The sequence below is a fragment of the Chelonia mydas genome, chromosome 3 (genome assembly GCF_015237465.2).
Source record: "Chelonia mydas isolate rCheMyd1 chromosome 3, rCheMyd1.pri.v2, whole genome shotgun sequence".
In the NCBI taxonomy this organism is placed as follows: domain Eukaryota; kingdom Metazoa; phylum Chordata; order Testudines; family Cheloniidae; genus Chelonia; species Chelonia mydas.
In genome coordinates, this window is record NC_057851.1 from 199,675,362 (window position 1) to 199,819,540 (window position 144,179).

The window sequence follows — 144,179 nt, forward strand, 5'->3', positions numbered from 1 at the left end:
CACATGACCAGTTAGAGGCCAGATTTTCAAAGGTACTTGAGTGCCTAAATATCTTGGAATATTTGGCCGTAGTTGCTCAGCTCCCACTGAAATCTAATTGGAATTTGAGCACCTAAGTCCCTCAGACTTGAAATCCCTGTGTAGGCATCTAGATCCATGAATAAGATCCTAACTTTAAGCATCCACTTTTGCAAAATTGGCCTTAGCTTTTAATTGCTTTGTCCACTGGAGGGAGCATTTGACAGGCAATTAACAATGTACTGGGGGAGCTGAGCGACTGAGAATGCGATCGATGAGAAGAGAGGTTTTCGGCAGCAGTGTTCAGGAGCATTGTTTAATGAGGGATTGGTAATGACTTTGAAATAAATTTGTATTTAAGTTAGGGCGGGGCAAGCTTGTTTACATTTCAGCTCTGTGGTAGGTAAACAGAAGGCAGTGTGGTTAGAGGGTTCTGACTTCCCTTCTCCCCCAGAAGATGCTACGGAGAGGACTGAAGAGGAAAACTCCAAGGGGCTCATCTCTTGGAGTTTCCCCAAACTTCATTTATGGAGGGGTAAGATTTGCCCCACCATGGAACCAAATGGAGTTCCTGGTCCAGAACCCACCAATACTCTGAGATCCACATCAACCCTGGTGATCTGCCAAAGTCACAGGGCCATGTGTGTCTGCACAGGTTCAGAGGGCCCTGCCCCAGTGCACCCAGGATGAGTCGCAAGAAGAGCTGACTGCTGCAGTGGTAACAAGCAGGACAACTGCCCCGGGCACCACAGCACAGGGGGCCCCGTGTGAAGCTAAGTTGCTCAGGCTTGAGCTTCAGCCCTGGGTGAAGCCCAGGGCGCTGGGCTTCATCCTCATGCAGTGATGCTTTGGTTTTCTGCCCTGGGCCTCAGCAAGTCTCATGCTGGCCCTGCTTGGCGAACCCCCTGAAAGCTGTCCTGGGCCCACCAGGGGGCCCCAGACTCCTGCGTGAGAACCACTGTCCTGTGGTTCCCTGATAAGGGATTTAGGGCTTTATTGACAAAGGTGTTTGGTGCCTAGTGGATTTTCAGAGTGCCTAAGTCAGCGATGGGCAACCTGCGTCCACCAGACAGTTTGTTTACATTTGCATGGCTTCCCACAGCTCCCAGTGGCTGCTGTTTGCCGTTCCCGGCCCATGGGAGTTGGGGGGAGGGGTAGATACACTGGAGGGTAGGGATAGGGTCCAGAGTGACTTAGACAAATTGGAGGAGTGATCCAAAAGAAATCTGATGAGGATGAACAAGGCCAAGTGCAGAGTCCTGCACTTAGGAGGGAAGAATCCCATGCATCGCTACTGCCTGGGGACTGACTGGCTAAGCGGCAGTTCTGCAGAAAAGGACCTGGGGATTACAGTGGATGAGAAGCTGGATATGAGTCACCAGTGCGCCCTTGTTGCCAAGAAGCCTAACACCATATTGGGCTGTATTAGTAGGAGCATTGCCAGCAGATGGAGGGAAGTGATTTTCCCCTCTATTCGCCACTGGTGAGGCTACATCTGGAGTACTGTGTCCAGTTTTGGGCCCCCCCACTATAGGAAGGATGTGGACAAATTGGAGAGAGTCCAGCGGAGGGCAACGAAAATGATTAGGGAGTTGGGGCTCATGACTTACGAGGAGAGGCTGAGGGAAGTGTGCTTATTTAGTTTGCAGAAGAGAAGAGTGAGGGGGGATTTGATAGCAGGCTTCAACTACCTGAAGTGGGGTTCCAAAGAGGATGGAGCTCGACAGTTCTCAGTGGTGGCAGATGACAGAACAAGGAGTAATAGTCTCAAGTTGCAGTGGGGGAGGTCTAGTTTGGATATTAGGAAAAACTATTTCACTAGGAGTGTGGTGAAGCACTGGAATGGGTTCCCTAGGGAGGTGGTGAAATCTCCATCCTTAGAGGTTTTTAAGGCCTGGCTTGACAAAGCCCTGGCTGGGATGATTTAGTTGGTCCTACTTTGAGCGGGGGGTTGGACTAGATGACCTCCACAGGTCTCTTCCAACCCTAATCTTCTATGATTCTAAGGCTGGAGGTGTGCGAAGGGGGTGTTTAATTAACCAGAATCTGTACCCTGTTGGGTTCAGCTCAAATTCTGAGCTGAGGTTCAGGGGAGATTTTAGGTTTGGTTTCCTACCCCTCATTGTATTTTGCTTCTAGCTCCACCCCACCTCTAGTGTCTTTCTATTCCTGCTCCCTCTTCACTCACTTCCCACACTTCTCTTTCCCTCCTCCTCTCTCCCAATTTAGATCCCGCTCCAGAATCCCTGGGTCCCCACTCTGGAACAGTGACCATCGTTTGTTCTGTGTTTGTACAGCGCCTAGCACAATGGGCCCCTGGTCCATGACTAGGCCTCTTAGGTGCCATCACAAAACAAACCCTTGTTCAACAGAACTCCCCACTGAAATGAATGGGGACTTTGGGGTCATTATTGCTGGTGTGACATGGCACTGGAACGAGCCAGATCCTGATCCTGCAAAGCGCTCAATGTCCCACCAAGTTGGTGAGTGCCGTCAATGGGCATTGAGGGTGATCAGCAACTGGCAGAATCAGACCTTAAGTGTCCGCCCCCAAAGACTTCCATAGAAACTGTGAATTGCTCATCACCCTGAAAATCAGCCCCTTATTTTGTACCTAATGGGCTACAGTACTGAGAATCTGGCTCCAGTTTTGAATGCTGACCCTTGAAAAATGGCCAAGGCCCTTTGGAAAATCAGGCCTTACCTGGCTATCAGTGTTATCTTTAGGAAACACGGTGCTGATACGTACAGAGGTGCCCTTATCTTTTGGATTGTCCCACAGAAGTTTTATTTACGGTCTTTCTAGAGGGGCACAAAGATTGCCTTACATATTGTAGTTCTGTAAGCAGCTTTGCTGAGTGTTTTCTTGCTTTCAAAGTGTGTTGCTTGTATGCTTGATTTCACCTTTGTTTAGAAGAACCCTCTACTTTCGTCTGAGTAATAATACTTACTGCATGACCTGCCATTATTAGTACAGTCAACTTAACAATATTGATTCAGAGGATTTGTGGTTTACCAACATAGTTTAGTTGTTAGCCTACACATCACTATGTGACTCATGAACACACGTTAAGTCCCAAACCGTTGGTTTACAGTCTAAACAGTATTCTTTTTTATTTCAGATTGCATTTCCCTTCAGCCGTCCACAGTTATGAAAGGCCTGATCTAAAAATCCATCAAAGTCAATGGGAGCCTTTCCAATGAGTTCAACAGAGTTTGGATCAGGGCTAATATTGCCCCAGTGGGGATGAGCAAACGCAGATCCCGTTGGCTTCTGTTGATCTTTGTGGGCTCAGTGCCTTTGAAAATCAGGGGCTGTACATTGTTCCTGATCTGCGCTTGTGATTGAAGCTGTAGGATCCTTAATGGGTGGTTGATTAAATATGTAGGACAGACAGAGGTGCAACTGTCTCTACTAGACTTTTTTCTAGGAACAAAGACACAGATCCCCAGAGCTATTTAGGCTCCTAACTTCTATTGAAATAAATGGGACTTGGGTGCGAGACAATTTTGTGGATCTGGGCCACAGGTACAAAAGCAACCGCATTATACTGGATTTCAGTGTATTTAAACAATCAGAATACGATGATATCATATCAGGGCCAGTTTGTAACAGACCATTAGGGAGCTATTCCTGCATTCATTGAAGTAAATGAAAAAGGTATCATTGAATTCAGTGGTACAGGATCACCACAATAGCAATCACACATACACTTTTTCTGACAAAACTATTGTCTATATTACGTGCGTTATGGTAACTGGTTATTTGTCCCTCATTTACTACATGCTCTGGTACTTGTCAAGGACCTTGCTTGCTTTACGGTATCCTCGTTATTTTCAGTGGCAAGCTAAATGGTGGACATGTTCCAAGAAAGAAAATTAATCCTGGCTCAGGCTGTGATTGGAGATGTTGCTACCTACGATTCTTATTTAACATGAGTCATCAAAAATATTTAATTGTCTGAAAGCTTAAAATATTGAAATAAGTGTATTTAGTATTTCTTAGTGACAGTAGCACCTATGGGGCCCTGTCATGGATTGCCATTCTGCTCGGCGCTGTACAAACACAGACAGTCTCTGCCCAAAGGGCTTCCAATCTGTGTATTAGACCAGTGACTCAAGGCTTTTGCCCAAGCTTGGCTCGCTATTTTGCCAGCCGAGATACATGCACATAAAAAGACGCAATCCCTGCCCCAAAGAGCTTACAATCTAACCACACAAGATAGACAAAAGTTGGGCAGGGAAACAGGCACAGAGAGGTAAGTGATTTGCCCAAGGTCCCATAGCAGGTCAGTGGCAGAGGTTGGAATAGAATCCCTATCTTTTTGACTCCCACTTCAATGTTCTATATTGCCTGAAAGTGAGTGAGTGTGTATGTTGTTCGTTCTTAATATACTTTAAATTAAAAACCATAGTGAAAATCAAGCAGAATAAAGACAAAGAAATAGGTTGCATCAATCAAAATATTGACTTTCAATGGGTCTTAGGCTCCTAAGGCCCAGATCTCCAATGTATTTAGGCACCTAACTCCCATTGATTTCAAGGTGCTTAAATACTTTAAAAATCTGGGCCTATGCATTTTGGAAAAGGTGCTTATGCTTCTACATGACTTAGGGCATAACCGGTTCAAAGGTACCCATCTACATTAGCCATTCCACGTTTAGCTCATCTCACGCAGCAACCAGGAGGAAAGTGTCCTTCATTATACTGATACACCTGCAACCTTTTTCATAATACAAAAATCCGTATTGCTGTCTTGTGGGTTCTCACCCTGTGGTCACAGTTAACGTGAGAACACATCCAGCACATGAAGTTACAGGATCATTTTTTGATAGATGCAATTTTTGAAAACTAATATCTAAATTAATCCTTAGTGGGAAATCTGTACGGATTCTCTGTCATGCCTTGGTTTCCCTGTACCAACATACTTGTGCTTCCTGTGTTGGACTCTCTCCAGTTTACACTGAAATCAATGGGCATTTTGCCGTGAACATCAATGGAAGCAGGAGCAGCCTTGCTCATGCCAGATAGGATGATTTTCATTGTAAATTTAAGCTGAGTATAACTGAGTAGCACACTGTCTGGAAGCCCAGATGAGAAACCTTGAAACAAGAAACCAGGAAAGCTAGCCTCGCATCAGGAGCTCCATAGAGGTAAAATTGGTGTGGGAATGAAGGGAATAATTGGGAGACCATGAGGTCCACAAATGCAGAGCTCCAGTTGATATTGGTTGGAGATCCACACTGTTCCTGGCACAAGGGGTGCGATTTGGCATTTACACTCAGTGAATCAGATTGAACCCTTCAAATACAGACAGGTTCCTTCACAGTAAGAAGCTGGATCAGGAAACGAAAAGGTTCTGCTTTGTGAGTTCAGACAGCTAGCATTCACCACCCTGGCTTTTCTCCATCATTCCGTTCCTCTGACGCTGTCACGCATGCAGTCCCATCTCAGACAAGCATCGACCCTCCTATCCAGTCACATTGAGAACTCAACACAGACATCTTCTGAACATCACCTTCTATGGTAGCAGCTCTTTAGGCTCCTCCACTTGCAAAGCCAATTCAGATCCATTTGAGCAGCGTATTTTAGTTTTTACATGGCTCTTCACGACGACCTTGACAAGTGCATTCATGCTCAAGAGGAAGAATACAGCTGCTGGCCTTAAAGCATACAAACTACTGCACAGTTCGGTGCTTTCAAGAAACACGAGCAGGTTGTCCTCGTGCCAAAGAAGTGACCATGTTCTCTTATAGTGAACAAGCTGCCAATGTCTTAGGAGTGCAAATGAATTTAGAGTCTGTTATTTCTGTTTTAATGTCTCAGGGGAAAATGACTAAAATCCCTTTCTGAACTGGTTATGTCCCTCTCAACCTTCATAGCATGTTACTCAAAATCTACAGGATGTTCCAATTGAGAGACATTCTTTGTTAGGTACTTGAGCCAGTGCCAGTTGTCTGTCAGAAGTACAGAAGTCTTTCCCATTGATGATCTCAGCTACTAATTTCCCTTGCTTATGCTAAAGACTCAGCTGTGTAATATTGGCTTTTGATGGATAGTTTTTCGTAGCATGGCCAATACCTTTCAACTCCACTCTGATTATTTTTGTCAGAAGTTCTCTCCATCACTTTGACACCGTCCTTCATTTATGCCTGGGATTTCCGATGCACCAAGTGAATCCAGAGAATCTAAAGGAATGATGGAACATCAGACGTCAGCTGGCATAATATGGCATAGTTCTCTTGACTTCGGTGGAGCTGTGGTGGTTATGCCAGCTGAGGATCTGCTTTAAAATATTTTATTTAAAACACAGTTCAAATTGTTGGCATTCAAATTCCTTATCCCTGACTCCTTGGGAAGATAACCCTAATTATGCACCTTTATCTCTGCTTTTAACAGTGATGTCCCTGAACATACATTCGAGTGCTATGAACATTGTTTCCATACAATGCTAAAATGTGTATTTACAGGACTTTTTAAATGATGCTCTTTAAGTGCCTGATCCCATGACATGCTCAACACTAGCTGTAATTCATATTGACTTGCAAAGCTCTGCTGACTGAAACTCGGGTTCTAAAAAGGCTCGCTCCCCCCCGACACACACACACACACACACACTTTTTTGTGATTGATTTCATTATGTTACGCTTGGTGTTCTTAACCTGGGGTCAGGAGTTCTCCGGGGGTGCTACCAGGTATCAGTGGATCATGACCATCCTGGGCGGGGATCCAGATATGGAAGTGGAGGCCCTGATATGGGATAGAACCCTTGCACATTGCCAATTGAACATGCTCTGATTTCTCTCATGTTTTCGGGAAACTATAAGGCGAAGTAAAAGAATACTAGCATGCAATTTTCTCAAGCCAATGGATTTTTTTTTCCCAAATACCATTCCACCTGCTCAAGGGCTCTATTGATGTCTTTTGCTGTAGGGCCCAGTCTTGCTGCCAGTTAAGCCAATGGGAGTTTTGCCAATGACCTAATGGGAGTAGAACTGGGCCCATTGTGACTGTGAGTTAATGTAAAAATAACATACTAAAACCGACCTGGGTAACCTTCTCAAAACGACAGTCATGATTTTCATCTAAACAACAGTGAAGCCATAAGCACACATCCACAACCAAATTAGCAGTCAAATAACCAATGGCAATTGGAAAATCAGCTAATGTATGAATTCTTCTCTAGGCTATTGGAAAATGCAACAATGAAGAAAATGTAAATTTCTCTTGGCAGTTTGAAAAAGAGCTTCACATGGATCACCCTGGCTCTGAATATAGGGAAATGGCATTGAAATAGAGGCCACTGGTTTTGTTGACCTTATTCATTTTTTTTAACATCCAGAAATTTTATTTCAAATACTTACAGTGATGAGAACGAAGAGCAGAAAAAATACATGGTCATCCACTGAGAGAACATGGCTATTGTGATCATAAGAACTCAATTACTTATTTATGGGTGGCACTATTATACTAGAGTAATGGGCTTGATTCTGCACCATGCAAGTCAAACTCCCTCTGTGACCTAAGATGCAGAGAAAGTCACTTAGGCTAAGTCTACACCTTAGACTTTGTACAAACTCTTGCAGCAGCGTGTCGGGTCCGGGTAGCTACACGCTGCGGTGAAAAGTATGCTGTGTCCACGGTGCAGTGTGGCGGTTCACATATCAGTGAAAGGCGGTGGCAGTGCGGGGAAGGCAATGGAGGAAAGCTCAGCTACAGGAAGCTGCCGGAGCTTCTCCCCACTGACAGAGCTTGTCCCTGCAGCAGGGAAAGACTCTGGCACCGGAACACTACACTACTAAGTGTAGATGGTGCTTGTGCCATGTAGAGCACATAACCACAAGGGTGCTGGTGTGTCTTTTCTTATCTAAGCAGTGCCTCACTGTTTACACTGTTGTTTATGCCTGTGTTGTGTAGTGTGTGTATTGTAGAAGTAGATGTACCTTTGGTCTCTCTGTGCTTCAGTTCTCTTGCCAATCGTGATTAAATTAGTCTTAATTTCGTTTATAATAACTCCCGACCATTCAGAGCTATCTAATTCTTTTTCTATTTCAGAAGCTCTTTGATAGGAATCAGATTGTGTCTGTTTGCCTTGGAGTTAAACAAGGTGTAAATCAGGACAATATTGAACCCAGGTTCTTCAGCAAAAACGGCTCAGTTGATCTGGATAAAATAAGAATCAAAACTCCAAGTGCCAAATCTTTGGTCATTTCTTCCTCCTTTTTCTAGCCAAGCAAAGCTTCCGTTAAAGTTACAAGGGCAGAGTAAAGACATCTGGAATTTCGACAAAACTTCTTTGGAGACTTTAAAACTGCAAATAGTTTGTTCTTTTATTTTTTCATGTTCACCTGAAAGCTCACTTTCTTTTCACTTTTTGCTTCTTCTCTTCCTCCTGCTTTCTGCCCCTCCTCCTCCAAGTGGAATCATGTTTAACTGGGGGATGGGGTGGGGAGGGGAGTGTGTCCCCCACTGAAATGAATGGGTTTTATGGGAAATTTTTATTGAAAAGTTTCATGGGAAAACATCAAACAAAATGAAAAAGTTTCACTTCTTTCCAAAATGTTCACAAGTATACTCACTTTTTTTTCTTTTTTTTTTGACCCTTGAATCAGGGTTTTCATTTAATACTAATGCTGGGTCTGACCCGAAGTCACTTTTCGTATGACTTCACTAGGGTTTGGAACAGGCTCACTGTAAAAATGAGACAGAGAAAATTTTATACTCTGGGTGGTGAACGAAGAATCTTTTGCTTTCTGTCAGAAGGAAGTAAAGAGGACAGATGAAAGGATACCCATGTTCAACCTGTGATCTGTCTATTAAGCTATATATCAGTTGCTGAATATACTCTTATTCCCCTTGGACACTTTGAACACTGCTGCATGGATATAGAGGAGTTTGAAAAACTGAACTGTTCTTTTGCAAGAAATTTCAACTTTTCTAAATTACTTGCCATTCTGAAGCAGGACAAGTCAATATAATGAAAATTTTTGCAAAATGAAAAATTCTGAAATTGGAAATGTCAGCGTTTCTGGTTAAAACATAGGCATCATGTCCAAATTAACTCATTTCACCTCAATACTTCGGAAGAAAACTTTCATTTCCAGTTAGTTTACATTGGAACATCAAAAAGCTTAATTAAAATCTACATTTTTCTCATCAAATGTTGATGAAACCACCTTTTACAAGAGGAAAAGTTTTCAGCAGAAAAAATTTCAACCAACTCTAACTGGAAATTTTGTATCGGAGACATGCTTCCAGTGTTCTACCAAGAGGTTCCCACTAATGTTTTCACCTTTTCCCTGGAATAAACTCTATGGCCCAGATCCACAAAGGTATTTTGGCTCCTAATTTCCATTGAAGGATGAAGGACTGTGGAATCTATCCATTAGATTCGCATTAGCATACAAATGCTTTGTCTTAACCATGGGAGGGGATAATGGTTTGGCAAACTAATTTATACTGTGTGCGCTTAGCTTGAGGTATTCATGTTCTGTCCCTGAAACTTTGGAAGGAGAGAAGAAAGTAAGAGCCTTATTTGGAGTTACGGCAGAGGCATCCATGTGAATTTGTTTGGTGCATTCCAAAGTTGTTCTTCAGCCATATTTCTCTGAGCCTCCAGAATGTGTTGGCAATATCCAAAGAAGGAGTGAATTCCACCAGGGAAATCAACCCAAACCTCCCCCCAATTGAGTTAGAGTTTAAACAACAAGAGGCTCCTGCATTTCCTCCACCTGCTGATCCCTATTTTTGGACAGTTGTGGGACCCTTTGGGTGGAAAAATCTATTGTCAGTGCATTTGTATCTTTGAAAGCCTGTACGGTGAGATTTTCAAGAGCCCTCACCATTGACCCAACTCTAAACCCTTTGAAGTCAATGTACCCATTGACTCTTGGGCTACATCTACACTATGCGCTAGTGAGGTGATTCCCCTGCTCACAGGCAGATACTCACGCTAGTTAAATAGCAGCGTAGCGGGGATAGCATGGGCAACTGCCGTGGGCACAGCTTATCGGTGCTGTGTACAAACCGGCCAGAAGCCAGTGGCTGTGTACTCAGCATAGCTAAGCCAGGCCTCCGTAGCGGCTACCTGTGCTACCCTGGCTGCTCACACTAGCTCAATCAGGGGAATCACCCCACTAACTCATAGATTACATATAGCCTTAGTTTCCTGAGAGAAAAACGGTCCAGATCCTCAGCTGGCATAGGCAATGGATTTACACCAGATGGGGATCTAACCCATACAGAGCTAATGTAAGCATTTTTTGAACAATCACTCATTTAGCACAGAGACGCTAAGAATGACCAGGCCATGTTCTTCAACAATAGAATCTCTTTTTCTTAGATACATGCACAGGGAAATGAAGTCTAGCAGAAACTGCTATAAGGTGGGTGCACAAGTGGTTGAAAGACAGTAGTCAGAGAGTAGTTATCAATAATTCGCTATCAAACTGCGGCTACGTAACTAGTGGGGTCCTGCAGGAGTCTGTCCTGAGTCTGATACTAGGATAATGGAGTAGAGCGTATACTTATAAAATTTGCAGATGACACCAAGCTGGGAGGAGTTGCTGGCACTTTGGAGGACAGGATAAGAATTCAAAATGACCTTAAATTGGAGAATTGGTCTGATTTCAACAAGATGCAATTCAATAAAGATGAGTGCAAAGTACTACACTTGGGAAGGAAAAATCAAATGCACGGCTACCCAAAGGGGAATAACTGGCTAGGTGTTGCTCCTGCTGAAAAGCATCTGGGTGTATTAGTGGATCACAAATTGAATATGAGTCAACAATGTGATGCAGTTACAAAAAGGTCATATCATTCTGAGCGTGTTAACAGGAGTGTCGTATGTCAAACACGGGCGGTAACTGTCCCACTGTACTCAGCACTGGTCAGGCCTCAGCTGGAGTACTGTGTCCAGTTCTGGGCACCGCACTTTAGGAAAGATGTGAACAAATTGGAGAGAATCCAGAGGAGAGCAACAAAAATGATAAAAGGTTTAGAAAAACCTGACCTCAGGAAAGGTTAAACAAACTGGGCATGTTATTCTTGAGAAAAGAAGCCCCGGGGGGGGGGGGGGGGGGGAGCTGATAAGTCTTCAGATATGATAAGGGCTGTTATAAAGAGGATGGTGATCAATTGTTCTCCATGTCCACTGAAGGTAGGACAAGAAGTAAAAAGCTTAAACTGCAGCAAGGAAGATTTAGGTTAGATGTTAGGGAAAAAATTCCAACTCTCAGGGGAGTTAAGCTCTGGAACAGGCTTTAAAGGGAGGCTGTGGAATCCCCATCACTGGAGCGTTTTAAGAGCAGGTGAAGCAAACACCTGTCAGTGATGGTCTAGGTTTACTTGGTCCTACCTCAATGGAGGGGGCTGGACTAGATGACCTCTAAGGTCCATTCCATCCTACATTTCTTTGATTCTGATTCCTACTGTCTGGCATTCGGCTTATTTCCCACTTATATTACTTCTCTTGGTATTGCTAGTCTTGGCCACAGCAGCCAATGGACCCAGAAGATGGGTCACGGAGGTTTGGACAAGACAATGGTATAATCTCATTGGTATCTCTCTTTCTCCGGCTCCTTTGGACTTTTCAACACTGAACTCCGGGTAGTCTGCGGAATGATGCACAGATGTTTCAACTATGCTATCGCGCTGTAACTTTTCAAGTGGCTTCTTGGAATAGCTATATTGGACCACCTTCCCTCTCCTGGTACAACTTTCGTGCAAAGAGCAGATTGCCACCACGTCTGTGGTCGTCTTGATTTAGGGAGAGAAAGACACTGAGTGTTTAGATCTGGGGGGAAGAAAATCTCAAATGAGCAACATTGGTTTCTCTTTCTTTTATTTTTTGGGATGCGTGAATATGGTGCATTTGGAATTTCAGACAGATTTTCAAAAGAGCTCAGCTTCTCATGTAGGCATTGAAATGTAGTGGCCGCATTTTCACAAGTGCTCAGCACCCTGCTAACCCCCCCACACCCCCACACCCCCACCCCCACAAGTGCCACCCCATTTCCTACTTTTTCACTGGCAAGAGCGTCAGGGGGAATCAAAGGAAAACTGGGGAGGAAGGAATGAAAAACCAAAAAATTTCAAATTTTTTGAAATCTGATATTCAAAAATAGCAACATATTTTGATAAAAAATTTAATACCAATTTGAATACACCAAAAATCATTACTTTTTTTAAGCCTGCAGAATGGCAATAACTTGCAATATCTGTCTAAGATTTTTTCATATTCCCCACCACCACCCCAAAACAGTTCCACTTAGTGCATCATTGGCCTGAGTATTGAATTACAGCCCCTTGTACACTGAGACCCACTTAATGCAGAAGGGAGGACATCCTTCAAGGAGTTTGCCATGGCTCCCAAATTCTCATAGTTCATCTGCCCTGGCTCTGGCGTACTTTTGAGTTGCCTAAGGGTTGCTCTAATTTAAATCATCTGGCAGTGGCCTCCAGGGGACTCTGTTCCATCTGAGAATTCCCAAGCACAACAGCACTCAGCCCGTACCCCAACACTGGTGATCCAGAATGGGGGACAGCCGATGTAAGAGCCAGGCTTGCTGAGAGCTACCCCACACTAGAGGAATCTTTAATTGCCCAAATTCAGCTGCTCTCTGCCCTTCTGCGCTGCCTGAGAAGTGCAGAGAGTCACCAAAGGAGCCGCAAAGAAAGATGCGGAGTTCATATATCGATATCTAGATAGTCCCAATGCCTCAGCCTACACATACAGATGTTATGTCAAAGCCCCATGTCTCCACAGACGCACCATTGTCTGCCAGTGCCCTGCTCGCTATTCTCCTCAGGCCAGTGCGTTTGCAAACAAATCATCCATTTTGCAATCCTGATTGCATGTGGTACCCGTGCAGTTACTCGTTTGCACACTCATTGTCCACGTGCCATGAGCCTTTAAAAACAAAACACAGCTGGCCCCATTGATATGAAAAGGATGAAAATATTGTAGCTCATACAAAAACCGAAAGCCCCAAATCTGACCGCTGCTCTTTGATATCCATTTCAAATGACCTCTTCAGCGTGGGACCTGTGATGAGCATTGGCAGCACTCTGCCAAACACCCAGGTAATGGGAAAACCGCTTTGGTTGTGAGTTCAATCCTTGAGGGGGCCATTTAGGGATCTGGGGCAAAAATTGGGGATTGGTCCTGCTTTCAGCAGGGGGTTGGACTAGATGACCTCCTGAGGTCCCTTCCAGCCCTGATATTCTATGATTCTATGAATGTGGGATGGCTGCTTTGCCGAACTTCACTCATTTAGCTGGAGCCCCAGTTGCAGGATTCTGCTCTGAAATACACATGTGAACGGGAAACACCCAAAAAATTGTGGCTATTTCAGGGCTGCCACAGAGAGAAAATGCCCATGTCTTTGGTACAAATTCCATGTCGCTCGGACTTCTTTTTACAACAGGAAACAGCCTGTTTGGTATTGATTTTGCGGAGACCACTTGCCTGTTCTTTTGTACAGGCTAAGCCATAAAGGCAGGTGTAGGCAGGACAGAATAGGAGACAAAACTGACCTTTAGAGTTTTGTTTTGACCACTGTGTATTACTACTGAAAGCATACTGACTTACCCAAATAACTTTCGACCTTTTGCCCTTTTTGCTTGTGTCTCAGTATTGTTCCAGAAGCATTTGTCTTCAGGCTCTGACACATTGCTTTTGTGTGTGTGTGTGTGTGTGTTACGGTTGAGGCATTGGGCCTGTTTAGATACAGAGTTGTTATTGTTGTATCTTCCTTAGTAGCTCCTTTTTGTGAGCACAAATAATGTGGCTGTAATAAAAAAGGGGTTTTTTTAAATATAATTTTAGTTCCAGTAACACTTTAAAATTCTCTTCCCTGAAAGTCTGACTTATCCCTGTAGCTGTCCAAAGGCAAAGTAAATTATCCCATTCTGTGCACCACGTAATCAGCTGGGCTAAACTAGTGTAGTTCTGTTTAAGGCAACAGGGCTAAGCTGACTTGCACCAGTTTAGGATCCGGCCCAGTGACTTCAATTTGTACCAGCTGAGGGCCTTGCCTCATAACGTCATAGCAAAGTGAGGTCATTCGAATTTAATGTTCTGTGGACGAAGCTCTTTTAACAAACCATTTGATTTTAGGTTGTAAAAGGTTCAGAGTTCATGAGCCCTCCTACTGTTTGTATAAACCAGCCATTGCAACGCTTCTTAAAACAAGAATTACAGGACAGACCTCAGCTGGCTTTGTCGCTGAAGCTTCATTGACATCCGTGGAGCTATGCAATTTATGCCATCTGAGGAACTGACCCCCTAAATGCTTTGTACAAGAGGAAGGTGTCTAATCTCTCATAAGAGTGATCTGATTTTTAAAAACTGCTGTAATAAGACACCACCTGGCCAGCTGCAGGATAATTCAGATGTTGCTTTCTGTCCCAATGCATTACTGATGGGGTGGTTTCAGCTATGAAGAACACAGCTGTTTGTGAAGTTTAAAAAGAAAGAAACAAAGGTTCCCTTTAGAACTCCTACTGTTGTTTCTTTTCAATTGGAAGAATATTTTGACAATACAAATGTGGTGGGGGGAAGTAACATAGGGTAACAGCTGTTCAGAAGTAGCAGAAGAGATGCTTCCAGTTTTCTTAGCTATTGAAAGACAAGAATAGCAAAGAACTCTAGGTTTGGTAGGATTACAACTAAACACCTGCAAATCTTTGAGATTATATTTTGTGGCCAAAAATATGATTCATCTGATTTTTAAAACAACATCCCAATTAAATAGTAGAGTATTCTGTTTTCATCAACATACACTATTTACTTCTGGTTGGTTTTATCACACTTAGGGCTAAATACAGATTGCACTAAAATTGGTGTAAATACAAAGTAACTGAGTTGACTTCATTGATAACTACTCTGGCTTCAACCTGCAGTAACTGAGATCAGAATCTGGCCTTTACACTCATGTAACTAAGAGATGATAGGACACTCTTGATGACAAGAAGTAGATATCACAATGTGATAAGTGGAATGAATGAAACCAGTTCAAAGATCTCTAATTACCTCCACACTTTTCCATAAGCAGATGAGAAGCACTGTGAGGACCAGTGACCAATCTAATAGTGTATCAGCAACACTGATATTTGGCCCCTCTGTCAGCATGACCAGAAATCTTTCTTCTGGACCTAGGTGGGAAGACTGACTGGGAAAGATCTCAGATGCTGACAGAGCTCAGGAGTTCTGGGAGCCAGCAGGCCATGGTCTGTTCAGTAACTTCACTTTGGCAAGGCAGAGTGGAGAAAGGGCAGTAGTTGGTGGGAATGTTCGCTCTAAGGGAAGGTTTATTGACCACTGGCCAGACTAATTCTTGTAGGGAGGTGGCTGGAAGATTGCTTTCCCCACCATTTTCTCTGTCAGCAGGAGGACTAGATTCTCCCAGCTCCCTTTCCCCAGCCAAGAGGGGCACTTTTTTAATTGTAGACTACCCTTAGAATAGGAGGTTAGGCAGTAAATCAGGTACTTCACCTGGGGCCCAGTCTGTGTAGCTTCACTACGCCTGTCCTGACCTGAGCTGGGAAAGTCACAGGGAAGCTGTGGTGTTCTTTAGATCCCCCCTGCTCAGTAGCGCTCCAGTCTGGCAGTTCCCATGAAGTGCAGGCCATTGGTCTCTCTCGTTCCATAGCCTGACTCCAACAGCAGCCAGCATCGGATGCTTCAGAGGAAGGTGTGATAAACTCTCTAAAGGACAGTTATGGAATGACCTCACCAGAGAAGAAATTTCTCCCTAACCCTGTCCGATAGTGCTTGGCTTTTGCCATGAAGCCAGGAGGGTTTCTCTCTCTTCCAAAAACAATCTCATCATCCATGTGAATGTCTCTCCCATCGGCAATGAGCAACTACACGGGAGACCTTAGAGTGGCCCAGGTCTTTTGTGTAGACATGGTCTTAGATCCACTATTCTATCTGGTAGGGGCAACTGAGAGAGCTCCATACTGGCCCAGATACGATACTCCCATTCCCCCTTACACTATGTTTTCTGCATTCTGCTAGATGTATCTTCCCCTGGCAACAGCATTATAGCATGCCAATGAGTGGAATGGGGAGCAACATCTCTCAGAGGTAATGGACAGGAAGAAGTTGATAGGAGATGTCATTTTACTGTGTGTGACTTTTTATATAAGGGAAGAAACAATGCTGCCAGCATAACAAATATTGTTTGGGAGTATTATGCTTAGTACACTGCATACATATATCAATATATGGTGGTCACCATCAAATCCTTGACATTTATCATTCCAAAGCAATGAGCCTCACCATGATACTCTGTGTCTGATATACCACAACAGCGCTCATTACTGTCAGCCTATGACTGACAACGTTGCAATGGTGAGCTCCACATTTCTTTCTATCTACCGCAGGATTTTCATAGTGATCCGAAAGAGCTGGTCAAAAGTCTTCAAAATTCACAATTTTGATACAAATTTTCATTACAATTTCAGTGAAAGACCATATAGAATTTTTTAATGAAAATCTGCAAAAAAATTCCTTTTCTTTTTCAGTCAGCTACAGAACTCATTGGAAAAATATCAAATGTTTAAATTTCCACAGTTTTTCATCTAGATTTTGAATGTCGATAAATGAGACAATTCTTGTTGAAAATTTTTATGAACATTATCCCTTTTTTTGACCAGTTCTACTCACCAATGTTTATTTTTTCCACAATAGAGGTGCCAACAATTAAAAAAAAGAGAGAGGGATAGCACAGAAATGAAATGGACATCATACAGTATCTTTGGTATCCTTGAGCTAAGTGTGTTCTCTGTCAAGGAAATAAATTCCCTGTGATATAGAATTCAAATGCCTGCATTCATGAAAGCTTCAAGTAGGGATTGCATGCTAGAGAATTGATTTTACTTTCCCCATTTTGCAGTCAATAATAGAAGCAAACTATATTTGTCAATGTTTCAAATATTTCATATCCAAAATCTTTATCATAACACATGACCCAGAAAATCAGTCAGTACCGGGAATCATCTTTCAAGGCATGGGATACAATTTGTGTGGGTACAAGATACATGCAAAAGGTTCCTAAGTCAATATTATTGACCGAGACCTGAACACTCATGGCACTTTTCAAAAGAGAGCGGCAGAAAAAAACAGGTGTAACTCACTTAGGGCTCTGTTCACCACAAAAGATCTTGGCTCTGCACCCAGGTGAGTTGTCAAGCAGAAAGCTTAGCTGGGTTAGACAAGTATTTTCACAGGTGCCCCCAAGGAGAGCCATCTGAGACCAAAGAGTTCATGCAAATGCTTCCATCCCCACCATGGGATTCATTCATGTTAGCCAAGAACTGACCTGAAGATTTTGTATGACTGTTTGTTTGGGATGCTGTGGTTAACTAGAGATGGACATTAAGGGGTATAGAATTGCTTGACCTTCCCAAGTACCCAGGGGAGCCACCAGTACTGGATTGCCTCTCTAAAACTAAAGAAGCATGAGTTGAGTTTTTGCAAGAGATCCTGAGAACTCTCTCACCTGGAAAGTGTGGAATTAAGGGGAGAAATTAGATCACCGTTTAGAAAGTCCATTATTCCTTCATATTCTAGTTGTGACACTTGGGTAGGCATCAGAGAGGGGAAATATACATCCCATGTATTCTTCTTGATTGGTGGAACTGAGCTCTCCTCTGTCCTCCCAGTGAGCATGCTTGGATGGACATCTCCACAACTACTGTTGTGATGATGGGGGGGCTCTTTCAGGTCCAGCAATGGGTGAGATGCCTTGTTTAGAATCATAGAATATCAGGGTTGGAAGGGACCTCAGGAGGTCATCTAGTCCGACCCCCTGCTCAAAGCAGGAGCAATCCCCAATTTTTTCCCCCGGATCCCTCAGTGGCCCCCTCAAGGATTGAAATCACAACCCTGGGTTTAACAGGCCAATGCTCAAACCACTATCCCTATGTTATTATATTCAGTATAATAACATTAAACAAGTCAGTGTAGGGTAGGGTCTTGTGTTATCACTGGTGACTCTCCTTTTAACAACCACCATTAAAAGCCTTTCTTAACCCTTAATTAAACACAAGGGAAAGAACAGCTATGCTAAAGCATTTGAAACTTAATAAATTGAGGCTTTCATTTCAATATTCCGATATTTCTCTCTCTTTGGCGTTATAGTCTTTAACGGAGAGAAATCCCTGTTTGACAGTCTTTTTAGTTGCTGCTAAAGATGGTATTAATTGTCTTTTTTGGGTGAGGAGGAAAGGAAAAGGTTAGTTTAGGCAGTCGGGAGTTGTTGTTGCTGTTTTGTTTTTAAGGAACAGGGTCAGATTTCAACAAGACCAACACACGAAGAAGGGCAGAGAAAAGAATCTCAAAGGATGCAGCTCCTGTCTCTGATTCTTACTGTTTTTCTACGAACTCGCTGTTGGGCAACACAAAACACAACCTTATCAGACACTGTGAAACCTGGCCAATTTGTGCCAGTATTGTGCTCACCCACTGATCGCTGTGTATTAATGTGTCCCTCTCTGTGCCCTGTCAACAGAAGAGATATGAGTCTGTTACAGCCCCCGACTAGAGAGTTTTGCTATTTAATTCAAGCTATAGTGACTCATTCCTCTATCTCTGGAGATCCCAAGGTCAGTCCCTGGGTTTGGCCCAGGTGTCTGCTGTCACAGTTGCTTTTAGCTTGCCTTTCTCAGCAGGGTTGTAAATGGTTAAGCCAGACTCTTCTTAGACAGGGAGGCAGGAAAAAGAAAATAAGTTTCAGGGAGGGGGAAATGACACTAGAGAGGAGATGACAGCAGGAACCCCGGGTTCCTATTTTAGATGTTGTTTAGGATTCAGCCGATGCTGATGGAAGTGGTGGCGTCATTTGGTTCCCTGTCTCTCGCTCATTCTGGGCAGTTTTTCCCCACTCCTAGGATCAGAATGACAAAGGCCCATAGTGTCCTGGTAGGTTCCATCAGACCGTGAGGGGCAGTGGGAGCCATGGTAGTGAAGCTTGCTACCTCCAGCTCACCTGAGTCGCTGTTCAATCTCCCCAGATAACATCCCAACAGAGGTGGCAACCTCACTCCAGTAACATTAATCGATCAAAACACACGTTGGTGACTTGAACTACGAACATTTCCTTCCATGTCTAGAATGGTTCAGCTTCATGTTATGCCCACCTGAGTGACTCTAGCCGGAGCCTTGAAGGGCCCTATATCACACGTCTTTTAACGTAAACATATCCAGTTTGTTACAGTCTTCCCACCTTCAACTTCTCCTTATGTTCATAAGCAATTTTATCTACAGGGCTACTTTGGACAACTTGGAATACAATAGTGCTGGACAGAAAAAAACGTAAATATCTCCATTCAGCGCTGCTACTGCAGTGCCTCATGGGATATGTATTTCAGCTGCCTTATGCTCCCATTCTCCTCTACAGGCCAGGCTCCCTGGTCAGACGACATCTCCCACAGTGGGGGCCCCTGGCTGTGGTGCTGCTTGAGACATGGAATCCAGTCAGAGAGCCTCATAGAGCAGAAAGGGGACCTGAGGAAACTGAACCGTGGCTCTGAGGCACTGTAGCAGCATTTCCAAATAGAAATATCTTGGCTTTCAGCCAAACACTTTCCATTTTGGGGCAAAATACTTGGGTTTTCAGACATTCATTTTTTCCTCAAGAAACAGACACTTTTTGAAAAAACAAATGTGTTTTAAGCAAAATTCCAATTTTTTGTCAAAGAACAGTTTCAACATAAAGCGTTCAATCACAAGGATGGCCGTGCTAGGTCAGACCAGTGGTCCATCTCACCCAGTAGCCTGTCTTCTGACAGTGGCCAGTGCCAGACGCTTCAGAGGGAATGAGCAGGATACGAATGATCCAGTCCCAGCTTCTGGCAGTCACAGGTTTAGGGACACCCGGAGCATGGGGTTGCGTCCCTGACCATCTTGGGTAATAGCCAGTGATGGACCTATCCTCCATGAACTTATCTAGTTCTTTTTTGAACCCAGTCATACTTCTGTGCTTCACAACTCCCCTAGCAATGGGTTCCACAGGTAGACAGTGTTGTTCCTTATGTTTGTTTTAAACTTTCTCCCACATAATCTCCCAATTAGCTAGACAAGATGCGTGAGGTAATGTCTCTCACTGGACCAACTTCTGTTGGTGAGGGAGACAAGCTTTCAAGCTTACGCAGAGCTTGGATTCCACACTAGCTCTCATCCGGATCTTTAATAATTAGAGATTGGCTTAAACTGCCAAGCATGAGGTTTTATATCCCGCTCAAAACTTTTTAGTATTGATCATTACAACTCTGGATATTCTTAGTCATATAATGTCCCTTTCAGCATCTTGCTAAGTTGTGGCCTCAATGATTTCTTGTTGCAGTGAGTTCCACAGCCTACACATTGAGTGAAAAAGCATTTCCTTTTCTAGATTCTGAATTCTACCTTTTAACTTCATTGAATGTCCCCTTGTTCTGGTGTTATGAAACAGGGAGTACAGAAGCTTCCTGATTTCCTTTTCTAGACCATTCATTATTACATATACTTTACCATGTCCTCTCTTGTTCGTCTCCTTTCTAAGGTAAACAATCCCAATTTTTTCTCTCCCTCTTCATATGAGTTTTTTCGTGCTCCTATTAGGAAGATCTGGACTCTTGTTCTTCCTGCGGTGGTACTCAGTTTCTTACTACAGACCTGATATATTCTCCACAGGCAAATTCACTGACTCCAAAGGCTTTGCCATATCTGCAGTTGATGCAATAGGTCCTTTTGGACTGTAATTCTAGTACAAGAATTACAAGATCAGTGCATCTGAGCTTCCTATTATTTCCTCCTTTTAAATGGATTGTTTTAAAGCCAGCTTCTTCAATAGCAATCGGAGAATTCCCTAGGGCGTTTTGTGAGCCTATCAAAGGATGGCTAGTATTATCTGATAGGTATTCATAGTCATAAATCAGAACACTACACAACTTCAATGCCAGTTGAATAGACATCACAGTATCTATTTTAAAGGTGACTTTTAAAACGTACCTCTTGAAGTAATCCTTGCACATGCTTTAGACTTTCTTTTGATAGCTGAAATCAATTCATTAAAGCAGCCAGGATCCAGCCCCTCCCCAGTGTTGGGCCACCAGATGTGCCAATGACTCCATCTGAAGGGATGGTGCAACATGCATGGGCGGCAGGTACCATAGGCCAAGGGAGGCTAAGCATCCCCTAACCCAGGCCATGGCCTCACTCATGCTCCCGCAGAAGGCCCCGCCCTTGCTCCCCCCTCCCCTGAAGCCGGTGGAAGCTCAACTCCAGCAGGTCGCCAGGGACTGGGGTGCCTCAGGATGGCCTGGGGGTCAGGCCAGCTGCCCAGTGCTGGAGCCGGTGCTCAGGCCCACTGGCAGCCCGGGGGTTGGCATCAGGCTGGCACTGAGGCCAGCTGGCAGCCCAGGGGTCCTCTGGTCAGGAGGGAGAGGGACTGCTCAGGCAGAAGGGGTGGGGCCAGCCGGCTACGCTCCCCAAAGTGGGGGGTTCACCTGCCGCCCATGGCAACATGACGTTCCCCTTGCAGCCTGGGGCACTGGGAAAGAATTGTTATGCCTCCTATGTCTCTGGATTGTCCCCAGTGCTGACTAAATGTCATCGTCTGGTTCCTGAGCCTTGGTGGGACTTGCACTTGTAAAATGCTTTGAGATCCTCAGCTGAACTGCAGGGTATAGGTGAAATTCTGGCCCCACTGCAGTCAATGGGAATTTTGTCATTGACTTCAATAGGGCCAGGGTTTCACTCTATAACTGAAAAACTTTAAGGGATGGATTGTCAGCTGGTGTAAATTAGCATAGCTCCACTGAAGTCCAAAGAGCTATTATTCTAGCTAAGCACCTGGCCCTAATGTTTCACTATTATTACAGGAGCTCATACTCCATGTATCCTGGGAGAGAATGTCCTATAGGTAGCTTCCCTGCCATCTGGGCTTCATTCTCAGAGCACTGAAAGACTCCTAGTAACCTAAGTGGGCATTGGATTGGGCCCCAGGACAGGATGTGGTTCCCGATCATGGAGTGAGTCCCATGGGAGAGAAGAGGTCTTGAGCAGTTCATGGAGGGATGCAAGCAAAGCTTCCATCAGCTTACAGATTTGTGCTTTGAACTATTATAACTTGATGGGCTGGAGTGCAGGAGGCTGATGGATTGATTGTTGAGAGTCGCTGTGTTCATGTTGGAAACACCACAGTCGAAATTAACTTTAAAGGGATCCCCGGGTAATTCCGAGTCCACGCAGACAATGATTTGCATAATGGAGAGAAATAAACAGGCCTGACTTTTATGAAATAATCTTTAACTTCAGAGCTTCTAAGTCAGCGAAAATGCATTGTGCAATTATATTGTGGTTAATACTCTGATAATGGAACAATGAAAGATGTATGTTTGCGTTTTGAAAAATTAAACTGTATGCAGTTATTTATCTTTTACCTTAATTGTTTGAGCTTGTTTCTAATGTAAACTGTTGTAATTTTAAATAAATATAATAGAAAAAAAACTTTCCTAGGTATCAGAAATCCAGGGTAAATTTGCTTTGCAAACAGTCTTTGTAGGTATGTTTTATGCTGAGGATCTTCAGCTGACACTTTCATTCAAAAATATTTGGAATAACTTAGTAGTCAGTTGATTGTCCCTGTGGGTTTGTAGGGAGCCCTGGAAGAAGAAGAGACCTAGCTTTACAGTCACAGGTGATCTTTATTTAACTCTGCTAAGCAAGACAGATGACAGAAACATACTTGAGAGCAAACAAAGGTGGCAGTGGGGAGAACCCGACAATGCAATGTGGAATCCTGGCATCTCTCAACAGCCTGATGGGGTAGCAACTTCTAATCATGCATAATACATTATAAGGACCCGTGCCAAGGACGCCTTTAATAAATAAACCATTGTCATGTTGTCTGAACCCTTTTCTCCCCATCTCAAGTGAGGAGAAATGGAGCTGCCTGGATTGTTTGTATCCGACAGCTTGTGGCTCTATGCAGAGTAGCTTCCCATGCCATGTAAGGATATGGCTGCACAGACCACAGGTCTTCCTCCATTTTGAAAAGTAGGAGTGCAGGCTGCAAGGGATGGGACAGACTCTGGCTGGCTGCTGCTGCTCATAGCTGGCTCCCATTACTGTCCTAGATAATGTTTACTTCATAACGTAGTTGTTAAATACAAGCTTCCCATGACTTAACTGTGACCAGGACACCAGTGCGTTAGATCCTGCTCATATATACAGCAAGAGACATTTCCTACCCTGAAGATCTTAAAATAGAATAGACAAGGGCATGAGTGTGATGTTTCCTATGTCCTATATGGGAAACTGAGGCTCCAACCTTAAGTGTTTCACCCAAGGTACAGCAGGGAGCGTGTGACAGAGCTGGGAACACAGATCTCCCGTGTCCCAGTCTAGGTCTTCCCTACAAGACCAGCTTTTGCCATTAATGGACTTAGCCACCATGAATTTATCCAGTTCTCTTTTATGATGCCTCGCATCTGATTTTGCAGTGTGCTTAATATTATACAGCACTTCATAGATTCAAAGCACAGCTCCCCTGTGAGTGCTCAGCACTTGTGCAAATCAGGCAACTCGAAAATGAGGAACAAACAATTAACGACCCACTGTTTAAAAGTTCGGTTTAAGTGACTTATCCAGCATCCCATAGGAACTCTGGGTATGCCTGCAGTTACGAGGTGGAGCACGTGTAGACATGCCTGAGCTAGCATTGATCTAGCTAATGTGAGTAACAATAGTGGTGAAGCCACAGCAGTCTGGGTGGCTGCACTGGCTAGCCTCACCCATGCACTGTCCTGGGCACCGTTAGCTAGATCGAAGCTAGCACAGTCATGTCTCTACGTGCAGCGATTGCAGTGTGGCCATCCTGCCTGTGGCAGAGGGATAGAACCCAGTTCTCCGGGGCTGCACTCCACGGCCGTGAGACCCTCCTTTCTCCTCCTGCAGTCCCCATCCTCTTTCACTTCACCCTTTCCAACCTGTGCGGCAGCAGTGTCCTTAGCTACACCACCGTAATTCATTCCCAGAGCAGATGCGTCCTGTGCCCTGAATGAGGCAGGGGTCCTGAGGAAAAAAACAGTATGAGAACATGTAATTAAAGACCGTATCAGAACGCACACCTACACAAGGGGGACCTACGGCATTAGCTAACAACCTTCATTCGGGTATTTCCTCACTTGTTGAGCTCTCTGCTCTGTTTAGGTTGCAACAGTCTATTAAGATGTGTTAAATAAAATTAAGGTATGTTTGCCTGCTTTACTGATCCATTAATACATGGTTTGAGTGGTTGAAAGCCCAGGGCTCCATGCCCTTAGCCTCACTATGCACCCAAGGCATGTATTAGTTGTTCTATAGAACAGGCTTTAGCATGTCTCAACATGACTATCAGAAATCTGAAGACTAGTTTCAACCTAGACTATAGCTTTCAACTCACAGTGCCTAGAAACCAAGGGACAATGTTAAGATAACTTTTTGAGTTACATCTATCATCATGCCATATGTAATCCAAATAATTTGTTTTGGAAAATACAGTTATTTCTTTGTAGTGTTTGGAAGAGTTTTAAAGACTATCTAGCTGGAGCTGAAGATGATGAATAAGAAAGTAAATGCAACTATTGACTTTGCCCTAAAGGGCTGTTATAAATATGTGTCTGTTTATTTTTCCAATAACATAAGAGAAGAGTCCAACAAAGAGAATGCATTGGATTGAAAGGTAACTGAAGTGATTAATGACATATATGTTTTGCATGACGTCTTTATCGTGGGGTGGTCTTATCGGTTTCAAGTTGAGTAACGTGGAAAGGGAGAAAAAGCTGCAAAAATGTGAAACCCTGAGAAAAAAATAATTAATCACAGAAACAAAAGCATGGGCCTTCCTAATGTGGCTGGAATTCAGAGTAAAGGATTCCTGTGGCTGTTCTGTAAACCATGTCTGCTGCCTATTTCGTAGCATGCAATGTATCAGATCTTTGATTTTTGTTGTAGTTTCGGCTTGTTAGCTACTTACGAGGAGAGAATTTTTGGACAAGTGCAACGTTTTGAATGTCAGGAACTTAAGACAGGGAATTCAGGTTTGGTCTCCATGCCAGTGTCTGTTTATAGGAGCTGCAAAGGACTGTTTCAGGCATGGCTCATAGTGCCTCCGTATAGAGTTTTCTATGCATCATTATTATTTATCTATGATGCCTGGGCATCCCAGCTCTGGTCCTGAACCACATTGTGCTAGGTACTGTAGAAACACAGTACAGGAAGTATTTATAAGTCTGTCCCCGAAGTGCCCAACAAATAGAATCCAGGGACTTCTACCCTACTTTGCTTGTACTTAAGGATCACAGACTAGGCCAGCACTGTGATTTTTGTAGCATTAGGATCTGGGCCAATAAGCACAGAGTACCTCTGATGTGCATAAGGAATCTTTTAAAAGTGTTAAAAGTCAAGGGGGAAAATTCTCTACTATTGGCTTTTAAGAGAAAAGAGCCAATTTAGTTTGCATTAAGGTAGTGATACGCAGACTGCAACTTTGCAGCACGTGATATTAAAACGCTGTGTGATTTAATTATTAACCAGTCAGGATGCTTTTACTGTGTTGTTAACCGATTAAGTTGTCTACTTGCACTAAGTTATTAACGTGTTTGCTGTGAGTATTATATATAATGTGTATATATATAAACTAAATATTTCCCGTCACACTGTTTAAATATGAATAGTGCTATAGTAAATGAAACAATGAACTCACACGGCTGTGGCTCTTTTGGGTAATGTTGATCGCTAATTTGTCTCCTGAACCACTGAGGTCTGAGTATCACTGCATTTATGCATTAAGGTCTTTGACAGCCCTCAGGTAGCATAAAGGGACCACAGTCTGGCCTCAAATGTCCCTCCGAGAATTCCTAGTATAACATAGCTCTCTGCTGGGCTTTATTCTGCAGCATCTAGGTCTACATTTATGCCTCTCCCAGCAACCTGGGACAGTGGGCTTGTCAGGGAAGAAGAGGAAGTGGCAGGTCATGATGAAGTGGAGCCAAGCCATGGCAACACATCACTGGCCTAGGAAGCATAAAGGACCTTACATCAGTGGTGCAACTTAGAGCTGTCTGGTAGCAGAACCAGGGAACCAGAGCCAGCTCCCTGATGCTCCTGCACTGAGATTAGCCCTGATTCGGGAGAGAATCTGGCCTACTGTGAAGCTGGGCAACACATATGAAGCTTCTATCAAGAGGCATTCACTGTACGTCATCACTATAATGATTGGTGTTTTTCCCTGCTCTAGCCAGTGGAAAGACGTAGGTGAGATCCAGCAGTATCTAAGTGATGAACCTACAAACTGGATCTAGGACCTAATTATCATTTACACGAAAGCCCCTTTACACCTCTCTGGCAGCATTCAGGGAACTTAAAGTGGGTATAAATTATTGTCAGAGCAGTGGAAAGGGACCTTAGTGTAAATGAGAATTCATGCCCAGATCGCCATGGTATGTATACTCAGTAGAGGAATCTTCTCTTTGCCTTCACTAGAGGAAAAACTCCTTTTTTAAATAAACAATACTTGTTTGGTTTTGTAGTTGACTTTTTTAACCTTTTGGTTATGGTGGGAGAGCATTATCATAGAGATGGGTCTTGTAGCACGTCCTCACGGCAGTCAGGTTTTGGCTCAGTATAATTTCCCATGGTTTCTCATGCTGTGAATGAAATCCATCCACTGAGAATCTCCACCTTTCACAGGCTTTGTCCTGGGTTTCATTGGCTGTTTTATCCCAGAGGAATGCAACTTGTCTTGGTGGCTGTGATAAATATAAAGGGAAGGGTAACCACCTTTCTGTATACAGTGCTATAAAATCCCTCCTGGCCAGAGGCAAAACCCTTTCACCTGTAAAGGGTCAAGGAGCTAAGATAACCTTGCTGGCACCTGACCCAAAATGACCAATGAGGGGACAAGATACTTTCAAATCTGGAGTGTGGGGGGGGGAGGGGAACAAAGGGTTCTGTCTGTCTGTGTAATGCTTTTGCCGGGAAGAGATCAGAAATGCAAGCCTTCCAACTCCTGTTAAGTTAGTAAATAACCTAGCTAGAAAATGTGTTAGATTTTCTTTTGTTTAATGGCTGGTAAAATAAGCTGTGCTGGAGGGAATGTATATTCCTGTTTTTGTGTCTTTTTGTAACTTAAGGTTTTGCCTAGAGGGATTCTCTGTGTTTTGAATCTGATTACCCTGTAAGGTGTTTACCATCCTGATTTTACAGAGGTGATTCTTTTACCTTTTCTTTAATTAAAATTCTTCTTTTAAGAACCTGATTGCTTTTTCATTGTTCTTAAGATCCAAGGGTTTGGGTCTGTATTCACCTGTACCAATTGGTGAGGATCATCATCAAGCCTTCCCCAGGAAAGGGGATGTAGGGCTTGGGGGGATATTTTGGGGAAAGACGTCTCCAAGTGATCTCTTTCCCTGTTCTTTGTTTAAAACGCTTGGTGGTGGCAGCATACTGTTCAAGAACAAGGCAAAGTTTGTACCTTGGGGAAGTTTTTAACCTAAGCTGGTAAGAATAATTTTAGGGGGTCTTTCATGCAGGTCCCCACATCTGTACCCTAGAGTTCAGAGTGGGGAAGGAACCTTGACAGTGGCCATGACCAGAGAAGCGATTTCTCATGTAGCAGGATCCTGATCCATTGGTGGGTTTTGAAGATCTAGAGCAAGGCCTTGAGTGAGAGCCCTTGAAAGGTGTCCAATGAGGATGCAGGCAGCTGTGTAGTTCATGAATATAGCCCATTCTAGAGATGACAAGCACATGGATCATGGTGGCCAAATCTTCATCCAGGAGGAAAGAGAGCAGCCTTCTGACAAGCTCAAAGTGGAAGAATTTATTCGATTGACAACTCTGCTATATGGTTTTTTTTTAATATAGCAGGGTTATAATTTTCTATTAAATTGTATAGAATAAGCCTCCTCCAAAAAGACCCTATAGAAAAGGTATCAATTTGTAGAATGTCTTGGAAGATTTTTCCTTAAGGGACAGATGGCTGATGTGGGGAAATGGAATGACTTGGGTTCAGGTTGTCAATAGTCATGGTCATCAGGTAACTATAATGTTCTGCTAATCCAGCAGCTCATTGGCCTTGTAGCTGGATAGTTTGCTATTCTAGGGAGTGCTGAAAGCTTTATGTATTCATGAACTTTTGAAGTCCAGCCAGCTTTGTGGATTCATTCCCTTCCTGGGATCAAGGATGGTTGTGATGTTACAAAGGCTGGCCCAGAAGAGCAGTACACTGGTCATGTCTCCATTGCCCATTCCTAGGCTGAAGATGATATGTAGGTGCCAGGATATAGACTATGAGAAACTCATTCAAAACAAGATCTGGAAAGCTAGGCTTTCTTTGGCATTATCTATGTGGATGTTAGTCACTAGGGAATTCAACACCATGCTGGACAGGAGGTCCATGTGTTCCTCTGGGAGTTCTGCAGGGTCTTCAACTGCCAGCCTGCACACCAGGAGGCATGTTAGGTGCATTGTCTCCTGTGCCTTGCGCATAATGTGGATGCATCTGAAGGACTTGTTCTTTGAGGTCTGTGCAGTCATGTCCAAATCTTTCTTTCCTACGGGTTTTTGTTTTTTTCTACGTTGCAACTTTCAGAATATTTCCTGGTTCCAAATGCAACAGCAGCATGGCTGGCGTAGAAGCCATGCCCCACGCTTCAAATTCTCAGCAACCACAAATTCAAATCCCAGCAAGGTCAGCAACAATATTTGGGGGTAAAGCTTCAGAAGAGTGGCTTGTCAGAAAGGAGACATTTGTAATTCAGAGGTAAGAGTTCCTCTGAAAGAGTCTGCAGGCTCTTCACCTGCCGTTCAGATTTGCACCCACAATTCATGATGTGAGTACAAAGCAGTAGATGAACTCTGCCCCTACAAACAGGGTGGCCAGGACTCTGCACAGCTGGAAATATACCCAGAAATGTTGATCTAGAGAAAAGCAGTTCTCAAACTGTGGGTCAGGACCCCAAAGTGGGTCGTAATTCCATTTTAATGGGGTCGCCCAGGCCAGTGTTCGACTTGCTCGGGCCTGGGGCTGAAACCAAAGCCTGAGCCCCGCCTCTCGGGCTGAAGCTAAAGCCCAAGGGCTTCAACCCAGGGTGGCAGGGCTTGGGTACCAGGGTCACGTAGTAATTTTTGTTGTTAGAAGGGGGTTGCAGTGCTTGAGAACTGCTGACTGGAGACCAAACCTCCTTTTTCAAGGCTTTATCCTCAATACCTGTGTCGGAATGAATTATTTCTAGCTCAGAAGGACAATGCCCTTTCGCTGCCAGGGCTAAAGAGGAATAAGGCCCCTAAATTTTCATCCAGACGGAGACAGGGTCTCCAAGATTCCGGGCCTGCCCACTTCCTCCACATTTGGAGCAGGAGGATGCAGAGTAGGCATTGCCACATATCTAGGGCCCTACCAAATTCACGGCCATGAAAAATGCATCATGGACCATGAAATCTGGTCTCCCCCCGTGAAAACCGGTCTTTTTTGTGCGTTTACCTTATACTATACTGATTTCACAGGGGAAACCAGCATTTCTCAAATTGGGGATCCTGACCCAAAAGGGAGTTGCGGGGAGGCCGCAAGGTTATTTGAGGGGGGACATGGTATTGCCACCCTTACTTCTGCGCTGCCTTCAGAGCTGGGCGTCCAGAGAGTGGCGGCTGCTGACTGAGGGCCCAGCTCTGCAGGCAGCAGCGCAGAAGTAGGGGTGGCAGTACCATGTCCCCCCTCAAATAACTGGGCTCCCAGCCAGCAGCCGCCGCTCTCCAGCTGCCCAGCTCTGAAGGCAGAGCTGCCACCAGCAGCAGCACAAAGGTAAGGGTAGCAATGCCGCAAACCCCCTACAATAACCTGGGGACCCCCTCACAACTCCTTTTTGGGTCAAGGCCCTACAGTTACAACACCGTGAAATTTCAGATTTAAATAGCTGAAAATCATGAAATTTACTATTTACTAGAATCCTAGAACCATGAAATTGACCAAATGGACTGTGAATTTGGTGGGGCCCTACATACGTATTCCTCGGTTCCCTAAACAGGCCGACCAGTGCAGCTGAGGTAACATGGGAGAGCCATAACTTACTATCTCTCTAGGGCAAAGATGAAGTAGGGGAGGAATTGTGGCTCAGACGCCCCCCTGAGTCACAGCGCCTCCTGGAGCTACTCCTGAGGCAGTGCAGCTCTGCGTTACTTCTTCCTCAGGACTGGGCCGAAAGACGCACTCTAACCTGTGTGTATCGATATTTCTAAAGTCCCTGTCTCATGTTGTCTGTACGAGCGTGCACACATCACTTAAGGGGTGCCAATTGGGCTTTTATTTATCCAGAACATCTTAGTATCCAGAATTTATCTTCTGGGAAATAGTGTTTTGTGGGCTGTTTTGTTGTTGTTTTTTAAAGAATGAGAAAAGATAAAAAACTCAGATGGTCTTTGTCACTTTCACTGGTGACTGGCATACTTTTGCTTTCAATTCCTTTAGATGGCACCATTTTACTGTACGGCTGCTGTATTAAAACCTAGCCTCAATTAGTATTCAGAGTACAAAAAGGAGAAAATTCCTTCATTACGCCAGAGCCCAATAGCACCACTATAATTGAGGTGGTGTCAGCATTTCCATTATAAACCAGATTTTTCATCCAGGGGAGGGAGCGGGAGAGAGGTTATACTAGCTAGGAAAGCTTGGAAAGAAATCTCCAACCTATAGAGCAACTGAATATTTTTTAACAGTATATTGTAAAGTAACATCCAGTAATACCATTTGAGGGGTTGTTTTCTCAGCTGGCTTTAAAATATTTAGGGCCAGATCCTCAGCTGATATAAATCGACATAGCTCTATTGAAGCCAATGGAATTACATTGATTTTTACCACCTAAGAATCTGGAATTGGCAAATTTCAGAAAAACAACAAGGAGTCCGGTGGCACCTCAAAGACTAACAGGTTTATTTGAGCATAAGCTTTCGTGGGTAAAAACCCCACTTCTTCAGATGCATGGAGTGAAAATTACAGATTCAGACATAAATATACATATATAAGATTATATATATATAAAGTGGGGGTTTTACCCACGAAAGCTTATGCTCAAATAAATCTGTTAGTCTTTAAGGTGCCACCAGAATCCTTGTTGTTTTTGTGGATACAGACTAACACGGCTACCCCCGATACTTTACATTTTAAAGACTCTCTCTGAAATTTGTGAAGTCCTCAGTCCCAATAGTATTTGGGGTCCCCTGTATTTGGGATCTGATCCCAAGTTTGTGGGAGTCTTTCCATTGATTTTAATGAGCTTTGGATCTGTCCCTTGGAACTTTAGTAAAATGAATGGTTTGAACTAGGAAGATCAGGGCCAGAATCCCTGATGCTGGTGCAAGGTGGTGTAGTTACCTCTTTCTGCACCATTTTGGATCCCAACTGCGTCGAGAGCCACTCCAAGGAAGGACAGGCTCTACTGGTTTCCACCAGGCTTGTAAGTTACACCCCGATATCCTTACGAATCCCACTGGTGGTGACTGCTGAGAAGACGCTCCCATACCAACAGAGCTGGTATAGAACTCCTTGCCAGAGGATGTTGTGAAGGCCAAGACTGTAACAGGGTTCAAAAAAGAACTAGATAAGTTCATGGAGGATAGGTCCATCAATGGCTATTAGCCAGGATGGGCAGGGATGGTGTCCCTAGCCTCTGTTTGCCAGAAGCCGGGAATGGGTGATAGGGAGTGGCTCACTTGATGATTCCCTGTTCTGTTCATTCCCTCTGGGGCACCTGGCACTGGCCACTGTCAGAAGACAGGACACTTGGCTAGATGGACCATTGGTCTGACCCAGTATGGCAGTTCTTATGTTCTCATTTTTATTACCAAAAAACACCTTTTTCTCCAAAATGTGGAAAAATCTTCATTTTGGTCCAAACTTGCCACTTTTAATGCATGCACACACACGCACACGCACACACACACACACACAAAAACAGAAAACAAAGAAATGGAACACTTTTTTGGTTTGGGGGTTTTTTTTAATCTGCTTTTGATGCAAAACTTGGTTTTTAAAAAATGGGTTTATAAGTGGGGTTTGGGTTTAGCTTTTCTGTTGAAAATCTGAAAAAAATTCTGGTGAAACTTTTTTAAAAAATGAAAATGTTTGACATTTCTTGTGGAAAAATAATGAGCCATTTTTAACCTGCTTATCTGGTCAATGCTGGTCTTGGCTGTCCATGCCAGAAACAATTCCCAGGCTAGTATTATTTTGGGGGCTGCGCTTCTCTATATGGACCCCACACACACTACCATGGAAGAGAAAATATGGGCTACATTTCATGCTCTTGCAATGCCCCAGTCTTCCAGCAAACTAGGAGCCTTCAGCAGGATTCACCAGCAGAAGCCTACGTAAACTCTGGGTGGGATCTGGGCCATTGAATATTAAACTCCCTTTTGCAACATATTCTGGAAATTCACCTAAAATTCAGAGGGTTAAAGCTAGAAGTTCAGCTGCAATTTCTGAGTGTCCTGGTTATGGGTAAGTTTATGTGAACCTTAATTTGATTTTAACCATGGCTTTAGTTCAATAAAATCATATTGCAATGAACTTCCCCCGCACACAGCCAGTACATGATCCCCCTCTATGCAGTCACTTCTCAGCATTACACTTAACATGTTCCTATTCAGGAATCAGCTCTCTACAAAGCACTAGCTAAACAAAAGAACTGGTATGCACAGCAGCTACCGTACAGCCTTCCAGAAACAGCTGTCGTCGTGCCTCTGCTTACAGAAGATTTTCTTGACCGAGTGGAAACGTGTTAAGAAATATTGTCTATTTAATATGACTATAGAAATCAAAATGTAAAATCTGACCAGTGTGTGGTAGGTCAATCTCATGGACCTGTTCCCGGACTGGGACTTGCACAATCATGAACCTGTTTGCTAACAATGGACCAGCCTGCAGTGCTGGTAGGAGGGTGGGATTGTGTGTGAAATGGGCTAACAAACATCGCCTGTATGCTGAGAATATGAAAAGTGGGGGGGGAATAATAGGCATGGATTTGATAGAGGCCAGTGCAAGAATAGGAAGGCTAGATCTTTGGCTAGCGTAAATTGGCATTGCTCTGTTGAAGTGGATGGAGCCAAGCTGATTTCTTCAGCTGAGGCTCTGGCCTGAAGGTTGAAAATTAGTAAACCAAAAGGTTTGGTTTTGGGGCGGTTGTAAGAAACAAATGCCATCAGCTCCGAGGTTGAAACTTTTACATTAGGATTCAGAGTAGCAGCCGTGTTAGTCTGAATTCGCAAAAAGAAAAGGAGGACTTGTGGCACCTTAGAGACGAACCAATTTATTTGGGCATAAGCTGTAGCTCACGAAAGCTCATTTTCAAATAAATTGGTTCGTCTCTAAGGTGCCACAAGTCCTCCTGTTCTGTTTACATTAGGATGTGGATTGTGACTGGCCAGTAGCTCTGGATGGACAACAGCTGCCTTGTCCCATGAAAATTTTCAGAATCTTTTTTAAAAAAATTCCTGTGCTGATGTGAGACAAAATCTGAAATTTTTTTGCCAAACAAAACTTCCCAAAAATCGGGTCCAGCAAACTTTGGTTTCAAAATATTTCATTCTGATTTTGACCATTTCCCACCTTTTTAGTGTCAGTAGCTTCCATTTCAAAATGAAAAGTTGTCTTGAACTGGAAAACCCGAATTGTTCACTTCAAAAATGTTGAACTGTTCTGTTTTCGGGAACTTTGAAGCTCATCGACTTTTGTTGTTGTTGAAAAAGATCAGTTCTGACAAATTTCTGTGACAAGTTTCCATTTCGATGAATCAGCATTTTTGGTGAAGAAACATTTATTGTTTTCATCTCTACTAGCCAGCAGAGCTGAGTTGCTGGCAAGGGCAGTAATCTGTGTGAGGAAGAGGGCTGGGAATTCCTTCCCCTCCCCCTCTCCTCCGAGCAAGGGGGAAACCTGAAACCAGCTTGTGCCTGTGACAGTCACAATAGGGTCCCTGGTCTGCTCCAGGGACAGGGCAGCTACATGATATCCTGGACTCAGAGCATGTCGAAAAGCCAAAATAGAGTCCACAGACTATGGGCATTTCAGGCTAGGGACTAGCACTTCGGTGTATGTACCACACCGAGCACAATAGGGCCTGACCTCAATTGATACCACTTTAATAGCAATAATTAATTTTAAATGGGAGCTGTGCAAAAAAGCAATTGAATTAAGCTGATTTAAATGGACCATTGCTTTGGAACATCACAAGTAGAGCTGGTCGGAACGATTTTTCACAAAATCAGATGTCACTGAAATATGCTATTTTGTCGATATCAAAACACTTTCTTGAGATGTATCTGTTTCAACCAAGCTTTTGTTGAGCTGGTTTTTGAGGTTTCAAGTTCTTTGGTCGCTTTGGCTGAGAGACTGACAGAATCTTGAGGTTTTTTGGTCTGAAAACAGCTGTTTCCACACAACCTTGTATCACCAAAAAAAAAAAAAAATTCCCAACGTTTTGGTTTCATTCTACTGGGGAATGAAAATACATTTTGAAACCTCAAAAGTTGTCACAAAATAGAATTTTCATCCTCCAGGCAGCTCTCAAGCCTACTGCTGGACCACCGTAACAACTTGAGTTACTTCTTGCATTGTGATCATAGCAACTGTTACTTTGGGGGCTATTTTCAATGCATGAATTCTGATGCCTGAAAATAAGAATAGCCCCTGTGGTGTATTAAATCTAAGTAGAAGGGTGGACTACATTGCTCATCTTTTTAAAATATATTTGCACAAGAATTGATTTGTAACTGAGCTTCCTTAAATCTTCCTTTTAGGTTGGGGTGGGGGTGGGGGTGGAGGAGAGATGTAACCGTGCCTACGGTAAACCAAATACTAATCTGTGCATGGGGATGAGTCCGAATGTCTATGGGAACCGTAGTTGTGTATGACTAGCTTGTGCATTTCAGTTCTCTCCCCAAAAAGACTCACTCCTTCATATAACGCGTGACCCACAAAACTGCGTTCGTGTACAGGATCATTTCTCAGTGCAGAAACAAGACTGTGACTCTTGCAGCCTGTGGTGTGATCAAATAGAAGCCAGCATTAAATAATACTAATCAATATGCAGTAGTGACAATACATGGCGAGGATATGATTTTAGAAATTCTTGGTGCATTGTTAAGGACCCAGTTTTGCTCCCATCAAAATGAATGGTTTGCTCTTTTCTTTCCACCTTTGAAATGATAAAACAAAGCGCTAGTCAAGGACTTGATTAAAATCCCTTGTTTTCCCACTGTAGTGCCTGTTCCCCGGTGAGCTGCAACCGATGAAGTGAGCTGTAGCTCACGAAAGCTTATGCTCAAATAAATTGGTTAGTCTCTAAGGTGCCACAAGTCCTCCTTTTCTTTTTGCGGATACAGACTAACACGGCAGCTACTCTGAAACTCTTGGAAGTGCCGCTAATCCCTATAAATGGGGATAGAGATCAAGTGACTTCAAAGGAACCCTTCTCCTTCCCTGATCAAACCCCACAGATCCCATTCCAATACTGGAGAACCTTCAGTCTTACCAATGACCAGTTACATACGCCGGCTTTCCTGACAGGAAAAGGTCACTTCATAAAAGTCATGTTGATGAAGAACAAGGCGACACCCCTTCTGATGCCCTTCAGTGCACTGGAAATCGCTATCCAGTAGTTTGAAGGACAAGAAGAAAGCAATGCAGTGTCATTTTGGGATGTCCAATTTTCTGAGCTCAATCCCCAATTAGTGAGAAAAATAGGGGTTCTACTGTATGTGAGCGAGCAGCAGTGAGGAAATAGCATTTGGGGAAAGGTTTTTGTTTTGTGTTTTGGCATGGGGGTGGGAGGGTGGTTAATCCACATTTTTTTCCATCCATTCCCCCTCAATCTATTTAGAGGGGTCTGGACTCATCTCTCAAAAGAAAGTGAAAATATTTGGGAGGCTGCCTCCAAATGGCATCTTAAACCTAACCCCCAGGGATGTGATACAGCTCCAATTGATTCCAGTGGTACAACTCCCACTGACATCAAAGATCCAGAATCCAGACCAACGGCTGTACTAGTTATTCTGAGAATGATGGCTTTAAGAACCCATCGCTTCTATCACATGTATCACAAGCAACCATAAGAGAGAGACAGAAGAAGTTCTTTAACACAAGAAGTAGGGGTCACCAAATGAAATTAATAGGCAGCAAGTTTACAACAAATAAAAGGAAGTATTTTTTCACACAACTCATAGTTAACCTGTGGAACTCCTTGCCAGAGGATGTTGTGAAGGCCAAGACTATAACAGGGCTCAAAAAAGAACTAGATAAGTTCATGGAGGATAGGTCCATCAATGGCTATTAGCCAGGATGGGCAGGGATGGTGTCCCTAGCCTCTGTTTGCCATAAGCTGGGAATGGGTGATAGGGAGTGGATCGCTTGATGATTCCCTGTTCTATTCATTCCCTCTGGGGCACCTGGCATTGGCCACTCTCAGAGGACATGATACTGGGCTAAATGGACCTTTGGTCTGACCCAGTATGGCCATTCTTACGTTCTTATGAGCCTTATAATGTGCATGCATTTGCTGTGTATGAAATCTTACTAACCATCCCCCTCAAAATAAACCCATATGTCCCATCCTGCAGTTCCTGTATAGACAAGAGTCCCATGAGGTTGAATGGGAATTTGCATTAGGACTGCAGGATTCCCTATCCGTGAAGTGGTATTTTCAAGGAGCTCAATGAAGGAATAACAAAAAGAGACCATAAAAGAACGATGGACACAGTTAAATTTATTACATTTATCATAGAATCATAGAATATCAGGGTTGGAAGGGACCTCAGGAGGTCATCTAGTCCAACCCCCTGCTCAAAGCAGGACCAATCCCCAACTAAATCATCCCAGCCAGGGCTTTGTCAAGCCTGACCTTAAAAACGTCTAAGGAAGGACATTCCACCACATCCCTAGGTAACGCATTCCAGTGTTTCACCACCCTCCTAGTGAAAAAGTTTTTCTAATATCCAACCTAAACCTCCCCCACTGCAACTTGAGACCATTACTCCTTGTTCTGTCATCTGCTACCACTGAGAACAGTCTAGATCCATCCTCTTTGGAACCCCCTTTCAGGTATTGAAAGCAGCCATCAAATCCCCCCTCATTCTTCTCTTCCGCAGACTAAACAATCCCAGTTCCCTCAGCCTCTCCTCATAAGTCATGTGTTCCAGTCCCCTAATCATTTTTGTTGCCCTCTGCTGGACTCTCTCCAATTTTTCCACATCCTTCTTGTAGTGTGGGGCCCAAAACTGGACACAGTACTCCAGATGAGACCTCACCAATGTCGAATAGAGGGGAACGATCACGTCCCTCGATCTGCTGGCAATGCCCTTACTTATACATCCCAAAATGCCATTGGCCTTCTTGGCAACAACAGCACACTGTTGACTCATATCCAGCTTCTCGTCCACTGTAACCCCTAGGTCCTTTTCTGCAGAACTGCTGCCTCGCCATTCGGTCCCTAGTCTGTAGCGGTGCCTGGGATTCTTCCGTCCTAAGTGCAGGACTCTGCACTTGTCCTTGTTGAACCTCATCAGATTTCTTTTGGCCCAATCCTCTAATTTGTCTAGGTCCCTCTGTATCCTATCCCTATCCTCCAGCATATCTACCTCTCCTCCTAGTTTAGTATCATCTGCAAACTTGCTGAGGGTGCAATCCACACCATCCTCCAGATCATTTATGAAGATATTGAACAAAACCGGCCCCAGGACCGACCCTTGGGGCACTCCACTTGATACCAGCTGCCAACTAGACATGGAGCCATTGATCACTACCCGTTGAGCCCAACAATCTAGCCAACTTTCTATCCACCTTATCGTCCATTCATCCAGCCCATACTTCTTTAACTTGCTGGCAAGAATACTGTGGGAGACCGTGACAAAAGCTTTGCTAAAGGCAAGGAACAACACATCCACTGCTTTCCCCTCATCCACAGAACCAGTTATCTCGTCATAGAAGGCAATTAGATTAGTCAGGCATGACTTGCCCTTGGTGAATCCATGCTGACTGTTCCTGATCACTTTCCTCTCCTCTAAGAGCTTCAGAATTGATTCCTTGAGGAACTGCTCCATGATTTTTCCAGGGACTGAGGTGAAGCTGACTGGCCTGTAGTTCCCAGGATCTTCCTTCTTCCCTTTTTTAAATATGGGCACTACATTAGCCTTTTTCCAGTCGTCCGAGACTTCCCCCGATCGCCATGAGTTTTCAAAGATAATGGCCAATGGCTCTGCAATCACATCCGCCAACTCCTTTAGCACTCTCGGATGCAGCGCATCCGGCCCCATGGACTTGTGCTCGTCCAGCTTTTCTAAATAGTCCCGAACCACTTCTTTCTCCACAGAGGGCTGGTCACCTCCTCCCCATGCTGTGTTGCCCAGTGCAGTAGTCTGGGAGCTGACCTTGTTCGTGAAGACAGAGGCAAAAAAAGCATTGAGTACATTAGCTTTTTCCACATCCTCTGTCCCTAGGTTGCCTCCCTCATGTCATCATTTTATAACTATGGCATAATACTAGTAAGCAGAAAACATACAAAAAAATCTAAGATGAAATTCAGGCCTGATTGAAGTTAGTGAAAGTTTGATCACTGACTTCAATGGAGTCAGAATTTCACCCCTAATATTTAAGGGCCATATTGATTCTGATAACACTTACTCCATGGGTCGTACCATTGAACTCAAAGGGATCATTTGTGGAATAACAACAAAATTTGCCCCTAACTGAGCAATGGTCATCGTATCTTGTTTGATTCACACATGCAACTTCGATGAAATCAGCAGGGCTGGTAAAGGATTTTAGCACACACTTTCGCTGTGTGCTTCTTTAAGAGAAGTCAGTGGCTCTGGGAAAGTCGCTTCACCTCTCGGTGCCTCTGTTTTCCCTTGCAACCTTTGTCTGTTTCAGGACTGTCTCTGATTGTGGCCTTGATCTTGCAAAGACTAATGCATGTATTTGTACTGCACCTAGCACAATGGAGTTCCAATCTCAGTTGAGATCTTTAGGCGTTACTGTCAATAATAAACAACAACATAACAGCAATGGGGCTAGGTAATGTGACTGCTTACTCCTCAATGGATTCTGTGTGAATTTAATAAGAAATACCCAGGGCTTTATCTGGCACCATACAAGTAGGTGGGATTTTTGCCATTAATTTCAGTGGGCTAAAAAATCAGCCTAATTCAAAATTAGACATGCCCTGTCTCTGTTAGTGTCACATTAATTCTCTGTCTTACATAGTTATGTTAGGTCCTTCAGTTCGGGGAGAAAAAGCCAACTAGATCAGTAGAAGAGTTTGGGTTTTTTTATTTACTTTAAAAATAGATTTTTTTCTCCCCTCCATTTTCTCATTTTTCTTTGTCAGAATTAAATACATCAGGTCAGATTACTTTCATGTTTGTTTAGTTGTTTTGTCTCATTATTAAATAAACACCCTCATTAATTGAACAGATCACTAGTCATTTTGATACTTTTGTGAGACGTTGCTTACATCGCAGTAGAAGAAAGTCTTGGTTCTCTTCACTTTATTTTTTTAATTGGCTGGGGGCACATAATAATGCTGAACATATTTTGAATTGTCTTAAAGTATTTTTATATAAACTAAGGAACCACTTTTAGCAACCGAAAGTCCATATTTCTTTTCCAAGGTTACGAAGCATGACATAGCTGGGGAAAAGAAATTGAAAAGATTACTGTAGCTACAAACATGCATCTCAGAGTTATTTTATTTGTAACTGATGCAAGGGAAAGAACCACTACAAACTTGAACAGTGTAGTAAGCAAATGATTAAAACCTACAAAATACATGTGGATTGCTGTGTTTGTGTTTAAAAAAAAAAAACCAAAACCCTGACTATTGATTGTAGTATAAGGATATTTTGTTTAAAATAATTCTGTACTGCACATTACACTGCATTAGTAATTTTGTGACTATTACTATTTTGTTCTTTTAATCTCTTACAGAAAAAAACAACTGACATGATCTTAAAATATCTCCTGATTAAGGAAATTGTGTTTCTAAGGTAAGCTCCTTTTCTCTCTCTCTCTCTCACACACACACACACTCACACACACACACACTTGCCAATTATAACACATTCAAGAATTTCATTTTGGAGTTTATCAGAGCAATTTTGTCCCAGCGACCCTGCTGTCTAACCCTGTTTGCTGAGTTATGCAGGGTTTGCTGACAAGTTCTACTTGAGTAAATTGTATTTAGACAACAATATATTTCATTCAGGTCTTTTGCAATGACTGGGCCAAGGTCAGTTTTATATTCTACTGAAATCATAAAGTGACACTTGAGATAAACAGAATGTTTACTCTCTCCATGTGAGCCGAAGCTGATATGTAAATTTATCCTTATTCTTTCATCAAATTTGCATTTACCCTCTTAGTCAAACACTACAGGGCTCCAAATCAAACAGCTTTAATGGTGGTCAACTCTTTATGACCGATTGCCATATCAGAGAAAAAGAAACAGCAATTAGATTAAAATGAAAAGAGTAACACAACCTAGCAAGCGTCATCCGGTTTGCAATAATTGGATAAACTTTTCATAGAAGTAAATGTGTTTTGATGCTTGGCTGCCTGAAAAGCAATTGTTGTATTCTTCTGTTTGTATTATACTCCCTTTATCTGCTACAAACAGACCATTCTCACCTGTCATTATTTTTTCTTTCTGATCAAACAAGCCAAGTGCCACTAAACAGATTCTTTTTTCCCTTTTAAATCTACATGAAAGAAATGGACATGATCCACAACAAAAAATGATCGATTTTCTTATATCTTTAGCACTCAGGGTATAAGGGCGAGCATGTAATAATGGTCAGATCTGAGAGTAGAAATAAAAATCCAAAGGTAGGTATTCATGTCCAGTTGCTTTTTAATGTAAGATTACCATATGCTAGTAGGCAGTTCAGCAAAGGTCGATTGTTTCCATGAATGACAGGTTTGGTTAGCTCTATGTAGTGCAAATAGGTGCTCAGATACCATGGTGATGGGTGCGGGATAAGAACCTGAATAGAATAGAATTGATCTCAAAGGTGAAGCTTTATTAGGTGTAGAATTCAGCCATATGCCTTCAGGCAGAGAGAGACAATCCCACACAAAGCAGCACAATAGAGATCCACTAACAAAGTGGGAAGATAATTAGTACCTGTGACACTTCCCCCAGTCTTTATGAACGAAGAGAATGATTTCTGTGATATGATATGGACTGTGGGCTACAATGGAAGAGGGTTAAACTGAGACCACACAACTCATTACACATGACCCGATTAAAGATTTCCACCCCAGTCTTCAGAGGACAATAGATATTTCATTAGCTCCCCATGCATTGAAACCCTTTAAATAATTGTTTGCTTTTCCTTGTAGCTAATATTTTTAGGGGGGGGGGGGGGGGAGGACGGATTCAGTGGGAGAATTAAACGTTAAGCAAGTTCAAAGCAAAGCAAGAGATAAGGCAGGCTAGACAATGCAGGGGAAAATGCCATTCTTTAGGGGGGCTCCCAGAATCTGCTTCCTATAAGGAATCAAAAATGAAGACTGTTGACCGCGACTCTTGCTAGGTAACTGAAGGTTTGAGACTTGGAATGTCAGACACATTAGTAAACGGCTTGATCCAGCAACATTACCGACATAATTCACACCATTGATACAAAAAGACAAGGGTCTATTCCCAACTTTGGTGCTTGCCTTTTTTTTTTTTTCTTTTTAAAGGCAAGAGGGGAGAAAAAAGGCAGAGGACAGAATTTCCTTTTTTCCAGTGTGGCTGTCAAACGGCTATCTAATAGTGGCAGGGCTGTAGGAGAACAGATATCTGCCTCTCTCTGGAGCCTGCAAGTATTTCTGCCATTCATGGAGCCAAAGGATGCCACACACATTCTGTTTGTTCAACATAAGCAAACAGATTGTAAACTGGCTGATAATTTTTGTACTGACAATGTCATTTACAGCTGTCAGCCTTTTGTCTGTCATGTTTGCTTTATTCAAATATGAACCAAGTGGACCTCCCTTCCACCGCTTTCTTCTGCATTAAAATCACATCAATTCCCTTCCATTCTGTCTTATCTAAAATTCATTGGAGGCCAATCACTTGGATGAATGCTTTGGTGTTTCCATGGAGGCAAGAAGTCTAGTGTGGACTTCGGGGGATTAGGAAGTTTCAGATTTAAAGCCTTGAAGTGCACGTTTCTTTCAGTTCTTTCTTTTGATTGCAGAGGGATGGGGGGAAAACCCAGGACATTTCAATATAATTTTATTTTTTGAAAGTATAAGATCACTAGAGAAATCTGTCCTTCAGAGGTAGAGTATGTGTCTGCGCGTGTACCTTGCTATTGATCGTTAGCCTAAGCACAATTTAGGACTGTGATTTTACCAGCTAAGCTACTAGAGTGCTGTATTGGCATGCATTCTCTCTCAGCATCTTTCGCGGCAACTTTCCATAGGCTTGTATAATAAATTCTAACCCATCTTCAGTTAGTTTGATTTGGATCCAGCTGCTTCCCAGGGTGCTGCCCGCAGATCTGGAAGCATCTCCCTTTGTTAATAGAGGTCATGGCACTTTGTGTTAAATAATTCACATCAGACTGTCTGTCTGTCTAGAAGCAGCTGCAGATGTTGCCAGTTTGTTTGAATGTCGCAGGCAGAACTTTATAATTTAGGAAATACGATGACATCCAGGCACACAAGTTCATATGCACCTATGTATATTTGTGTGGGTGCATGGGGGGAGGATATATTATTTAATATATGGGCCAGATTCCCACCTGGTGTAAATCAGCAGAACTCCATTGAGTGACACTGGTTTATACCAGCAGAGGAGCTAGCCCATGATATTTTTGTGGGCTTATTAACTGTTCTAGGCTTAAATTTTAAAACAGTGACTAGTAACTGGATGCATAGCTTGAGACGCCTTCAAGGGCCTTGATTTTCAGAGAATGTCTGCTCAGCAGCGCTTTATGAAAAGCGGACCCCTTGTTAAGCATCTCCAATTGGACATGCAAAAACGGAGGCAGGCAAAATCACTAATTGGTTTTGCAAATCTTGTTTTTAAGTTTTATCAATAGAAGAATGATGTGGTCAGGAAAGAGTTCTCAGACTATATACTTGAAAAGAAACATGAAAAACAGTGTCTAGGGCCCTGATTATCCACTGCTTTGCACTCTGCAGTCATTTACATTAATGCCGATGAGGTGTAAAAGACTGCCAGTGCTGTTTTGCGCTCACTTTGCACGGGTGGAATTGACTATGCAGGATTCCGTAAGGGATAATTGAGGTCTAAATGTCTGTCTCCCTCGCTACACAGTATGAAATCACACAGCGTGCCCCCGCCACCCGATACTTGTGATATGGGGTTGCAGCATATATGGGCACAAATCTCAGCAAATCTAGAGGCACAAGAGGAACTTGAAATGAGGGTTTCAGTAACAGATATAGGGCCAAAAACTGGCATGCCTGCTTTGGTGTCACTGGAGCGGCACCAATTTCCAGCAGCAGAGAATTGCGTCCATTCCGCTTCTATGTATTTTTGAGCCCCCTTTTCAGCTCTAACTCGGAAATCCCTTGTCTTCTCGGATCATATCAGGCACATTCATTCTCCTCTACTATGTCAGTGGGGAGCAAATGCAGGTAAAAACAAGACCAGGGGCCTGTCTTTCCACAGCATTGCCCATTGGGTAGTCATGGGCATCTCACTCTTGCCAGCCCCAGGAGTTTTAAATAAATTAGTTGCCAAAAAAACTCCTGAGATTTTTAAACCAATCATGAGATTTATTTTTTTTTTAAAATGTGGGTGCTATTTTTTTTTTTTTTTTTTTAATTTGCCTTCTGCTTTCTGAAGTTTTTGGCTTGTGCACGGGTCACTTTTTCAAGCTTTCCCATGCAGCCCCGAGGGCTCGTCTTCCACTCTCTCTTTTTTAAATGAAAGCTGAGATTCTCACAAGCCGCATATCCCCCAACTCGCGACCGCATTGCGAGAGCTGGCGACAGCGACATCCCTCGATGCAAAGTGAGCGTGAAAGACGGCCAGCTGAGCGCGGTGGCCTTTTACACCTGCTTGGCCCAGATGTAGGCGACTGCACAGTGGAGAATCACATCTAAGGAGTGCAGCGTGATGGGGGGAGGAGAGGGAGTGTGGGAAAGCAACCTCCATTGAATTCTCAACTCCACCCAGACCATCCATGCAGCTGGGATCCACAGATTGGGAACAGGGCAGAGCCAGGCAGCAGCCACTCCACACAGCAAACTCAGCTGTGTGCCCAGATTTGCAGCAGGAAATGTTTCAGCCGGCAGCATTAACTTCCCCTTTGCTTCCTCTACCCCACTCAGAGGGCAGGCAGGGCGAGTGTAGGGGGTGGAGAGTTTCAAAAATCACATTAGTCCTCCCATAGGCATTAGTCCTCCCATAGTCCTCCCATAGGCTTTTCAGAGCCAACAGGGCATGCCTGGGGTGACGGGTTCAATGCACAGTCAGCAATTCTTCCCCTTCCTGCACCTTCCCAGCCCAGATCCAAAGCCTTCAGGCCGTAGCAAACTCTGGGTGAAGTTCTATGCTGGGCCTCCTAGAGGTGCACTCCAGAACAGGTAGCCCAGGTGAAAGGAGGTTAGGAGGGCTTTGAGTCACCTTTGTGCCCTCCCAATCCTAGGCTGCTCCAGGGGGCTGGAGGAGGTGCCCCCGGCCTACCTTTTAGACAGCCCTGGGGGCCTCTCTAAATTACAGCAGCCTGTTCCCAGCTTCCTGTGGCCAGCAGCACTGCCCAGAATCAATGTGGCGCTGTGTGCTGCAGCTATGCCCCACCCGTCCTGTCCCCCAGACTTATACATGGGGCAGGGAGGCCCTCGAAGATTAGTCTGTGGCCGTCTGCCTGAGTTCCTGCACCGTGCATTTCTGTGGTCAGATCCAGGGCCTGTGGGGCCCCTTTACACCATTCTGGCCCTTCTATCCTGTGTAAAAGGGCCAGCAGTGAGGTGAAAATCTTACCCCGTTTCACTCATTTGATTCTAACTGCTCGTTCAGAGCTGATGCGGTTTCTCATGGAGATCTGTATTTTACCCCTTAAAAAAGGATCTAGGACCCCATGTCACTGGACCAGTTTTATTACACGTTTGTGGGATTATACACTGTAGACGCCAGCATGTCGCCCTGCAAGAGCCACTGTCCAAGGTACAGATTCTCCCCTCCCTTACGCTGGCATCACTCCACTCAGGCTGATTCCCCTGCTGCAGGAGGGAGTAACTCCCACTGAAACCAATGGGGGTTACTCCAGTCCTGGGAACAGAGTCAGTCCCGCTGGCCGTACTGGAGGTACTCTACGTTTAAAGTGTAGCAAATCCCCTCTATTCAGAAAATTTAGAGCAATAGTAACTGATTTTGTGACTGTAGATACATACTGTGTACGTATCTACGGTAGCACAAGGGGTCTTTAACACTAACAAGATATAAAACATTTAGACGTGTTTAGGAAGAAAAGGATGATTGTGAAAAAAATACCTCTGACTCCCCCCCGACCCCCTGAGGACAGTCAGTTGCTCCTATTAAAAGACATTTCCACCAGTTCAACACTCCGTCCATAAAATAGGACCTCCTTTAATTCTGGCATAACCCTCCGTCACTCAGCTCTGTTCTGTGTAACAACTTCAGCCTGATCAGCAAGTTTATTCTATTGATATGCACAATAGGAAGATCTAAAGACCCCAGCTCAGATCGGGGCCCCATTGTTCTAGATGCTACAGATGCACATAGTAAGACACCCTCCTTGTTTAACCCAGGCAAGGCAGACAAAAAATGAGAGGGTGAACAGAGAGGTGAAGAGATTTGCCCGGTGTTATGCAGACATTCAATGGCTGAAGCGGGAATGAACGTAGGGCTCCTGACCACTAATCCAGTGCCAAATCCACTAGACCCTGCTGCCTCTGGCAAGCAAGGGCACAATTTCCTTGGGGGTTATCTAATGTCCACCTCAGTCCAAACTGGTAACCCACTATCCCTCTCCACTACTGTAGATTGAACCGAGAATTGAAATGCCAGCTCTATCAATTCAGCTAGGTCTTTCCTCTGCCCTGTTAATTTATACAGACCCATTCTTCTTCAGTTTAGGCTTCCGTCAATGAAGCCTACATGCACATACCCTAAACAAGCAAACCGAAGCTCAATAAACTAACCAAGATATTTCTTCTGCAGCCTGGGAAGGAAGTAAAAGAGAAATTGTTGTTGATTCATTTTTTAAATGCTTAAGAATTGTTCAGAATAGAACATGATGGGGGGGGGGGGGTGGAATGTGTGAATAGATAGATTAAAAAATGTAATTCCTTTGGGTATCATGGGCCAGATCCAAACCCAACAACATCAGTGGGGAATGTTTTCACTGACTTCCTTGGGCCATTAACTTCAATAGTCTTTGGATCAGGTCCAGTTTTTACCCACCTCTCTGCAGCAATCCAGTACAAGACCTAAGTACCTCCAAAGGGCTTGATCCATTGCCTACTTAAGATATTGTATCTAAATTACTATAACCTGTTTTCCCAATCCATAAGTCGTTCTAGGACAGAGACAGTATGTGAAGAGTTACAGGCCAGGAAGAGCATAATGGGCCTGATCCTGAACCAAATTATGGCCCCTTTGTTGTGCTCTGGGCCGTAAAATTGACGTAAGTGCCCAGTTGACAATGCCCCTGCATAGAGGAAAGCCCAGCTGTGTGCCCAGAGAAGGGGTATGGGTCCCCAGAGAAAGGAATATGATCAGAGTATTGCTGTCCTCTGGCAATTCCCAGCTGGTGCAAGAGCTTTTAGGGATATAATTTTGAAATAGGAGATTGTTTTTAGCGGGGTAGAATTTGGTCTTTGGTACACAGACAGTAGTTACAGTGTGGTCCAAAGAAAGCAGAAGTGAAGGTCAAATGGGAAAACAGACCGTGATGCATCCATTTTGGGTGTTGCTCAAGTTCATTATTTAGTGTGGGTGAACTTCAGAGGCTAGCAGGAGGCCAGTACCCACTTAAGTCCCATTGAAACCCTCAAAAGTGTGTGCGTGAGGTGGGGGAGCACTTAAGTGGTGCCGCGACCTGGCACTTGTTTTCTGTACAGAGTTGAAGCTTACCCTTCAGGAATGCATTTTGTGTCAAAACCTGCCCCAATGTTATACTGATGCAAAGGCCAGGTAAACCTATTACTCTGGGATCTGAGGAAGGTCTGTCTGATACAGGAGACCTAGGACAGTCCCCAGAGTCGTTCTACGGGTTAGCTACATCTGTAACAGTGGGAGACGATCCAATCTCAAAGTGTGCAAATACAGTACCTTTTTTTCCTTTTCTTTTATTGCGTAAATGCCTCCTTTTTACCAGTAGCCTTGGAAAATACATCTAATCCAACTGACCTGCACATACTGATTGGAAAACTAAGATCACCTCACTTAACTCCAGACTTACATCCCTGAAGTTCATTGGTGGCCATGCAATTACTTTAGGCTTGCACCAGTGTTACTGAGAATATCATCTGGCCTAGTGACCTCAACTGGATTTCCAGGAGCATTATCAGAGAGCAGTGTTTGCCTCACTGTTTCCACTAAAAACCTGATTCAAAACCCACTGAAGTCAATGGAAAAACTCCCATTGACTTCAATCGGTTTTGGATTAGGCCCTTAATTTAATAAATAACTGTCCACATTTAAATGCCTGTTTTCCACTGAAGATTTTTTTCCCCTTAAGGAAATATTTGGCTTCATTTCTCCAGCAATTCAACCGCATATTGGACTAAACTCTTCTGAAAACTGGTTGAAAGTCATTTCAGCCAATTCATTCATTAACCTGTGTGAGATGCTCGGATACTACAGTGATAAGTGCCATAAAAATGCTTATAAACCAAAACAAAAATAAGTAAGTTTTAAAAACTCCCAGCCCCCGGGCCTTGCCAACTGGAAAGGCTAATAGTGTGGCCACATGTCATGCAATACAACACACACAATGTAAACATACCATTCATGTCCACTACTAGGATATTTACGACATATTCTACAGTTGTCATGTCAACACCAAGCAACTGCAACATTAAATCATGCTGTCAATGGGCCAGAACAGTAGCACTATGCAAAATAATTCCAGTTACTGACATGAAACATTACATAGATCATTTCATGACTTTTTTGGCTGCTCCTTGGCTATTGCTTCTTTGCTGCCTTTGGGCTGGTCCTTTGGAAGAGTCAGAGGCAGGAGCAGAATACAAATGAACCGATAAAGATTCCCTTTTAGAAAAATGGACGTTGTTACTGTTATCATGTCATTACTTTTATTTCAGTGTGATTTGTTGGGCAAGGCAGAAAGGACTGTGGATTAGGTGACACATAAAATGCCCTTTCAGACATTGTGGAGCCATGGTAATAACTCTGTAGCTACAATTGTAAGGTATTTACCATGATCAGCCTCATTTAGACGAATCCCATGCTCCCAGAATTTCAGCCATGCCCCCACCCTCCGCCCGCTCAATTTTTGGGATCTACCCAAAATAGAACTACAATGTCCCCCTCCCCCACCTCCCCAGCTTGAAGTGAGCCAGACAAGTCAGCTGTGAGTTATGGACCCTTAAGAAGTTTTTTTACTTCTGGAAAATTCATTGTTTTTTTAGATCTGGCTTGTACCTTTAGGCACAACCTATAGCAAGGGGTTTTCCATGAACTGCGTCACGCTAGGAGAAGTCCCACGAGGCATGATAGGTGAAATCTTTGCTCCAGTGAAATCAATGGGAGCCTTGCCTTTTACCTCAATCAGGCCAGGATTTCACCGTGTGACTGAGCCCTGGTCTACACTACAAGTTTAGGTCGAATTTAGCAGCGTTAGGTCGATTTAACCCTGCACCCATCCACACGAAGAAGCGATTTTGGTCGACTTAAAGGGCTCTTAAAATCGATTTTTGTACTCCTCCCCGACGAGGGGATTAGTGCTAAAAACAACATCACTGGGTTGGATTTGGGGTAGCGTGGACACAATTCAACGGTATTGGCCTCCGGGAGCTATCCCAGAGTGCTCCATTGTGACCGCTCTGGACAGTGCTTTCAACTCAGATGCACTAGCCAGGTACACAGGAAAAGCCCCAGGAGCTTTTGAATTTCATTTCCTGTTTGGCCAGTGTGGCGAGCTCATCAGCACAGGTGACCATGCCATCCCAGAATCACAAGAGAGCTCCAGCATGGACCGAATGGGAGGAACTGGATCTGATCGCTGTATGGGGAGATGAATCCATGCTATCAGAACTTCGTTCCAAAAGACGTAATGCCAATATATACGCCAAAATCTCCAAGGGCAAGTGCGAGGTGTTTACAATGCTCACAACTGCAACAGTGGTCTGAGCGGGCTCCTGCTTGCAGTGCTATGGTGTATGCACGGGCAATCCAGGAAAATGGGCGAGAAATTGTCTGCCGTTGCTTTCACAGAGAGAGGGGTCACTGATGACATGTACCCAAAACCACCCGCGGCTACCTTGTCCGTTATCTCAATTTTTTTTAATTAATAAAGAAAGAATGAATGGTTTCAAAACAAAAGTTACTTTATTTCGAAGGGGGAAGGGCGGTTGGCTTACAGGGAATTAAAAACAAAGGGGGGCAGTGCATCAAGGAGAAACACACACAATTGTCACACCATAGCCTGGCCAGTCATGAAACTGGTTTTCAAAGTCTCTGTGATGCGCAGCACGGCTTGCTGTGCTCTTCTAATGGGTGTCTGGCTGCTCAAAATCGGACGCCAGACGATTTGCCTCAACCTCCCACCCCGCCATAAATGTCTCCCCCTTACTCTCAGAGATATTATGGAGCACACAGCAAGCAGCAATAACAATGGGAATGTTGGTTGCGCTGAGGTCTGACCAACAGCGCCAGCGAGCTTTTAAACATCCAAAGGCACATTCTACCTCATTCTGCACTTGCTCAGGCTATACTTGAACTGCTCCTTACTACTGTCCAGGCTTCATGAGCCATGGGAGCAAGGGGTAGGCTGGGGTAGGTGCAACCGCACGGTGCTGCCGGCTGGGAGAGCAGCCGGAGGCAGAAGCCTCCAGCTCGCAGGAGAGCAGAGTTGCAGCGGAAGCGGTGGAGTGAGCAAAACACCATTGATGAGGACGGCTAGCAGTCCTACTGCACCATCTGCTGCAGAGTTGCCGCAAATCAGGATAGCAGAGTTACAGCGGAAGCGGTGGAGCCGTTCACCATTGATGCGAAGGCACCCAGGAGTGGCTGCTGTGTGGCCAAGGCAAAAGAGCAGGAGCCCTGGAGCTGTTACATGTGGAATGTATGGCTGCAAGACTTCTTCACCAGTGACAAAGGACAGGAATATGATTCACCTAAAATCTAAAACCCGCACATTTCCCAGAGTCACTACCCTTGATAACAGAACGTCAATAATTGCATTGGCTACTTGGATCACAGCAGCCCACACAGTAGACTTGCCCACAGCAGACTTGCCCACAGCAGCGGTGACGGTGAGCTGAGCGGGCTCCCGCTTGCAGTGCTATAGTGTCTGAGCGGTTAACCCAGGAAAAAGCCGTGAAACAATTGTCTGCCATTGCTTTCACGGAGGGAGGTGCGACTGATGACATGTACCCAAAACCACCTGCAACAATGTTTTTGCCCCATCAGGCATTGGGAGCTCAACACAGAATTCCAGTGGGCAGCGGAGACTGTGGGAACTGTGGGATAGCGACCCACGGTGCACCACTCCGAAAGTCAACGCTAGCCACGGTATTGGGGACGCACTCTGCCAACTTACTGCACTTAGTGGGGACACACGCAATCGACTGTACAAAATCTGTTCCAAAAAATCAACTTCTATAAAAATCGACCTAATTTCGTAGTGTAGACATACCCTCAGAGTCATGCCTATCTGTCATAATTCCCTTCCTGCTTTTTCCTTGCTACTGAGGGGAAGAGTACTTTACTGCTGGCCTGTATTAGCAGTAAATAACTACTCTACCCCTCCAGCATTAATGGATTTGTTACATTAGCCAATGAGGAAAGAATACGAAGCCAAGATTTTTCCTTTCCCAGCCCTCCCCAACCACCTGCTCCTGAACGGGAAGAAGTGGGCAAGTAATGACTCCTGAATCTTAAATCCAAGTAGCCAGTTTAGGAGAATAAAGGGGGTTCTTACTCCCTATTAGTGCCTTGCATGGGGAATTAATGGGCAATAGCCCTAGTTAAAATCTAGCCTTTAGCTATTAGAGGTGATATTTCTACATCTATTCTATCTTCCATGGCACATATTGTGGGTATTGGACCAAATGAATCCCTATGATTTCCCATCCAAGCAATGCAAGTGCATCCACAGATCTTGTCACCTGCAAGAAAGAAATAGCTGGAGTTCCCATCACCTACGTTACAAGCTACAAGCCAACTAGGGGGGGAGCTTTTCTTGACCTGCTGCTCACAAACCGGGAAGAATTAGTGGGGGAAGCAAAAGTGGATGGGAATCTGGGAGGCAGTGACCATGAGTTGGTTGAGTTCAGGATCCTGACACAGGGAAGAAAGGTAAGCAGCAGGATACGGACCCTGGACTTCAGGAAAGCAGACTTCGACTCCCTCAGGGAACGGATGGGTAGGATCCCCTGGGGGACTAACATGAAGGGGAAAGGAGTCCAGGAGAGCTGGCTGTATTTCAAGGAATCCCTGTTGAGGTTACAGGGACAAACCATCCCGATGTGTCGAAAGAATAGTAAATATGGCAGGCGACCAGCCTGGCTTAACGGTGAAATCCTAGCAGGTCTTAAACATAAAAAAGAAGCTTACAAGAAGTGGAAGGTTGGACATATGACCAGGGAAGAGTATAAAAATATTGCTCGGGCATGTAGGAATGAAATCAGGAGGGCCAAATTGCACCTGGAGCTGCAGCTAGCAAGAGATGTCAAGAGTAACGAGAAGGGTTTCTTCAGGTATGTTGGCAACAAGAAGAAAGCCAAGGAAAGTGTGGGCCCCTTACTGAATGAGGGAGCAACCTAGCGACAGAGGATGTGGAAAAAGCTAATGTACTCAATGCTTTTTTTGCCTCTGTCTTCACGAACAAGGTCAGCTCCCAGACTACTGCACTGGGCATCACAGTATGGGGAGTAGATGGCCAGCCTTCTGTGGAGAAAGAGGTGGTTAGGGACTATTTAGAAAAGCTGGACTTGCACAAGTCCATGGGGCCGGACGCGTTGCATCTGAGAGTGCTAAAGGAATTGGCGGCTGTGATTGCAGAGCCATTGGCCATTATCTTTGAAAACTCCTGGCGAACGGGGGAACGGATGACTGGAAAAAGGCTAATGTAGTGCCAATCTTTAAAAAAGGGAAGGAGGAGGATCCTGGGAACTACAGGCCAGTCAGCCTCACCTCAGTCCCCGGAAAAATCATGGAGCAGGTCCTCAAGGAATCAATCCTGAAGCACTTACATGAGAGGAAAGTGATCAGGAACAGTCAGCATGGATTCACCAAGGGAAGATAATGCCTGACTAATCTAATCGCCTTCTATGAGATTACTGGTTCTGTGGATGAAGGGAAAGCAGTGGATGTATTGTTTCTTGACTTTAGCAAAGCTTTTGACACGGTCTCCCACAGTATTCTTGCCAGCAAGTTAAAGAAGTATGGGCTGGATGAATGCACTATAAGGTGGGTAGAAAGTTGGCTAGATTGTCGGGCTCAATGGGTAGTGATCAATGGCTCCATGTCTAGTTGGCAGCCAGTGTTAAGTGGAGTGCCCCAGGGGTTGGTCCTGGGGCCGGTTTTGTTCAATATCTTCATAAATGATCTGGAGGATGGTGTGGATTGCACTCTCAGCAAATTTGTGGTGATACTAAACTAGGAGGAGTGGTAGATACGCTGGAGGGCAGGGATAGGATACAGAGGGACCTAGACAAATTGGAGGATTGGGCCAAAAGAAATCTGATGAGGTTCAATAAGGATAAGTGCAGGGTCCTGCACTTAGGACGGAAGAACCCAATGCACCGCTACAGACTAGGGACCGAATGGCTAGGCAGTAGTTCTGCAGAAAAGGACCTAGGGGTGACAGTGGACGAGAAGCTGGATATGAGTCAGCAGTGTGCCCTTGTTGCCAAGAAGGCCAATGGCATTTTGGGATGTATAAGTAGGGGCATAGCGAGCAGATCGAGGGACGTGATCGTCCCCCTCTATTCGACATTGGTGAGGCCTCATCTGGAGTACTGTGTCCAGTTTTGGGCCCCACACTACAAGAAGGATGTGGATAAATTGGAAAGAGTCCAGCGAAGGGCAACAAAAATGATTAGGGATTTGGAACACATGACTTATGAGGAGAGGCTGAGGGAACTGGGATTGTTTAGTCTGCGGAAGAGAAGAATGAGGGGGGATTTGATAGCTGCTTTCAACTACCTGAGAGGTGGTTCCAGAGAGGATGGTTCTAGACTATTCTCAGTGGTAGAAGAGGACAGGACAAGGAGTAATGGTCTCAAGTTGCAGTGGGGGAGGTTTAGGTTGGATATTAGGAAAAAAATTTTCACTAGGAGGGTGGTGAAACACTGGAATGCGTTGCCTAGGGATGTGGTGGGATCTCCTTCCTTAGAAGTTTTTAAGGTCAGGCTTGACAAAGCCCTGGCTGGGATGATTTAATTGGGGATTGGTCCTGGTTTGAGCAGGGAGTTGGACTAGATGACCTCCTGAAGTCCCTTCCAACCCTGATATTCTATGATTCTAAGCTCTTGTGCTGCAGCTGATTCAGGCTGTGAGTTCCAGTAGCAACATAGGGCTCAGAAAACATACACATCTGGTGCAGCCTGGGGGTTCCTTGAGGCGAGTATTTGGGGGCGAGAAGCTTTCAGACTCCTCTGACATGGTGTCAAGGTTCCTTCCCCACTCTGAACTCTGGGGTACAGATGTGAGGACCTGCATGAAAACCTCCTAAGCTTATTTTTACGAGCTTAGGTTAAAACTTCCCCAAGGTACAAACTATTTTCCTTTTTCCCTTGGACTTTATTGCTGCCACCACCAAGCATCTAACAAATATATAACAGGGAAAGAGCCTGCTTGGAAACATCTTTCCCCGCAAAATCCTCCCAAACCCTACACCCCCTTTCCTGGGGAAGGCTTGATAAAAATCCTCACCAATTTGCATAGGTGAACACAGACCCAAACCCTTGCATCTTAAGAACAATGAAAAAGCAATCAGGTTCTTAAAAGAAGAATTTTAATGGAAGAAAAAATAAAAGAATCACCTCTTGTAAAATCAGGATGGTAAATACCTTACAGGGTAATCAGATTCAAAACATAGAGAATCCCTCTAGGCAAAACCTTAAGTTACAAAAAGACACAAAAACAGGAATATACATTCCATTCAGCACAATTAATTTTATCAGCCATTTAAACAAAACAGAATTTAACGCATATCTAACTAGATTGCTTATTAACTCTTTACAGGAGTTCTGACCTGCATTCCTGCTCTGGTCCCGGCAAAAGCAACACACAGACAGAGAGAACCTTTGTTTCTCTCCCCGCGGCTTTGAAAGTATCTTGTCTCCTCATTGGTCATTTTGGTCAGGTGCCAGCAAGGTTATCTTAGCTTCTTAACCCTTTACAGGTGAAAGGGTTTTTCCTCTGGCCAGGAGGGATTTAAAGGTGGTTAGCCTTCCCTTTATATTTATGACAAATGGCCAGCAGAATTTGTAACGTCCCTGGGAGGAAGAGCCACAGTCTATGACGCCTACACAGCGTGTACCTGTGTCTGATCCACTGTAGAGGTGCCGGTCTCTTTTTGAGTGCCTACAGAAGATGTGCAGCCTTTGCCAAGATCCACAAACTGATTCAGCCTCCCCCAGCCCTGCTTGAAGGCGCCGGGTATTAGGAAACCTCATTGTTAGGAAAGGTTACACAAGCAAGCAGAGGGGCTGGTCAATGCTTACCGAGCAGGTGTCTGCTCACTGCAGCTCCCTGCCTCAAAAGAGCCCACTGAGGTGCTCCTCAGTGAAAGATAAATGTGTACACACTGGCACCTCTAAGGCAAAACTGTCTGACCCTTTGCCCAGCTCTCCCAAGAGCCAGGCGATATTCATCACTATTCCAGGCTCAGCCCCCTTCACCTTCCCAATTCCCCACCCCATCCAAAGACTGCCAGCTGTACTCCTATTATTATTACTAGTAGAATTGCAGTAGCAGCTAGGAGACCCCATCATGGATCAGTCCATTGTACTAGATGCTGTACAAACCCAGAACAAAACTATAATCCCGTCACTTAAGGTACCAGTAGATGAAGATGCTGGTGAGAAGATGGAGAGGGGAGGTTACCGGGGCTCTCCCCTACCAAGAAGTACAAAGTATGGATGATCAAAAACGGTCACAATTCAAGAATGCTATGAAATTTTTTTGTCAAAATTTCAAATTTGAATGACTGCCCCATGCACAAGAAATTGTTTGGGGTGTAATTGGAATGAATTCCACCATACCATACCTCCCAACCCTGCCTTTGACCATCTATTGGGATGGTTGAATTTTGGTTTTAATCTTGACAAAAAATGTTTCGTCCAAATTTCAACAGACACACCCCAAAAAGGAAGAAAAAAATTCCTAATATTGTTTGCAGCATAGTTTATCCTGTTTTCAATCTTCTCTAGTTTAAAGAGAAAGGAGGAGATTGGGGCTGTTCAATGGCTGGTGGGATATAAAACTCATCTGTTTTCAGCCAACGTGCATTGAAATTTAACATGTTCCAAGTTCATCATGAAGCCCCAAATCAAGTGAAATTTGAAAATTTAAAACCCTTCTAATATCTGAGAGTGTGACATGAAAGAGACCTCAAATATGAGTCAAATGTTACATCCACTGAGGTTACAAGGAACTTTAACTGTGAAGGTCCTTACTTTCACTCTACTTCCTAAGGCTACTCATGTACTTGAAGTTGAGTACATGATTGTATACTTTGCTCAATCAGGGCCATAATCTGCACTATTAAGACACTATTAAGGATTAGGATGAGCCCTTTTGCAGGAGAGTCTAGATTATCCCACATCTGCCTATTATGGGGTTTCTTGCATCTTCCTCTAAAGCAACCTGGGCTGGCTACTATCAGAGACAGGACACTAGATTAGATGGACCATTGATCTGGTCCACCAGTGTTGTCAGCTCTTGAAATGGTCTCATGAGTTTTGTGCCAGTTGGTGTTTTTCTTAAAGCCCCAGTTGCTGGGATCATGTGACTGCATGAGAATCTCAGCTTTCCTGAGAGCTCTCCTTAAAAAAACAAACAAACAAAAAACCACAACTATGGTTGCTAGTCCTGGTGGTTTCACAGAAAAACTTGGAAAATGTGACCCCAGTTCAACCTAAAGGCTCAGAAACCAAAAAGCAAGGGAAAAGAACCTGAAATACAGTTTAAAAAAAAAACCAAAAAACACCCTAATGATTTTTAAGCCAATCTTGTGATTTGTGGGGGGACGACAGTGACTCATGACTGAGAAAGTAATATAGTAAAACACAAAATTTGCAATGAGTTCTTATATTAGGGATATAACAGGGTACACGCCGTGCCCCTCTGGATTTGGCCCCTCTTCTTCATGAACCAGGGATACTTCAGTCTGGTGCAACACCTGTGTTTATTCATGATCAGTCTCCCACTACCAGTTTCCAACTATATACAAATTTTACAACAGCTTGGCCTCCCACAGGCCTGGCCAGCAACAGACTAGGAGGCTTCTATTCCCTCTGAGCCTGACCACCCCCTTGTAGTCTCTGCTCCCTCCCCTTCCTTCCAGCCTTATAGCTCCTGCTAATGGGGCTGGCAGGTGTGGTCTGTTACTAGGCAAACACAGAGTGGTTCACCCAGCCCCAATCAGGAAGAATGGATTGGAGCTGGAGTGGCAGGAGCTGATAAAGAGCTTCTCCAGCAGCACCCTGGGCTAGGGGATAACTTTTTGTTCCAGAAAGTGGAGGAAGTAACCAGGAGGTCATTTTAGGCTTGATTCTAACCAACAGGGAGGAATTAGTAGCAAATCTGAAGGTGAAGGATAATTTGGGTGCTAGTGATCACGAAAGGATAGATTTCATCATTATAAGGAAAGGAAGGAGTGAAAGCAGCAGAATGAAGATATTATACTTCAGAAACAAAAAGCAGATGTTAAACTCTGCACTGGTGGCTGAGGTCACAAGGGAAGAAAATCTAAGGGGAAAAGGAGTTCAGGAGAACTGGCAGTTCCTCAAGGAGACAATATTAAAGGCACAACTGCAAAGTATTCCAATGCAAAGGAAAAATAGGAAGAATAGTAAAAGGCCAATATGGCTCCATCAGGAGCTCTTCAATTACCTAAAAATCAAAACCGAATCCTACAAAAAGAAGAAATAACCATTAAACTGATAAGGAGAACAAAAGAACAGCACAGGTATGTAGGAACAAAATCAGAAAGGCTAAGGCACAAAATGAGTTACACCTGGCAAGGGATATAAAAGGCAATAAGAAGAGGTTCTTTAAATACATTAGGAGCAAGAGAAAGATGAAGGAAAGAGTATGTCTTCTACTCAGCAGGGAAGGATAGCTAATAACTGAAGAAATCAAGAAAGGCGAGGTGTTTAATGTCTGTTTTACTTCAGTCTTTACTAAAAAGGTTAATGATAACCAGATACTCAACACAATTAATATTAACAACCAGGGGGAAGGAACGCAAGCCAAAATAGGGAAAGAACAGGTTAAAGAATATTTAGATAAGTTTGTTGTAGTCAAGGCAGCAGGGCCTAATGAACTTCATCCTAAGGTACTTAAGGCATTAGCTGAAGCAATCTCAGAACCATTAGCATTATCTCTGAGAATTCCTATGGGATGGGAGAGGTCCCAGAAAACTGGAGAAGGGTAAACATAGTACCTATATTTAAAAAGGGAAAAAAGGAGGAACTGGGGAATGATAGATCAGTCAGCCGAACTTCAATACCTGGGAAGATATGGAACAAATTATTAATCAGTTTATAAGCACCTGGAGGATAATAGGGTTATAAGGAATAGTCAGCATGGATTATCAAGAACAAATCATGCCAAACTAACTTAATGTCCTTTGATAGGATTACTAACATAGTGGATGGGGGGAAGCAGTAGATGTGATATACCCCTTGATTTTAGTAAGACTTTTGACACAGTTCCATGTGACATTCTCATAAGTAAACTAGGCAAATGTGGTCTAGACTAAATTACTATAAGGTGGGTGCACAACTGGTTGAAAGACCCATAGTCTAAGAGTAGTTATCAATGGTTAGCTGTCAAACTGGAGGGTATATCTAGTGGGGTCCTGTATGGGTCAGTCCTGGGTCTAGTACTAGTCAATACTTTAATTAATGACTTGGATAATGGAGTAGAGAGTATGCTTATAAAATCTGCAGATGACACCACGCTGAGAGGGGTTGCAAGCAGTTTGTAAGACAGGCTTAAAATTCAAAATGACCATGACAAATTGGAGAATTGATCTGAATTCAACAAGATGAAATTCAATAAAGACAAGTGCAAAGTACTTCAGTCAGGAAAGAAAAATCAAATGCATAGCTACCAAAAAGGGTGTAACCGGCTAGTTGGTAGTACAGCTGAAAGGGATCTGGGGGGTTATCATAGGCCACAAACTGACTGAGTCATCAGTGTGCTGCAACTACCAAAAAAAGCGAATATGATTCTGTATTAACAACCAGGGGGAAGGAATGCAATCCTGTATTAACAGGAGTTCTGTATGTAAGATACAGGAGGTAATTGTCCCGTTCTGCTCAGCACTGGTGAGGCCTCAGTACTAGAGTACTGTGTCCTCTTCTGGAACCACAGTTCTAGAAGGTTGTGGACAAATAGGAGAGAGTCCGGAGGAGAGCAACAAAAATGAGGTCAGGTTTTCTAAACCTTTTTATATCAGGAAAGGTTAAAAAAACTGGGCATGTTTAGTCCTGAGAAAAGAAGACGGGGGTAGAGGGGGCTGTAGCAGTCTTCAGAGATGTTAAGGGCTGTTATAAAGAGGACAATGATCAATTGTTCTCCATCTCCCCCGAAGGTAGGACAAGAACTAATGGACTTAATCTGCAGCAAGGGAGATATAGGTTAGATATTAGGGAAAACTTTCTAACTATCAGGGTAGTTAAGCTCTGGAATAGGTTTCCCAAAGAGGTCATGGAGCTCCCATCATTGGAAGCTTTTAAAAACCAGTTGGACAAGCACCCATCAAGGATGGTCTAGGTTTACTAGGTCCTGCCACCACACAAGGGGCTGGACTTGATGGCATCTCAAGGTCCCTTCCAGCCCTATACTTCTATGATTTTTAATGTGTGGGGTGAGCAATACTATAGCCAGTACGGCAATTCCTAAATATACAGCCTGGCACCTAAAACTGAGCCCATTCCTACCCTTGCCCTCTAATGCTACAGTAGCCTCAAATCAGGCAGCAAAGTTTTGCTCATTTTTTTTTTTTAAAAAATCTTTATGGACTGTAGCACAGGGCCAATGCAAAATAACTGCTTCAAAGGTTGGGAGCCAAATTTTACTCCTTGACACCACTACAAACCTATGTACTCCGCTTTAAGCACGAGTAGCCTTGGGAAGTAGAGTGGAAGTCAGAACCTTCACTGCTAAAGTTCCTTGTAACCTCAGTGAGTGCAGCATTTCACCGCATGTTTGAGGTCTCTTTCGATGCAGTTGTATGGGTGTCCCCGAACACAGACGTGGCCCAGGGAGTGCACAGGCAGAGAATACTGTGCAGGAGGTTAAAAATTACATTGTAGCCAAAATAGCAGCAGCTTTTCCTTTTCCCTGGTCCACTGTGGTGTTTTATTTGGGGACGGTCTTCTCTGATTCCGTAGCAGTGACTCCTGCAGTAAAGCCAACCTGAGAAGGTCTCGGTCTTTATCTTCAAGGTGCTCAATGGCCTGCGTCCAGGATATGTAAAAGAGCCTAAAGCTCATGGTTGACAACGCCACTGCTCAGCTACAGTGGGGTTCACCTGTGCAGGAGACCAAGCTTTCTTGGAGGCTGCTCTGAGATTGTGGAACAAACTCCCCCAGGAACTATGGGCCATCACAAACCTCCCCACTTTCAGCTCTCAGAGCAAGGTGCATTCCTTGAACCTGCATTCTCTAACATTTCACCTCTCTGCCACCCAAACAAAACGCTGCTTTGAAAACCAGATACTCCACTGCACGGACAATTCTCCCCATGGGGAGCGTGTGAGGCAGGAGCAGTGGAAGCTCCCTAAAAGTGGGGGGGCACCAGTGCCCGAACCGTGACCTTGCCTCCCGTGCTGCCCCTTCCCCCGAGCCCTTGCACCGCCTCTTCCCCCCACCCCACCCCACCCCACCGCCCCAAGACCCTGCCCTCCGCTTGCTCCTCTCTGCCCTCCCCCTGTTGCTAACCCTTATGGATGGTAAAAAGTGATGGGGCCATGGCCCCCTCCTCCCCCCATTCTGCTGCCCCGGTGTAAGGGAGAACAAACCACCTAGCACAGATGTGTAGTCAAGTTACTTAATGCACTACTGGAAGATACACTGGTGATGAGGGCCAAATTGAACTGTAATACTGAAGCTATTCTATGTGAATTTGCAATAGTGACGCTATTAAAATCGTCCAGGGAGAAACAGAAGAAAGTCTGCCCAAAACAGAGCTTTTTCTCCACAGATCTTAGGAAAGCTCCATGCACAGGCTTTCTGCAAGACTCTGCTGGTCGGGTTTCGGATCCTGAGTGAAATCCTGGCTCTGCTGAAGTCTATAGGAATTTTGCCATTGACTTCAAGGAGCCCAGGAATCCACCCACAGAATGCCCTGCCTCACGCTGCAGCGTTGCAAGTGATTCAGTGCATTGCCCAAGCAGGGAAAGTCCCCTGGTCGGTTGGGTAACTCCTGCTCGAGATGATATTGTGGGCAGGGTGCTTTAGGCCTTCAGCTCTTACGGCTATGTCTGGCAGACTGCGAAATGGCCACACATTTTTCATGCAACAGTCAACACATTTTTGCATTTGCTTATTAAATCATGGACAACCCAATTAAATCGCTGTGCAAATCATGATGTCCTGACAAATTTCTCATCTTTGATTGCAATTTGCACCATTGGCAGAGGTGATAAACCTGGCAGGAGGGGAGCTGGGGGACAGGCCAGACAGCAAGGTGTAAACCAATTAGCAGTCTTGTCATGGTATTTCTTTAACACGTTTACTCCAGATGTGGGTTGTTTCAAGTTGATTTATACAGAGTGAAGGCTGAGATTCAGTTTTGATCTGAGAATTTTCCCCATGTGAAAAGGGAGAGCACTTTGGTTGGTTGGTTTCGGTCTTAGGGGACTTTGAATTGGATCCACAGAGTAAATTATGGCAAAATTTGCCTCTTGGCGTTTTAATGATGCAAAAAGCTGCCAGTTCACATGAATGGCCAGATTTTGTCCTTGCACAGCTCCCGTCAATTTCACTGGCCCCAGAGTCACAGGGACATCTGAGGACAGAAGTTGGCCTTGAACACTTTGATCAGATTCGCATGTTGTGTATACATTGGCTTTCCGCACCATGATAAACAGCTGGCTTCATAGTCCATTACAGGTTTTGGTTACCATTTCTGCAGCATGCAAATGATATCTCTGTGTTGCATTAGTATGGCTATTTACTGCTAATTGCTAAGCTGTCAATCATTATTATATTCTAAGGTGACAGGATTTTTATTTGCATAGTTTAAGCTTCAGTGTGTCTAATATTAGCATGTGGTTTTTGGGAAAAAAAGTTATCCCTTCTGAAAGGTCCATCATGGAACTGATAGGAGTAAAATATTTCTGGGCTTTTTTGTATGCATAAACTGACACACATCTGTGAGGACTTTGAAAACCAGCAAGATCTGACTGTGAAGCTTGCAAACAAGATTAGAATTCAGACAAAATGTCCCACCCCCAGGGTCTCCATAGTATTTTCTTTTGTGTCCTGGCTAAAGGCACAGAGAGGATCACAGACCCCATCCTAGTGTTGTTTACTTTGGGAACAATCAGTAATGTATGAATAATAATGCCACCCTCTGACCATGACTAATTGAATTGCAGCATGCTGCCGAGGCAGTGAGAAAGCTTTGCTAGCGACTAGTCTATCTGTGTTGGTTTTCAAGTAGCAGCGGACAATGATTGATGCTGATATGCTTTCAAACAAGTATCCTTAAACACCTCGCGTTAGCACGTGTGAATCTGCACTTTGAGTTTCTATTGAACTGGGGCCTCGGTTTAAAAAAATAAAAAAGGAAATATCATTTTGGAGACTGATTTTCATTTATGCTAATGCCCCTTTATGCCGCTCTGTAATTTATACCTGCTTTAAGTCACCTTCGCTCTACCAGAGTGGCATAGAGGAGTCTTAGTGTAAATGAGAATCCGGTCCATTTTTTTGCAGTATATGACATAAGACATGCAATAGTAAGTGATATTGCTTTGTGTTCAGTGTGTTCAGCGTGGCAATGGTCTTGGCTCTCTTGCACGCAATCTAACTTAGATGCAATCAAGCAGTAGGATACAGCAGTATTGCAACAGACCAGTACCATCCTAAAGCCAGTAGGGACGGAAAATGTAGGGCAGGGTTGGCTGAAGTCGGGAGTGCTTTGGACCACGTGTTGGAATTTGGCCAAGGTCTGTCCAGGGCTGAAAGTCATTAACCGCTGACATCTGATCAGTTAATTTAATAGGTGGTTTCAGGCTACTCTCGGGAAGCCTGGTGCCCACATCAGAAAATGCAAAATTTCCCCTTGTCTTTCTGATTTGGAATGGAAAAAAAAAAATCTAAATTTTGCATGGAATGGAAATTCCGGCTTCTGACCAGCTCTAAAAATGAATACTAATACCACGTGGAACCCTCCAAAGCACACTCGCATATGAAACATAATGCGAGAGACACAGGATTTTTCAAAAGGGTACAGCCCTGTCCTAACGTACCTCCGATTGAAGGCTACCGACCTCAGTGGGAGCAGAGTTAGGCCCAATACTGACCGCATTTGAAAATTCTGTCCTAGATCATGTGGACAGTTTCCATTCATTTGAGGCTTGTTCCAAAGCCCATTGAAGCCAGTCTTTTCATAGACTTCAATGAGCATTGGATCGGATCCTGAACACAGTCCCAAATATGTGATTTTCCTTCAGAGTGCAGATGAGGTAAAGTAGATGACTATTATACGACTCTTCAGCTCTAACTTTTATTGAGAAGCATTGGCAGGGTGAAGAAATAGCGAGCAAGATTCCAAATCCATAGAGATTAACCTTGTGTGACATGTCTTGTGTCAATTGATAGGGATTCGCATGGGAAAAGCAGACGAGTGTTATCCTCCCCTATCAATTTTCCAGTGTTGGAGAAATATAATTTTTAAAATCCATTCCCTGCTGTGGCAGGGTTTTATCTCACTGCCATCTCAGCAGGACCTCATGCTGGTTGGTTTAGTTCTCCAGCTAAACTAGACCACCCAGCTCTGGAAAAATAGGAGTAAAAAAATACCCCAAAGTTCTAGGTCAAAATAACCTCTTACCTCAGTCTTTGCCTAGGCCACAGGCTTCTCACTTGCGGGTCTGTATCTAGCACACACCTGGGATGGTGGGGAAGTGAACGGGTGCTTCTGCTCTGCCCAGAAGTTCCATCCTTTGTGCCCTAAAAGGAAGCAGGCACTTGGACCAGGTCTCAAATCCACTCTGTCCTCAACCTGATGCCTCTTCCTTTACTTCTCTTCACTATTACTATTTATATTATAGAAGCGTCTGGTGGGCTTGAACCAGGATCATGGTCCCAGTGTGCTAGGCACACAATAAAGGACACTTCCTGCTCCAAAGAGTTTACAATTTAAATAGATCAGGCAGACAAAAAGAGGACTAGTATCCTCATTTTAGAGATGGGGAACTGAGGCACAGAGATTAAGTGACTTGCCCAAGGTCACCCAGGGAGTATGTGGGAGGGTTGGGATTTGAACCCAGATCTCCTGAATATCAGGCCAGTACTTTAACCACAGAATGAGCCTTAATCCCTTGAGCAACAGGTTATTACTAATACAGAAGAAAGCTAATATTAAGCTATTGTAAAGCAGCAAAGAAGCCATGAAGCCTGGACACCAAAAACAATCATCCTAGGAAAAAAGATCCCAGTTACAAAATCCCTGCTTCCTTACTTTACAGACTTTACTCACATGGGAACATCATTAGAGACCATACTGAGGCTAGGCGAGCCAGGATCACTGTCTGGCCATAGGGACTGGGTGTGGGAAAGTGGATGGAGGCATCATAAAGGCAGAAGACAATTTCAGAAGAGCAGGGTGGCAGAGGAGTGTCCATAACTCTCAAACTACAAGGGCCTAAATCAGTGACACAGGGTAGCATGTGACAAAGACACAAAATGAGGAACACAAGTTATTCATGTATGAAATTTAAAAAGCTTGGCAGAGCCGCCATCTTGGCCAATACACCCTGGACTGAATTGGCAACCTATAGAGCTAAAAACACAAGTCTCCACAGCATCCTTTCAGTGTACTTTGCTCTCTCTCTCTCTCTCTAACCTCAGGTTTGGCTGACCCATGAAAGTTATAGCAGCATAGCTATGTTGATCAAGAGTTGTGAAAAAACCACAACCCCTAGCGATATAACTATGCCAACATAATCCCCAGTGTAGACACAGTTACGTGCATGGAAGCTAACGTTATTCAGGGAAGTGGTGTTCCCACACCAACAGCTAAACCCCTTCTGTTGTAGGCTGCATCTACGCTACGGGTTAATCCAACATAGCTATCCTGGTATAGTCTCCATAGCGTAGACATACTGTCGGCTTCAGGATTCTTTATTTCTGATGTAAATAATTTTCAACAATAAAAGCAGGACCAGGCGCCAATTTAGTAGAGGATGGAGGTACCTCTGGGACCAGAAGGATGGGCATTTGAGAGATCTGGGAATGTTCCAGAACAGGGCAATGCACTGACTAGCCAGGAGCACGCATTAGAAGATAGTGAAGCTCAGACTAGTGTAAATCTTGTGAATGAGCATTATTCTACCTATCAGGCTGGCATGGGATTTTTTTTTTTTTTGACTAGTTCTCTGAGAGCAGTTCTGGAGCATTTCTATGAAGTTTAGAGCTTTCACTGTGGATCCGGCTTCAAAGATTTCATTTACTTCCAGGATGCGGAGCGTGACACACTTTGCACCCCTTCCAAGTTGGCACCTTACGCAAGGCCATCAAGGCACATATCCAATGCCGGCGCTGGGTGAGAATGATATTTTATTTGATTGAAAAAGGACAGGAAGTTCATTAAATTCTGTGTAAATCCTTTCTTTCTCAATACGGCCAAGTGAACCGTCAGTGATTTATTTTCTCTTTCTGTATTTGGATTGTTAGAGTGTAGATGCCAACCACTGGAATCCAGTCCAAAACCCCAAGCACAAGCCCTGTTTATAAGTCAACAAAAGCCTTGTTTATATAAGGACAGCCAAACGAAAATCCTTCTCACTTTGGACCAACTCTACCGGCCATTATTCAATGGGAGAAAATGTGTCTTGTCAAAGTAATTCACTAATCTTCACCTTGAATCTCTTTCAAGCGTTCACTTCTGGCATTTAAAAAACAACACCCAAAAAGAGTTAATGCCACCAACTTATAACCAGCCCAAACGGTAATATTTAAGAACCCTGACTTCTTCCTCCTTTATTATATTTATTCGTTTTATATTTATTTATATTACTTATTTACGTAAAGTCGTATTTAGAGGCACCAACCAAGCTGGGAGTCCCACTGTGCTAAGTGCAGTACAAACAAATCAGACAGTCCCTGCCCTGAGGCAATTACAGTAGATAAGACAGACAACTATAGGACTGAGCACAGAAAGATAGATGACCGTTCACACTTTCAGACCTAGGTGCCGACTTCGTGGGTGCTCCGGGGCTCAAGCACCCACCAAATATAGGTGGTGCTCAGCACCCACAGGGCCGGATTAATCTTTTGTGGGCCCCAGTGCCAGGACCATGGCGCCCGCCCCCCACTTGGCCTCTTCCCCCCCGCCCCCAATGCCCCACCCGTGCTCTGCCCCGAGACCTTGCCCCCACTCAGCCTCTTTCCCCACCCCTGCCCCCCGAAGCCCTGCCTGAGCTCCACCCTGAGGCCCTGCTCATGCTTGGCCTCTTCCCCCCCGAAGGCCCCACCCATTGCTCGCACAGTAGGGGAGGGGGGCAGAGAGGAGCGAGCACCCACTGGCAAAAACAAAATCCAGTGCTTGTGCTTTCAGTTATGCTCGGCACCCACCTAGGCACCGAGGTGAAGTGGCCACGTTTTCAGAAGTGCTCAGCACCAGAAGCTCCCAATGCTCTCCTGGAAGAGCAGTCCTGTTGGGTCCTACAAGGCAATTTAGGCCTTCATAGGGGAGGTTCCTGCATAACTTGGGTGTGGAGTATTGCATCTATCCACACAAAGTAAAAATGTAATGAGTGGGACAGAGAGCACAAAGGAAACTTACATTGTGTGGATACCAAAATACTCTGTTCCAGAGGGGAATGCATAGTTTGGGTGAAATCCTTGTCCCATTGAAATCCATGGCAAAACTCCCATTGACTTCAATGGGGCCAGGATTTCACCCTTTACTACCAGAATGGCAATTCAACTTAAATCCATGTTTCCGGACCTAGGCCTTTGGGGCCTTTGTTTGCAATTAAACAATTGCAGAGAATAAATGTTGGGCATTCAAAGTACATTTTAACAATTCTGTTTATCAGATGATATATCCCACCTGTTTTGGGAGGAATTTTCATGGCACCACCAGTGCCCCAGTTTGAGTGTAAAATACGGTTGATGGAAGTGACATTTTCTAATAACAACTCCACAGGCAGGCTTGGCTGATGCACAGAAGCCTGCATTGTTATACGGCATGTTCCATTCCAACATGGCCTGAAGAAACTCCAAACAGCAGGGCCCTAACATCATCTGTACTATATGTACACTTGGTCAGGCTGTGTAAACTTTGACATGTGGATGTCAATCTTTCTCATATTTGCAGATGGCTTTATCAGAGCATGATTAGTTTCTAGAACAAATTTGAGCAAAAGAAAACATTACCTACAGTATGTAAGCCAACAGACCAGCTAGTTTTCAGATTTGTCTATTTACATGGGCACTGGATGTTTTGCTAAGGCTCTCTAAAAGTGATGGTAATTGAACAGTGCCAGTATGTTAGTGGAAGCTGATGAGTTGTAAAGGTTTTATAAACAACCAGGGTGGATTTGGCCATAGCCTTTCTAGTAATGTTTGTTAATCTTACTGAGCAAGTGTGCACCTAACACAATGTAAATACTCCAGAATTTGGAGGTGTCAATAGTGTAACTTTTACTGTTTGTAAAATCATTCGCTGATATCATCAGTAAGTTTACTGAATGTCCCATGGCCAAATATAATAAAAGCTTAAGTAAGCGCTTGCGGAGAAATAAGGGAAAACATGTTTGCTATTTTTATTTCTGCTGCGTGTTTGTTAAAGGATCACAGATGAAATAGGACAATGACTAATAAATACAGTCATTATCCTTATATGTTTGTAGATATCCCTGTGGCTTCTGCCATTTATTTAACAAAGCAAGGGGGGGGTATATTTGCCTAAAATTGATAGCTCACTTTAGTTATCTGTATAGCTGTGTAAGAATTACTTCAGATTTTCAAGAGAGAGCCTTTATAAAGCTAAAATCCTTTATACTCATGATGAAGTTGCCTCTAGTTTTCCTTGCAATTGACAGAGCAGTCTGATCAGCAGTGAAAATGTCCATGCAAAAAGTCCAGCTCTTAGTATAAATATATATAATTGCACATGGAATTAAACTTAGTTACACTTACATATTTAAATATTTACTGGTGAATTTCAGACATTTAAAACAACCTATTAGCCACTAGAGGGCCTAAGAATTGTCTGGAACAATTTATGATTCTGTGACCATGAAAGAAAAACACATTTTAAAGCAATGTTTTTGGTCCTTGTATTATTTCTTTTTAAATAAGAATTTGGTCAAAAAATGCATGTACAGAGATTGTTCTGTGAATGCATTTATATAAAGCTTCATACAACAATACAGGCATTTGGGGTTAATAAACAGACCCAGTGGTTTGCAGTATTGATGGCAAAAGGAGATGAAATGGCTGTGACATTTAAAGGAGGAATTTGTGAACCACAAATATGAGCATGACTGACACAGCATGGCAGCACATAAAATCAATACAAATAACCTAAACCTTAATACCTTGATCCTGTGGAAGAGCATTGCATTATCAGAGACTATGAAGAGCAGCATCAGTCCAGGATTTGACTCTTTTGTGCTATTGACTATCTTGCTAGGAGGCACAGGGCCAATAACAATTAGGATGTGCTTTATTAGCAGACTTTCCCTTCAGTTTGAAAGATCTTCAGGGTAAAATTTGGTACGGGTAGAATAGTTTCACCCTCTCTGAAGCATAGTGATAAAATATTTTCTCTCTGCAGTACAGCAGTTAGACCAGAAATGCTGTCAAAGATATTATGTTCCCTTCTTATAAATTATGCAGCATGCCAGAAATCATTGTTTTCTAAATACCGTGCTTTTGTTTCATTGCTGGCATCATCAAGAAACGCTGATCTCATTATTCAGTGCAATATTTAGGGCCAGATTTTCAAAGAAATTCAGCACCCAGATCTCCCACTTAAATCTCCCACTGGAAATCTAGCCTCAGTTGTGGGTGCTGAGCCCTTGAAGGTCCAGCCCTAAAGATGCATTACGCTTGTCAGTAGAAATCATGGTTCAGAAAACTAAAAATTGTGATTAATGAAACTATGATAAGACTATCTAGCTATCCGTCCATCCATCCCCCACATCTCTCTTCTATCTAGTCACCCCCACACCTCTCCTCTACCTAGCCAGCCAGCCATCCCCCACATCTCTCCTCTATCTATGTTTATATGAAGAAAGAGCCTCTTTGCTTTTGCATTTCTTCAGTGCCTTGCAGAATGGAACCGCGGTTCTGCCTGAGGCCTCCATGTGCTATTGCAGTAATCATCAATCATCTGTCATTAATCACAATGCTGTTTCCCTAAATGAAATATAATGTACGCTGAGAGAACATGTTGAACATAAGCTGGTGTCCTAGTGACAGTCTGGAGGAGAAGACTACTAGATGGCACTAGCTTTAGAGGCAGTACATGAATAAACGACTAGTAATGATCATTAATAGTCATGCCTGCCTATGCTGGGATGTACGCGTTGGTGGGGTTGGTGCCAGAAGAGCAAAGTTGTGGCCCGACAGGTTTTGGGCTACATGCTGCCGGGCTGCAATAGTCTGTCTATGCAGGCCATCTGGCTCAGGATTAGCTGCTGAAGTACTCCAAGGGTGCTCACCATTCGCATATCCCATCCACATTCGCCGGTGGTAGTTGCTGGACAGATTGTTGGTTCTCTTGCGACAGACTGGGCAGAGGACATGGCTGATCTCATTTAGGGAGCCAGTTTCACTTCACAGGGAGGTTTAACCAGCATGATCTCTGGTTGCACAAGGGAGCATTGATCACTATGGGCCAATCCTAAAGTCCTTGCTCAGTTTTTCTGAGTCTTTACAAGCCAAAGCAGTCACTGGGATTAATGCAGCATTAACTTCCATGCCACGCAGCCCCCTGGGAACGGTGCACAGGCAGGAGGAGGAGCCAAAGCAGACTCTCCTATGTTTTGTGCATTTGGAGGCCACGCCCTTCGCTCAGCCCCTCCCCGAACGAAGAAGTCCGCTGAAACGCCTGTAGTTAAGGCCATGTCTACCCTACCACTTATGTAAGAAAAACTTACGTTGCTCAGGGGTGTGAAAAAACATGCCCCCGAGCGACACAAGTTTCCCCAGCATAAGCTCTCGTGTGCACAGTGCTACGCTGGCGGGAGAACTTCTCCTGCCGACAGAGCTACCGCCGCTCGTTGGGGTGGTTTTATTATCCTGACAGGGGAGCTCTCGCCCATCAGCATACAGCGGCCACGCTATGCCGCTGTACGCCCACGAGCGTTGACATGGCCTTCAACGTGTGGAGCTTCTCATGGATTTAGCCTTCTGTCAGCCAGTGAACAGGATTTAGGTGGCTTCTCATATTGTTAGTAATTAGCCCTTGTATTCGGGTTTTTAAATATATCTTCATGGTCCTCTCATCTTTGTCATTAGAAAAAAATTTCCCATACACTTCAGCCTCCTTCAAGCTCAAAGTTGCAAATATGGAGCAAATTTTACAGCACGTGATTCTCCTCTCACTTACCCCGATGTAAATCGGTAGTAACTCGACTGAAAGCCATGGTAGGCCAGTGTGAAACCTGGGGAAAGGGCTTGTTTATAGAAACGCTTAATTCACAGCAAACTGGGTGTGAATCTACCCCCACAGTAGTCTGCTACACACTAGGTCTCTCTGTGTAGACCCTGCTGCCATGCAATAACCGTTGTCTAGTGCACTTCGGTCTGCTCTGCTTTGAAACAGATTAAAGCATGCTAGGAACCTTTTAGCGCACGGCAGAAAGGCCCACGTGGAAACCAAGCGCACGGTAGGCTAGTGTGGGGTAAATTTACAACCCAGCTTGCCATGAACCAAGGGTATGTCTACACTGCAGAAAAAGACCCATGAGCAGCGAGTCTCAGAGCCTGGATCTACAGACTCAGGTTTGCGCTATAAGGCTGAAAATAGCAACATAGACATTCTTGCTTGGGCTCTGAGACTCACCCCCTTGACAGGTTTCAAAGGCTGAGCTCCAGACTGAGCAGGAATGTCTACATAGCTATTTTTAGCTCCATAGTGCAAGCCCCATCTGTAGATGGGTTTTGGGGTTTTTTTTGCAGTGTAGACATTCCCCAAGTGTTCCTCCAGCTGGATCAGTGAAAAAAGAATCTGGCCTCATGAGATTTGTTCTTGCTCCACAGTCGGGTTATTGCAAGATCTCATAGCTCTCAAACCTACGGGTGCACAAACGCTGAATACTCCACTGTGAACTTGGCAGAATAAATTTTAAGATTGAGTCCTCAATCCAACCCTGCACTTCCCAAGAGGCTGTAAGACACACAACAGTCACCAGCATAAAAGTGAAAACCCTTGGCAAATGGCTCTCTGGTATCTGGAAATAAACAATAACCACTACAATGCTTGTATATTAAACGGAGGCACTGAAAAGGTGAAAGCAGCCATCATCATTTGAGTTGTGTTTGTTAATGTGTGTACAGAGGAACTCTGTTTGTTTGTAGGTCCTTAGTAGAAGTGTGTCTAATGTTGACTTTTTGAGTCTAATATTGTTTGAATTTTCTATCATGAGCCTAAGCCATGTTACCAGAGTGCTCTTTTCCTGTGATGTTTGTACATTCATTACCTTTTAAAATGTCTTGAAGTAGTAAACAGTTAAACAGTTCTCCCAGCTATTCTCCTATTGTAAGTGAGAATGTGATCACAGCCCCAGAGAACAGATTCAGGCTGTGTTTACTACATGCTCTTTGCAATCAATATTTTGGTCTTTGAAACAATTATTCCCATTCCATTCTGGCAATATAAAGGGGCTGTAAAGTGAGAGTAAATGTAAAGCCTATGTATACTGCAAGAGCTGTGTAAAACAGCCTTAGTGTAAACAGGAGTCAAGCCCAAAGTATATAACTGTATTGTCAACTCCTCCAGTTTTATCTTCTCTTGCAATTTTTGGTGTTTCTTACAGTCCCAGCTCCTGGAATCCTGTGATTACGTGAGACTCTCAGGATTTTAGGGGGTTTTTTAAATGATTTTCTAGGCCTCGTTGCTTCAGAGAAGAGCTTGAAAACGTGACCAAGTATACGCTAAAGGTTTAAAAAACAGATGGCAAATAAAAAGAGCACAGCTATTTTTTAATTTTTAAAAAAAAAGAACCCTCATGATTGTTAACAGTTTCATTATTTTTTCATGCTGTGACTCATAAGTTTTAGATCTTTGGGGCTGGCAATACTGTGAGAAGGACATGGGGGTGGCGAGAAGAGAGAGTTAAAACACATTTTCTTTTCTCCTCAACTGGTGTAGCATTAAAAATAACACATACTTTAGGAAAAAATTTAAAGATGTGCAAAATGCAAAACTACTCAAAAACTTAGGCTGAAATGTTCAAAGCTGCTAAGGGACTTGGACACCCAGTTTTCATAAATTCATTTCATTTAATTAATTTTAAAGGGAAATTGGTTTCCAAAACTTGTAGGCATCTCTGAAAATCTCACCTTCAATTTCTTTCACATTCCATCGTGAACTCAGAAATGAGCCCATTTGAACCAAAACAAAAGTTAGTCCCCAGCCAAAAAGAACCCATCTAGGCCCTGGGTTATCAAGGGAAAAGGATATGTTCTTTATTGGAGTCATCTTGTGGTGGTCAGAAATCACTCTGGGCCCAAAGTGCTTGAAAGAGATCCTCTTTATTTAGTGACTAGTTCAAACTGCCTCTGCACCACACAACATGGGGGGGAGGGGGCATCTACAGCCCCTTTCCAGGCTGCTTGTCTACCAATATATATTTCTACTTAAGTTCCTATCCCTGGCGTTAGGTGCTTTTATAGTTAAAATATGCAATACAATTCAGAGTAAATGTTTTGCTCAAGACCACACAGCAAATGAGTGGCATAGAGAGGATTAGAATTCAGGGGATGACCTGTGCTTACTCCACTATCTAACACCTTTCAACAGCGCTACGTTCACTTTGGAATGATGGGGTCCTGCCAATCCAAGCATTCCAAAATCATGACTCAGGGCCCCAAAATCATGGGATTGGCTTAAAAATCATGAGGATTTCTAGAAATCTGGGGTTTGTTCATTTGACTTCTGCTTTCTGAGCCGGTAGAGTTCAGGTTGTCAGGCTTTTCTCTGCAACCAAGAGGGCTAGAAACAGGCTTTTTAAGCAGTGAGAATTGAGATTCTTGTAATCCCATGACTCCATGAGTTGGAGCTTTAAGAAAAATACTGAAAACCATGAGACTTGTGATAAAATCGCACGAGAGCCAGCAACACTGGAATTTCTATCTGAGAATGGTGGATCTTTTGTTGTACAGCACGCATCACTGTCTAGAACAGTGATACTCAGACCTTAGTGTTTCAGGAGCCAAATTAGCTCTCAACATTACCCAAAATAGCCACCATTGTGTGAATTCCTTGTTTCATTTATTATAGAACGATATATTCAACAGCTCTCCATGAGCAAGGAAACAAGCGATCGCAGTAAAAGCATCCTGACTGGTTGTTAATTAAATCACACAGTGTTTTAATAGCATGCTCAGCAAAGACAAACATTAAAGATTGTGTGGCTCGCAAGCCTCAGTCTGAGTATCACTGCTCTAACATGTTATGTTTCATGGGAATTAGTGCTGTCAGACCAAAGAGAAAGGAAAATTACATTGGCGAGCCAAGGCTGAGAGTTTCATTGAGTGTTAGAGGAGAAATTAAATATGGTGAAAAGAGGGGGACAGAAAAGGAAGATAGGAAATCCAGCAGGAGGTTATAACCAGATGAGCAGGATTGGAAAAACAAATGGTTTAATGACTGTACTATGGACTTTGTCTCATGGCCTCTCTTCTCCATCCCTTTCCTAGGAAAGCATCTGGCACATTGCTGATCTATCTGCACAATGTTCAATGTCCTCAGCAAACACACACACACTGTGCCTATCCAGCACACAGGTGTTTGATTTTGTACTTCACAGCTAGTCAGTAGCAGCCAGATTGCCCCTGCATAAACTGAGCAGGTGGTGTTAGGGTGGACAGAAAGAAGACAAGGACTCTCCCTACAGTCCCAAAAATAATTGAGCCCAGAAAGGGATCCCATCCAGTCGATTAAGGGCCTGATTCAAAGCCCATTGAAGTGAATAGGAAGATTCCCATTGACTTCTAGGCTTTGGATCAGGCCCTGTGGAAATTATTTGAATGAACAGTTGTACATGATGTCTCTCTTTAGAATTGTGAATGCTTGATATTTCCTAGCCTTCCATATGGCTCACCCCATCCTTTGTTTACTGCCATCCTGTGCTGTTATCTCAACAGCTGGTTGGGAAATGGATTTTTGCCTTGCAGAAAATTTAGATGAAAATGGAAAACAAAAAAACAAAAAAAACCTGAATTCATTTTTGTTGAAATTTTCAGCAGAAAACATCAACTTTTTATCAAAAAACTGAAAACCTGAAAACTGCAGGGGGAGGAAGGGAGAATCACATTTTGGTCCCCAAAGTATTAGTTTGTTTTCCCGTCCAAAATCTTTTTGTTTGAGGCAGCTTTTGAACACAATCTGTTTTCATGGCTTTTTTTTAAAGCAAAATCATACTTTGAGGTCTTGATATTTGAATCTGCTTTTTGAGTCTGTAGAGTTTATATTTTCAAGCTTTTCTCAAACATCTTCCTTTAGGACCGCTAACACTTTCTGTGCACATATTTTTTAATCAGAAACCCAATTTTACACTGAAAAAGTTTTCAGTGGACCATTTCGATCAGCCCTAGTTACATCTCATCTTGGATTCACTCCTGCAGTCCTTACATGCATTCATAGCCCCATTGCAGTCACAGGAACTGTGTGCTTGAGACTCCTGAGAATAAGGATTGCAGGATCAAATGCCTCATGTGTAAGCACCTCAGGGCACACAGATCTGTCATTTCATTTGCCTGTAAAGCATCGTGTAATGTGTAAAGCCATGTCTATGTGACAAAATTAAATATGGAGTCCGGTGGCACCTTAAAGACTAACAGATTTATTTGGGCATAAGCTTTCATGGGTAAAAAACCCACTTCTTCAGATGCGTGGCTGAAGAAGTGGGGTTTTTACCCATAAAAGCTTATGCCCAAATAAATCTGTTAGTCTTTAAGGTGCCACTGGACTCCTTGTTGTTTTTGTGGATACAGACTAACACGGCTACCCCCGATACTTGACTACAAAATTAAGTCGACCTAACTTATGTCGGCATACAGCAGCCGCTCGTGGAGGTCTACACTTTGCTGCGTGTGTCGGCAGTGTGCGTCCTCACCAGGAGCACTTGTGTCAATTGTACTGTTGGTGTGGGGCATTGTGGGAAGGCTCCTGAAGGCCAGTTGACATAAGCAACACAGTATCTACACTGACACTGCGTCAACCTAACTACATCGACCTTGACTCTACGCCGCCTCTGGAGGGGGAGTTTTTAAGTTGGCATAGTGGGGCTGTTACGGTGGCGGGAGCGAAATTTAAGCGTAGACGCTTCCATAGGTAGGTGAACGTAAGCTGCCTCGCATCAATCTATAGTGTGCACCAGGCCTAAGCGTTCTGCAGAGCAGTGCAGAGCCTCATAAATAATTAAATGAATTTGAGCTGACAAATCCCTGCCTAGTACAAATGCAGAGCGCAGCAGCTACTGCTAGCAACAGCCGTGCAGTTTGCAGGGTGGTGACAGGAATTATACAATAACGCTACATGAGTGTCTCTTTCTCTCCTGGGCTAGTCAAAATTAGGGCGGGCCGAACTTCCTGGAGTCTGCAGTTTTGTGAACATCAACTGTTTTATTTTGCTTTGTGAAGCTAGTTTGGGTCTCCTGGAATGCAAAGCCTTCAGGCTTGCCAGACCCTTAGCTTGTGGAAATCAGCCCAGCTCCACTGAAGTCCACGGAGTTACACCAGCCACGGACACAACGTCCCCTGGCAAAGAGTTCCACAGGTTGCCTGTGTGTTGTGTGAAGAAACACTTCTGGGGACCACAGAAGATAGAAAGAATGAGACTTAACCACATGTCTGTAGTTAAACACCTGCTTTAATGACTAGAGACTGACTGGTGAATTGGGGTCTCTATGGACAAGCTCAAGCTTCAAGTGGTTTTCCTGCATGCTATGGCATTGGGTCAGGCCCTAAATGATGTGTATACTCCTATTTGCAATTGGAATTCACACACAAAGTTAGACCTAAGCTGAGCACGCAGCCCAGAACTTTCAAGTTCATCTTTCATATCTGTCATGTTTAAATGGGTTTTAAATGAGGCCCAACCCTGACTGAGTGTGTTAAATACAAAGAGTGAAATCCTGGCCTCACTGAAGTCAATGACAAAACTCCCATTGACTTCAGTTGGGCCAGAATTTCACCCCATGTCTTCCAAACAGGCTCGTTCCCTGGTCATCCTCTGTCTCCACTTTACTCTGTATTGCCTCAGCCCTGCAATTGGAGCCTTACGGGCAGATCCTCCACCCTGCACAGAGACCCATAAACCACAGCGGGATTTAAGCCTGGTCTTAAAATTAAGCATGTGCCAAAGTGCTGGCCTGATTCAGGGCCATGAACTTGTGACCTCCTTGAAGGGGGATCTGGGAGATATTGTCTGTCAGCATTGCAATCCACAGAAGGAACAGCTCATTTTATGCAGCCCGAGTCAGTGTGCTCATTGAAGTATGGAAATATGGCTATCCTGAAAGTAAATAACAGCTGTTCGAGGCTGGCAGGGAGATATTATTTTTATGGTTAGGTTTTTTCTCTTTGCGCTCTGTGACACAACATCAGGATCGTAACGATGTTAACATGTCTCACTGGTCAAGAAAAAATGACGGTCAACACGACCTCATGAGCACGGAAGGAGAAGAACTAAGACAATGAGAATTCAGCAATTTTTTTTTTATTGTGTGCCTAAGCAAAAGCCGCTGACTGTAAATTACTGCTGTGAATAAGAGTCAAAAGCAGGTGCTTAGAAAGCAGCTGTCATGTAAAAGCCAATATTTAAAGCCAGTATGTTTACATTACAATTATATTTACCTTTAACATCTTCTGGGCATTATTAATTTCCTCCATTATCACCCAGTTTAACATTTTATTTTACATAACGAGGCATTTACTCCTCACAGGGTCTCTAATTACTAACTGTCAGACTAACCGAGAATGTTGCAGCAGCAAATAACAGAATGTATTAGGAAGGAGGGGGCATCTCATCAATGAAAGATACATTTAAAGAAAGCAGAAATATTAATTTTCTTGGCAGCCTGGCAGGACAAAAGAATAAGGTTTGTTAAAGTGAGGTTTGATAAGATCCGCTTTTCTAGCAGAGTGGAAAGATTGTCTTATAGTTAGGACTCAGCGTTAAAAGAAATGAGATCCATTACAAGTTCTGTTTATCTTGTGTGATCTTTTGTAAGTCATTTAATTTCCCTGTGCCTCAGTTCCCCATCTGTAAAATGGGAATAATGCTGCTGCTTTTGTCCAACTTGACTAGTTAGAGCATAAGCTCTTCAGGGCAGAGACTCTTATTGTGTGTATGTGCAGCATCGAACACCATGGGGGTCCTGATCTCAGCAGGGGCCTTGAAATATTATTTTGATACAGTCTTGAATGACTGTATAGGCAATTAATATGGAGAAAGCACATTAGCCTGTTTTCTTGTCTTTCCTACTCTCTTTCCATGGGTTAAAACAGCTCCAGTTTTCAGCATTTCTAGGGTTGTGTTAAAATGAAAACCAATTTCTGAGTGGTGCAAGATGTGAATGAATAAAACTCTACACCTTGTAGGATGGCTGCATTGCTCACAAGTGGGTAAAGCTATCCATGGGTTCTAGGGGTCACCTCAAACTAATGCCAATAAAACCTTTATCCCACATCTCATCTTCTGTAATGTGAGGTCTGGAAAGAGGAGATGAACTTTTTGAGGAACGTTCGAGAGAGTTTTTCAGATGTTTATTCATACCATTTTTCCATCCCTCTGCCTGACCAGTCAGGTGCCTTAAGCCCTGATTCAGCAAAGCACTTAAGCATGTGCTTAAAGTTAAGCAGGTGAATCGGAACAGACTTCAGCACATGCTTATGACCAAGTGCTTTGCTGAATTGGGGCCAGTTACCATGCGTCTGATCCTGTATTAACTAAAGTCAATATCAAACATCAATGGGCCAGATTTGTCACTGGTTTATAAATAGAGATAGTTGGGAAACTTAATTTCACTTCCACAAAATTATTTGAGGTTTTGGGGGTGGAGGAAATTGTCCCCGATCAGAAAAAAGCCAACACCGCAAACATTGTCCTGGAAGTGAAATCCCGCAATATTTCATTTAGAATACACTTACGTTCCCCCAGCAAGAACATTCTGGGGTTTCCCAGAAGCCCCAGCTCCCTGGCAGCCTGCCAGGCTAGCGGCTGAGTCAGGCAGGTAAGCAGGCAGGATACCAGGTGGGTTTCCCAGTGGCAGAAGCAAATGCTATGTCTCCTTGAAAAGCAAATAAGCTTCTCGTTCGAAAGGTCCACAGCTCCCATTTCTAGGTCTGCAGGGAAAGGAGAAATTGGACCTTAACGTCATGACTGGGGTTTTTTTACATAGGAAAGCCATCTCCAGTGAAGGACTGCCTAAATCCCTTTTGAAAATGAAACGTAGGCTCCTAAATCAGTTAGGTGTTGCAACCCTGAGTGCAGCAATGCCTAAATGCCTTTTAAAAACTGGGTCTCAGCCTCTCTGTGATTCATTTCTCCAGCTGTACTATGGGCATAACAGCACTGCCCTCCCTGGTAGAGGGGTTGAGAGGAGAAGTGCATTGAAGATGGAGCAGTTCTCACAGACTAGGATGATGGGGCCATGTAAATACCGAAGACCGATTGTATTGTGGAATGCTGGTCTTGAACCATAGCCGTGTTTTCCTGGGAGCTGCTAATATTATAAAGCGAGTTTGAAACCTCCTTGCAAGTTACCCTTGTGTCTTTTCTTTGATCCCAAGTATCACCAACACATGTCTGCCCTTCTCATTTCAGTCCTCTTCTTCTTTATTTCCATGTGTTGCATTTTCCCTGGCGGCTTCCACATGAAGCTGATTGTTCATCTCTTAAGTAGGTTCACTGTTCATCTACAGGGAAAGCAGGCTAATCGGTACAATTAGTGAAGGCAGCTGACTGAGAGTGAATTTGGGTGAGAGCCATCTCTGCCCTTGCCCGAGGCACGTACACCTGCCCCATAAGTCTGCTAAGCATGACTTTAATTGACTGAAAAAGAAAACAAAACAAACCCTGATCCCACATATGCAACTACTATAAAACAGTAATAGATAAAAGCATCTGTGGAGAAAAGAGAAGGTAAAAATTTTGACTAATTGAAGTCTAGTTTTACAAAACGAAGTGCCTTTATTAGTTTGTGTCTTTCATATATTGTGCTGTGTTTGGTTAAGCTAAACAAACACCTGTGCTGTGATACAGGAAAGATTTTTTGTTTGTTTTTTTTTCAGTGTAGTCTTTAATCTTTTGAGTACTGAATTTATTGGTCTGTTCTTTCCTGGTGTATTATTCAAACCCTTTCAATGGCCTTCCAAAGGAAAAGCAATCCATAGTGGGGAACACAAGTTAGACACCAGCAGAGCAGCTGATTTTAAAATATGAATGGGCCCGATCCTCCTCTCCCCTACGCTGGTGTAAATGAAGAGTAATTTCATTGGAGGCCACGTAAAACTAATGTGAGACCCAGAAACAACTCGCACAAAGGGACCCAATTCAACGCCTCTTAAAGTCAACCAGAGTTTTCCCATTAACTTCAGTGGGAGTTGGATCTGGCCCTAGAGCCCCAGTTCAGCAATGTAAATAAGCACAGGCATAATATTAAGCCAGTAAGCAGTTCCATTCATTTTATGCACATGCTTGAGAACCTTGACGAATCAGGGCCGAGGGGCCCAATTCTGCAAGGTGCTGTGTCCTCTGGCCCTGATCCAGCACCGTATGTAAGCATGTGCTTAATTTTAAGCACATGAGTAATTCCACTGAAATCAATACAGCTCCTCACATGCTTAAACACCTACTCAATTACTTTGCTAGATCAGGCCCTAAGTAAAGACCCAGCAGGCTATAATTGCATAGGGTAAGTACAGTATATCTCCATTATATTGCAAGCACTCAGATTAGACTTGTCCTTGCTCTGATAAATTATTCCAGTGACTGAGTTAAAATATAGCTGCAAATCAAGCCTCTTTTGATTCTGACCCTACAGACACAAGAGTCCCCGAGGGTCTCAGTCTTTTCCTGCCCACTTGCCTTTATTTATTGCTAATTTCCCCCCACTGCAATAAACATGTGCAAGGTCAAACGATCCCCGTACTGTTCATGTTTTGCAGACGGCATAAACCATGATCCAGCCGGCTGCATTCTCCCTCCCTGGTTGCTGAGAACCAACAAAAAGTTCTTTATGAACCAGAGGAGGAGACAGAGGGTGTCAGAAGAAGCAAAGGTTGCTGAATGGATTGCATTTCTTTTCCCCTTTTCATGGGCCTCCCTGAATAGATTTGTTACAGGATGGCTGGGACCAGTAATAAGCAGGAGGGAGTGGGAATGTTATGATACGGAAATATATTTCAATAGACCGGGGAAGCATTATGGACTCTGACATTCGTGTGTTTTGAAATCAAAAGCAGACCAAATCCACTGATGATTATCATTTACAGAGATAGTTTAGTGACTGGTGGTGGTGAATTTTTTTTCCAAAGAGATTTTTATCACCATCCAATACCATACAGATGGAGAGGCATATATGCAGATAATATACCAACACCGAGCACATTTTAGGTTGAGGAGTTCGAGCTGGAAACTGGAGCTTCAGAGCAAAGTAATATGGTATGCTGTCCAATATCAAAGATATACTGAATACAACAACAGTTTGTATCCTGTCGGCATATTCATTTTAAAATTGGATTTCCGTGCAGTTAGGAAAGAAATTCTGCTTCTGTGCAATTTTATTTCCTTTTAGGCACTGTGGGGGAATACAAGGTCTTTGTGTGGAGCCGCATATGTCCTTAGTCTTTTTAAAGAAATGATCTGATATTAAAACATTCTTCAGAACAACTGTAAACAATTTATCCCCAAACTAATGTACACGAAATAAATTATACCAATGTATTTTTCAACTATTTTGGTGTAGGTGAAATAATACTTTCTTTGTGGAATAAAGGAAGGTGAAAGGACCTCTGCTAAATTTTAACTGAGATTAGGGGTAACATTTTGAAAAATGCCTATGTGATTTAGCAGCCTGCATTGGGCTGACTTTCCTGGGGATTTAGTGTCCCAACAGCCAGATTCTCAAAGGGATTTAGATGCCCGAAGATGAATTGAGGCACCTTCTAGGATTTTCAAAAGTGCCCATATAGAGAAGGCATTTTAAAATCCCACTAGGTGCCTCACTCCATCTTTAGGCAACTAAATGCCTTTAAAAATCTGGCCCTAGGTGCCTAAGTCACTTGCAAATGAGACTTGGGCTTCTAAATCACGACAGTGCTTCTGAAAATTTTACCCGAGGTCACAAAATGAAGTTTTTAAAAGTGTATGGGGGGAAGAGAAGGGTTAGGCATAAAGGGAGGTCATGGGAGCGGATCTATTTAGTGAAATGCCACCTTGCTGGTGGACTCAAAGATGAAAAGGGGTGAAGATAATTGAGTTCAATCCCCCAGAGCCAATGTTTGTTATAACAGGGTGATGGGAAGACTGAGGGAGGGGATGTGTTTACAAATCCTATTGCCAGAAAATGATTTTTTTAAAAAAAAAAAAAAAAAAAACCCTCAGTTGAAAGCTTTTAAATGTAAGTCCCAATTCAGCAAAGCACTTAAGCATGCACTGAACTTGAAATACATGCTTTGATCTCATTAGAGAGGTTGATGTTAATGCAGCTGCTCTGAACTGACCCTGCCTGAAGCTCTGACCATAGGCTTGCTCCCTATCTTCTCTCTTAAGGATTTATAGTGCTGCACACCCAGATCCTCAGAGGTATATAGGTGCCCAACTCCCATTGAAAACAATGGGAGTTGGGCACCTAAATACCTTTTGAGGAACAGGGCCTGAGCACCTTCCATTTAAAATCAATAACGAAGACCCTAGTGGATTTCATGGAATCCCAGGCAGTTCTCTCTTTTTAAGGTAAAACCTCTGCTTGGGGTAAGAGGTTTGGGTTTGATTTTTTTTTTTTTTGTCGTCTCCTGTTTTTATTTTTTTTATGGGTCAGTCTTTATTGGCTAGAGGGGGTGTCAGTGTTGTCATTCTCATGGCTTTTCTCTGTGTCTGAAAACATGACACGCATTCCCTGTGAATGGAAGTGCTTATATTCTTCTTAATGAGGGGAGATCCAGCCACTGGGATGATGCAGGACCTGACAGTGAACAAAGAAATTCTAAAACCTGACAACCAGCCAGCGCTAACATAGGGTTTAGTTGCTTAGGTCTCAATTCTGCCTTCAGGGTCACCCTGTCGCTCTGACATCAATGGGCGTTGCACACAAAAAGCCCAAGGCAGAATTGGGCCCTGGGTTTGCTCTCCAGAAATGACCTGCTGCTAGTCTGTGAAAGAGGGGTTAGTGCTCCTTATCCCCGGAGGTAAATCCTCAGTGCAAGGCTGAGATATAGCATCTGGGCTGGGGGCCAGACAGATGCACGGTGCAGGGGAAGGAGAGGCATGCTACCACCCAAACCCAAAGAGCTGATCCAATAGGGCTACTTCAGCCTTGTACACCTTAATGCTGCCTCAGTGTGTGGAGGTGGAGGACTGGAAGATCCATGCACCAGCAGATCTGGTCCTGTCCCTGCCCTGATGGACCCATGTCCCACCTGGACACACCCACTGAATGCTGTCATCCAAGAAATCCGCACGGACCTTCACAGGCTTTGCATAGCCCCTTGGAATCTGACTCCCTCCCTTGCCCATCGGAGCCGCTCCTACATGGAGAGACCTCAATAACGACAGAGGTGGAGACTGGATTTGCTCCTTAGCAAATGTTAGGAGATTTATTAGGCTCATTAATAGTCCTTTGAGCAAACGGTGCAGAAGCTATGCTCCAGCAGCCGTGAACAAGAAGGGCCCAACCCTGTAAATCCTTACAAAATTAGCATCAGATTTTCTGGTCTGGCTGAGCAACAGCTGGTGCAAGATAAGAATGGAGGGCAAAAGTGGCTTTGCACAGCTTTTGCTGTCCTTAGCTTTTGGGGCTGGCAGGAGGACCTGTCTGGTCCCTGGTACAAGTTAGAGCAGCCCCAGATCTGCTCTAACTTCTGTAGCTCCAAAAGGCCATTTAAGTAGCCAGAAATAGCTGGATCCCAAAGGTATTTTATGCCACTCCTCCTGTGCTGGGGGATGGGGAAGACCTACAGCAAGGGGAATGACCAGTTAGTGCGTTAAACTGTGTTTATCACTTCTTTGAGTCAGCAGAGCAATGCAAAACCGCCAAAGCATAAATAGTCTGAGTGATTAATTTGCTTATTCACATGAGTCACTGCTGTGAATAAGGGTTTGCGGGATCAGGCCCCATATTTGTCAAGGAAGCTCAGCAGCTACCTTAACACACAGCCCTCCTCCTGTCTTATAAACATGCTCCCTAAGAGCACACATGAATCACTAAGAAATTATTTCCTGGCCCCAGGTCTGGCAAAATAAATTTGCTTCCTTAATGAACTATTAAAGAAATTTAAGTTTAAAATTCTCACCTTCTGCAAACAAGTCAATAACTACCAGACTTGACCTCATCAGAAATTCTACCCACAGCATCAGGCACTTACTGATTCAAAAATCATAACAAACTGGGTTTTACTAAGGTAAAATATTTGACACTCCATTTCATCTTCTGGAATAAAATTAATAGAGCTGGTCAGGAATTTCTTGACATTTTTTCATCAAAAAATACCAATTTGTCAGAACTGAAACATTTTGAAGAAAGGGTCAGTTTCAACAAATTTCTCAGCTTGACTAATTTTTGATGGGGGGATGATTCAAACATCCCATTTTGACATTTTCTAAATGGGGGAAAAAAATATGGGCTTTCCAGTTTGAAACCACCTTTAATTTAGAAATTTAACCGAACTAAAATATAACTTTTTAAAAAAATGGTTGAAATCCAGATGAAACATTTTGAAATTATCCAAGTGAACTGTTTCATTTTACCTGAACTGAATTTTTTTTCCAAATTTTCCATTTGTGAAAATTTTTGAAATTGTGACTTTTCGGGGAAAAATTCTGAAATCTCAGGATCTTTCACAGGACGGCAAAACCATTTCCCACCCAGCTGTAGAAATGAAGTTTTTTTCTCCACTGCTGGACCGACTGGATGGTACCTTTGTTCCAGCGCTTTTGTCCCAGTCTCTTGCCCATGTAAAAAGACACTGAAAAGGAATTCCCATTGTTTCTTTGTGGCCTGCCATTAAGTACAGTAGACGTGCATTGTCTGTGTCCTCCTCAGGAGGTGCTCAGTGTTTACTGAATAAAAAATCTCATAAAAGCCAACATGAGATGTAAAATATAACTTCCTCTCAGCGCAAGCCATGGCCTAGAGCCAACACTTCGCAGGTTCTGATCTCCCAAGCTGAGCCGGGGTCAGGCTGGGTCATTTCTAGTACTGGACTCTCCCATCACTTGCCTGTTGCTACAAGGAAAACAGAGGGTGTCAATTCACAGAGTCTAATGCCGGAAAGGATAATCTGATCTGACCTCCTGCATTTCAAAGCCTTCCCTGAATTTATTCCTTTTTGAACTCGGGCATTTCTTTCTTTTAGAAAAACAGCCAGTCTTGATTTTAAAATTGCCAGTGCTGGAGAATCCACCACAACCTCGGGAGGTTGGTCCAATGGTTAATTAGCCTCACTGTCAACAATTTGCACCTTATATCTAGTCTGAATTTCTCTACCTTCGACTTTCAGCTAGTTGATCTTGTTAGATCTTTGTCTTCTGTTATCAAATTGCTCTTCCCCATGTAGGTACCTATAAACCGTGATCAAGTCACCCCTTAACCTTCTCTTTGTGATGCTAAATAGATTCAATTCCTTGAGTCTTTCACTACAAGGCATGTTTGACAATCATTTAATCATGCTTGTGGTTCTTCTTTGAACCCTCTCCAGGGTATCAGGATCTTTCTTGAACTGTGAACACCCGATCTAGACACAGTGTTCCAGCAGTGGTCGCAACAGTGCCAAATACAGAGGTGTTTACCTCCCTACTTCTCCTGGATATTCCCCTCCCAGGATGGCTTTAGCCCTTTTGGTCACAGTGTCACATGTCCAGCTCGTGTGCAGCTGCTTGTCCACCGTGACCACCAAGTCCTTTTCAGAGTCACTGCTTCCAAGGATAGAGTCCCCCATCCTGGAAGGATGGCACAGATTCGTTGTTCCTAGAGGTATGACTTTACTTTTGGCCCATATGAAAAGGCACAGAACCCAGCTTGCCTGCACCCAGCTTGCCTGCACCCAGTTTACCAAGCGATCCAGATCACTTGGTATTGGTGGCCTGTCCTCTTAATTATTTAGCACTCCCCCAAGCTTTATGTAGAAGGGTGGCCTTGTGGTCAGGCACAGGCTTGGAATTCACAAGGCTTTGGTTCAGTTCCTGGCTTCCTGTGTGAATTTTTAGACAAGTCCCTTAATTTCTTTGTTCCTCAAGTCTCAAATAGGTGTAGTACTCCTTCTTTTCTCCCCCTTGTTTGTTTAGCGTAAGCTAAGTCGCACGTGCATCCTATTATTTTTGTTACCTTGTCTTCCCACCTCCCATTGCAATCCATTTTTTTTAATCCACCTGTTATGTCTTGTCTTTTAGATTGCAAGATCTCTGGGGCAAGAACTTCTATTTTCTATGTGTGCACGGCGCTGTGCACAGTGGGGCCCCAAATCGGTCAACCTCTAGATGCAATATACTCAGAATAATAGAAAGTCCTTTGGGTCAGGGACCATCATTTTGTTCTGTTTGTTCCAACAGCGAGGTCTTGATCTGTGACGGGGGCTCGCAGACACTGCCTCAACACAAATAAGGATCATCATCATCTTTTCAAGGCGTGGACTGTCTCTCGTGGTGTGTATGTACAACAAGTAGCCCAACAGAGCCTGGATCTTCGTTGGGATATCCAGGTGCCGCTGTAATGTAATTAATAAGTAGCTTTGGGGATTTGTAGATGAAATTCTTACCTTCGAGTCAGTGTTCTGTCATAGCGTTGTTGTCTGTCATAGCACTGTGCTGCGGAAGGTGTGGTGTGATGTAAAACTGAGGTTCCGACTGCATTTGGGCATTAAGATCCCCAAGCATTTTTCTTCAGATTAGTTTTATTCTGGCCAGTTTCCAATGTTGGCAATTACTCACATTCCCCTGAGGTACTCTTCCTCATTGCTCACCCTTAAGTGTTCTATTGTGTGCCTGCTTCCTGCTATACCGCCAACACATTCCACTCTAGAGATGGCTACGTTTCAATGGAGGATCATTCCAGAGGTGCTCTATAAATACACAGTTTTATGGATATAGATGTTAGGGATAAGGGCTTTATTTAACCTCATCTCAAATTCACTCCAACATGAACTCTCACGTGATCAGGCTTGTTTCCTGCTTAGGGGAGACTGTGAAGGAAGGCGTGGAGAAGGGACAGAAAGAAAAGAAAAACCCAATAAAAATCCAGGTGAGAACAGAGCAGAAAGAGGAGAAGGCAGTGAGAAAAACAAACAAAGCCTGTGAGAAAAGGAGGCAAAAGAAGACAAGGAAAGAAATCAAACAAAACAGTAAAAATAAATAAATAAATAAATTTATATACAATATTAGAGGAAACCGAAAACCTCCAAAACTGTTCCACCAATATCAGAAAATCAGTTGTCAGTAAGTGGCAATGGCATTTCCTCATTTTGAATTGTTTGCTGACTCTCTAATCAGAAAGGGGTATGTTTTCAACAGGCACAAAGGTGTGCACCAAAAGAAGGCACCGTTCTGAGAATTTCTCCATCAGGGTGAACCCTACGTCCCTGCACAAAGCCCTCAGTAAACAGAACAGAGGTTTTTTGTTGTTTTTTTAATAGTGGCTCTAAGGAGCTCCATCTGTCTACCTTATCAAAGACAAGGTTAAGAGGTGACTTAATGTCACTCTAAAAGTACCTGCCCAGAGAGAAGGGCTTTTTAATCTACCGGACAATGGCATAACAGGATCCAATGACTGGAGGCTGAAGTCAGCAAAATTCAGTTTGGAAATAAGATGCAAACATTTAACACTGAGAGTAATTAAGCACTGGAACAGATTACTAAGGAACATGATGGATTCTCTATCATTTAGAGTCTTTTTGAAGCAAGGCTGGATAGCTTTCTAAATTATATGCTTTGATAGAACTCTACATTTTGGGGATAGATACAGGAATCAGCTAGTGCAGTGGTTCCCAGACTTGTTCCACCGTTTGTGCAGGGAAAGCACAAAAGGAGCCGCTGGAAGCGGCGGCCAGTACATCCCGCGGCCCACGCCGCTTCCCGCAGCTCCCATTGGCCTGGAGCAGCGAACCGCAGCCACTGGGAGTCGCAATCGGCCGAACTTGCGGACGCAGCAGGTAAACAAACCGGCCTGGCCCGCCAGGGGCTTTCCCTGCACAAGCGGCAGAACAAGTTTGGGAACCACTGAGCTAGTGAAATTCTATGGCCTGTGTTGGGCATCATGATGATAACAGTCCCTTCTGGTTTTAAAATCTATGAAATCTACGTAAACATAAAACATAAGAAGGATCATACTGGGTCAGACCAAAGGTCCATCTAGCCCAGTATCCTGTCTTCCGACAGTGGCCAATGCCAGGTGCCCCAGAGGGAATGAACAGAACAGGAAATCAAGTGATCCATCCTCTGTCGCCCATTCCCAGCTTCCGACAAAACAGAGGCTGGGGACGCCATCCCTGCCCATCCTGGCTAATCGCCATTGATGGACCTCTCCTCCATGAACTTATCTAGTTCTTTTTTGAACCCTGTTATAGTCTTGGCCTTCACAACATCCTCTGGCAAGGAGTTCCACAGGTTGACTGTGTTGTGTGAAGAAATACTTTCTTTTTGTTTGTTTTAAACCTGCTACCTATTGATTTCATTCGGTGACCCCTTGTTCTTGTGTTATGAGAAGGAGTAAATAACACTTCCTCATTTACTTTCTCCACACCAGTCATGATTTTATAGACCTCTATCCTACCCTCCCTTAGCCGTCTGTTTTCCAAGCTGAAAAGACCCAGTCTTATTAATCTCTCCTCCTACGGCAGCCGTTCCATCCCCCTAATCATTTTTGTTGCCCTTTTTTGAACCTTTTCCAAGTCCAATAGATCTTTTTTGAGATGGGGCGACCACGTCTGCATGCAGTATTCAAGGTGTGGGCGTACCATGGATTTATAGAGAGGCGATATGGCATTTTCAGTCTTGTTATCTATCCCTTTCCTAATGATTCCCAACATTCTGTTCGCTTTTTTGACTGCCGCTGCACATTGAGCGGATCTTTTCAGAGAACTCTCCACAATGACTCCAAGATCTTTCTTGAGTGGTCACAGCTAATATAGACCCCATCATTTTATATGTATCATTGGGATTGTGTTTTCCAATGTGCATTACTTTGCATTTATCAAAGAATGTGGGCTGGATAGAACCCAGCCATCAGCCTATCAACAGGGCCTGGGGTAGCCCCTGTGGGACCATTGCCACAGTCCCTCAAATGAAATCAAGCCCACAGCTCCTGTGCATTACCTATATTGGAGCCACTCCTTCCATGGTATGTCCCTTATGTTGTGCACAGAGCCCAAGTCTGCTCAAGTATATGAGGGGATGAGCCTTAGTACTTCAGTTGAGGCCCAATCAGCATGGAGAAGAGTGGAAGAATTACTCCTTGTGTCTTGCATACAACACTCCTGCTCATACATCCCAGAATGATGTTTGCTTTTTTTGCAACAGGGTTACACTGTTGACTCATATTTAGCTTGTGATCCACTATGACCCCTTGATCCCTTTCCGCAGCACTCCTTCCTAGGCAGTCCTTTCCCATTTTTTGTAACTGATTGTTCCTTCCTAAGTAGAGTACTTTGCATTTGTCCTTATTGAATTTCATCCTATTTACTTCAGAACATTTCTCCAGATCATTTTGAATTTTAATCCTAACCTCCAAAGCACTTGCAACCCCTCCTAGCTTGGTATAATCCGCAAACTTTATAAGTGTACTCTCTATGCTATTATCTAAATCATCGATGAAGATATTGAACAGAACCGGACCCAGAACTGATCCCTGTGGGACCTCACTCATTATGCCCTTCCAGCTTTACTGTGAACCACTGATAATGACTCTCTGGTTTGACCCACTCTAATACTGCTTATCAAATACTGCAACTAACCTACCCTGGTGCTTTACTCTTTTCATCTGTTTCCTCCTTGGTTTATTGCCAGCTACTTGCTTTGACGAAGTATCTCATAGATTCCAAGCTTCATTTATTTGGGCTGAGTTTTACCCATTCTGGTATCTTCCGTCTTCTTCTGTTTATGAGGCTGGGTGGCTTGTAATAAAATGAAAACATGTTTTGTCATGTGCGATTGTGTTAAAGAGAATTCTGTATGTATGCCTGTCTGCCTTTTAGAATGAACAAAGCTTTTATGACGCACCCACCCACCCCCATTTAATATATAGTAAGCCTTGCCTATAGCCAGCTCTGTGCTTTAATGTGACCTTGGATCTTTATTATCTCTTAGAATGGATCCTTTATAGACTCCAGATGGAAAGTGTAAAGTTAATAACCCCTGGTAGGCAAGTGACCATATGTTTTTCACTTACTCCAGAGATGCAATTTGTAGTAACCTTTTTTTTTTAAAATGCAAATTAACATATAAATGAAGATACACGGCTCTTCCTGTGGACTTTCAGAAACTGGTTTGTATTAAGGTAAAGGAAATGTTGTTAAAACATGTCATTTATCAAGTATTTGATAGGAGGGGTTTTTCCTCATTTAGGGGCTCATCCTGAGAGGGTCTGAGTACCTACAGCTCCCACAGCAGTCCAGGAGTTGTAGGGGCTCATTACATCTCAGAATTAGACCCTGAGCAGTGTTGAAAGGGCTCCCAGGGCCTAAAGAACCAAACATTATAATGATGATATGACGATTTAAAATTACAGTAGCCCCAGCAGAGACCTACCGACGTCTGAGGTTCCATAGTACTCAAAGTCATGTAAAAACTCTCTGGTGGGAAATGAACATGATCTCCTGAGTCTCGATCCAGAGCTTTCACAAAAGACCACCCTTCCTCAAAACAGTAAAAATAGTCCCTCACGCCCTCTTTCCATACACAAGGAACATTTTATACTTTACCGGCCAGATCCTTGAGGGCATTCATCATCGGTTTTGAGTCAGTCCGTAAGTTTCTCTAGAGTAAGAACTGAGAAATGTCCTCTTGCTTGAGGAATGGTGCATTACTTACGTACAGCATTTCTTGTCTTTCATTTTCAAGTGATACGGTACTTTGTGGTTATTAAAATGTGACTTCTGGCCTCAGTGTTCCAAAGTGAATTGTGATACTGCGTTCCCAACTCTAGACACCTTTAAAGGGCCTATTTTTCAGACACTGCAGAGTACCTTTCAAGAATTAAGCCCCTTTGAAGGCGTCTCAGTATGGGTATCCAAAATCATTAGTTGCTTTTGAAAATGTAGCCCTTTTTTCTTGTTTTCAGTCATAAGGGATTTATCTAGCACCCTTCCAGAGACCTTTTCGTTAACAATAAATGTGACTTTGAATTGGAAGGTGTTAATTACTTTAATCTAAATGACTAAACTGAATGCTTTAGATGATCTAAATCCCCTTCTACCTGAGACCTATCCATGATGGAAGGAATACAATGCACTATCAGGTGAGTGAGATGGGAGTCTCACAAAGGATATTTACTTGTAATAGGCTAAAGATATCACACAAGAGCCCAGGTTTTTAATGGTAGCCTGTTAACTAGTGAGGGCCAAACCACAAAAAGGCTGGGTTCAGATAAGCAACCCAAGATTCTGATTCTTATCTGAATTGAGCTCTACCTCCTTGAGCTTTAGAACAGTCTGGTATCAGCCAAGCAAGAACTGGTATTTTGGGTATTTCTCTTTCAGGTCTCGGCCCACAGCAGGAAGTACAGAAGGAAGCAGATACCTGAACTACTTCAAATGTTAACTGTTTCTAGTGTCCTCACTGCAAAGTTAGCCCAGGTTCTTACCCCTGGGTTGCCCTGAACTTCCATCCAATCCACATACAAAAACCTCTCAACGGCATTTAGTGGGGCTTTCAGTCCAAACTAGCTGGGGATGTAGGTTAGAAGATGGGTTCCACTTTCACTCAGATTGGTAAACTGCCAATTTTGGAGTGAGGACACAGTCTAAGTCAATCAAGTGCTGGTGTCCTTCAGTGCCTACCCAAAATTCCTTTCCTTCCTCCCCGCCCCCAACGTGCCCAGAAGCACAGACAAGTTCTTCCACAGTTCACTGGCAAGGAATCATAGAGCAGCTCATCTTACTGCAGTACAATGACCCCTGGAATATAACCCCAGAAGTCCTAGCAACACACACAAGTGAGGACCCAGTAAGTCAGGTATGGCTTTTCAGTATGCTGCTAGATTAACCCAGATGCTCAGAACCGGGTACCAATTTCCCAGGCTTACACGCTGCAGTGATGGCATAGCCTTAATTGAACCTCAAAGAAAGTTCAGATTGGGTTTAAGTTATAGGTGGATGTTTGGGTGTGTTGTTTCCAAGGAGGTGCATGGAACCCTGCAGACCACCTTTCTCATGCAATATACAACGTGAAAAGGATGACTCCATTTTTAGATGTCATGTTAGTTTCATGTAGTATTTACCTTTTCCATTTTCCTGTCTCCAAACCTAAAAATCTCCTTCTCAAGCAGTCTAGAGTCGCTCACGAATGTGAGTACCAACCTCAGGGCAGATTGTAACCAAACAGGGCACAAACCCCTAGCTGGTTGTGGGTTCTGTGCTTAGATTTCAGCAACCAAGCATCAAGTTTAAACTCTTCAAACACTATAACGTCCTTAACATGGAGTCACAGACCATCCCCTTGAGCACGCTGGTCTATCTTGCCACCTGTGCAAGCTTGCCTTTGTGATAGATGGTCCCTTACACCAAAAATCACAACAATATTCAGGTTACTCCCAGTCTCAAAGGACCAGTCACTTACCCCAGGTCAATTGTACCTCACATCTCTCACAAGAGACAACGCTTGTAGCAAAATGTATAAAAAACAATCTAAAGATTTATTAACTATGAAAGGAAATGAGTTACTGACAAGGTGAAAGCAGGTAAACATATACCCACAAATGAGTTAGTCTTAAATTTCCAAAGGTAATAGAAGCTGCAGTAATATGCAAGCTGTGTATGTCCTTTAGGGCTAATCCATGCTGAACAGCCGGGGATCCCTTGCTTATGCTTAGAAGTCTTGCCCTCTCCCTGAAGCCCAAGCAGCACAGGGATTCAGTTTCTTCTTGTCCGGGTTTTTTATTTCCTCCCACCAGAGTTCAAGCTGATGGGATGAGTCCTTGTGCACATCTCCGCTTCATGGGCATGAGGGGAGCAATCAGCAAAGTCTTTGTCCTTTGATGTTTCACAGTGGCTCATTTGGTTTCAAAGGGCCTTCTTGTGTGCAGGACCTAACACCTTCTGTGGGAAGCCAGCCTTTCCGTGAATTAATGCTGCTTTCCTGCTTGATGAGTTACAGTTAGAGGTGTGCAACGCAAACACTTAATATAACCCGATAACGTGGGGTACAGATGTTAAGTGAGATTAACATATGTAGCATCCTACAAGCATTTCATCAAGACTAAACACATTCTTATAACTCTAATATGTATTTTAACAACACTAGACTGGTTTCCAGCTGTGTGTTTGTCAGGGTTCAGTGAGGCCACTCCTCCCACCCACCTACTGCCAAAGCAATTCTTAGGCAACCAAAGCTAAGTATCTTCCAAGGCTACTGTCCGTGATAATCAGGGTACTGAAAGGAAAGCTGAAGTTTCGAGTCCAGAGAGATTTGAACAGGTTCCAATAAGCTGCTTGGGCCAGAATCTAACCTTAAGTACATTATATTCGCTCATTTATCTGGCTGCACATCTTCTGGAGCCTTATCAAACAAAATCAAGTAGATTTTAGCTTGCAGCAGCTTCCTAACTTTCTGTTCTCCAATGGTCTCTAATGCTAACGCTGATGCTTTCAATCCAACTTTGTATTATCAAGTTGTCAAGATGGTGCCTTCCTATCTGACTGGCAATTGTTTCATTTGTCAATTATATGAAAGGCAAGGGATTTTCAAATGAGCCCAAGGCAATATGCTGATGACACTGAGTTTATCTCATCCAGTCCAGTAGGTGTAGTCTAGCATCTCTCTCAGTATCTAGTAGGGATTGGGCAAGGGAGGAGTGGAAGATGGTAAAAGCTCAGTCGAGATAAGGGGAGGGCAATGACTGTAGGCTGGGGGAAAGCTGGGAAATCCATTCAGAAGTGGAAGCTGCTGTAGAAGGTGGCTGCTTGCTTGTTAAATGGATTATCTTGCTGTGAGCATACAAGGCCAGTGGGGTAGAATCATCGCTGGCCCCCTGTTGGTTTCTGGGTGGAGTTTAAGGTGTTGGGTTTGATCTGTGATGGTCTAAATGGCCTGGGATCTGCCTTGCTGAGAGACCACCTCTTTTCTGGTCCATTAGGATAGCAGCTGTGCTCATATGAAATGCTCTTACTGTAGTCCCCTCTGTTGACATGAGAGGGAGCTGCTGGTCGGGCCTTCTCCAGAAGGACCCTTTGATCCTGGAATTCATTCTCCCTGCCTGCTCTGAAGTAGCCTGAATTTGCCAACCATTACAGCACGCTGCAAAGCCCATCTATTGCAGCAGGCATTTGGGGTGGGCTCAGGAGGTGGGGGACAGTTAGATGGCTTCATTGGGCAGGTGCTTTATTTTTTTGGTACACTTTTGGAGGTTGGCCTCCTGCTCTGCTACAGCTGGCTTTGTCCTTGTGATGGATGGCACTTTTTATTACTATTAGTTAGGGGAGTTAAGTGCCCAAATACCTTTAAGGAGCTAGGCCCTAGAGCCTGGGAGAAGCATCTTCTATGTGCAGAAACTTTTAGGAAATAATAGAATGTGTGGGTGTGAGAGAGAGACCCAAAAGATGTTTTACTACTAACAGCATGAGGTCTCTATCACATCTCCCCCTGGGCGAAGTCCCCTGAAAAAGTAGTTTTTGTTCCTACACATTGTGGGAAGATGCTGAAGGAGCAGCTCTTACTCACTTACAGCCTGCTCCTGAGACATGCCGAACTCCTGATGTAAAGTCAATGACATTAGGTGCTCAGATCCAGAGCCATCTTCAAGGTTTGCAACACTCTTTTTATCACCTTTGACGCTAGGAGCTTGTCTATGTTAGAAAACTTACGCTGGTTTCACTACATTGATTTAAAATTGATCTAGCTACACTGGTGTAACTCCGATACAAATGTACTTAACCCTATTTTAACCCTTGCTTAAGGTAGTTTAACTTGGTTTAGTAAATTAGGCCTTGGGTCAAGTTTTCAAAAATGTCTAAGTGGCTTAGGCTCCTAAGTCCATTTTCAAAAAGACTCAAAGGTATTTAGGAGCCTACTTTGCACTAATTTCAATGGGAGTTCAGTGCCTAAATACTTTTAAGAGTCTGGGTTTTAGGAGCGTAAGTGCTATTGTCTTTCAATGAGACCTGGGCACTCTTTGATTCCTAAGTGCTAAAGAGACATGTTTGTGAAGGTATTTAGGTGCCTAAAGGTGTAAATAGGTGTTCAAGAATGTCTAGCCACATTTATCAAAATCAATGGGAGTTAGGCATCTAGGCATTTTAAAAATCCCTCTAGGCATCTAGCTACATTTTCAGACATCTAAATGTACTTAAAAATTTGGCCCTAAGTATGGAATCCCTTTTGAAACTTTTACTCCTGGTCTACACACAGTTGCACCTGTTTAACAAAAATCGGTTTAAAAACTGATTTTGTTCAACTCCCTGTGTGGCTACTTTGAATGTAGGGTGGCCAGATGTCCAGTTTTCGACCGGAAAGTCCAGTAAAAAAAGGGGAGGTGTGCTCAGATCTACTGACCAGACACCCAAAGTCCTGTTACTGTGGGTGGGGGAGGCGGGGAGGTACCAGGTTGTCACCCACGCCAGCCCCTACTCAGCTGGGGCTGCCTCGTACCTGCATTGGACAGCTGCAGCTTCCAACCCCAGCTTTGCAGGTGAGTCCCTCCCAACCCATGAGGGAGAGGGGAAGAGGAGTGAAAAGGGGAGGAGGCCTTGGGGGGAAGAGGTGGGGTAGGGGGAGGTTCCGGCACTCCAGCTGGAATGTCCAGATTTTAAATATTACGAAGTTGGCAACCCTATCTGAATGCAATGACAACCTGGTTTAGTTTCACTCTATTCCTTACCAAATGAAGCTAATCGATACCAAATGGTCTTAAAATTGATTCAATTAAAATTGAAAACTTAAAAACCGCTACTGGGGTTTGTCCCAGTTTAACTAAATAGCTTTAAAGCCATATCAGAGCAACTTTGTGTCTACACAAGGCCACACTTTCTTGGTTTACATGATGCAAGCTAAACCATACAGGTTTCCTGTAAATCAATATAGTAACTGTATAGAGTTCTGTACCTATATTCAGTTTGTAAGCCAATTTTAATTAGCTAAACTAGTGCAACCGCTGTGTGAAGACCAGGCCTTAATGAAAGAAGCAAAGTCGATTTCAGTGAAGGTTAAGCCAGTGTAAATGCATCTAGATTAGGGGTTTGCATCATTTGAATTAGATTAATTTTTAATTGCTTTAGTTAAACCAGTGTAAGATTTCTAATGCAGACCTGGCCTAAGCCTTTAAAAAACAGAAGACATTCCAGAAAAGCAGGAACTAGGTAAACATGGCAATTGGCAGGTTTTTGCAATGATCACATGCCATCATAATGCAGAAAAAACTCCATCTCTATTAGGGCTTTTATTTAACATGAGTTTGAATAGATTCCAGCCACTGATCACATAAGCAATCATACTGTGGGTAATAAAGAAGTGTTTACCACACCTTTATTTGCTTTCTACCTGCAATAAATCTTTATCACACATTGCATTGACTGCAACAGTATCACTTCCCTTGTTTCCCGTCTGCAAAGCAGAGAAAATAACTCCGTATATTTACAAGCACACCCAAACCTTTCAGCTTGTTGACCAGTGCTGCTAAGGAGTCACTTGGGTCACAAGAGCATTGTGAGTCGTTACTTACCTGAAGAGTTGATGTCATACAATGGTGAGGCCAGCAGCAGAGACATTGCAAAACCAAAAGTGCCTTGGGAGTCATTCAAGAGTGAGGACTTTGGAAAATGACAGTGAGCTGTGGGGACAACTGCACGGGTTTCGGTATTTTGCATCCGTTTGCGCAGATATTTTGAGGTCCTCTGGTACTGCAGGAGAAACTGAACAACATCATACAGATTTCCTACGCAGGGTCACTGGACCTCTCTTGCAAGTATCTCTCTGCAGGGAATTCCTTTTTCCAGCATTCGGCAGACTGCGCTGTATGGGAGTCTTACTAGATTTGCAAAAAGAAAAGGAGTACTTGTGGCACTTTAGAGACTAACCAATTTATTTGAGCATAAGCTTTCGTGAGCTACAGCTCACTTCATCGGATGCATCCAATGAAGTGAGCTGTAGCTCACGAAAGCTTATGCTCAAATAAATTGGTTAGTCTCTAAGGTGCCACAAGTACTCCTTCCCTTTTAGAAAGAGATCCAGGCTTGATAAAAGACTCCATGTTATAGAGAACGTAACCACATTCTTCGGTAGTTTGTTCCAATGGTTAATTATCCTCACTGTTCAAAATGTGAGGGTTAATTTCTAGTTTGAATTTGTCAAGTTTATTATGTATTTGTATTATGATTGTGTCTAGGGGCCCTTGTCATAGACCAGCATGCCCTTCTACCCACTGGATCTTGTTATGTCTTTGTTTGCTAAATTAAAGAACCCTCATTACTATTATTTGTTTTCCCTCTGTAGGTACTTGTAGACCATTGTCAAGTTACCTCAGTCTTCTTTAAGCCAAATATATTAAGCTTCTTAAGTGTCTCATTTTCAGACATGTTTTCCAGGCCTCAAAATCATTCTAGTGGCTCTTCTCCGAACCCTCTCCAATTTCTCAGACCCCTGAACTAGACACAATATTACACCAATGCTATATGCAGATGTAATATTCTCTCTCTTCTCCTACTCAATCTTTCCCAGGTTACCCAGCCAAGAATCACATTAGCCCATTAGGCCACAGCATCACAGTGTGAGCTCATGTATAATTTCAGATTAGCCACAATTACTCATGGTTTCTTGTGGATCCTAACAAAACAACAACAAAAAAGCACAGGATACACAATGAAAACAGAAACCATGCTGTCACACTGCCTGGAGTGGCTCACAACTGTGAGTTCCTATGTCAGGGCATACTGTCAGAAAACAAGGGCAGACACCCCAAACTGGTGGTATATTCTATTATTAGATTTCACCAAGCCAGTAACAAATGTGAACTCCTGGATCATGATACCAGTCTTACCACAGATAATGGATAATATCTGGACCGGCTTTACATAGTCTCATCTCCTCTGGTGGCTTATTCTATAACTGAACACTTTGGACAAAGCAATTCTCTCTCTGGTACTCAGTGTTAAACTTTGAAAGAATGGGAACATTCCCCTTGTTTTCTCTAATTCCTGCGGATTTCCAAACAATATTTTACAAATGATACCCAACCTTGTTTGTTTATATTTATCACTGCAGGTTTTCCATTTAGCAGCCATTGGTCAAGGTGGGGAGGGGGGGGTAAGACATGAAAGTTGAACATTCCCTTGTTGCATTTAATTCTTTCTTGTAGAAATTCTGTATCACTTTTTCAAGCTCAGTGGACATTTGCCATTTCATTTTCAGCTGAGTCTCAAATGAGAGGTTTGGCTTTCAGGAATGCTGCTTGGTTTAACATGATTGAAATTGTTTAAAATAATCAAATTCCATTCAAAGTATATGCACAGGGACTTGGATTGTGGGTGGACACTGGGCAAGAAATCAAGGTTAAATAGTATTTTATCTCTACAAAACAGTCTTGGGTTTTGGTCATTTAAGGTCCTGATCCAATGCTCATTGGAATCAATAGGAAAAACTCCCCTTGACTGCAATCTAATAGCCCAAATGGCTAATTTTCAAACCATTATGCACCATTAGCTACCCACCTCCCATCAAAGTCAAAGGGAATCTTAGCTACCATCCCATTGCAAGATGGAAAAATTAATCTGATAGGGCCTAGATGCACCTCTTTATTAACCTGAGCAGAGGGGAACAAATCCCAGGGGAATCTGGGGTGAGGTGTGTAAGAGTATTTATCATTTTGAATGGACACATTATTCGTGAGTGGCAAAGCCACAAGGAGCCAGATCCAAAGCCAATTAAGTAAATGTGAGTCTTCCCATTGAGTTTAATAGCTATTGGTTAGGGTCCTGAATGAATTATGTAGGTCATCCATAATGAGCACCAGTGGAATCTTTACGGGCCATCACACCATTGTGCACTCTGTGTATTACATGTAGTCTTTTTTCTTCATTGATAAACAGTAAAACTTCCTTCATACTAGGAAATTATAGTTAAAAATAGAATTATAAATGATCTAGATGATCATGAAATGCAAAGGAAAAATTGTACTTCTCTAAACCATTAGAATTTTTCCCACATATACACAAATATAATGGATAAAGGAAAACATGTTGACCTAGTTTATTAGGACTTTAGAAAATCCCACCCTTTGTCAAAGATTTTTTTGAAAGCACCATAAAGGAGTTTGGCCATCAGCTCCCATCAAAATTTCCACCCAAAGTCCATCACAAGAGGTTACATAGGAAAGTAAGGACCAGATCCTCAAAAGTACCAAAATCAGTGGGAATAGGCACTTAAATACCTTTTGAGGATCTGGACCTAGGTGGCCATGGAGTGAGAGGTAAGATACCGTCATGGATCAGAAACTAGCTAGACAGTGAAGTACAAGAGTAAATTGTCAGTTTTCAACATGGCAAAAGATTAATAGTAGGGTACTGCAAGGTTTGGTACTGGTGCAGTTTAATAGAGCCATTAGTGACCTGGGAAAGGTAGCGAACACTACGGTGGAAAAATTTGTAGAAAAAATTTTTTTAGGTTACTCTAGACAAGAGAAGACTGAGGAACTTCAGAGGTACTTAAAGCTAGGTGAATGGACAACATGATAGTGGATGAAATTTTATTGACAAATCCAAAGTGCCACACATTTGAACTATACCTATAAATTTCTGGGTACAAAATTAATTGTAACCACCCAAGCAAAAGACAAGGGCATCCCTGTGGATAACTCCCTGAATCTCGGCTCAATATGTAGTGCTGGTCAAAAGAGAAAACCGGCTACTAGGATGCATAAGGACTAGAATGAGGAACAACAAAAATATTATAAAATCAATAATACACTCATCTAATAGACATTATTCATTTCTAGTTACCCTGTCTGGTTAATAAAGTCAGATTATCTCATGATGCACTGCCTTCTGTCTCCAAGAGGGGTGAATGTGGTGCATCATGGGAGATGTAGTTCAACCAGGGAGCCTGGTTGATTGAGGAGAATGATAGCATAAATACCCAAATTACAACTCCCATGAGATACTGTGTCAGCATTTCCAAATCAAAATGTTTCCGATTTTGGCTGAAATATTTTGTCTTTGGACAACATTTCTTGTTATTCAAATGTCTGTCATTAGCTCACCCAGCTTGATTAATGAATTACCTTTAATTACAGCTTTCTCTGAGAGAACTAATTAGTGTCAGAGCGATCAGAGTGCAGGCTCACCTGTTAATTCCTGTCACACTCTCCGAATACAAGAACAAGTGGACATTAGATGAAACTAAAAGGTCGCATGTGTAGAACAGATCAGAGGAAATGCTTTTATTACATGAGACGTGTGGAATTCATTTCCACAAGGTATCAATGAGGCCAAGCGCTTAGTAAGATTCATAAAGAGTCAGACACTGATATGAATAATAGAACACCCATAGCTACATTAGACTGGATATAATTTTAGAAAATAAAGGCCATTTAGGGTTGGTCAAACAGTTTTTGACAAACAGGCTTTTTCAACAAAATGGAAATTTTCACCAAAAAAAATATTTTTTTGGTAGAAAACTGTCAGGTTTTCATTGAAAAACTAAAAACCGAAACACTGAAAAAGTTTGCTTTTCAGCAACCAAAAGCTGAGGGTTTTTTAGGTTTTTAACAACTGGATACAGAAACTATTTTTGGTTTTCAAATTGAAGTGGGGGAGGATTATGAAAATGTGACACATTTTGAAGAAAATATTTTATGAAACCCCAAAATTGTCATTTTGGGTGACCTTTTCCGTGGGGAAAAAAAAAACATTTCCCAACCAGCTCGAGACATAAATACTCATGCTTCAGTGTATAAATTGATCTCTAACTGCTCTATGAGCAACTTGCTTCATAATTGTACACTCTAGGTGTTTCTTTCACCTTTCTCTGATGCAGCAGGTACAGCCCATTGTCAGAAACAAGCTGCGGGAATGGATGGACCAAGGGTCTGATCTGGTCTGATAATTCCTGTGTTTCCTGCTATAAGAAAAAACAAGGGATGGGGAAGGAGGAGAAGAAATAAAATAGAGCTTCCAAGAATGTAGTAGAGCTGAGGAGCAGAATCCACAATGAAGCCCACCTCTGTGAATAGTGCTATGCAGATCTAAGTGACTAGTTCAGCAGGTAGGGCCCAATCCTGTTCCATTGATGTCACTAGGCGGATTGTCATTGACTTGGTTGTTCCTGATTTTCCTCACCAAGTGTCTGATCCATAGCCCAGGAATGTCAATGAAAGGACTCTCATGGATTTCAGTGGGCTTAGAATACCCTAATATAATTGCATAGGTTACACATGTGCCTTTCCATGGTCCATCAACTGTAATACACAATGAGTCCTGGGACATTTGTCAGCTTATGCAGATGTAAGGTTATGCAGATGTAAGCACAGAGTTTTGCCAAGTTCTTTAAGTATCACAATTTCTAACGCTCTTGGTAAATATAACTAGAGCGGTATCTTATTCTTTCTAGACTTTCACTTTCTGCAGTTCATTCTCTTTTATCCGTCGTACTTAATCTCTCTCATTTGGATGATTTACATCCAAATCTCTCCAATTTTGTCCTTTCATTCTCCAACACAATTTGTGATGTTAGTTCCTGCTAATACAAGGGCATCAGTCTCCTCCATCTCTTCCTATTTAATGATATTTATCCATCATTGCATGGGAGAGAATTGGCTGCAGCTCAGTCTGGCAAAATAAATTGGTACAGATTCAAGCATAATCTTGCTAAATACACAGATTTTAATTTTTCCCTGAAGTGAACTATGCTGCAGCTGTAGCCATTGTCCTTCATTCAAAAGCTGGGCACTGGTTCTGAGCCTCTGTTCTTTTCAGTATTTGTGGAGTCCTTATATATGATTGAAATTGTCTTCCCATCTTGTACCTTCAAATATTTCATGTGTCAGGCCCCTAGAACATTTCTATTAAAATACTTTAGTAGAGACAAAGGGCATGTCTAAACTTACCGGGGATCGACACTGCAGCGATCGATGCACCAGGGGTCGATTTAGCGGCTCTAGTGAAGACCCACTAAATCAACCGCAGATCGCTCTCTCATCGACTCCGGTACTCCACCAGAACGAGAAGCGTAAGGTAAGTCAACGGGAGAGTGTCTCCTATCGTCCCAGCACGGTTGACTTACTGTGGTTTCTACACCTAAGCTATGTCAGCTTCAGCTACATTATTCACCTAGTTGGAGTTGCGTAACTTAGGTCAACTTACCCACATAGTAAAAAGAACAGGAGGACTTGTGGCACTTTAGAGACTAAGAAATTTATTTGAGCATAAGCTTTTGTGGGCCCAAATAAATTTGTTAGTCTCTAAGGTGCCACAAATACTCCTCGTTCTTTTTGCTGATACAAAGTAACACGGCTACCACTCTGAAACCTTACCCCCATAGTGTAGACAAAGCCAAAGAGACAATAGAGCCCAGACAACAGGGCACTGGAATGGCATACAGCAGACGTGTTCTGTTTCTACCTCTGCTACTCACAGGTAGCAGAGCCTTGGGCAAGACCCTTCACATATTTGTGCTTGTGTTTCTGCTCCCACCTCTTCTCTCTCTTGCCTACAAGGGAAAGTTCCATCAGTTTAACCTAAGGCGTGAATGTAGACTGGTTTAGTTTCAGTTCAAACCCATATGGATGCACTCATTTCTGCTTACGTGTGGTTTATTTCAGTTTAGCTGGAATGTGCTTTAAACTGAAATGAGAGTTACCAAAAGGGGGGTACAGTTTAAATTCACTCCTTACGTTAAACCAGAGCAGCTTGCTCCTACACACAAGCCCACGTCCAGGCACAGTCCCTCATTATGGGACTAGTACCGTGAAGCCCTGATCTCAGTTGGGGCCTCGAGGCCTCTCCAGAAGTAGTAGCAGTAGAAGAAATAAATAATACACTGATTCATTTTAATAACAAAATCCTGCTATCAGAGAAAAATCAACAATAGCCTCACCGGTCACATTACTCTAATTGTCAAGAAGTCATTACACTGTGGTACAGTTCATTGCCATATTGACTTATGTACATGACCTTTTCAGATTTAGCCATATTGACATATTGGTAAGCGACGGATGGTTCCCTGAAAACTGTGTCTGCAGATGGTTTCAGTATATTAACAATAATAAAATGTCGGTTAACATTTTTCCTTGAAAAAATGGAAAATTTCTACCAAAAGGAAAATTTGCGGTGGGGGGAAAAAGAATTTCTTTTGGTTGAAAAGCTATTTCTCACTGAAAAATGCTTGTGACAAAATTTCAGCCAGATCGTCTCCTGAGTCCTTATTTATGCACATGAATAAATGACCTGATTTTCAGAAGTGCCTCTTGCAGTTTGATTTATACTTTGAAATCTCTGGAGGGCCAATGTGGGGTCAACAACATGATTTGCCCCTAATTCTGGACCATTGTTGTTGGCTCCTCCCTTAACTCACCCACTGTGCTGGTCATCATCCTCACAGAGAGCCCCCATGAGGTCGGGGAAAGCTATGGAGGTGGATGAGTACCTTTCCAAGCAGGAGTGAGGGATCCATGGATCCCTGGAGGATGATGAGTTTTTAATCAGTTCAAAACCCATTGAAATCACTGGGGCTTTTGTATGAGTGAGGCCCCCGATTAAGAACCAAGTAAGGTCTTTAGGATTTGACCCGTTGATATCAGTGTGAGTGACAGGGGCTCGGCACTTCTCAGGATCTGGACCAGAGTCATTGTAATTGGAACATTGGAAATGGCTGCTGTTGACAGGGCAGCTACGCTTCTGGAGACTGGGGGGAGGGAACCTTTGAAAAATAGAAAAGAGTTATAAACAAATGCATCTGAGACACACATCACGAGCCTGCTGATGCTACCTATTGCTATGCTAGCCCATATTGGATGCACTTGTTATGATGTTAGTCCATGATGAAAATCTACTTCACCACAATGGACCTCACCCTAAATCACTCCTCAGAGCATGCGATTAGCCAGATCACTGGTCCATCACATCCAGTCTCTTACTAGCTAATATTAGGTGCTTCACTGGTAGGCAGGTTCCTTCCCGTGTTCATCCCCCCCAGTTATACTCATGAGCTTCAGCTATGCCCTATGCAATTCAGAGAGCACTCAACAAAACTGGAAGTATTACATGACCATGGGGAAGTCATGGACAGTCTTAGCATGGACAGCCCTCTGCAGCGTGCATCCACTTCATGAGGCCCTGATCCAAAGCCCGTTGAAGTCAAAGGGAATTTTTCCATTGATTTAATGGTTTTTTGGATGAGGCCCCAAGGGAGAGGAGAATCAAGAGAAGGCGGCATGCAGGTACTCAACACCCTTTGCATGGTGGATGGGCACTCTGCTCAGTGGGGTTTTGCCAGAGAATCTATTGCTATGCAGATCCTCCATCCTTTCACCTCAAGGAGAGGGGGGCATAGATCTGCGGAGGTTATTCCAGCCATTAGACTGCTGCTGTCCCATAGCTAGATAGTGAGAACTCCTCTTCTCAGAGCTCCCCATTACCCAGCTGAGTTCCTGAGAGAGTCACAGAGAGAATTCTGGCCTAAATAAAGGCAAGATATGTAGAGTAGAACTGTTAAGTGCCAGAGCTGAGCCACCTTGCCATTGTCTGTGCAACGTCAGAAGACGCAATAGGTCCCAGTGAATTATTTTAGCCCATCTTCCTTGAGTTAAGGGGTTGACGCAAGCATAAAGTCTAGGCCAGTATACAAAACTGAATGGCTGAGGGCCCCACGGTGGGAATGGCATGGTGGTTTATTCCCTCATTCAAGGGTTGAAGAGAACGCGTTATTTAAATTCAATAGCTCAGCTTGGATAAAATTTCTTTCTTTTTTGTTGTTAATTGCTTGAATATCAACGGGCGGATCCAGTGATTATTTGTAGACGTTTATACCATCCCAGGCCCACTTTTTATAACTTTATTTCATTTTCTGATGTTTACTCAAAGCACCTTTATCATCTCACACTGATAGTCTGTTCTTTATTGCTCCAGTGTGATTGCAATGTGTTTAAGCACAGTGCAATAATACACATATATAAATATTTGAACAGGAAAAGAAAGTCTGTCTGATCTGTGCTATGGAAGGAATAAATTAAAACAAACAATACCACTAGAGGGACCTTGACTCTGAACTACAGTGCCAGAGAGGTCACACTGTACAGCAATATAGCCCAATGTAACTTACAATAAGTGACAGCAAAAGAAAAGAAAAGAAAAAAAGAAAAAGCATCCTAATGTGTTTTTCAGGTTTGGGAGAATGCCGATGAGCCCTTTTGAGATGATTTCCTATTTTGGGTCTATTATGAAATGCCATCAAGACCCAAGGCGTGAGTGTAGCAGTCTTCCATCTTGCACATGTTTATGATGCTATTGCTTGCTGGCTCTCTGTTTGGCTAGGATCACCGAAATAATTCTACTTGAGAAAAATTGTTTTGTTTTTGGAGTTAAAGACCTGAGCAGTTTTAATTAGTTTACTTGGGTCTTTGCATTTGATCACCAAATGTTGTTGCTGGTTCAAAGAAGAGACTGTCTGTGTGTTCCTTTTATTTTCTTTTAAACGCTGCATGTGAATAGTTGAAGACGAGAGCAAAAGACATTGGACTTAGAAAGTAAGATCTCCAGGAAGCAAAAATGGAGGCAAACACAGGAGCTAATTTAGCCAGGCATAGCTGATGTTGTTTGTGGTTGTCCCTGACAGCACTGCTGACTCTAAAGCACCTGTGTTTGCTCACTAGCTTTCCCCAATCTGCTAGAAAATGGCCCAAGCATGTCACATGGCAGCGAGATAGTCCAAGCACCATGGGAATACAAAAGCCTGAGCTTTTAGCAGAGTTAATCATTAATGCGCCTTTTCTTTGTCCCATTCAGGAGTGCTGACAAGCGCTTTGATATTTCATATTTGCCATCAGGTCAGTTGCAGTCATAACCAGGTACTAATGAACGCATTGACTCATAGCTCCCTCTTTCATTGCCCGCATGGGCTCTGTCTGTAGGCTGTAGATTTCACTTCACCTCGCTTCAAGTTTTTTTTTAATCTATTTTTTTCCTTTTCAATTGAGAGTGCATTTCCTTTTCTAAATATTGCATTGATAGGCCAGATCCTCAACCGGTGCAAAATGGGTGTAGCTCTTCTGACACCGATATTGCTCTGCTGTTTTACACGAGCTGTGGTTATGATCCTATTTATCCAAAACTAGTATTTTCTTTTATGCTCTCTCTGAGACAAAAGAAAATATGACATTACCTAATTCTAAATGACAGCAAACAAATATGGCCAATCGCTATTTTTGCCTTGGGAACCAAGAACAGGGAGATATAAAAATAAATATCTGAATATAATTCTGCGTACTTGCTAGCAACTGTCAATTACTGCTCTGGGTGTGTGCGCATGCATTTTAGAATTCAGCAAATAATCCCTAGCAAATAACTTATTAGGATGAACTTTGCCTCTTTTTCTAGTCTTGGTTTGTCAGCAAAGAGCCTGCAATTTTCTGGAGCATATTCCTTGTTCAGAATTGTTCACTGAAGGCCAGATTCTTCCTGGCTCCTACATGTGTGTGCCCAGTGGGGGAAGACACAAGGAGCTTCATGTCTTGTCTTAGTCTGCTGAAGAACTAGGCAGAATTCCAGCCCCTACACTCAGGAGAGCCCAGGGGCTGCTCCATTCTTATTCCCCTGGGCGACACACAGAGCAGCCTACTCAGTGTGGAGAGGAAAGGTGGTCTAGTGGATGGAACACTGGGCTGGGAATCAGGAGATCTGCGTTGTATTTTCCCCCTCTCCCATTGACCTGCTAGGTAATGGCGGGTAAGTCATTTCACCTCTTTGTGACGGTTTTCCCGCACTTTGCTACGTCTGTTTAGACTGTAAGTTCTTTGTGGCTGGGACTGAGCCTTAGTATGTGTTTTGTACAGCGCCTAGCACAATGCAGTCCTGAACTTGGTTGGAACCTCTTACTGCTACTGTAATACAAATTATAAATAATAGTAATAAAAAGAGTAAGGAAGGTCAGAGACAAGGCAAGGCTAGCAGCCACAGCATTTGTGCAGGGGCTGCACTTCTGGAAACAAAATGTGTCCTGGTGCTCCTCAGAGGGTTCTGCAAATCCGCACCTCTCCTTCGTTTCTGGGCTGTATTTAAATGGCACAGTCTCGCCCTGCTTGGCTGATAGACTGTCTGCTAACATTGTTTGGAGTACCTGGTTTTTGAAATTCAGAATTTTAGCAGGTATCAGAGTGGTAGCCATGTCAGTCTATATCAGCAGAAACAACGAGGGGTCCTTGTGGAACCTTGTTAATCTCCAAGGTGCCACAAGGACTCCTCATAGAATTTGAGCAGTGTTGGTTCAGTTTGATTGGCCTCACAGGCCAAATGATATTGTTCCTCCTCCCTGATTGGATGAATGTAACTCTTAGCACAGGTTTCCCATTAAAATAAACTTCCCATTTACAAAGTTAAAATTCCTGATTTCTGTGCTTAACGGCTGTGGTTTCCACAACTATTCCTGTCAGTAAGCTCATTCACTAGCATATACACAGACAATGGACACAAAAGGACAAACACCGTGAACAGACACAACTGAAATGAATTCAGGGCCAGATTCTCATTCACACGAAGTCTCCTTTTAAACTCTCACCCACTGGAAGGCTTCTTTACATTGCCAGAGTGGTGTAAAGGGACTTCGTGTGAATGAGAATCAGGCCCTTTGTTTTTTATTTGAGTGCATAGTTGCAGAACAATTTAGGTTGGGTTGTCCACTCAAGCTCTTGTGTGTGAGACTAAAGGAGATTTTAAAATGAGATCATGGTCAGTTTTTCTTCTCTGACATCCTAATATCAGAGGCCCATGTGGGCAGTTCTGCTTTTTCTGTCTTAGTAAATAAAATGCAGGTATCCATTGCAGTTTTGTGTGGATCTGAGCAGCCCAAAAGAGTAGGTAGGTCTCCAGGCTTTAATCAAGGTGCTATGCAAACATGATTTGAGGTAGCCTAAATAAGAATCACATTGAAACTTCTAGGTACTTCACCGAGATCCCCAAAGGTGTTTATGTGCCTAACTGAAATCAGTGGGAGTTAAGCACCTTTGCAGATCTGGACATTGGTCTTTTATGCTGACTCAGTCAAAACTCCATTGTCACCTTTCCCAAGGCTAGATCTGCTCCAAAAATGTGGTGTAGAGAGAAATTTGCAAAAATGTTGTCAACGCTTTTTTCATCAGAATTTGAAATATTGACTAAAAATTCCATGACATATCCAAATTTTAAATTTTTCAACCTGCTGCACTCAAGGTATCCTACTGTCACAGCAGATAACAAAAATTGTTGTATTAGCTACCAGAATGCTTCAGAAATGACAAGACCACAAACCAACGTGAAAAAACAAACAATAAAGCAATGTGTTCTTTTGATAGCAGATGCAATTAAAATAGTATTCGCGGTGCATTTAAAGCAGGGGCGGCTGTTTCGTTCTGTGTTTGTACAGCACCTAGCACAATGGGGTCCTCGTCCACAACTAGGGCTCCTACATGAGGCAGAAATACAAATAAAAAATAAAGCATGTGTACGCAGCAAGAATACTCGTTCCAGATAAAGATCATGTACAGAATGTAGCATTTCCCTCCTCAGCTATTTTCAGTTCAGATTTGACACAAAACATATTTGAGTGCTTCACAGAATCATAGAAATGTAGGGTTGGAAGAGACCTTGAGAAGTCATCAAGTCCAGCCCATTGCTGTGAGGCAGGACCAAATAAACCTAGACTATCCCTGACAGGTGCTTGTCCAACCTGTCCCTAAAAAAACTCCAAGGATGGAGATTCCACAGTCTCCCTTGCAAGCCTATTCCAGTCTTAACTAACCTGACAGTTAGAAAGTTTTTCCTAATATCTAACCTAAATCTCCCTGGCTGCTGATTAAGCCCATTACTTCTCGTCCTACCTTCAGTGGACATGGAGAACAATTGATCACTGTCCTCTTCATAACAGCTCTTAACATATTTGAAGCCTATTACCAGGTTCCCCTCAGTCTTCATAGGCACATGCGACTTCTTCCTTTGGGTGTCTGCAGTTAAAGAGAAAGTAAGTAAGTAAGCGCAAAACTAAGGAGCGATTAAACAATCCACAAGCTCTTTGGGCCCAGTTCAGACCACCGCTAGGTGGTACGTTACTGCTCAAGTACGGATCTCAGTGAGACTGCTGGCATAGCAAGGTACAGATAGATTTCAGTGCTACTTCTCCCATAGCAAGGGTCTACTTAACATGAGAAAGAGTGGCAGAATATGTCCCTTGTTTTGTTCCTCCTGTTTTTACTGTGACAAAGTTCCTGCTCTACTTTGGTGGGTCTTGCGCTTATTGGCAGATTTGCTCGCCTTGGAGCATCATGGCAGCCCTCAGCTTGGCCATTTTTCTGAACCCACAGTCCAGATCAGCTCCTCCTGTGTCTGATCAGGAGTTGGGAGGATTTGGGGGGAATCCGGGCCCGCCCTCAACTCCGGGTTCCAGCCCAGGGCTCTGTGGAATGCAGCTGTCTAGAGTGCCTCCTGGAACAGCTGTGCGACAGCTACAATTCCCTGGGCTACTTCCCCAGGGCCTCCTCCCAACACCTTCTTTATCCTCACCATAGGACCTTCCTCCTGGTCTGATAATGCTTGTACACCTCAGTCCACGTTCTCACTCTCAGCTCCTGGTGTGTCTTGCTCCCAGCTCCTCACACGCACACCACAAACTGAAGTGAGCTCCTTTTTAAACCCAGGTGCCCTGATTAGCCTGCCTTAATTGATTCTAGCAGCTTCTTGATTGGCTGCTGGTATTCTAATCAGCCTGTCTTAATTGTCTCCAGAAGGTTCTTGATTGTTCTGGAACCTTCCCTGTTACCTTACCCAGGGAAAAGGGACCTACTTAGCCTGGGGCTAATATATCTGCCTTCTATTACTCTCCTGTAGCCATCTGGCCCGACCCTGTCACATTACCTTAAAAAACTAGAATGCTCTCTTGGCAGTGAGGACGCTATGACTGTGCTCAAAGGATTTCAGGCAGCCAAGCTCATTATTCTCGCTTTGTTAATGACACGTGGAGAGCCTGTGTCCACATTTCTTGTACACCCGAAGTAGTGGCGTATGAGGAATTCCCAGCTGGGCCCTTTGCTTGTTATGCCACGTTCCTTTAGCTCAAACAGGAAAATCATTTACGTGTCATTTCAAACCTGCCACTTAGAGAACTCTTTGGATTTTAAAGGTCAGTTGATGGAATCTAAAGCTTTTTGAGGTAAAACTTTCAAAAGCACCTATGTGATTTAGGCGCCTACATCCCATTACACTTACAATGGGACTTAGGTACTTTTGACAATTTTATCTGAAGTCATCTAGACCTGAGACTCTGTCTCCCTATATATTCTTGCCACCAAGGCCGTCGGAGAGTAGCCAAGATATTCTTGTTAGAGGTGGGTGGGAATTGGGTTTTCCATGTTGTGGGAAATGCTGCCATTTTTAATGGGTTTTTTTCTCTTCCAAAACAGAGCAAAAGCAAAAAATTCAAAAATTTTCCATGAAACAAAATTCTGAGGGGGAAAAAAAAATCCATTTCCAGTTGGTCAAAATGTTTCATTGAGATCAATTTGAAACATTTTCTTCCAATGTTGACATTTTAAAACTTTTTTAAAAAAATAAAAAGACAATGAATTTTGTTTTGCAAAGTCATTTCAAAATGAAAAATGGAAGTGTTTTGTTTCGACATTATCAAAACACTCCATTTCAGGCTGTTGGAAACAAAAATTCACAGATCTCCGGAGTCCCCGATCAACAGACCTGGCCTCACAGGGCTTGCAGTATGGTGCTAAAAAGTAGCTGAGTAGACATTGTGGTTTGGGCTGGAGCTTGGGCTCTGAAGCCCACCCCCGTCCCTAGGTGGTCGCAGCCTGAGTCCTACTGTGACGTGTGTCCAAGCTTGTCCCTTTGCAGTGTGGACACAGATCAAGCCATGAACCTGAGTCAGAAGGTCTGCCCAGTGCCGCATAGACACATTAGCACAGCTCTGAGACCCAGGTCCAGCAACTGTAAACTCAGGTGTACAATGCAGTCTGGACACTCAACCGTGGACTTGGAAACACGGAGTCCGCAAGCCCAGATCCTGCAGACCCAGGCTTACAACGCAGTGGAGACATACCAACTGAAGCCTCACCTTTCTCTGAATCCCTGGTGCACAATCTGTATGCACTGCTGCAAGAGGCAGGGACATTCTGGATCTGTGCTTCCGTGTCCCGTACTGCCAGGCAAAGATGGGCCAGGATTTGGCCCTGAATGAGCTAGGCTCTGTAAACAGGTGTGTGTGTGTGTGTATTTACATATTTATTTACTTTTAATTAAAAAATACCCAGACAATTCCTGGGATTTTAAAGTGAGGTCATGGGAGGCATCCAAACCAAATAAGGACATTCAGCTGTTACATGATGAACAGGACAGAGAGTTCTGCCAGGCAGGGAGAAAACAAAACCGGGAGAGCAGTGCATTCTGATTTATTGCTTCTCAGGGCTGGGATGGAGCTAAGACCCTGACCCCCTTTGACCATCCGCACACTCCTAAACATAGGACTGTTCCCCTTCCACAATGCTCTGGGGCACAAGACACCATGAAGAGGGCAGAGAGAGGCAGGAAGGAAGTGAGGTCATGTCCCTCCTCCCGCCGCACTGGTCATTCACACAGGGGAGGCAGTGCTGCTCCCGGTTGATGGGGTGCAGCAGGTGAGATCTTGCTTCTCTGAGGTGGGATGTCTCCTCATGCTCCCACGGAGGTGGTGCAGCTCCCTCCCATGAGTCTGATCCAGAACCCATTGCAGTTAATGGAAAGAATCTTATTGACTTCAGTGGGCTTTGGATCAGGCCCTAAAAGCCCAATAGGTAGACCAATACAGGGTTGTTGCGTCCAGTTCTGGTGTGCGTCTTTTTTATATGGTGTTGAAAAATTGGAGAGGGTGCAAAGAAGAGCCACAAAAATGATGTGAAGGCTGGAGAGAATGCCTGGCAGTCAGAGGCAGAAGAAGTTCAATCTGTTTAGCTTGTCAAAAGGAATATGACTTGATGATGGGGTGACTTGATTTTTGGTATATAAGTACCTTCCCAAAGAGAAAATACTGAATACTAAAGGGCTCTTATTCTGACCAAGAACCCATGGCTGGAAGTTAAAGCCAGAACAATTCAAATTAGCAATAAGTAGGGTTGGCAGAATTCCACTTTTATTTTTTTATAATTTCGACAGATGATACTGATGTTTATCTTCAAGCAATTTTTATCCATTTAAATGATCCCAGTAGCACAAAAATATGGAGTTTAAGCATTTTTTTCTTTTTTTATCAATTTAAATTTTCATACTTGTGGGAAATTATGGGAGGTAGACAATAGGAAGGAACAGACAATAATTATTATTGAAAGTAGACACTGACATTCAAAATTTAAACTGTTAAAACACAAATTGTCAACATCACATGTCCAAATATACAAAGTAAATATCCTTAAATCAAACTCTAAGTTCTCAAGCAGCATTTTTCTTACTTTGTAAATTTTGACTACGGTCGATGGAAATATATTCTTGACAGTTTGCGTGTGTATGGTGAACTCAAGATTTACCAATAAAAATCTAATCCTTCCGCACCTAGGAATAAGGCACTCACGTTTAACACTGAGGATGATGAACCATCGGAACAAACTACCAAGGGACGTGGTGGGTTCTCCATCTCTTAAGGTCTTCAGATCAAGACTAGATGCCCTCCAGAAGAGAGGAATAGATGCTTTATTCAAACACAAGTTATTGGGTTCAATACAGAGGTAACTGGGTGAAACTATTATACAGGAGGCCAGACTAGATGGTCTAATGGTCTCTTCTAGCCTTAAAAATCTATTTAGCTAAACCAAGTCCTAGATAAATTCACTAGGCTGGAGGTAGATTTTTAGGGCCAATCATTCACCCTTCAGCCTGGAAACAGGGAGCAAGACTATGAACTAGAAACTAAAACTCATACAAAATACCCTGCTTAAATATCTCCCCTCCCTCATCACTGTAATCAGCTTGACTGTGCACCTCACACAGAGGTGGAGCCAACCTAAAAGGAAGGTTTATTGTTGGGGAAATAATTCAGGTACTTTCAGCCACAGAAATCACAATGCCCTGAAACAAAGCAGGGAAGTCTCTGTCCGTTGACAATGCATTCAGGGCTTCCTATCGCCTATTATTTGGAGCTGCAAAAGAAATTGCTTGAGGGCATGCAATGGAGACGCTGCTGCTGCTGCTGCAATGACTCCAACACTGACTGCAGGAGTCATTTCTGTTTCTGATGTAAAGCACTAAAAAATTAGGCAATTTCGTGCATTTTAGAGCTGAATTTTATTCATTTATTAGCCCCTGAATTACTATATAAATATTGATAACAGCTAAACGCAGTGCAGACAGAAGAATGATCTATCTCTCCCTGAATGCAATGCCAAACGCATGTGGTATTATGTCTGGCGATGGCATACTGCATGAAAAAGGAAACTTGTCACCTAATTATTAGCCTTGAAATTTTCAAAGGGGGAATAAGGGAGTTAGGAACAAATTTCAATGCAAGTTGGGTACCTAACTGAAAACTCCAGCCTAGAACAATATGTATTCTTTATTTTTTTATGCAGTCGATAAAATATTTTGTATAATGGTCATGTGACAAGACTGTACATATAGTTTAAATACTGTTCTCTAAAGCAAGGCAAATAATTTCTTCTGGATTAAATCTAAAAAGACCTAAATGCCTACGTACAGTGGGACACATTCTGCTCTTTACTCAGTCTAAGTAGCGCGTTACTCCTCGAATGACTGCCCGGGCTCACTCCTGGAGCAAGGTACTACTCAGCGTAATGGAATCAGAATTGGGCCCAATCTGATTAGAGGGAGTTTTTAAAATCAGTGAATCACATACTGCTGCTTGCTGCCGCGTGCGCAGGACTCAGAATTGTACCTGTGCAAATAGCAGATTTTTGGGGTCGCCGGCAAGTCTGAAAAATAGAGAAAAAGAAAAATACGTTTCAGGTCAAACCAAAACCAAATTTGTTTAAAATTTTCAGCAAATCAAAAAGTAAAATAAAGAATTCATCTGAGGTCCAACAAAATGTTTTGTTTGACATGCAATGCCATGTTTCATTGGGCTGCCATGCATTTTTTCTATTTTTGTAGTAAATTAGGGAAGCTTCTGAACAAAAAGTCTTTCGGGAACCAAAATATCAAAACATTTCATTTAGAAAATGTCAAAATAAAATGTTTCAACTTTTTTCTGACTATTTTGAGGGGGGAGGGAGAATTGGACATGAACAATTCGGCAAAACCTGCAAAAATTCATGAAATGTTTGTGTCACCGACTCAGGATTTTTGGTCAAAAAATTTCCTCTAGCTCTACTCAGAATGAGGCATATTAAGGTCCAAACCAGCAAAGAATAGGTGAGAACTATGGTTCGTCTGTATTCTCTTCCCTAGAGCCCAGGTGCTGCAAATGGTCCTCTGCATGTCTGGTTGGAGGCCAGAGCAGGGGATAACTGGGGGATAGCTGCTCTGTCTGGTATGTCCTCTAAGATCCAGGTGGATTTTAGAGCAGACTTCTATTCCAATTTTACTGACGGTTGAAGCAACAGTAACTTCCCCTTTGACTGTGTTTTCTAGTGGGAGTGGCAGGGCTGGCCTTACCATGAGGCCAACTGAGGCAGCCACCTCAGGTGCCAGACTGAGCGGGGGGGGGGGGCACCACTAGGACCCAGAGAGTAGAAAATTGTGTCTGCTGCTGGTGCATCTGTATTCTCTCTGCTCTAGATGCACAGAGATGGTGCAGTGCTGGGCTGGAGGAAGGAGGGCACAAGAGACATAACAGGCAGGCAGGAGAAAAGGTGAGAGGGAATAACAGAAAGCAGCAGGAGCTGCAGGGAGAGAGAGGAGGAGGAGCCTCTTATGTACCTCTCTAGCCCCCCAGGCGCCTGGACTGATTAACCCCAGCTTCTCAGGGAGCTTCCTCTTTCCTACTGCTTCCCTGAACCCACTTGAGGAGAACAGGCAGTCAACTGAAGTAGTAGGAGCCAGTTAGGCCCTTAAGACGCTGATATCTTCCCTCACTCAGGCCCTGCTACCAGCCTGCTTATTTGTCCCCTTCAACTGAGTGTTGAGAGCCACTATAGCTGGCACAGAACAGCAGTCATGAGTGAAAGAAGAAAACACCCGTCTGGGGCAGCATTCAGAAAAAGAAAGAAAACAAAGGAAGCTTTTCTATCTAAGCAGGAAGGAGCTCTCCTGAGATACATAGACACAAATGTTCATGGTGAGCCTTCCGGCCCCAGTGAGGATGTGAGTGGTGCGGAGATGCCTGATCTTCCAGTTAGTCAGAGTGCAGGTGACCTGGCAGCTACTGCAGCATCCATATCTCCATCTCAAGTGGATGTAACCATGCACATTCCTGAAGAAAAGTGTAGATCAGAGAAGAGTGTGGTGGAGGTGCAAGAAACAGCTGCTGCAGAGTTTAGTTCCTTAAGTCTAGATGATCCAGGACTGTGGACCCACTTGAGCAGTAGGCTGAGGGACTTCCTTGTACTGCATGGGCCACAGCAAGTGAAAAACTTCATGTTCCCCAAAGACAATGAAAATAGAAGTTTCCATCCAACACATTACTGGCATTACTGGAATGCATCCGATGAAGTGGGCTGTAGCTCACGAAAGCTTATGCTCAAATAAATTGGTTAGTCTCTAAGGTGCCACAAGTACTCCTTTTCTTTTTGCGAATACAGACTAACGCGGCTGCTACTCTGAAACCTGATTACTGGCATGAAATCCCCAATGGTGGCAAAGTGGAGAGGCCATGGCTTATGTACTCAAAAACCCAGAATGCTGCATACTGTTTTTGTTGCAAACTCTTCCAGTCTATTGTTCCAGCCACATTGGGTTCTACAGGAACAAAGGACTGGAAAAATCTGGCTAGAAATCTAGCATGCCATGAGAAGGCAGCAAATCACCAAAGAGCATTCCATAGGTGGAAAGAGCTTGAGATAAGACTAAGGTTAAAGGCCACCATAGATTATCAGCATCATGAGAAGATTGCATCAGAGTCTCTTTACTGGCAAAATGTTCTGAAAAGGCTCATTGCCGTTGTGAGAATGCTTGCTACCCAAAACCTCGCCCTGCTTGGCACTTCAGATCAGCTGTATGTGCCAAACAATGGAAACTTCCTTAAAATTGTGGAGCTGACAACTGAGTGATGCTGTACTCCAGGAGCATCTAAGAAGAGTCACCACCCAAGAAATGTACACACACCACTACCTTGGAAAAACAATTCAAAATGAGATTCTACAGTTATCGGCAACAAAAGTCAAACAGAAGATTGTGGCAGATCTGAAGTCAGCAAGATATTACTCTGTTATTCTGGACTGCACACCTGACATCAGCCATACGGAACAAATGACTTTAATGATGCGTTTTGTAACAACAACAGAACCTAGTGAAAATGTTCCTGCAATGGTGACTGTCAAAGAGCATTTTCTAGAATTTATTGACATTGATGATACTACAGGAGCTGGTATGACATGTGCTTCTTAAAAAGCTGGAAGATATGGGAATTGCGATAGCTGACATGAGAGGTCAGGGCTACGATAATGGTGCCAACATGAGAAGAAAGAACAGAAGGGTGCAGACACAGATCCGAGAGTTAAACCCTCGAACTTTTTTTTGTCCCATGCAGTTCTCATTCATTGACATTGAAACCACTGAGTGCCACATGATGGGAAAGTTGAGTGGAGGCAATAAAGCCTATCAAGCACCAAAATGGGAAGACAGATGATGCCATAGTTGTCATTATGGAGGATAGTGCTATGACAGGAACTGTTCATAGGAGAACAGTGGCAGAGGGAAATGGAATCACCAGAAACATGAATAACCTCAAATTTCTGTGTGGCTTAGTGTTGTGGTGTGACATACTGTTTGAAATAAATGTTGTAAGCAAGAGACTCCAAGGTGCTGACCTTGATATATCTGGAGCAATGGAACAACTGGACAAAGCAAAGTCATACCGACAGTCTTACTGGTCAGATGAGGGATTTCAAAACGTTCTGAAGAGTGCACAGAAGTTGGCAGAGGAACTTCACACTGAAGCTATTTTCCCACCCATTCAAGAATATGAGAGTCACCGAAGAAGAAGACATTTTGATTACGAGGCATGGGATAATCCCATAAGAGACCCCAAACAACAATTCAAAGTTGAATTCTTTAACCAGGTGCTAGATTGTGCAATACAGTCAGTTGAAGAACGTTTCATGCAGCTCAAGGAACACAGCAGTATATTTGGGATGTTGTATGATATTCCAAAACTCCTCACTGTACCTGAAGAAGACCTACACCAGCAATGCAGGGTGCTAGGGACAGTGTTGACACATGATGACATGCGCGATATTGATGCGAGTGATTTAGGTGATGAACTGAAACCCTTTCAAGATACATTTCAGCAGGATCAACTCCAAAGGCTGTTCTGGAATATATGAGCACAAATAAGAGGACCACGCTCTTTCCAAATGCTTTTGTTGCTCTGCGCATACTTCCTGTAACAGTTGCCAGTGGAGAACGCAGCTTCTCCAAGCTGAAGTTAATAAAAACACATCTACGCTCCACAATGACACAGGAGAGGCTGGTCGGCCTTGCAACCATCTCAATAGAGCAGGAGCTGGCCTGCTGTGGACCTTCAGGAAGCAGTTCAAATGTTTGCAACCAAGAAGGCATGGAAAGCACCACTTTGATTGTTCAAACAGATAAAAATGCCAGTGTTTACTATGCAGACAAGAAAAGTTACATTTGCTGTTCAGGCATTTGAAAGTTAAGTGTTACTTAAAATTTTTGAACAAGGCATTTTAAGTTGTTAGTTCTCCTGTATTGGGGTAGGTAGCAGAGCAGTACCATGAGAGGAGCAGAACAGGAAGAAGGCAGAATTGAGACCTTTCAAAGTTTTGGCCCAAGCGAGGGGGCCTGGGGGCGTCATTTGAGCTCCCCGCCTCAGGTGCCAAAATGTTGTGGGCCAGCCCTGGGGAGTGGGTTCTGGCAGGGCACTGAATAACATTACTTTTTAGGCAGCCATGCTGCACTGAGGCAAGTGAGATATATGGAGGCCCATGGAGATGCTCAGCCTCTTTGAAGATATTCCTGGATCTTAGGTCATCTGCAAACGTGGGAGGTAAAATTTAGCATGCACTCACCCTTACTCTCTGCGTGGGTTACCAGGATTTTGGGTCCAGGTGCATTGGAGTAAGCAGCCGCAGCGTGCATGCTTACTCTAGGCCCTCGCGTGGGACAAAGGGGGAGGGAAATGGAGTCTTGGCTCCCCATCCCATCCTCACTGGTGTCGTAATCTGCTGCTTGGTGTAAATTCGGAGCACATTACTGCTCCCCTGGAGTGGATGAAGGAGGCACTGGGACGCAGAAGGGTGTCACTGAGTTCCAATTTCTCCTGGGGCTACGCCTGGGGCCAGGCGGCTTACGCACCACCTCTTTGTCAGGGCTGTGCATAAAGGCGCCATCTAGCCCAAAGAAAGCCATGCCGTTACAATATGAGACCAGATTACACCCCTGGACAGTTGCATAATACATTGCACGTACAGCTCTTGCAGCACACAATAAACAGGCCTTTTACTTATGAAAATGGAAAGGCACTGAATGTATTGCTCTGCGATTGACTTAATCCATTTGTGCGAAATAAATGTAGGCCAACCAATCAGCAGGATAATTAAACAAATCTAGTCTATACAGTCTCTGATCGTGTTTTTTCTTTTCCACAATGGAGCAGAGACTCACAGACCTAACAAAACCAAGGACCTACACACAGTGAGAGAAGAAAATTAGGGGTGCCAAATACTTATATCAGCTATGCCAGTGTAAATTCAGAATTCTTTTGATACCAGTGGAATTACCCTCATGTAACTATGGATTGCAAGACCTAGCTCTTATATAGCACGTTCCACCAGTAGATCTCAAGCATTTTACAAGGCAGGTCAGTATCTTTATTCCCATTTTACAAATGGGAAAACTAAGGCACAGAAAGGGGAAGTGTCTTGCCCAGCATCACTCAGCAGGCCTGTGGTAAAACTCAGAATAGGACCAGTCTGTTGAGTCACTAGGCCAGAAGAACAGCATTTACCATGTTTGCTTGATGGTTTGGTGGCTCAAGCACTCTCTGGAAGCTGTGTCTCCTTATTGGAGTCGGTGTAAGTATAACATCACAATAACTAGGATAATCATTCTTATAGGTAGAGCTGGCTGAAAAATTTCCAACAAAAAACTTGATGGTCGGAAATTGTGGTTCTGTTCCAATCCAGGTTTGCCACCGAAAAATGCCAATTTAGAAAAAATGTTTTGATTTTCCCAAGTGACATTTCGAATGAAACCTTTCGTGTTGAAATGCTGATTCAAATGAAATGTATCGTTTCAAAGGGTCCAGTCCAAACCAGATGTTTTGGTTCAAACTGACATCATGATTCGAGCGCTGATGCATTTTGTTTCAATCAAAAATGATGAATTTTGTTGACATTTCTGATTCAAAACATTTGGGAACTTTTCATCCTATGAACATTTTTAATATTTTGACTTTTTCTTGCCAATGTAGGACAAAGAAAACAAATGCCAAAATTTCTTGTAGGAACCAACCAACTCTACTTATGGGCCAGATTTTCTGCAATGCCTTTTATTTTCAATGGGAGATGAACACATCTTTGAAAATCCGGTTCCTTGTTGAGGCGCTTAAATAGGAGCGGTGCTCTTTTGAAAATCCATTCCTACGTGTAGAGTAGCAGCCGTGTTAGTCTGTATTCACAAAAAGAAAAGGAGGACTAGTGGCACCTTAGAGACTAACCAATTTATTTGAGCATAAGCTTTCGTGAGCATAAGCTTCATCGTGCATCTGATGAAGTGAGCTGTAGCTCACGAAAGCTTATGCTCAAATAAATTGGTTAGTCTCTAAGGTGCCACTAGTACTCCTTTTCTTTATGTGTATAAAGCACTTCCTGTGTCCAGACGTAGCATTCAGATGTATAATTTCCTGATATGCGAGTACATATATTATCTCCACCTGCTAATCAGGAAGTCTGATGTCTCCATCCTGCCTTTTGCAGCCTCACCTGATTGAACTCCCCAGCCTTGCAAGTGTAACATGGCAGGTGCAAAACTGATGTTCAGGAAACGGTGGCTTTAAGAAAACACCATTGATAAAACCTGTAGTCTTCTGACTATTGGAGCGACACAGTGGGTACGGTAATATATCTTATGAAAAGATATTAAAAGATAAAAGCCAATAAAAGATATTACCTCACCCACCTTGTCTCTCCAATATCCAACATGGCTACAACTACGCAGCCTTCTGACTGTGACCCCCAGGCTCCAGCCCAGGCCTGGAAGTCGACATTGTTCTTTTTAGCCCCGCAGTGAGCCTGAATCAGTTGACCCAGACTCGGTGACTCTCTGCCCCGGAGGGCAGTTTTTTGCTGTGTAGATGTACCCTGAGAGCTATCCAGTGCTTCGCTGCTCTGCCCTAGGAAAGAGATGTGATTTACACGCTCGGTCGCAGTTACTCCCCTGCTTCCCACGCACACCTGACCAGCCAATAAATGGGGGCAGGGCCAATGCTTTAATAATTCCCCACCCATCGCCACCCGCTCCCCACCCACACGCTTGCAGTGGGGAGTATCTATAGAGCAGGAGCTGCACTCTCCCCCAGATTTCAACCCATGATTGGGAGGTTACTCCTTTTTAATCCCAAATTTTGTTGAGACAAGGACCCAGTCTAGCTCCGAGAGTGAGTGAGAAGAATATTATGGACTCCTTGCTCCCCTGCTATCTCCTCTGGTTGACTGCCTCGTCCTTATCACCATCCGGACCAGTTCTCATCCTCGGAGAATATATCCGTTTCCCTGAGAGCCTGTAACAGACCTGCTTGGAGGCTGAGTGATGTCACGAGGCGATATCCCCCTGCTGCCTCTCGAGTCTGAAGTCCAAGATCGTGGGTGTGTCTGGTGATAAGAAAATTTCCACCCTTCTGTAGCAGATTGCAAACTGAAGTGTTGTTCCGTAGTTTCAGGCCAACATAAGTTAAGACTTTTCCCAAAACCCACCGCGCTTGGTTAAAGCCACTGTGCTGGGGTTACTGCAACTCCTCGATGCTACTAAAATACAAAGGCTTATTGAGAAACCTGTGTCCAGCCCAAGTTTAATCCCCCACTCCTCCTTTATGATGAAGTTAATTAATAATTTGCCTTTTTACCTACCCCCATTCAAATACATTCTAATTTGTGTTAGTCTTAGCAAGTAGAGAACAACAAAGGGCAAATGCAGCTAAAACTCCTATCACAATAACATTAAATTATACATCCCAGGACAGTCAATACAGTAAAGAAGCAGCAAGAAAGCTGGGAGCCATCAGACTGAAAGCAATAATTTAGCCTGGTGGGTTATACAACATACAGAAGTTGCAAACTATCCAGTTGTCACCCCTCCTTTATCTAGTAGAGCTGAGCAATAAGAATCAAGAAGAGGCAGTTATATAAATGTCGATATCTGAGATCGAGCCAGAGATCAAAGTCTCTATCCTCGAGCTGGTAGCGTTTCAAAACTTTGATGAAATTTCAAATTTTGAAATTCACAAAAGAAAAGTGTGGCGGGCGGGGGGAAGGAGGGGGATGTCAATGAGACTTCCATGAAAATTTTCCCATGTTCTTCCATCAGTGATAGAGCTGGTCAAAATGTCAATTTTTCTCCCCTTTTTTCCAACCCGCTCTACTTATCACACAAACATAATCACAGGCAAAGGCAAAAAATTAAATTCTCAAGAAAGTGCCCAGGCACATCCATTTGAAAAAAACGTAACTCTGCATCAGTGGTGCTGCCCAAGTTTTATATTTGCTTTTCATGAATATTTGTATGAAATTATTTTTAATGGGAGAAGAATGGTTTCCGAAAGGGAAAGTCTCAAGAGTATTTGTGAGAAAGAGTGTTTGCCCCAAGGCTGCGCTGGAAATATACATGTGGCTTTCTTGAACATGCCTTTGATTTCCTTTCTCCTGTTTATAAAAGTTTCAGTCCAGAAAGAGACACAATAGCACAAGACTTGGCAAATAATCACTTATCAGGAATAACCACGAGCACAGTGTCAAACAGAAGAGTTGGAGAACAAGCTATAGGATAGAATACATTTGCATAAAATGTTAAGCAGACAGCTCTGAATAAAGATCAAGCGTAAAATTTTCAAAGGCGCCTAAATCCCATTTTCAAAAATGACTTTGGCCCTATTGAAAATGACCCCAAATCTGCAAAAATCAAAGTCCTTTTGCATAATTCACAAACAAAGGAAAAGCAAAATTCATCAAAAAATTCCTTTCCAGTAAGCGTTCACCCAGATCTCCTCACTAGTCTCACGGATGCTGTGGAGATGGAAAAACAAAAGATGGGTCTGCTCTCCTGAGGCAAAGTGACTCACTGGCAGAAGAATGGCTTACAAGGGGGATAAACATTTAAGCCAATGGCCTGCCACACAATGACAGTGGCTCAGTGGCAACGGTTTCTGAAAGCCAGCACTGCCCCAGGTCAAAGGGATACCTCTGGGCCCAGATTTTTAAAGGTATTTAGGCATTTCTCTGCTTAGCTTTGTGAGGCCTATGTGATCTAGACACCTAAGGCTTATTTTTCTAAAGTGACTTAGGAACCCTAAGTCCTATTGACGTTCAGTGACAGAAATCGGATTTAACCATATAGCTCTCTTAGGCCTTGCAGTGCTGAGAGGAGTAATACCTAAAAATCTGGGCCCTGGTGCCTGCTTTCATATCCTGTAGAAGTCAATGGAATTGTGTGGAATTTTGCCCCGTGGCTCAGTCCCTTCTCAGATTGTATGTAGTGAGCTGCTTACAGAGTATCTTTTTTTTTCTTGCTATAGATCTGCAGTCTGAATAAAGATGACCGATTTCTCACCCACTGACCAGTAGAACGACTCTGATTTTTATTTTTTCCAAATTTCAAGGAAATTTCAAAATACAATAAATAAATAAAATAATAATCTGGGGAAATGCCAATGAAACTTTCATGCCAATCTGAAATTTTCTCCTGTTTCAGATCTGCTATGGAGCTGGACAGCCTTTTTCAGATATTCAAAATTTTCCCAAGTCAAAATTTTGAAGAAAAGAGGGAGGCAATGTCATGTTTTTTCTCCCTTATTTTGGACCATAATGATTGATCATTGTCCATTATCAAGGGATCTGAGAATACGGCTTTGAAAAAAGTGAGAAATGTACCAAGTTCAGGGCTTCATTATGCTAGGCTCCGTACATACACATTGTAGGAAACAGTCTTTGCCCTGGAGAGTGTCTCAATAGAGAAGACAGAAAAAGGAGGGGGAAAAGGAACTATTATTATCTAGATTTTAAAGACAGAAAACAAAGAAATTATGTCTAATGTCGCAGAGGAGGCCAGTGTCAGCCAGGAATTAAACTTAGGTCTCCTGAGTCTAGTCCAATCTCTTAACCATAAGACTCCTCTGAAATGGATGGAATTGGGATATTGTTGACAACAAAAATATGTTTCCAGAGGGGTAAGTAAATCAACAGACAATAGCTGACATTTGTACCATTTTTAAAAATTCTATACCTAGGCATTTATATGACATCCATTGTTCTGGCATTACATTTACATTTTTTAAAATTTAAATAGAAGTGTGTAATGAATGTACTCCTTGGAGAGTTCACTACAATGGGGATGCAAGCTCCGCACTGGACATATTACATAAGAACAGCCACCCTGGAAAAGAGCTAAGGTCCATCTAATCCATTATCCTCTCTCTGATTGGGCCGGGTGCCAGATGCCTCAAAGGAAGGCACAAAGTTGCCCCAGTGCACCTGCCTGCGCAATATACCCCACTGGGGACATGTTCTTCGCTAACCAGAGCTGGAGAGCAGCTTACACCTGGAAACAGGAGCTGGTAACTCCTACAAGTTACATCCTAGAGAGCGCAAGGAAAGATCTTTCTTACTTAGAGGCAAATCCTGTCTGTGCCATCCTCCTGGGAGGGCCATGAAATCTGCCAAGAGGGGGTACTGCCTGTGCAAAGAGGTGGCAGGGTGCCAGGCGCCCCGGCAGGATCCTCATCCCTCTTACATCCCATAGCTCTGGGAAGCAAGCTATGAGGCACATCCATCTGCTGCTCCTACCCAGCAAAGAGAGTGGACAGGACAGAAAGGGGGTACCGAGACTGTTCTTGCAGTCCACTTCCCAGACAGGGGGAGGAAGAAATGTCTCTTCTCCCCCTCTGCCCCCCGAGCCCTCTGGAGTTGAATCCACATGCTCAAGTGTGGTGCACAGAATAGGTTTTGGTGTGGAACAACAAACGATAGTGAAAAGAGGTGCTCCCAGTAAGCACGTGTAGTGACCCGATTGCCTGATTTCCTGAACTACTGTTCCCTTCTCTGTGCAGTCCTCCTCAAGCATAGTTTTAGAGTCACGTTGTTTGTTCTGATGTTTGCATGAGAGTAGCCCCTGGCAGCTCCAGCAGAGATCAGGCCCCCATGGTGTTAGGCACTGTACGACCAAGAATGAGAAGGTATGTCCTACACTGCAATGTAAGCCTAAGGTTCGAACTCAGACTCAAGCCTAACCTCCCCCTTCTGTCTACACAAACTGCAATAACCCAGGGCTCAGACCCATGGTCCCAGAACCCCATAGGGCTGGAGGGTCCAAGCCTGAGTCAAGCTGGGACCCTATTGCTTTGCAGTGTAAACACAGCCTCACTGGACTCATGCTCTGGGAGTCCTCCAAAAGTATCCCACAATCCCACGGGCCAACTTTCTTTGTTCTCTGGACAGTCAAGTTTGGTGGATAGTCAATTTTCTCTCACTGCACTATGAACAAAGGGCTAGAGTGGCCACATATTTGGGAGGGCGCTAGGAAGACAGGGATATGGGTGGTTGGACTCAGGCCCACATAATGCAGTGTAGACGTGAAGCCCCAGGTTGGGACCCAGGGTTCAGCAATTCCTAACCTGGGGTTAACAAACTCAGGGTTTGGTAACACAAGTTCTACTAACCCTGGGCTTGCATTGCAGTGTAGACAGACCCAGAGAGAGTCGCAGCTGCAAAAATCTTCCAGTGTATCCCAGTTCGGCCCAGCTCAGCAGAGTAGTACAGAGTCAGAAGGTGAATGGAACTCAAATCTGGGTTCTGCTCCTGGCTTTACTACAGGCTTCCTGCGTGACCTTGGGCAAGTCACTTAATCTCTCTGCACGTGACTTCCCAGTGTGCGGTATAGCAATTAGAACGGGGGCTGTTTCTTGCTGTGTGTACATGCAGCACACAGCACAATGGAGCCCATTTAATTCAAATAATAATCTGCAAATACCTCTTTCCAGCTACAGTTAGATGAAACAGAAAGATCTGCACCTTCTGAAATGATGGGATGCATTGTGGGTCAAAGTTCAAACCATGTTTGCAACCGTGTTTGCTTTGCCGGCTTGTGCTAATAATGATTTGAATGCTTTCCACAGAACGCATCACAACACAGCCTGAGCGATTGCCAAGCAGGGAGGAAGCATAGACAGCAAAATTATCCTAATACAATGCATCAGCTTTCCATGAATCAAGGTGTTCTTGATCTGTTTGGAGGGGGAGGGCCAGGGAAAATGTTTGTCTTGGTGGGTGGGGAAGAAAAAAGAAGCTAATAACCCTCCCCTCCACCACACACACAGGTGAATATGGAGACAAAAATCCATAAAGGGAGAGGACCATAAAATGCACCAGTGGTCCCAATTCTGGCAGCTTGTGTGAAATGAAAGAAGAATCAGTGGGTAATAGAGAGGATGTTTTGCCCAGTGGTTAGGGGGCTAGATGAGTTCAATCCTGCCCTGCCAGAGACTTCCTGTCTGACCTTGGGAAAGTCACTTAGGGCATGTCTGCACTGCAATAAAAGACCCATGGCATGGGTACAGCTGCTATAAAAATAACCGTGGCACCACAACTCAGAACCCAGGTCCATTGATCGGGGCTCATGGGATCCAAAAGCCCGTGAGGGGCATGGGTCTGAAAACCCAGGTTCCCACCCCAGCCCGGATGGCGACACCATGATTTTGAGCCCCATGAGCCCGAATCAATTGCTCCAGGTTCTGAGATGTGGTTGCCACAGGTATTTTTATGGCAGGGTAGACATACCCTCCAGGAGATCATTGCAGGATCAGAGCCTTTGTATTTAAGTTCTTCTAACTATAAGGGAGCGTAGCAAATTCACTCCACTACAAAAGCCCGTGTTGTTGTTGTTGTTGACGTGAAACAGAAAGTGTTTGTGAGGATAGCAGGACAAAAAACATGCAGAGAAAAGGTTTGGCAGAGTAAAAATTTGGCCCCATTGAAGTCAATGGGAGTTCTGCCGTTGACTTCAAAGCAGCCAGGGCTTCACCCCTAGCATGTTTGCTCTGCAATGCACTCTGCCTTCACTGGAATTCAGAAGGGAAAAATCACAAGGTTCCACCTGAGCTCTCCAGCACGGCAGGACAATGAGTTCCCTGGTATTCCTAGGCATGTTGTTGCAAGTAGATCTCTGTCTATCACTGTCACTGGGCTAGCAATTAAACAGAAAGCCTTGATTTGTTTGAAGAGGCCACTTTAAGGTGAACCCCATTTGTGCCACAGATCTTTATATCTGGAACTGGCATGTCCACTGCGTACTGGATCCAGAAAGAGCATTAGAGGCCGTAAGCCCTGCCCCGGGTGTGAGTGAGGTTAAAGGGATGCTCGGTTACAGAGCCGAATGGATGTTTATGCAGATCTGATCAAACGGCAGTAGTAACGCCCATTTGACTATGACATATCTCACATTGGGGGATTTATTTCATGGTCACTAAAGCAGAAATAAATGAGACATACCAGCTTCCCCCCTCTTCTTGTGTTTCTCCTTTTCACATGACTCTGTTTTCCTCTTTCATGGACTGGGCCTGTAGGGCCATCATCACGGAAGGGCTAATGCCTTTTTGCTACACTAATAACGGAACCCTTCTCGTGAGCTTTTGCAACATTCCCTTTGGAGGGCGCCCTCCCAGACCTTTCATCTCCCTGCTGGTGACTCGTCTTCCGTCCTGAAAGGCCCTTGAGCGGAAGCCATTACCAGGCCTTCAGATGGCCAAAGCAAATCACTCCACAATACAGTATACGCCTTTACCAGTCCACAAAGTTTAAGATTTAGTATCACCAGCTGCAAGCATTCCAAAATCCCCCAGAAATATGAGCTGAGCTTAAACTTATGAACTTAAAAATCGTGAGATATAAAAGCTAACAAATTTGGGGTTCTTTTTATATGTCTTCTGGTTCCTGAGCCTTTAGGGCTCACACTTTCCAGCCTTTCCCCAGAACCATGGGGGCAGAAATTTATCTTTCTTTTTTTTTTAAATGAAAGTTGAGAGTCTCATGTCATCACATTACTCCAGGAGCTGGGGTTTTAAGGAAACGCTAAATATTAGAACATAAGAACAGCCATACTGGGTCAGACCAAAGGTCCATCTAGCCCAGTATCCTGTCTTCTGACAATGGCCAATGCCAGGTGCCCCAGAGGGAATGAACAGAACAGGGGATCATCAAGTGGTCCATCGCCTGTCGCTCATTCTCAGCTTCTGGCAAACAGAGGCTAGGGAATATTGCAAAATTCATAAGAAAATCAAAAGAGTTGGTACAGTGGCCCATCCAACACCCACAGGGCAAAGCATCACTGCTAGAACCACAAAGCTATTTTCTTTGTGTTTTAGTCAGTGGCCTAGTGGACAGAGCATGGGACTAGGACTCGTGAGATCTGCCACTGGCCTGCTAAGTGACATTGGGCAATTCACTTCACCACTCTGTGCCTCAGTTTCCCCCATCTGTTTAAAATGGGGATAATGATCCCAACTGCCTTTGTAGAGCACTTTGAGATCTACTGAAGAAAAGTGCTTCATCAGAGCTAGGTATTGTTATTACATTCTATACAATTTTAGATAATTGTGTGCAGTGTTGTTGTAGCCATGTTGGTCTCGGGGTATGAGAGCAGCAAGTGGGTGCGGGAATATCTGTTATTGGACCAACTTCTGTTGGGGGAAGATATAGGCTTTGGAGTGTCACAGAGCTCTTCTTCAGGTCTGGGGAAGGTAACCAGAGTGTCTAAGCTGAATAAATCTGTCCCAACTTTTACTTCGCTGGACACTGGTTACCTACCCCAGGCCTGCAGAAGAGCTCTGTGATGCTCCAAAGCCTGTATCTTCCACCAACAGAAGTTGGTCCAATAAAAGATAGTACCTCACCCAATTTCTGTAGCACCCAATTGGTTTCACCTGTATTAAATTCCAAAGGACTTGTCCATGAGTTGGGAACTGGGGGGTCTGGCTCTGCAGAGGTATGGGCACAGATGCCTCATGAGACCGTTCGAGAGCCACCGGTTACCTGGAGAAAGGTGCTCGGTATTCTTGTTATTGCAGGCTGCCACGCTGACTTACCTTACACGTGGATTTGTCGTTTGTTGCATCCAGCAGACAGGGAGCAGAAAAGCTCCTCTGAAAACTCCCAACTGGAGCGCAATGGGTCAACAGTTTGTTGCCTTTTTGTTTTTAACCAGACATTTGTGTATCAGATCAAGATTTCTGACGATGAACTTCCCAGGAGCCCACCCAGCAAACAAGGTAAATGCTCCAGAAATCTTATGCTGTAGTTATGTGCCTCTGAATTACCACTAATGGTAAAGGACCACACATAATTATGACAGTCAATGGTTTGCCAGTTCTTATAAAACCTACGTGTCAAATAAACCTTGGCGAATTTATTGTTGTGTTCTATGTGATGGGCTAGAAGGCAATTAGCCTGGAACAAGAGACTAATTTCTTCTAGGGTAACACAAACTGATAAAGGTTATATTGCTCCCTAACCTGCTGGTCCTACTAAACTTTTATTGCTTCCTCCACCCGTCCCTGTGTGTGCTTCAGCAAACACGGAGCCTGAGCCTTCTAAATAACGTATTGTCAGCTACAACACAACACTGGTCGTTGGGCGAGATAATATTACTGAAATGAAAAGAAGGAATTGGTATTATTATTAAACCACGATTTGAGGACTTCAGGAGCTCAGACATAGGTTAGGGGTTTGTTACAGGAGTGGGTGGGTGAGATTCCGTGGCCTGCGTTGTGCAGGAGGCCAGACTAGACGATCATAATGGTCCCTTCTGACTTTAAAGTCTATGATTCTATGATTATGTTAATTTAAAAAAACAAGAGTGCCTAGAGGCTGCAGATTTCTCAGACTGCTGGTCACCATGTTGCAATTGCTTTCATTACACTGGCATTTTCAAATTGCTTTGCCACGAGGTGTTGTAGAAACGGGTCGTGTGCTAACTCAGCATTCGGGTCTCCCTTGTGCAATGCCATCATCATTGGCGATGAAATTTAAAACCACAGGGCCAGATCCCCAGCTGGCGTTAATCGATTCAGCTCCGTTGAAGTCATTTCAGTGAAGGTTGAGTCACCCCAGTTGAGAAGCTGGTCCATGCTTTGTTGTCTGGCCGTATTTCCTTTTTTTAACAAAATCCCACAAATTGGCTAGGGTTTCATAGGTTTTTTGGCAGGCCCGTAGGGAGCAGCTATTCTTTCCAGCATTCTCCCATTGCACATTGATATTTGATCATTGATATCGCAATTATTTGTAATGCTGCTCCAAGCATGACCAGCTAGAGACCCTCTCATCCCATACCTGACAGCCCACAGTAATGGAACAGTCAGCTATGGAGAAGCAGAGCTGTCATGGGGAATAGGGATCAGCAAGAATGCTCTGTGGAGGTACAGGGACTTTAGGGATACCTCGGGTACATGCAGATCTCATGAAATCTGCACATTTAGGGGACTGAGCCCCCTGCCAAGTATGCAGGAGCAGGGGAAGCCCGGTGGACCAACAAGCTGGGAACAACATGTTGACAAGCATAGAATAGCCTATGGTATCTTAACAGTTTAAAAACAAATTAACCCAGTTTGGATTGTGATGCATAGGTTGCTGAAGAGGTGTTTTGGCTCTGGTTTTCTTTAAGCAAAGTATGCCGGATCTGTAGCTGGTGTAAAAGAAGTCAAAGGAGCTGCACTAGCTGAAGTTTTAAAATTGTGAGTCCATATCAATATAAGCCATCTTCTAGGAATGCTGCGTGGGATTGACCTTTCTTTCTCTAAGTTTTGGTCCTAAGAGAGTCCCTTTAAAGTATGCCCACTCCTGAATCAATACAGTATTGAAGTGGGACCCTCTTGAAGCAGGGCATGGGGGAACTTGAAAGGAATGCTGTGAAACTTAAAAGAAATCTCACACTAGGCTTATGAACTTAGAGGGTTTTGGTGTGATAAATAAATACAAAGGAGAGGCTGCTTGTCAGGTGGCTTTCTCCAGCTCTCCTAGTTCTAGTTGTGACCACAGACCTCATAGGCACTGAATAGGGTTATGTCTTTACTGCAGAGTTAGCCTGGGTTCTTACTCAGGTCTTACCCCCTAAGTCCCCATCCCATCCACACACAAAATCTCTCACCTGAGTTAAGTGGTGCTTTTAACCCAGGCTAGCTGGCCCCGCAAGGTGGGTTTGTTAGCGCATTGGTTCTCAACCAGGGGTCCTTGAACAGGTTTCAGGGGGGCCTCCAAGCAGGGCCAGCATCAGACTCACTGGGGCCCAGGGCAGAGCTGAAGTCCCACTACATGGGGCTGAAGCCCAAGTCCCTGAACCCCACCACCCGGGGCTGAAGCCTGAGCAATGTAGCTTTGTGGGGGGCCCTGTGGGATGGGGCCCCAGGCAGTTGCCCTGCTTGCTACCCCCTAATGGCGGTCCTGGCTTATATATGCAGAAAACCAGTTACTGTGGCACAGGTGGGCCATGGAGTTTTTATAGCATGTTGGGGGGCCTCCAAAAGAGAGAGGTTGAGAACCTCTCTGTTAGAGCCCAAGTTCCATTTTCATTCAGGCTGGTAACCCACCCACTTTGCCGTGAGAATGCAGGCTAAATCACTGCAGGGCACATAGTCCTCCAATGCCCTCCCACAATTCCCCCTGTGTGCTCGGAAGGGCAGGTGAGTTCTCCCACAATTCACCGGGAAAGAATCCTAGGGCAGGGGAGGTTATTGCAGCCACAAAGACCCAGGGGATATGCCCCCAGCTGTTCCTGTGATGCACGTAGGTGGGCGCAATACCAGTGAGGCTCCGCAGTGCGGTTGCTCATACTGACGCGAGGCTACCCCAAGGGCTCCGTGCTGATTACTGTAGAATTAGCCTGGATGAAGACGTATCCCAGGAGGGCTTATTTCAGCGTATACTAAGGAAGCCCAGGTCTCCCACTTCCCAGTGAGCATCCAGTCGGTTTGGATAGTACGTCCTGTGTTGTGGTATCGTTAAACGTGTGTTGGGGCTGAGCAGTGCGGATGAACCCAACATCGGGCTGAGCACAGATGCAAGGCGTTTGGGTCAGAGGTCCCAGTTTGGGTCTGCTGTAGCTGCAAAGTTCAGACCCAATCCAAATCTAGCTGAGTCTCCAGATGCTGGGATGTGTTGCTCCAGCTCAATGTGGTGAACTCTTGGGGAATGACGATAGCCCCGTTCCACGTGTGGCTCCCACGGACTCCAGGAGAAGACTGGAAGGATATTGCGGAGGAGGTGTCTCCTTCTCTTACAGTGTCCAGGTGGGGACCTACCAGGCTCTCAGACTCAGGGAAGAGTATCTGAGGTGTGGTTATTGAATACTAGCTGACTTGATTCTTAATCTTGGGAAAACACCATTTTCAGTCCATAGTTTTAGCCAGCTCACTGCTGCTGGCAGTAAAGGATGGTCTTGTGATTAAGTCACTCATCTGGGCATCAGGAGCCAATAGCTGGCTCTGCTACAGCTCCCTCTGTGATCTTGGATAAGTTACCTACGCCCAGAGCCTCAGAGGTATTGAGGTGCCTAATTCTCATTGAAATCAAATCGGGGGCCGAACTCCCACTGGAAATCTTTCTGTGCCTCAATTCCCTGTTTGCAAACAGCACCACCCCTAATGCTTTTGGTTGTCCTTTTTGCTCTTCAGACAGGGACTGTCTCTTAATTTGTGTTCGCAAAGCGTCCAGCCCACCATGGCTCTGGTCTCAATATTGGCCTCTAGCTGCTCCTAGAGTACTATGACTAGAATGATCTTATTTGGAATAGGAAGGAAATAACAGAAGCCTGGCATGCAGACGCGCCAGTTTCACATGAATATTCAGATGCCGTCTACAGGTGCTGTCGGTTACACGGTATTTGCTTTTCCTGGTTTTATTCTTCTAATGCGAATGACTCACCTGCAGGCATGTAGATAGCAGTTTGACAAACACAAAATCTGGCTGCCACATTTAAAAACAAAATAAAACAAACTTTTACCCAGTATTAAGCTGTTCCAGAAGAGGACTCAAAATGATAAAGGCTGTTTTAAAATTAATATGGTGATACCAAGGAGATTAATCTTCCTGATAAGCAGATAGCAGAGCAGCTGAATAGGCCCATGGTTCAAACAAAGGTTTCTGTTGAGTAGGAACAGGTAAAAGACGGATGGTTTGTTAAACATTGCCAGCATATTTTACTAGGTGCCATTCAGCGGTCACAGCTAATGGTAACAAGGGCATTGTGCGGCAGATCCATTTGCTAATTTCAGCCAACTTAAAGCTATTGCTTATCTTTGTTGGTCTTGCTGAGATTAAGGTGGTTTCTGTGTTTTGAATGCACTACACTCCTGCATGAAAAACATTCCTGAAAGTCTCAAGCAGTAGAAAAGCACACACTGTCAATGATCGTGTAGTAGCAGAAGTCAGTCTGCTGATACGAGGCCTGATCCAAAATCCACTGAGGTCAGTGGAAAGACGCTCCTCAACACCATTGACTTCAAAGGGCTTTGGGTCAGACTCCAGCTATATGAAATGACTTGAATCATTTTCTTTCTCCTTTTGTTTCCGAGAGCTAATAGTGGCCACACTTTACTTTAATTGCATGTTAATTATCACTGAACTCAAGTGGATTTATTAAGGAAATGTGGACAGCAGACACATTAGTAGCCAGGAATTCAGTATGAATTTATGATCAATATTATGACTTCAAATACTAATTTGCCAGCCTTGCTTAGCCGAGCAAATGTGGTAATAAATTCTCTTTGGTGAGTCACAATGCGTATGCAGTTCAAACTAGCAGTGGTTTTCCTTGGGAAGAGGGAACTTCTTTGTCTTATCTTTTTATATCAGAAGGAAAACCGAGTTTTCCCTTGTAGACTTTGGAGCCAAAATGCGATGATTTCACTATGTCTACAACTCTGGCTACTTCTCCAAAACCTGAAATTCTTCCGGCAAGATTTGGAGAAACTGGGAAAAGGGGACTGTCTGAAATGGGCTGGAGGATCTTGACCTTGGGCCCACCCACTTAACTGAGCCCTTTCAAGTCACCATACAAATTTTGGAGGTTTCTAAGCAGTGGCTCATCAAGATGCTGGAAGTCATTATTTTCTCAGCAGTAGAAAGTTTTTGAACAAAAAATGGCATTATCGCATTAGTTTACGCTCATTTCATGTTTTCCAGCTTTCCACCTGAAAGCTAGAGGCTGTGGTATTAATTGTGACTGTTTAGAATCGCTGCTCAAGGTGGCCACTGGGTCTCTGAAATCTCTACAGAGACACCGACCTGGCAGCCTCGTGCTGCCGGACCAGATAGTTCAGATAAAGGAAACCCTGCCATAGGCAGATATGAGGTATTCTGCTCCCATTAAAGTTTCACCCTCACCTGTAATAGTTCAGGATTAAGCTCTGAAGAATGATGTTTTATTTCCCTTCTAAAATTCTTTTTTTTTCTGAAACATTAATTATTATTCTGAATATTCTTGTTATCCATATAAATGTCCAATCCCTTTTTTAGTCTTATGTTCTTGATGTCAGTGACATCCTGTGGCAATGAGTTCCAGAGTCTAAATACATTGTGTGAAAAAAGTATTTCCTTTTATCAGTTATGAATCTGCCAACTTTCTGTTTCATTGAATGGCTCCTTGTTCTTGTGTCGTGAGACAGGGAGAACAGAAGCTCCCAATCCACTTTATCTAGATCAAGGTTGGTTTATATGTTGTAAGCGGGGCAGTGAGGCATTTATCGTCTGATCCAAAGCCCACTAAAACCAACAGGAGCCTCACCACTGACTTTTATGAGCTTTGGACCAGGCACTCCAACAGGAGATCAGCTCACTCCTAATCACACTGACTCTCATCAAACCCCTTCTCCACGCCACCGTTAGAGAGAAGGACACTGAGATCAGGGAAAATACAACTTAGCTCCCCACACACAACCCCCCGAGTTTGCACTCTCTTCTGGGTCACGGGTGTGTCTTGTGTTATCTGTTTCTGCGTCTTATGTCTACACTGGAATTGCAGCTTGAGTAGACATACCTGAGCTGGCTTTGGTCTAGCTAGCTCCAGCACTGGAGCCCCGTGGAATCCTGTGTAATTATTCACAGGCCTACTCCATGGTGAAATGTGCCTTTCCCTAGCTTCACTGCTCCAGGACCCCAGCTAGCGAGATTAAAGCTAGCTGGGGTAAGTGCACTCGAGCTGGGATTGCAAGATAGACGGCCCGTAGGACTCTAAGCTCCACCCTTGGACATGTGGCTCCAGAAGAGGAACATTTGGATGCTGTGAAAACGAAGAGTCATCTACCTCTCCCAGAGTAGCCATGCCTCAGACAGGACAGGCTAGCCAGCACTCCTACCTACAAGCGGGGATTGGGCTGCAGGGCAAGGAGAGAAGAACCAGTCTCCAAGTCTCAGCCTGTTTCTAACCGTCAGAGGAGTGAACTTTTGGAATAGCCTTCCAAGGGAAGCAGTGGGGGCAAAAGACCTATCTGGCTTTAAGATTAAACTCGATAAGTTTATGGAGGAGATGGTATGATGGGATAACATGATTCTGGTAATTAATTGATCTTCAAATATTCATGGTAAATAGGCCCAATGGCCTGTGATGGGATGTTAGAAGGGTGGGATCTCAGTTACTACAGAAAATTCTTTCCTAGGTATCTGGCTGGTGAATCTTGCCCATATGCTCAGGGTTTAGCTGATCGCCATATTTGGGGTCGGGAAGGAATTTTCCTCCAGGGCAGATTGGAAGAGGCCCTGGAAGTTTTTCGCCTTCCTCTGTAGCATGGGGCACGGGTCACTTGCTGGAGGATTCTCTGCTCCTTGAAGTCTTTAAACCACGACTTGGAAGACTTCAATAGCTCAGACATAGGTGAGAGATTTTTCCACAGGAGTGGGTAAGTGAGATTCTGTGGCCTGCGTTGTGCAGGAGGTCGGACTAGATGATCATAATGGTCCCTTCTGACCTTAGTATCTATGAATTCTCCATTGACAGAGTCTGTAACTCTCACATACATCTTCAAACGTGAGGGAAAACATTTCCCCTTTTCCCAGCCATATGCTCTTATAGGAAATAGGCATTTTTCTGCTGACTATGAAGGCTCTTTGAACTTTTAAGACTGAAGATTAGTTGTTGGAAGTGGGAGAAGAGAAGAATGGCGGTGGCTATGGGAGAGGGGTCAAATGAGACCCCTGATAGGAGACTCTACCGCTGAGGTTCGTTCGTTTCCCATTCCTGCAGCCAGGTTTGCAAAGCATATCGACCCCGAGACCCAAACCGAGTTCTATGGTTCAGCATTCAACGTGAGCGCTGCTTCGTAGCTCTTGCCCCTTGTTAGGGTGATTCATGATACACTGTAATCGCTGGACACAAACATAAATTCATGTCCGAGATGAAAATAGATGGCTTTTGGAGGACAGGAGATTGAGAAGGGTGTGGCTCAGCAGCTCTGGTGTTGTCTGGAGTCCCTGCATTTCCCAGACCCCTTTCGATCTGACTTTCAATACCTGGGTTACAATACAGAGACTCGGCTGGTTTCTCTGAGCAACAGCCTCTTTCTGCCAATGGGTAAAAATCATCTGTCTGTGCTAATCCTTTTGGCTCTGTCATCTGATGACTGGGGGTGATTTTTTCTGGCTTACTGAGGACTGTGGCAGCGGAGACGGATGGCGTTGAACTGCAGTGGCTCTATTCATGGCTTTTGGAGAATTCGCTCAGCTGCTGTAAAGGTTGCCTCGTTGGGGATGCCACGTTCTGTCACGGCTGTCCTGCTCGTTGGGGGAGAGCAAGGTGGTTTGGGCTCCATGTCCCTTTTCTTCTTCAGACAGGAATGGTGCCGCCTCTGCTTTACTGGTGCTGAGGTGTGGATGAGGCAAGTGGGAGCTGACCAAGCCTCCGTCCAAACAAGAGAGCTGGGATGCTGGTGGGAAAGAGCGACAGAAGATGGAGGGTATTTGGTTTCCGTAGGTCAATACGTTAACTTTCTGTCCATGTGCTCGAAGGCCTGTGCCATGTGCGCTTTATAAAGCTAAAACCACATAAAATAGCTCACTTAATAGCCAGCTTTCTTGGGTCAAATGCATGTCAATCTGGTGCCAGGCACCCAGATGGCAGACCTGGAGACTCAAATGCCCAGTTCCCATGAACTGTAATGAGAACCAGGTGCCCAAATCCCTTAGGGAGCTTTGAAAATGCCCTGCAGCATTGTCTTTATTTACAGAGTGGATACAGCCGAGAGCACAGTGGACGTTTCCCCACATTGCCCTTCCAATGTCTCAGCTCCGAACAGAGAGCGACAGGGTTGCTCCCTTTATAACTCCATTCAGTCCCTACTTATAGGCAGCAGTGCTCATTTTGCAACCAGCTTCAGCGGTGGAGTCTGTATCATGTCCACCTGACCACTAGGACCAAACTCATTTCACGCAGGCCACTGAATACCTGTCAGGTGGGTTAGGACTTTTGTCCCTACTGCTCTGAATTTGAAACTGACACTTCAGGGTGAAAAGCACCAGCTCCCACAACCATTCCAAGGAACCATCCATTTCCTTTTCAAGGGTCTTTTTTCCCCTCTCTTGTCTGGTTTGGCTTCTTGATCATAGAAAGGCCAGGGTACTCCAGTTGTGAATGTGCTTCCACAACCCAGTCTCAGAAACAACTGTGTAAAGGATACAGTCCTGCTTAGAATCAGAAATGCTTAATGCAGAGAATAGTTTCTTTTTAATTTCACCATTTTAATAATAAAACAGGCTGGGTATGGACTGTCTCCCTCGAAGAGGTGGTCCCTCTGAGGATTTGTCTACACACACAAATTGTACCACTTTACCAATTCTAGTGTAATTAAAGTGGGACAACCCCACCCACCCCTAACGTGGACACAGTTATACTGGCATGAAGGTGCTTCGGCTAGTGTGACTCATTCCCATATGGGAAGTGGAATAAACTATGCTGGTATAAACCAAATTCATACCGGAGTAACCGCATCCTCACTAGAGATTGTACTAGTGTAACTGTACTGTTTAAAAAAAAAAAATCACATATCTAATCAAAATAGTTAGATCAGTAAAAATACCGTATAGACCAGGCCTAGGATAATTTTGTAGCACATCAGCTGCAGGGGAAAGTTTGTATGGCTATTTCCCAAGATATGTCTGTTCTGCAGATAAATACACAGCCCAGCAATCTGGCAGTTGGTACCTTTCAAAGGCATTAAACTCACTTTAAAAATAAAATGAAATTGCCAAGTATATTGTTCCAGTAATGGTAACAAAAAGGAGTGTGGCTCTTGCCAGGTTAAGGAGCTCCAGTTAAGTAGCCCCTTCAGGGTTACAGTTAATACCTATTGTTGTTCCAAGCACCTATGTTCTGATTCAGGATCACCCAGCTTTGAAGTAGGTTAGGCAGTTTTAAGTGCTTTCCCCACCCTCAAAGCCCAAAGTTCATGATTTAGGCTAGAAACAGATTGTTCAAAAGCAGCAGGGAAACGTTGGCAGGAGTTAACAGAATAAATCAGATTTTAGTACAAATCATTTTACAAGTAGCATTTTCAGTTGTCTTTATTAATGTCTCCTTTAACTGAAAAAACAATTGGAACAAAATGACCACGGCTTTCCTTGGCCTGTGATACAAACATTAGCTTGTTCAGTATACAGTGGCAGTTAATGTAAAAGAAAGCAGTTAGCTCCTAGGACAACAAGAATGAGGGTTCATTCCAGGAGGGCCACTTCTGACTCAGGAAAGGGTTGAAGCAATCTTTGATCCAGACAGACAGACAGCCCTCTGTCCTGAAATCAACACACGATAGTGGCCTTTGTTTGTTACCTGTAACTGGGACTGCATGGAGATTAAATCAGTGCAGAATTTGGCCTACTGATTGGAATCACCCTAAACTGCAGGACGGGTGTATCTCCAAAAGACCAACACTGCATTCCTTGTCATCCCAATCAAATCATATCAGCAACACTAGGACATAGCAAAATTCACAATAGTTTATTAGAATATAGGAATATTAGCAAACATAACGATATTGGCAATAATTTGTTAGGAAAGGTGGTCCAGTGGGAGGGGAAAGGTGGTCCAGTGGTTCGGGCTCTAGTCTAGGATTTGAGAGACCAAGGCTTAATTCCCTGTTCTACCACAAACTTCCCATGTGTCTTCAGGCAAGTTGCTGTGCCTCAGTTTCCCATCTGTAAAATGGGGGTAATAGCACTGCTCTACCTCACAGGGGTGTTGTGAGGGTAAATATATTAAAGATTCTGAGGCACTCAAATACTATGGGAAGAGAGACCCGGTAAGTACCTAAGATAGATAGATAAAGCATATTAGCAATAGTTTAATAGAATATAGGAATATAAGCTATAGTTTATGAGCTGTGGCAAGCATGGGTTTGATCATCATTTTTTTTAATTTCAACTTTTTTTAAAAAAAAAAGCACAAAATCTAGAATATTTTTAAGTGATCACTAATTCACCTGACAACTTTCAAATGGTGGGCACATAACTTAAGCATGCACCATCCAAGTCAATTAAAGCTTTGGCATTGACTTCAATGCGCTCTGGATCAGGCCCATGAATTGTAATCAGATCTTTCTGGCAAACAATGACAGAGGTTTGCTTTGAACTTGGCATTTCTCACAATGAAGTAAAGTCAAAGGTGCATCAGTTGTGAATTACAGGTATGTGCTGCGTAGGCGCCTTGATCCAATGCCCACTGAGGTCGATGGAAAGACGCCCACTGACTTAAATAGGCTTTGGATCAGGCCCGAGAAGCCAGTGAGCCAAAGGTGGCTGTGATGGTAACCGTGTGAGCAGTCGAGCCAGTCAAAAATAAAAATGGATTTTTGTGAAAATGTTTGGAATGTATTCGCTGTTCTTGTTTCAGGGTGTTACAATTTTTGTTTGTTTGTTTTGTTCACAAATATAACTCCCCCCCCACACACACACCAAAAAATTGTGTTGGATTTCAGCCAATGACATTTTTAAATAATTTTTTAAGATAAAATAGCATGGAATGTTTAATCAAAAAATGAAAAATGTCAACGATTTTGTTTGAAAAGATGCTGGGTTTTGAGGGTGTGATGGAATTACACCCCTGTATTCACACACTATTGCAATCATCTTTGTACAGAGTATGCCTTGTAAGCTATCATTTGAACACTCATAATTTACTGGTCAGTATTGTCCTGGTAAAGTATGTGTGGCACCGTGGCATGTAAAGCTGTAAGATTCTCTGTATGGTGTTATTAATACATGTTCCAAACCCCACAGTCCTGCCCAGGCAGAAGGCAGGTCTGTCCTAAACAAAAGAAGGAAGGAGTGGTTGCCTTAATTAATTTGCATTTAAGCCATAAATAGAGTCAACAAGTAGGAAGGGAAGACAGATGAAAAAAAACAGCAGGGAACATCCTTCCCGATAGACTCTTTGTCTCCTGGGTCTCAACTGGAAATGTTTTTCAAGAGGGGGGCTGGAACTGTTAAAAGCAGGGGCAAACACCCCAAGGCACCACCCTTTCTCTCCATGCCCATCACATTCTCCGCCCCTGCAAAGACAAAAGGAAACTGCTGTTGAACTTTGTGGAAGGGGTCCTGACCTGAGAAGTTTGATCAGTAACCTTGCTGGTAGCATGTGGTGAGAAATTTTGCTTACATCTAATATAGTTTAAGTTAGGCACTAGTAAGCATTTTATCTCTATTTTTCTTGTGACCATTTCTGACTTTTACACCTCATTAAGTTTACTTAAAATCTCTCTCTTTGTAGTTAATAAGCTTGCTTTATTGTTTTATTTAATCCGGTGTGTTTAAATTTAAGTGTTTGCGTAACTATTTAAGGTAATAAACTGGCATATTATCCCCTTAAAGGAATAATGGACTTAATATATTGTACTGTCCAGGGGAGGGCTGGGCAGTACAGGACATACATGTCTGGAGGAGGATCAAGGACTGAGGGGGAGGGGAGGAGAGGGTGTTGTGGTCACCCTGCAGTATAACTAGGCTGGTGAGAGCCAGGATGTAGCTGGGCAGGCTGCAGTTACACACGACACCCAGGGTGTGTTCTGCATGCTAGAAGGCTGTTTGTGAGCAGCCCAGGCATCATAAGGCATCCAAGGTTGCAGGGCAGGGGTGACACAGGCTCCCACTAGTCTGGATTGTGGTCCTGGTATGTCACAGGTGGGGCGGGGGGGAACTTTTTGTTCACAAACCATTGTTGCTATTCTCTGAATATGCGCTGAAACACTTTGATACTGGTCTTCCCAAACTTTGGTGGGTGTTAGTGATTACAAGCAGCTTGTGTAGCAATGTAAACATGCACAGCACTAGGCGAGTGCTGAACAGATAGTGTCCGGTCACAAAGGGCCTGAGATCTACCATTAGTTAGTTCTCATGCTGTCTAGACAGCAGAGTGCCCACCAAAAGCATTATGTGCCTCCATGATATTCTGTCCAGAACCAAATCTAGTGCATGACAAGGTACAATGCCTGGAAGGGACAGGTATCTGTTGACGTCATCCAAACTTCATGTTTTACATCTTCCAGGATATCTTTTCCATCCTGCTTTCATTGGGTCAAAGCTAAGATAATTCTTGCCAGGAAGCTGGTATGCATTCGGAGCAGGCGACCAGACCACTTTAAAGAGAATTGGGCAACTATTTGAGAGAATGGGACATGTTGTGTTAGAAGATGGATCCGTTCATCCAACTTGAAATCGAACCATTTGATATTTTCAGTCACTTGGAGATGCTTCATCTGAGTGGCATCCAGCTTCCTTTCAGTCTTGACAATGAGGGGCCATAGCATGGGTGAGGATGCTGGCCACCAAGGCATTGTGTAGGCACAAGACAAAGAGTACGTGGGAGAACATGGACAAAAGGGCCAGATTGTGCCTGTGAGAGAATGGGCAGTGAAGGCAACACAAGCCACACTTCCCCAAGGGGAGCTCAGAAAGTGAATGTGCCCCAGGAGACTTAATTTCTTTCCCAACTTCCCAGCGTGCAATGGGAGTGCAATGATTTCTTGCACCCTGTCTCCCACTCTGCACCTATACAATGGCCAAGGACAAGTGACGATTGCCCATTAGTGACCAGGATCCTGAAGAAGAGCTCTGTGTCGCTCAAAAGCTTCTCTCTTTCACCAACAAAAGTTGGTCACCTGACCCACCTTGTCCCTCTAATATCCTGGGACCAACATTGTTACAACAACACTGCGTTAGTGATCTATTCATTTCTGACCTAATTGTCTAAGATGAGCACTGGGCGGGATTCAGGAGACTGGGGTTCTAATTCCTGGCTCTTCCACCGGCCTGCTGGGTGACTCTGGGCAAGTCACTTCACCTGCCTCTGCCTCAGTTTTCCCATCTGTAAAATGGAGATAATGATACTAACCTTCTTTGTAAAGTGCTTCAAGATGTACTGATATATTCTAGATAAGAGCCAGGTATCATTATTATTATTATGCCTAATTTTGTGTTCAAAATGGAAACAAAATTCATTTTCTCGGCATAATTTCTGAAATCAGTTTTTCCCACTCTCTGCCCATTTTTGCCACTGAGTGAGTTAGCCCACTTTTCCCTTTTCCCTAGCTTGTCCAAACTTCTCCAATTTTTGAAAAGTAACAGAATGGCAAAGTTTCTGTGTTTCATTTTTCCATTTGCCATTCTGTAACTTTTTCAAATTTGAGGGAGTTTTGAAAAGTTTCGGCATGCGGGGGAAAAAAGGAAAAATAGAAAAAAGGCAAAAGTGGGAGGAAAACCCCCAAAGTCCTGAAAACATCCTTCATTCTGCTGTATTCTGAAAGCAGAAAATCACAAACAGACTTTTGACATTTCAGGTTAGTTTTTGAAAAACAAAATGAAAGGAAAATTCCCATTTAAAACTAAACGAAAGGTGCGGTGTTGTTTTTCATTTCCAGGTGTCCCATCAAAAAAATGAAAAATGTTCTCAAAAAGCCTTTTCCCATGGAAATTTTCATTGTTGATTAAATCCATGTTTTGGGCAGGCAAATAGATTGAATAAAAAAGTTGAAACAGCTTTGATTTTCAGCAGCGCTCCCTAACTGTACAGAGGAGGAGGAATTCATTCAAAGAAAGTCAACAGCCCAACCAGCTGCTTGTATCAAGCACTTGACACCCAAAAAAAAGCTTTCCTATCCCAGAGCTAGCAGTCAGTCAATCATCCAAGCCTGCCTGGGTTCTTTCATAGATTCCTGTTCATTGGCCTGGTCCTGCCCCACTGATGTAAATGGCAGCTTTACCCCTAACTTCAGTGGAAGCAGGATCCGAGCTTACTGGATCTGGTTAGAAAATGGGCCATACGTTTGGACGTCTGTGTTCTGCTATAAGATGAGCCGCTCGCAGAGGTCAGATGTTTGCTAAGTATGCTGAGACGCCGTCGTCTTCGGTTGTGACATGACTCTTTTGAAGCTGTCGTGTGTGGGACCAGCCATGCTCCTCCGCATATTTTGTATTAGAAGAATGTAGTTAGGGCCGGTGCTGCAAAGTATGTAATCGCCGAATGGTTAGGCACCATGTACTTTCGTGATCTGGGCCTTAGTGTCACACGGTGCTGTTGGTCCTTCATTTTTCAAAGGCTGAAACCGCACAGAGATGTAGGACCACAGATGACTTTTTTTAAAATAAAATAATTCATTTGAGACCTTATTATCTTTGGGCTCAGAAGTATCCCATATCTTAAAATAGGATTTGTATAAAATAAAATATCATTTCTATGTATACTTTATAGAGTTGGAAGAACGGAAGTTGGTTGGTTGCAGGGCCAGGCAGGGAAGTATATTATACAGTTGTGGGCAGTTTATGAAACTCCATACTCATTTTGATCATACCAGAATTCATTTCTAAATACTCGAACTGCCTTTTTCAGCTGAAGGGGAAGATTTTTTTCAGTGGGTTGTGGGTTTCTAAATGTTTAGGTGCTCTTGAAACTCTCCCGCAGATTCATGCGGCAGGACTGAGCTGATGTATCTCGTCGGTCTATATGTGCAAAATAAAGCCCTGATCCTGCAATGGGTTCTACGCAAGTAGATCAGTGCACCTGTACAGAGCCCCCTGGAAAAAGCAATACATGGGCACAAGAGTCCGCTCATGCCAGAACCAGCCCCAATATTGCAGCTTAATAAATTGTGATTTTCAAAGGGATCTGATAGAGTTAGGGGCCCAACTCCCAGGTACCTAATCCCCCTAGTTGACTTTGGAAATGCCAGCCATAGTCTGCAGGGCACATCTCAATACACTGCATCACCTATGCTCCGGTGTGCAAAGTGAGCTCCTTTGTGATATTTGTTGAACCGACAGTCAGTTCATTTACATGTGCAATAATAGACCAGGAGCAAAGACCTTTCCGGCTGTTCTCCCTTGCCAGCTAGATGAGAGAGCCTGAGGAGTGCCTGTGAGCCATCCGTCACCGTGAGGTAGACATGGAGACCGACAGAGAGTGGGCATGCAGACAGCAGCATGTTATCTGGTCATCCAAGGCACACACACAAAAAAGGCTTCCTATGATCTGGGGTTCTGATCCCTCATTATACCCAGCCATGAGCACTCCGAGGGAAGTATTTGTGTTACAGTAACACCAAAGAGCTGGGGCAAGGTTAGGGCCCATTGTAGTAGCTATGTACAAACACATAGGCAGGGACAGTCCCTGCCCTGGAGAACTTCCACTCTGAATAGACAAGCCAGGCAAAGAAAGCGAAGGGAAGGGACTGGTCCAAGGTCAGTGCCAGGGTCAGCAACAGAACCCAGGTTTTCTGACGCCCTGGCCACTAGGCCATGCTGCCTCTCTGAGTTAGTAACAGGAATCTCCACATGCTTCAGTCAGCTAGGAAAAGGGAGAGATGTGCAAAATGACCCTAGACATGTATGTGGTGGGTGAAGATTTCCAAAATATTTCTGTTTGCACATGTTTCTGTTTAATCTCCAGTAACGGGGCATTGCAGTCAGGGCTAACTTTGGCATTTGTGGGGGCTGGGGGAACATTACACTGACAACCCCTCCCCCAAATGTATTGACTCCTGCCTCCCCCAAGCAACTCAGAACTAGAACAGCCCTACTTCCTGTCTGTCATCCTCCCACCCAACTCTGCATTCATGTGAATGAACAACAAAGTCTCTGCTTTCATATGGGCTTGTCTACACTTGAAAGTTAATTCGGATTAAGGTAGCGTGTGAATTTAAAGTGCAATAGCTGTTCCTGAATAACTCCATTCTGAACAGTGCCTTCTTCCCTTTTCACTTAGTCCACTGATTCTGGAATAAGAGAGTGCACACATGGAGTTAGGGCTGGTTGATATGGGGAAATGATTTCTGAAATAAGATAGGGTGTGAATGTGAAGTGCAATAGCTATTCCACATATGGACATGTTTGGGGGGAGAAGGGGGGGCAGTTTAATTCCCCTAGAAAGTGGATTAAGCTAAAGTGGACA